Raw genomic sequence first — 144,179 nt, 5'->3', positions numbered from 1 at the left:
AGACAAAGCTGAGTCATCAGGCAGAGTCCTAGCCTTTGGTTCTTTGCCTTCACTATACAGAGGACAGCACTTGTTCCTGACCCTAAGTTGCTACCAAATGTAGAAAGAAAAGAACTATGCTTCCAGAGATGGTTGGAAGTTTAATGAAGTTCAATGCCCCCTCCACTCAAATGTAGACAATTTGGGCCAACGTGCTACTACTAATGTAGAATTTCCCCTGCCAGCTCTGGCCTCATTCAGATATTCACTGCCTGTGTAGCTCTTGGCTCATGTACTGTCTAGGAAGCGATTGGGTTATCAGCTCAGCCAATGTGTACCCTGCCCCAGCAGGTGCATTTACAGCTAGTAACTTTTACTTCTTTCTAATAAAACATCAGAGGATTCAACATCCTAGGAAATAGTTGTGATCATAATTAAATGTGAAGACAGTAGTACAAACCAAATGTGCAGTTAGTCACGTCTAGGCCAGGACCTCGTTAGAGGATCACATGCAGTTGTTGACGTCTAATTGCAGACACACTGCGGGGTACAGAAAGAGTCTGGGCTAGCTTCTAGAATTACTCAGTTAGTAAGAGACCTTGGGCAATGTCATGCATGGGACTCAAACCCAGGAAGCAAGGTTTTGGGCTCTGCAAGTGGAAGAAGATGCAAGACGCAGTTAGGATAGTAGACATGCTTTTTTCAGAGGTGGCAACAGCCTCTAGCCAGCTCCATTTTGCCCCCATTTAGTCCCCTTATTAAATACAGTCCAAACAAAGAAGGCATACCGCCAACAGGTTACACCAGTGTGCGCATGCTCACTAGCAAATGTCTACGACCTCCAGTACATACACTGAGTCATTGTCTTTCTGGCCTTGTCTAACCATAACATAGCTGGTTGCCAGCCCCAAAACAACATAGCCCACCAAAAATATGGGCAAGAGCAGCTTGCCACTTGGGGTCTGCCCCAGCAGGAAAGCATACACCTCTCGGGGCCTGAATTTGCCTCCCAGCATTGGTGTGAGATCAAAGGGTGAGAGGCCAAGAGATTTCTGAGACTTGTTTTAGTTCTGACACCCTGTGAATTAGTGACTTTCTAAGCTGGGAAATGGTATGTCACGTCTCCTATTCCTCTGTCTCCACAGGGCCAGTTCTCCATCTTTCCCTCCTCGTGGCATCCCAAAACAATAAAATAAAAAGTCTAAAATTCTTTTGATTGGGAAGTGCCACAGTCTGGCTGGGCACAATTCAGGAGCCACTTATCAAGCAGAAATGAACTTTATTTTTAGAACACACAGGCCACACCACAGGAGCTCTTCAGGAATTCCCTCAGAGCCCAACTGCCACCACCAGTTTCCCACAAGCCTCTCAACCCCCCCCCACTCCTTCTGTTCTTGAGGCCGATTGGCTGGGTCATGTGGGCAGAGCCAAAAAAAGTCTCCCAATGAGTAGCTCCTGGTCTGAAAGGGCTGGAAAATAGCCCAATGAGCATCACCTCAGAGGAGCCAATCAGCTCTCAGCTAGAAGTTTGCTGGGGCCACTGTGAGTCAATCATCAGCTGGCAGCTAGAAGTTTGCTGGGGCCCCTTCGGCTGTGGCTTTCAATATCTCCCCCTCTCTGTTTAAACAACAAGCATGTGGCTTAGGGACCGTGCCTTCCTTCCCCTTGGTAGTGTTGGGGTATTTTTGCTGATGGTGTCATCGGCGGTACAATTTTTCCAAAAGGAGCCGTCAGTTGGTTTGGTGTATCCTCCTCCCTTCTGCTTGTGATGGTCGTTCAGCTAAAATTTGGGGGCCAACAGAGGTGAGGCAAAGAACCTCACCCTGCCCCCAGCTGGTACAAAGACCTGTCCACTTAGCCTTAGGCGGATTTTCCATTTGAATAGACCTAATAGCTCTCTGAATGTCTTTCAATTGATCTTCAGGGGGCCAAGAACTCTGTCCCATATATTCAAAAAGACAAATTTCCAGAGCCGTCCAAGGTTTTTGTAAATTTTCTATGCCTCCAGGTAATTCATTAGAAAGACAAACTTTTTGTAATTTCCTCCCTAGTTTCTCCCAAGTAAGTAAATTTAGGGACTCTTGTTCACAAAACCAAGGGCAAAACTCGCCTACAACCTTTACGAATTGTAATAACTGAGTTTTCTTTATCTGTTTTCCTTTCTGATTAATTATGGTGTCTAGAATAGTAAGATACATCTCCTTATCCGTAGAAGTTGAATTTCCCATTTTAATTAATTTAACGTACCTCCAGGTACTTTTATGACCCAAAATTGTCACCAATTCCTTTATCTTTATAGTGCGCTCCCACTCAATCTAGCTAATCTAGAATGCCCCACGTTGGGCACCAAATCCACCAGGCGACCAGCACACTGGTTTCATTAAAGAGGTTGGTGGCATAAAAGTTAACTAGTGAGATCAAAATAAAACACACAGACTCAATTACCTTTTTCTATGACCAGGTCCGAGACGGCTCTCTCCCCTCTGGCTCACACCTCAAACCACCCAGTAGGGTAGCAAAGCTTACTCAGGGCTAGCAGGAGAGAGAGAGAGAGCACGCCAGGGAAGGGCCTTTTATTGAGGAACAAGAAATTCAGGGGAAAATTCCATCCAATGAAGGTCGAGGGGGGGCAGCATTCCAAGGTCAGGGTCAGTGATTGGCCTCAGGGTCAGTGGTCAGTCACACCCCCACACGGACAGGCTCTCGCACCTGGAGAGGGTGGGGAAAGCTCCGACACAGTTTGGCCAGAACGCCTCACACCCAATCTGGGAGGTGCCCAATCATGTGCGAGAATGGCTTCCCAAAATTTGCACATGATTATTGCCCAAGTATTTAACTCATTAACTAACTCATCAATTTGATCCATAGTATATGGAGTAATAATTTTATTGGGAGAAATTCCAAACACTCCCTTTGCTGCTTTTATTCCTTTGAGTATTAACTGTCCTACAGCCTCAGGATACCTAGTAAGAATAGTGTTAGGAGAATAAGATAAATGTGTCCACAATAATGGATCTTCTTAACAAAATACTCCTATAGGAATATTTTTGTTGGTAGTACAATAAATAATAAAGGCAAACTTATATCAATTCTATCCAAATGCATATTTTTCATATATGTTTCAATGATTTTTAATGCCCTTCTTGCTTCAGGCATTAACATTCGGGGTGAATTTGGATCTGATGGACCTTTTAGGATATCAAATAAAGGTCCCAACTCTCCTGTTGGTATGCCAAGACAAGGCCTTATCCAATTTATGTCTCCTATAACTTTTGAAAGTTGTTAAGTGATTTGAGTTGATCTACTCGTATTTGTTTTTGGTGGATGGACCATGGTCGAGGATAATAGAACTCCTAAATCATTAATTGGAAAATTTAATTATACTTTATCTATTGCTATTTCTAGATTATAATTTTTTAATAAGTTTGTAAGTATGGCATAACATCCTAGCAATGTGTTTTTATCTTTGTGTGCTAATAATACATCGTCCACATAGTGAAATATTTGTAGTTCAGGATTTTGATTTCTAAGTGGCTGGATTGCTTTGCTAACATAAATTTGACACATAGTTGGGCTGTTAGCCATCCCTTGATGGAGTACTTTCCATTCATATCTCTGATCAGGACCTTCATGATTCAACGCAGGGACAGTAATGCAAAACGTGGAATATCCTCAGGATGAATTGGAATTGAAAAAAAAAAACAATCTTTAATATCTATAACTAAAACATACCAGGTTTTTGGCAAAGCAGACAATTGGGGAATCCCCAATTGAGCAAGTCCCATAATAACCATCTCATTATTAATGGCTCTTAAACCTTGCAATAATCTCCATTTGCCAGATTTCTTTTTGATGACAAAAATGGGAGTACTATGGGGAGATACAGAAGGTTGTATATGTGCCTCCGCTAATTGTTGTTTGACCAGGTCATGGGCTGCTTGTATCTTTTCTTTAGTCAGGGGCCACTGAGGAACCCATACTGGTCTTTCTGATTTCCAAGTAATTTTTATTGTCTCAGTGGCCCTTTCTGAAAATCCAACCCATGTCTGTCTATTCCTTGATCTATTTGTATTGGTGCTGCTATACCTTGTTCTTGTTTTTCTAATCTTTTTCCTTTCCTAAAACCTTGTCTAGTCATAATAGTGGGTGCATTTTGATTGATGTTATTTGTTAATGTCAAACCTAATTGATCTAGGACATCTCGTCCCCATAAATTTACGGGAAGATGATCCAATACATATGGCTGTATAGTTCCTTCACATCCTTCAGGATCCTTCCAATCTAATACCATTGCACTTCTATGGGGATTAGTTGCCACTCCTAGGCCTCAAAGCGTTTGAGTGGCTTGTTGTAATGGCCAATGTTTTGTCCATTCTTGAGGAGAGATGATGCTAAGGTCTGCACCTGTATTCAGTAGCCCATTAAATTCATGTCCTTGAATATTTAGTTTTAGCATTGGGCGAGAATCTAAATTTAAAGAAAGCATAGCCCAATCTACACCTGTGGAGCCTAATCCCCTAGAACCTCTTTCTATAGTATGGCTGGAAAATTTATCATGTAGGCTGGGTATTATTAATAACTGTGCTATTCTATCTCCTGGTGAAATTACTGATATACCCCTTGGAGAACTGGCTATAATTTTTATTTCACCTTCATAATCAGGATCAATCACCCCAGGACTTATCATAAGTCCTTTTAGAGTAGAAGAACTGTGTCCCAATAATAAGCCTACTGTTCCTTGGGGAAGAGGCCTTTTTACCCCGTGGGAATGATTTGAACTCCCATCTCTGGAGTTAGTACTGCTCTGGCGGAGGTGCAGATGTCCAATCCTGCACTCAGTCTTGTTTGTCTAATGAGGGATCTGATGGATAATGTGTCCTGGGCACTACCCTGATGGTGTTTCTGGGTTCCTCCAATGCCCTGTATATTTGTGGTCATGGGTCCTGGAGCATTGGGCCCCCCTGTCCGTTTTTTTGCAATGGAGCCCAATGCTTATCTCCCCGATATCGTGGGTAAATACCTGGTCCTTGTCCGTTTTTTGATAATGGAGTACCTTCTATGGTGGTTTGAGAAAGGCATTCATTAGTCCAATGTCTCCCTCTATGGCATCATGGGCAAATACCCGTTATTCTACCCCTTTGATCATATCCAGTTTTGTTAAACCCTACTCCTATGGGGCAACTCCTTCTAAAATGTCCTGTTTGTCCACAATTGTAGCATGTTTTTGGCCTGGCATCTAAAGCCTGTTGTACTGCAGCTGCCAAGACTTGCCCTTGTTCATTAATGTCTCTACATAATTTAATATGTGTTTAAATTTTCATGTTTCCATGGTCTAATGGCCTCCTTGCACCTTCTGTTTGCTTGTTCATAGTCTAGCTGTTTAATTAATGGCATTGCTTGTTCTGTATCCCCAAAAACTTTGGTAGCTGTTTGAATAAGCCTATCTACAAATTCAGTGTAAGGTTCATTAGCTCCTTGTATTACCTTAGATAATTGACCTTGTAAATTTCCATGTCCTTGTAAAGTCTTCCATGCCCTAACCGTATCTGCAGCAATTTGTGAGTATATGGCAGGATCATATCCAATTTGTTGCTGCTGACCCTCATAAGGTCCCTTTCCTAACAACATATCTAGATTTCTCTGAGGTTAACTGGCTGCTGCATTTCGCCTAGCTGTCTCCGTGCAAAATTCCTGATTGGCAACCTTCCATAACAGATATTGTCCTCCATTTAGCACAGCTTTGCACATACTAGTCCAATCTGCTGGCATCATGTCCAAGTTGGTAATGGATTCAACCATACTTACAGTGAAGGGTGCTTGGGGACCATATGTTGTTACAGCCTCTTTCAGCTGCTTCACTGTTTTGAAATCTAAAGCATGGTGAATTCACTGCCCTCCTGCCTGCTCAAATACAGGGCATGCTAATCTTTGAGGTCCTGTCTCAGGATCCCATCTATCAACTATGGTGGTTGGGGGCCCCCCAGCATATGTTGTCTCCATAGGTGGAGCCGTTGGTTGGACACTTACACCTTCTGGTGATAGAAAGGTGTTAGTAACAGCCTCCTGTTGTAACTTTTCCCCTGATAGCCCTTCCTCCTTTAAATTTTCTTCCTCTGTCTGACTAGCTCGAGAGACCTTCTCTTTTACTTGATCTAAAATGTCTTCTCCTTGACTAAGCAAACAAGATTGTACCAACGTCCATAACGGTAATGTTCCAACTGGCAGAGTTCCTGGGCTTTCCTTTTATATCCTTTTTAAATCTTCACCATGATGGTTCCATTGTGATATATTTAATAACCCCTCTTTAATGAACCATGGGCTACATTTTTGTATTGTATCAATGTATGCCCTAACTGTTCTTGATTTTACTGGGGTGCCTCCTTCCTCTAACAATTTACTTAACACTCTTTAGGTTTGTTTTTTACTAATTTTTAATTCCATATTTCTGCTATAAAAATAATGCAACCCAACAAGATACCACAAAACAAAACGAAACAAAAATGGAACAAAAAAATTGTTGTATTAGTTTTTCTATTTTCTTGACATGTGTATTTGTGGTCTATCTCTATCTCTTCCTCAGGGGCGAACAACTTCAAACCTTGAGCCAAACATTTTCCCCAGTTTGAAAAACTGAGAAAGTTCTAGTGACTTGAAACAAAAACAAAACAAATCAACACAAGAACACATTGTTTTTTGAAATGGTCACCCATTCTCTCGTCCTCCCTCAGGGGCGAGCAATTCCACTTACCCCCATGCTTCAGGCGTCCCCCACATGGGCCACCAAGTCTGGCTGGGCACAAAATAACCGAGACGCCACGAGGCACTTGTAGGTCCAAACAGGAACTCCTTTATTGCCTGAACTCCACTGGCACTCCACGCACACTCCCCAGGAGCTCTCTCACCCTCCACCGGGCTCCGCGAGAACTCAACGGGAACTCCGCGAGAACTCCAAAGTAGTGGGTGCCCGAGGCAGCAGGAGCCGCCCTATTGCCAGAGCCGCCCTATTGCCGGACAGCAGGGGTCTATATACAATTGAATACACAGCCTGTTTCAATCCAGCATCATCCAGTCACAGCAATTATGCACAGCTTAACTTAATTATCATCATCTTAATGGCTCGCTGGCATCACCTCTCAACCACTCCTTCTGGCAAAATGCCTGGCACCATCCCGACTCAGCTGTGGCTCTCAACACCTTAGGGCTGTTGGGAGAGGGCTCAAGAGAAAGGAACCTTAGGAATACGTCTGAGTGTAGCCCAGACCAGAATTCCACAGTTGTTCCAAACTCCTTCCTCCACCTCCACACATCTGAGGTAGATCGGGATTACAGGCACTGTGTACTCACGCCAATTGCTCTCCGGGCCCAGACAGAAAAGTTGGAAGCGGCTTTGGCAAAACCCAATATGCCTGCTCTGTATTGAACAGGTGATTGAGAGCTGCCTAGGCCAGGAAACCTCTCACCCGAGTCTTGAAGAGTGGCGGCTGCACTAATTGTGTTTAAATAGCCATTGGGTGCCCACCTTACCCTCCAGAAAGAAAGAGAGAAAGATGCACCTCAGACAGACATGGGGTGCGTGGGGAGGTGCTTACCTCGGTGTAGAATCTCGGTGGGACCTCCAATATGTTACCGCTATTGACCTGTGACGAGTCCTTGCTTCCCCAATGTTGAAGAATAACACCAGAGAAGCACGCTGAGGCAAGGTCAGAGTGGAAAATAGAAGTTTATTAAAGAACAGCAGAAAAGACTTCTCCCGGAGGAAGAAGGGGACTCAGGAGATGGAATCCATGGAAGTGCGGTTGTTTCCCCTTTTTATAATTCTTTTAGTGATGGAATGTAGGTGGGAAGGCCCAAGGGGTGGGACACAGGTGGGCCAAAGAAGTAATCTGGTCAGGAAGAACTTCTGAGTCAGCATCTTCAAGTTTGCTGGGGGCTGTTCATTAACACTTCTTTGGGATGGACTCTGGGCCTTGGGCGTTTCCCGGACTTCATTAACATTCCAAGAGTTGTTCAGCTTTTCCCGGAATTCATTCTCAACTTGGCCTCCATTTTGGATCTTACTCAATATTAGACCTGATTTACTTAACTACACTGACTACCTAACTTTAAATCTAGCTTCATTACTATAGCTAAAGATTTATCCATTTTATTTATTCTCTCAACGAACCAGGGGCAGGATAGGGAAGAATGAAGGAATTTTGGATTGGGCAAAGGGGAATGAAGGGAGAGGGGAGGGGTGTGGAGACGGGAAGGATGGTGGAATGAGACAGACATTATCATCCTATATACCTGATTGATTACAGTACTCGTGTAACTCTGTACCATGTTCAGCCAGAGGAATGAGAAGCTGTGCTCCACTTGTGTACAATGTATCAAAATGCATTCTACTGTCATGTAAAACTAATTAGAACAAATTAAAAAGAAAATATAAGGAATTTAAAAAGAAAGCAACCTTGATTTTTATTCCTTTCAGTCAGCACAATCATGAGGAATCTATTCTATAAGTAAACTACAGGAAGACTCTTTCAGCTGCTCAAAAATCCTTTCTGTTTATCTTTAGGATATTTTGTTGTACTCTTGATAAAACAGTGAGGTGTTGATTCATAAGCCCCAGAACTCCTCTAAGAGTTCATTAGCACAACTTCTAGAGATGCAGAAAGAAGGGCCATGGACTCAGCAGGAGTTTAGTAATGAACTTGCTGGGGACTGAGGTTGAGTGGAGAATAGAGAAAAAGAAATAGAAATGTTTCTAGAAACCCAGTGGTGATCCTCACCTACTCAACTGTTATTGTCTACAGACAAGTGCCTGCTGGAGCAGCTTTAGCCCAGAAAGCTGCCTCTGTCGGTCTCAAAGACTATCAGTGAAATCTCTACCACGCAATATGATCTATGTCCTCCTTCCTACAGAGAGATAAACCCTGGGCAATTTACTTGAATTCCCTTTTGTCAGTCCTAATTCCAATGAGGTGGCCAATATTCTCCTTCCTTGATTGACTTAAACATATAGTGTTGGACACTGAACACAACATTTGTTATTTCTGACCTCCAAGGGGCTTCCCAATTCAGTTTGATATTTACTTGGTAAATTCTGGGAAATTTTGCACATATGAATGGATATGTTCTACTTAAATTTTGTCTTTTAAAGAGTTATGTCCCAAATTCTTCAAAAAGTTTTCCCCAACTTCTCCACTACAGTTTGTAGTTTACACACACACATAAACACACACACACACACACACACAAACACACTTTGTTATTAAATGATGTACTTTTGGTCCTGTGACCTCATCTTGAGTCTGTTTTGGAACATCTTAACTGGATTATCAGTCCCTGGTGGGAGGATTGTTATTAGAGTTCTCCAAAGAAACAGAACTAATGGGAAATGTGCATGTATATAATTTTTATTTAATATGTATTTAAGTTAATTTATTTATTATAAGGAAATGGTTCTGCACTATGGAGGGTGATAAGATACAGGATCAGAACTTGGCAGGCTGAAAACCCAGGAAAGCCAGTGATGTAGTCCAAAAAATGGCAAGCTGATATTTCAGTTTGAGTCCAAAGATAAGAAAAAATTGAAATCCAAGTTCAATCAATGAGGAAGGAGAAGTTTCCTTTTCCTCAATGGAGACTTGTGTTCTCCTGAGGTTTTTAATGGATTGGATGAGGCCCTTCACATTAGGTCTACAGATTTTGATGTTAGCCACTAAAAAAAAAAAAGAGACACCTTTGGGGCAAATTTCCACCTTAATGCACCTTAAAAGTGTATTTCATTTTGTTTCAGCTAAAACTTTACAATGGGCCAGCTATGATCTCCAAGATCACTGAGCACCTATAAGTTTTATTTTATGTTCCTAGTGAACACTTGGCTCATTTTAATATTAAACTGAGCATGCCCAGAGCATACGATCCTGCCATATCTAAGTGTTAGTAACCACCATTTTAACATTTTATCAAGTGCTCTATGATCTAGAGATGAACATGCCCAGGAATGTACTTGCCATATTTTCATCTTGAACTATGACACTGAACTGAGCATGCCCAGAAATGTACATACTAAAATTAGCATGCTTATCCATGTATCCACCCCTAAAGTGAATATGTGTCGGTTCCCAGTATACAATCCCTATGTTTCCTTTGTTCAAGGATAGCATCTTTTTTCAGATAACTCTGGAGCTCCCATTGGGGATAAAAGCTCCATTCTTTTATCCCCTAGTCAAGATCATTGGCTTTGCACTGATCAAGAAGTGAACCCTTTGTGTTTGGTTACAAAATGTCAGTCTCATCTTAAAATACCTTCACAAACATACTCAGAATAATGTTTGACCAAGTATCTGGGCACCCTGTGGCCCAGTCAAGTTGATCCATATTATTAATGTTCACAGCATCTAAGGGTTTTCCCTGTCTTTAGCAATACCAGTGCCCTACATCCAATTGGATTAGAGTCTAATCTCCCTCTTAGACAGGCAAGGCATAGGTGTAGTTATGGTATTTGGGAAACTACTAGTGTTTGGGGATTGGGACAATCCCAGGTCTCAGACTGCAGGACAGAGAAACACAGGGCAATCTGAGGAGCAATATGTTGGGGGGAAATATGCTGTAAAGCAAAGATCCTGACAATCAATCCAAAAAACTATGAAGGTAGAAAGGAGAGGTCTGTACTCAAACCAACTGGACAAAAACCAGGTAAAAGAAAAACAAGCCAAAATAAGAAGTAGGACATGGAGCCAGGAGAAATTTCCCATCTAGAGGTTGAATGACACGTTTCTACTCTTGGATATGAGTTGAATGGAAGTTCTTAGAGTCACCTGCCTTAACTTGATGTCTTCCTCCCCTACCTCAACTCCTCTGTGACAAAGAGGCCCAAAGATCCCAGGGTCTGCCAGGAGGAGGCACTAATGTCATCTGGCACTCTTCAAGGGGTAGAAAGTAGTTTCTTACAAGTACTCTTCTCTTTTTAAAATTTTTTTTAGTTATACATGGGCACAATATCTTTATTTTGTTTATTTATTTCTATGTGGTGCTGAGGATGGAACCTAGGGTCTCACACATGAGAGGCAAATGCTCTACCGCTGAGCCACAACCCCAGCACCCCGCAACACACACAAGTACTCTTCTTAGCTGAGACATTTTAATGAGCCAGGTCATGATCTTCTTCTACCATACAGTCAGGCGCTCCATCCCAAACTGTGGGGTATAGAGTCACTGGGTGTCACAGAATTGTGTATCATGAAACAGAAAATCGGATATACGCAAGGTGGGCAGTCAGAGTCATTAATCAAAGCCCTCTTTCTGGAAAAATTCATGCCTCTATACCACAGATCTATGTCCTAAAGACCCCAGCTGCATATGAAACAAAGCCCTTACTTGACATTCCAGTGGAGTAAAATTAAATGATTGACTAAAATGAAAGGTAGGGTAAGAAAGGGAGAAAATGGGACTCATATTTTAACCACTGGAGTCCTCTCTGCAAAGGTGGCATTCAAGCGGAGTGAAATGTAACAGATGCCTACCTACAGTTAAAGCTACAAGCCATGAGGTGGGAGTGTGCTTGGTCTGTTGGAAGAAGGAGGTGGCCAGTGTGTCTGGAGCAAAGCAAGCTAAGGATGGAGTCAGAAAGTACAGGGCAACCAGACTACTACTTTTGTTTTCAATCTTACATCTTCTCTGCTGGCCAGCAAGCTCTCTGTGCCCATCTTTTAAGAGCATTGCTAACTTGCTGAGGGTGGGGGTAAGGGATAGATAGTGAGAAAAAGATGCATGGAGGTTGCTATGTTTAACAGCCCAGTATTTGCTCTAATTGGCCTGAGGTGAGACATATAATAATCTGGGCTTAAAACGTGGCAACATCCTCCTTAAAGGGCCTGATTAAATTGCGCTGCAGATGTGGTCATTAATTTTTACTTGACCCATGGGTCAGGAAAAAAACTACATTTCATAGCATAACTTAGTTCATACTTGTAGGGCATGATGTAACGTGGGGCATGTAGCATCAGAAAAGAGGAAACTTAACTTACTGGCTGCACCCGCTTCCCAGTCCTGGGGCCACATGTGGCTAAGAGAGCACCTAGCGATTAGCCAGAAGGCATTGCCCTGGGTTGTGATGAAGAATCAGACCTCCTTTAGGATACGCTCAGAACCCTTCTGCCCTCACGGACATTACTGCCTGTAGGATGGGTGTAGATGTAAATTCTCCTCACCCTGCTGACCTTTATCCTGATTGGCTCCTATACATTATATTAGCTGTGTATGTTTTCTCATTAAATGAGATCCTGTTTTGACAGTTCTCCCTGGCCCCCCTGATTATCCTCGGGGAGGGAGGGCTGGGTGTGGGTGGCCAGTCGACCTTTACCTTTCTTGGTCGTCCTGATCGGGGCGTGCTTTCCCCATCTCTCCCACGGGTCAGGAGGACACGGGAGGCTAAAAACCCCGACACATACTTATATTCTTTTCTACTTAGTTCTTTTTAATGATGATTGTGAGAATATAGTGATCTTAGGAGCCACTAGTACAGGGATTCTGAGCCCTGCCAATTCACAAAAAGTGCCTTTCAGTGCTCTGAAAAAACCTGTATGCTCACATAACATCCCCAGGTATTTTGATTTAGTAAGTTTGGAACCAGGACCTAGCATCCTTGCGAAAATCCGCCCTGAAGATTTTAAAGTGAAGCCTGGGGTGACATCATTGGCACTAATGGGTAGTGATTAATATGATGAAACCCATTGTTTTAACACATAAAAATAATATGTACCCATGGGTCAAGAAGATCTTCTTTATTCTCTGACCATCATTCTAGTTGGTGGGCAAGACAAGGGGTGGGGAAGTAATCAGGCCCATTGACTCACATCTACTGGGGTCATTATACAAAGAGGTGATGTACTAGTTTTCTAGAGCCACAGTGAAAAATTACCATAAGCTGGGTGGCTGAAATAACAGAAACCTGTCCTTTCACAATTCTGGATACTATAAATCCATCGTCTAGGTGTCTGCAGGGCCGTTTTCTTTGAAGGCTTTAGGGGGAAAGCCTCCCTTGCCCCTTCCTAGCTACAGGTAGTTCCTGGCAGTTCTTAATGTGCCCTTACGCACACATGCATCACTACAGGTTCTGCCTCCTTTGTCCCCAGGCCTTCTTCCCTGTACCCCCACACCCTTATATCTTCAAATTTTATAAGGATGCAAGTCATTGTATCAAATCCAATATAACCTCATTTTAACTTGATTTCATCTGCAAAGACCCTACTCTCAAATAAGGTGACATTTACAGGTATTACAAGTTAGGGTTTCAACATATCCTTTTTGGGGAAACACAATTTGACACACAACAGGCAATGTCTGTGTCTACTGAGCACCATCAGCACAAATTCTAAGACCTAGTTACTTTTCAAGGACCCATGGAAAATGTTTAAAACTTGAAAAACAATGTAAAACTATGAGCTCCAAAGTACCATAGAAAATTACAAATATGAATTTTAAAATGTTGAATTGAATGTCAATAAACTATAATAAATCTATTTCATAGATTCTACTTTTTAAAACTGTGAGTACTTTAATTTATAAAAGTGGTTATAAATAACATGTGGACTCCATTTTCCTCACCTCTAACAATTCTCCAGTATGAATGAAGATTTGCCAAAACGTCAAACATTCAAAATCTTTTCTGATATCCCAAGGCAAAAAAAAAATATATCAAGTAGATTCTTGAAACATGTTAATATATTGCACGTGGTGTGGATGAGGTTTTCATAAATAAGGCATACCAAGAGCCTGCAGAGGTGGCACTGGCCCTGAATTTTCCACATACAATCTGGATAGATGTTGTCTAAATTTGCAAGTCTGATGAACCAATGTCTTGGACAACACCTGCTTGGAATTTTCTTAGGCAATTCCTGTGAAATTAAGAACTGAAACAATCATGTGGAGTAGACTGAGCACTCTAGGAACAGTGGAAAACCATATTCAGGGTGCTGGAAGAAATACCAGAAAAAAAAATTGCACTCAAGCCTTGGTGGAAAGACCTCATCAGAGTCTATTAAATAGCAACTATATACCAGCAGCACTGAGGCAGAGTCTTAAATTCATGTTTTCTAATTTTAAAAGACATTATTATCTGCCCCTTTCCATCAGACACTCACTTCATCAGGAGACCTGTGGACAGTGGAGTATCAGTCTGAGCTGGGGACTGCTGTTGATCAGTGACTCCTAGATGACCTGTTCTTCCTTAGAGAAACAGTTTCCTCTGTTCTACTAATATTCTTGCCTTTGATTGTACTCTGACACACTCTAGTGATTGACTCAATATGCTTCCCATGTTACGAGTTCCCAAAACAGCCCCAGATTTAATGATTTGCTAGGAGGGCTTAGGGCACTCAGCATATAATTGGACACATAGCTTTCATTTACTACAGTGAAATGATACAAAGTAAATCAGCAAAGTGAAAAGGAGCATGGCATGAGGGCTAGAGGAAAAAAGGTTCAAGTTCTTAAGGGTCTTCTCCCAGTGGAGCTCCATGAGATCCTCTCAATTCCTCCAGCAATGAGTATGCCAACAGTGTGAAAAGGTATCAGGGAAGCTCATTACAGACTTAGTGATCTAGGTTTTTATTTAGGCTGGCCACTTAGGTACCTCCTGCCTTGTATGTACCAAAATTCCAGACTTCCAGAAGGAGAATAGCATAAACTGCTGTTTGCATTTGTTCAGGCAGAGAGAGCCTCTTATCAGGAATGGTGGAAGCCCTCCTGAAATCAAAGTTCCCAGATGCCAACTTCTATAATTTGGATCTTGAGTGTCCCCAAGAGCCCATATGTTGAAGGCTTGGTCCCCAGCCCATGGCACTATTAAGAAGTGGTAGAACTTTTAAGAGATGAAAGGAAGTTGGAAGTTAAGTCATAGAAGGCCCTTGAAGGGGATAGTGGGACCTCAGGCTCCTTCCTCATTCTCTCCCTTTCTGCTTTCTAGCTGACATCCTTCACCATGCGATGAACTGCACAGCTGCTCATGTGAGGTATGCTTCTCCACAGTCATGTCTGAAAATGTTTTAAGTATACTGAGTACTTCTTCTGGATCCAGAACTAAAGGTGGTAATCAGGAGATGATTGGATTTTGGCTCTCCAAAATCATACCTGGATGTTGGACCAAAACTTGGCATTCTGTTCCTATTTCTGCTTCAATGTATTCTAAGAAACCAGCAACCCTATTCTCCATTGAGAGTTAGAACACCTATAATGGAGGCTCAGCTCTGGCATCCAGCATGAAACAGGCTGGACAGTTTTGTTGGAAAGCTATTGCTATGATGGACCAAGGCCTAGGTCCATCTCCCACCACAGTACAGACATATTTACTAAGAGCACCTGCCACTGTTTACAGGTTCTCTCAGCAGCATCATGGTAAGTAGGAAGAATAAGCACATTATAAAAGGTGTGCAAAAATGAGCCAAAAAGGAGTTTTTCCATATTGTAAAAAAGATTGGCATGATGTGAAAGCACCAGCTATGTCCCTGATAAGACATATGGGGAAATCACTAATCACAAGTAATCAAGGAGCCAAAATGGCATCTAAAGACCATGTTTCTGAGGTTAGTCTTGCTTCAAAAAGATGACATGGCATTTAGGACACTCAGGATAATTACTGAGATTTCTCCAGGCAGAAATTCTTAACCAATTCTTGGAATGGCTCTTACCTGTTCCATGGTCAAAAAAAAAAAAAAAAAAAAAAATGGCAGTGATCATGACTGAGTATGTTGACTTCACGACTCATAATACTATGTTGACATCAAAATGATGCATAGTTATTAATTTCATATGTTCCCTGTGTTTTGACATTGTTATTAACAAATTAACACAAACAGGTGGGAAAAGAACATTCTCAGAAGGCCAGAAGTCTGAAACAGATCCTATTTGGTAAAAGCGGATGGTGTTCCTTCTTGAGACACTAGAGGGCGAATCCATGTTGTTGCCTTTTCCAGCTTCAAGAGCTTTATGCTTTCTTGGGCTTTGGGTTCCCTCCTTACACCAATCAGACATCTTCCATCATCAAGTCTCCTTTCTCTAACTCTGATCACCTGTTGCCCTCTTAGAAGGACGCTTCCTTATGATTACATTGGGCTCACCCAATAATCCAGGTTAATTTCTCCAACTCAAAATCTTTATATAAAAACTTATTTTGCCATATGAGGTAACATATTCACAGATCCCAAGAGCAAGAACATGGACAACTTTGGGGATAGGTGGGGCAATTATTCTGCCTATCATAGTATTTTGTTTTGTTTTGTTTTAGTACTGAGGATTGAACCCAGGGGTGCTTAACACTGAGTCACATTCCCAGCCCTTTTAAAATATTTAGGGTCTCACTGAGTTGCTAAGTTCCTCACTAAATTGGTGAGGCTGCCTTTGAACTCACGATACTCCTACCTCAGCCTCCTGAGCCACTGGGAATACAGGCATGTGACCCCCAACCCAGCTTGTAGTATTTTTAATTGGGAAAAAAAAGAGAATAGCACCTACAGGTCTACCAAATCTGGAAGATAATAAAAGTCATGACCAGAGAGATATAGAAAAATGAAATATGTGGTAAAAAAGTTGATTTCTTTTCCCAGCTGCACTGGGAAAGACATAAAAGAAGCTGGCCACCCTATTTATCCTTCTTATGATGTGCTTGCTTTAAGAATGCTAGAGAGGCATAAGTTTGAAATGGGAAAATAGGGCTTTATGGTGAAGACAGTGGTTCTGAAAAATGGGGGCTAAAGTTGAATGAATTGATATGAACTCCTATTCAAAAATTTGAAGTTAAGAAGTTGTAAATGGTGACCCCCCAAAAAAAATCTTAGTGAAAAAGTAAACTTTCTACAGTAATCCAGGCAGCAGTGGGGAAGTTGCCTTAGATGGGGGAACCCAGAGACTGACCACGTGACAAAGCCTTGCAAGAAAGGCTTCACATGCAAGGAAATTATTCAGGAGGGAAATAACCACTGGTAGAAAATGGGGAATATGGCAAAACAGGGAGGTCCCAATGGAGTATGTTATCCAGTCTCATACTATGTGGATGACTGAAACATCAGTCCTACTGGGGAAAGCCTGGCCAGTGTGGAAGACAAACCTCAGACTTACTCTTCCTGTGCTACCAGGTTGCTGGGGACTTACACACCTACTCCCCATCAATCATTGGTAGAGACTACCTCCAAGTGGACATCATTCTTGGCATTTCTTGTCTGCCCAGCAAGAAGCAAAGAACTCAGAGGCAAGACTCTCAGGCTGCAAAATGCAGATGCAGTAGTTCAAATGATGAGTAGTTCAAATGAGATAAAGGCAAACAGGGAGTTTGAGCGTGGAACTAACCTGCTATAAGGAAATAGATCGCTAGATTAATCAATGGAATGGTTTCAAAGGGGCCTAGTTCTCCTTATGCATAATGGTTACTCTACCATAGTGCAAATGGTCAGTAAGAGGATGGACCAACAAAGGAACAAGTTTAATACTTCTACAATTACATTTTAGAACAGGACAAGATGATCAGCAGATAACAAGTTGCATGGTTTCTGTGTTTCAAAACTTTAAATGGAAGACTGCATTTGGAATTATTTTGTAAAATGACAAACATTTACATGATGTAGAATAGAAACAATGAAAAATTGTCAAGTGATACAAAGAAAAGTTAGTAAGCATAAATTTTCACTTTGTGAACTTCTTTGTCATCACATTCCCTCTGTTTGTTGTAGTAATAAAAAGTATTGTCCCTTCTCTGAAGTTTCTTCACATAGCCTGTCTCTGGCCATCGATCTACCTGCACAATCAAAAACCAGAATATAAATATTGTAATGCCCATTTTATTTTATCTCATATTTTACTATCAAATAGTCAAAAGTACACTTGCATCAAAAAATTGAAGTATAAATTTTAAAATGCTTGTATTCTTAGAGTATTACCCACAAAAAAAAAACAGACCTTAAGCTATAAATTCATACTGTAAGAACAACTAATTCAGTGCTTCTCTCTGAAACTCAATTTCTAGGATTAGATGTCTACATGGTGGTCCAGATAGGGAAAATATTTCAAATAATATAAACTTAATTCTTCTTATGTTTATAAATTATTTCAAATGTAATTACTTATAAAAATAACCCAAGGAGAAAATCAGGGGTAGGCCTATGTTCTATTCTGAAAGCACCATCTGTTGATTATGAATGTCATAGAGACAAAAGGAAGCAACTAGACTCAAAATATCTAAAGGTGCATATGTATTTCCTTCTGCTAAATTTTCAAATTCACCTCAAAGTCCAGTTTTTAATAGACATTTGAGGCCATTAAACATAGTATTCAACAATCTTTTCTTCGCCCACTATTCTTTCCTATATTCTATATTGGTTTGCTTACTTTCTCATATGACTTGACTTGACCTGACTTGAACATTTTTCTCCCTTTCCAATTGCAATGTTATGCCTTCTTAATCAGATTATTGCATTTTTGTTGTTGAATTTGTTCCTTCAGGATTTTGTGAGATGCACTTTATCATTGTCAAAAACACATCGTTCAGGTTTTAGGAAAAATCAAATCTTGTTTTTCGCCACCATCAATACAGGCAGCCATTCCTTTTAATATTCTACAAATCATAGCTTTCAATTGGAAGAAAAGATGCACATACTATCTAAGTTTTAGGTCTTTCATTTTCTAATATTGCATTTTCTTTTTCTTGTTTACTTATGAATTAGCAAAACAGTCAGCAGCATGTCTGATAAATCTTAACAGGCCCTCTCATATTTACCCTGTAGGAAAACAGCAAACCTTTTCACCACTGTATGCCAAGCCTGTCTTTCTGCCTCCCATTACCCCAGAAGGGAAAGGAGGTCTTCTCAAGTCGCCCTTACAGACTCCCATTACTTACCAGGGCTACAAATACCATCCCGCACAGCGAATAAATAGTGCGACCACTGTCTCTGCAGAACATTTGGGGCCACATTATATGGAATGATATTTTTAAAAAGCTATATTGGGCCTGTGCTCATTGGCCTCTATAGATAGTTTTCTTTGTAAACCCCTTGCCATTTTTGATTATTTTTTTTTCTTTTGGGCTTTGAACTTGATGACTCCCATTTGATTTAGAACCTCCTTCCTGTAATAGAATGGAATGACAGGATTCTCACGTCAAATTTCCTTCTGCTTAGCCAGGGAGGTCTGCAAGCACTACTAGTACTTGTCAATGGGGCAGGTTTCAGATAAGGAAAAAGAACTTTTCTCAAACCCACAGATCTCAGCATGTTGATAGGGACATCTCACTCAAGGCACACCTTCAGTTTCCACCTTATCACTCCTTTATTAGCACCACAAATGCCACTGGGAGAATGGAGACTTTTATGAGGATTTTCCTCATTTTGTCCTCTAAATTTCTGTGCTGCTTCTTAAGGTACATATACTTTGACTTGCATACAGTTTTTTTCCCCCTTTCTTTCTTTCTTTTTTTTGGGGGGGCACGGTATGGGGGAAAAAACTCAGGGGTATTCAACCACTGAGCCACATCCCCAGCCCTATTTTCCCATTTCATATTTTATTTAAAGACAGGGTCGCACTGCTTAGCACCTCACTGTTGCTGAGACTGGCTATGAACTCAAGCTCTTCCTGCCTCAGCTTCTTAAGCAGCTGGGATTACTGGCATACACCACTGTACCTGGCATTATATACATTTGTGTGTGTGTGTGTGTGTGTTACTTATTTTCTATTCCAAGATAATAAGAAAGCTATCAATCATTAATGACAGCATTAATAGTTAATTAACAGTTCTATCCACTCAACAAATTATTATAAGCACCACACTGCTAGGCACTCAAAACATATGCTTCATTTAATTCTTATGACAGTTTTTTAAAGCAGGCACTATTGTTATTTCATAGTTGAGGAAATAGAGGCTCAGTGAAGTTGAGAACCTTGTACAGGCCAATCAGCTTGAAGAGGTGAGGCCAACCTATAACTGATTCCAAAAGTCCTGTACTCTTCCATGAGTTCACTGGATTTCTTGCAGTCAGGTACTCTCTATTTTTATCTTTTAAAGCCTTTGGCACAAAAATTTGCATGCGGCAAGTATCCAATAAATATTGTATGAAAACACAAAGCCTCTATAATTACCAAGTAATAAAAGCAAACACAACAACTTTTGCACACAGATACACACACACACCAAAAAAAAAAAAAAACCACACCCCTCTTGGTTGCTTTTTGGAACCTTCTCATTAAGGCTGTATTTTGTGTTCTCTTAAATAACATTATTAGGTATGGGGATTTATGGCAGGAGTGATTAGAACACAAAGCATGCATGTTGTGTTTCACACTGCCTCTATGATCCTGGGTCTTGAGTATCTTTAGGGACATCCCAATCCTTTTTGCCCCCTGGTGTTGGGGATCAAACCCAGAGCCTCGAACGTGCTAGGCAAGCACAATACCACTGTGCTACATCCCCAGACCCAGCATCTCAATTTAAGGCAAGGAATGAAGCTTATTTTTAAATAGCATTAACCTATTGAGTTCCAAGTTTTCATTTCTGCAAATATTTCAGTAAGTTGACATAGGTGCATTAAAATAGGTTAGACATAATATTCTAAAGCTTATATGCATATTAGTATTATTACATATTATTAGTTATATTAATTATCTTATATTAGCATTATTATTATTACATATTCTTATATAATAAGATACTAAGTTTGTAAAACAGTTTGTATAGTTGTTCTACATCTGTGATGATGGGACAAAATGGGTTAAAATGACAATGATTCCAGTTTTTCCTATTTAAAAGCCACAGATGGTGCAGTAATGAAAACTATCTTTTGGTAAGGAGACCAGAGTAAAATGTTTGTATATATGAAGAGACAGACATATGAAAATCACAGTAATCTTCATTTGACCAGTATTTTTAACTTCATTTCTCACCAATTCTGTCAAATTAATGTCTATTAAATTCAACTCTATTAAATTAAAGAGCATATTACATTTTAGCTCTGTATTTCCTCTACATCTTTTCCTATCTACTTTTATAGAAAGTATTAAATAGAAAAAAGTAGAATGCAGAAGATTATAGAGATCTGAAAAATTCACAACCAGTTTCTAAAAAATGGTGAGTTAAAAAAATAGAATAAAAAATTTCTAAAACTTAGGTAAAATAACTGTTATAACTCAAAATTTAAATATTAAATATTATGATTAAGTATTATAAAAAATTAAATATATTATTAAGTGTCCTAAATTTTAAATTTTATGAATACTATGCCCAATTCTATGAGAATCTTAAAAACTCTCCTAGTAGCCAGTAGAATAAATGAGTTAAAAGAAATTATATTGTAACTGCTGCAAAGACTAGATCTCCTTCTAGTCTTTGAACAGCAAAACAATGTCTCTGCTCTCTCAGAAAAGCTTGGAATGTGCAACCAAAGTCAAGATTTGTTCGCTAACAGTGTTTTTATTTTTTCAAGTATAATCCCCTTAAAAAACATAAGTTAACTCCTTTCTGAGTCATGGTTAAAATAAATAAACAGAAGGGAGATAATAGTTATGATAATAGTTATACAACAAATTGAATAATTGATAATAGAATTACCCCCCCCCCTTTTTTTTTTCTGCCAGGAAATATTCTTTTAGCCAAGCCTGGCTGCTCAATAAAAGCTAAAAAATTTGAACTGCCCCCAGACAAGGGGTAACTACCTCTTTGCCCTGTCAGCCTGACAAATCACTTTTCTGGGCCTTGGTCTCCTCCTCAATAAAATGAGAACTGCAGTAGAATTCCCTTCAGTTTTTTGTTTGTTTGGTTGGTTTGGTTTGGTTTTTAAAATTCTTTTCATACTCTAACAGACTCATTTCAAGTTCAGGTTTGTAGAGGCATAAATCTTACCATAGATACTTGTTTCACTTGTTTATATTCAATTTCATCCCGATATCCTGCTTGTTGAAATCTGTACAGATTTTCTATCTCTTCTGACCATTTTTTGGCACGACTTATTGATTTTGGTTTCACGTCAGAACTAGCCATGGCTACACAGGCCTTATTACCAATTATTTCTGAAAGATGTTAAAACAACATTGATAACTTAATAATAACAATTTTCAAATGTAACACTTAAAAATTATATATTGAGAACCCCAGTTTAAACATGTTAATTTTTTAACACTCAATTTTAAGATTCTAAAGGATTCGTGCTGTAATTTGGGAAACCAACAAAGAAACCTCTCCCTTCACAGAGAACTGTTTGTTTCTTCATCATATAAAATTGTACTTGGAGTTTGGAGTAATATTCTAAGAGCTGTATACCAGTCCTGGTACTCTGGGCAATAGTTTGCACATTTCTGAAAATGTTCTTATTTGTAACTGCTCAGCAGATTGTCAAAATAACCCACCACCATTCCATTTAATTATATTAGGAACTGTATCACTCACTCTTTCACTCCCACCCTTTTTTTTTCCTTAAAAAGGGAATGCAAAATCAGTCTTCTCACTCATGGCTGGGAAGCAATAGTTTCTTCATTTTTCACTTCTTAACTGCTAGGATACATCCTAATCACTGCAATCCAGGTCACTGTGGCACCCGATTCTGTGATACACCAATGTGAGAAGACGACTAAACAAATTCCTTGCAAGTTGTATGGCTATTATTGATTTTTAAACAGTGTAGGAGATCACTAATGGTCTTGTAAATTCTAATATCCAACTCTAGTTTATGTAATTGTTCATTCCCCAAACCTCTTTAGCCAGTTTTTGTTTGTTGGATTGATTTTTTTTTTTTTTCAGTGCTGAGGCTCAAGCTCAAGGCCTTTTGCATGCGAGGTTATTGCTGTATCACTGAACATAATCTTGCACTTGTTTTTCTCAGCTACTTCTTATTCTGTTAAAAAAAAAACAAACATCATTTAACTGAAATGAATGCCCAGAATTTTCATCAGGATTCCTTAAATCCATTCTTCTATTAAAATATATTTCTATTGACTGAAATACATTAAAGTCAGACTTCATAAAGTAGATCTAATGAGTTAATTAGCATTTTCTTAGTTTTTTCAATCACAATGACAAATGCTCATCAGGGTAAAAAAGGCTAAGAGACACATTAAAGTACAAAAAAGGGAGGCAAAATGATCATTATATCGATTAGAAATATCTACCCTTGACATTGAGTGAATATCATCCCAAACATAAGGAATTAATTAGGATAGACTTGAAAAGTTATAGAAAGAAGTTTTATCATAAATGCTTCCACAAGAGTAACAAATGTAGCATTACCTGGATTTAACAGGGGAAAATATAGGAAAAGGAAAAAGTGGCAGACTTGCTGAATTTCAGGTGAATATTTCCTCAACATAAAGATGTAGCCTAAAATTTCCTTCTATGGTTAATAAAAGATAATGAAAACTAGCAGGAGGCCAAACTAAGAGACACTTGCTTCAACTCTGTGTATCAATCACACTACTGATATACTCTTTTCTATGAAAAATAAGGAAACTGGTTTTATGTTCCTTCTACTTTCTCTAGATTTTGGTTACTTATTTAACATTCCGGAGTATGGCATTTACATTCTATTCTGAAACCATAATTCTCACATTTGTTTGGACTTAGTTCCAGATTTAAGGTAATTTAAATGAAGTCATTTGAATCACAAAGTTCTTCTGATGAAAGCAACAACTACATAAGTGGATCTATCATTAGTATCACTGTTTGCATTTTTTCAATGTGCATACCAACATGACCAAAGAAAATTAGGGTTTTGTTAGTGAGTTTTTAAAAACTTCTGATCCTCAGTTATGGATTTAGATTTAGGCTCATGTTGCATGTTAAAGCAAGTCATTATTAGGGCATTGTATTAATTTATGTAAAATTTGGAATACCTGACAAAATAATAAATAAGCCATGTTTCAGTAAAAATCATTGTCTTTCCATTCATTTTAATAGGGAGTTCATTAAATCACTGTTGAACAATACACTAGCTAAGTTTGACATATGTGTTAAAATATACATGTATATTATATATTACATACAACTGCATGAAGAATATTATATGTAACAAAATGATGCTTAAAAAGATTACATGTTTTTATATGAATTTAGTGGCTGTATTACTTACTTTTATAAATGAAGTGCTACAATCTTAATTTATGTTCTCCCCAAGGCATTTTTCAATTTAGACTTGATTTTTTGATACATAATAAAATACTTTTATTTGCTCATGTTCACTCAAAAATTGTTTTACTGAAAGTCATCTCCATAACTTGTCACTTTCAGGTCAGTCATGTCAACTACACATATAAAAATGCTACATTTAATACAAGAATAGAAAACATGCTGATTCAGTTGGACTGCTGGAAATCAGTTTTTTCGTAAAAATATATATCTTGTAGATATTGGGCATCTCGAAATTTCATTTCCCCAAAATATCTAAAGGGAAAATGAATGCAATTTTCAGCATAGCAGGAACCCTAGTGACTACTGTAACTGTGCTATATTGGGGCGGTGCAAATTCGACTTTTTGTCTTATTTCCACTATATTAAAAACTTAATGAAACTGAAATTAGTAAATATCAACCTGATTCCTTGATTACTGCAGTAATTCTGGGAAATTCAGTGGCTCTACTTCTGCTAGTAGCATTCAGCATTTTCCACTAAGTGGTTTCTTTAATGACAGTGACGGCAAAAAAAAAAAAAAAAAAAAAAAGATAAAAAATACTTTTGCCTCTATAATACTGTTTAATTTCCACAAACAGATAATAGCAATGCATGAGTTTCTAATTTGTGGATATTCAATTTTTATTAAATACTACCAGGATTTATGTGGTACTTGGTGGTGGGGGGGACACCAATCTCAAGTCCCTGCCAATCTGAAGTTGAATTTAACAGTACATACTTCTGATGTAGCCAGTCACTTCAAACTCCCTTCCCTGCAAAGCCCCTTTTCTTCTCCATTATATTCTAAAGTGTTTTCTTTCTTTCTTTTTTTTTTAACTGCTAGTGGTATTAAACCCTTATGAGTATCAGCCTTCTCAATCTTTCATTTCTTTTTTCATTTCATCATTTGTTCCTAACGGGTAGCTGGATCTGGCAGAGGAGACCTGTTGCCGTAACTCTGGCCACGAATGAAGGTTCCTGGACCTTAGTTTCCTAAGGGGAAAGGTGAGCATTAGAAAGTCTCTCAAGTTCGCGCTCCAGAGTCTGAACAACAGAGCAGTTGGTCCCCTCAACGGGCGTTTGCGGTCTGAGGCCAGGTGTTCCAACACGCTCGCAGCACAAAGCCAAAGCCACCCTTTTCGCCCCCCACCTCCACCCCGCAAGCTAGCAGGATGTCCCCGCTCCCTCAAACTTTCTTTCTCCCAGAAATCACCAGCTATGTCTATGAGGTGTGATCTACCCCGGAAAAACAGACCCAGAAAGTACTCTCAACACTGGGTCCAAAGGCTCAGCCCTCACAGTCGCGGGGCTGGAAGCCAAAGGGGGCGCTGGAAGGCGCAGAAACTTACAGGAGAACCACCCTGGAGTTTAGCAGGGGCCAGAGACCTACACTAAAACGACAGGTGAGACAAATCGGTACCGCGAACACCTGGCGAACCCCTAAGGCACCGAGCATCGGCGGGGCGGAAGGGGTGGAGCCCGGGCTTCCGGGGCGGGGCCCAGCCGGGCTCAGGGGCCGGTCGGCCTGCTTCTTGGCGGCTCAGCCACCCATCCCTGGGCCAGCTCTCGTGGTTACCCTCTCTCAGCCAAGCAAGAGAAGCCGGAGAGGCCAGGGGCCCGGCGGTCGCAAACGTGTTCGAGCTCTCTACTAGGAATCCGTGGGCTGGGCCAGCTAGAGGCCAACTGTCCTTGCTTCAGCGACCCTCGCGTCTCCTAGCAACGCGAAGGCGCTGCTCCAGCGGTCACTCTTAAGCCCCGCCCCACCCTAGACGCCGCTCAGTTCCCTCAGGCCCCACCCCCTCTTTTTTTTTTTTTGGGTACAGCAGAGTCCCATTTTCCAAACCAACGTCAATCCAGGAGAGGAGCTTACTCCTGAGTCTTACTCCTACCTAGAGGTGGAAAGTGAAAGGTATTGATGTTTCTTAAATTCCAGACAGAATTCCTAAAAAAGTGAATCAGAGTATGGAGACCACTATGAACTAGTCCATGGAGTAGAATATAATGCCTGACAATTAGTAAACATGCAACAAATTATATCTGTAGCTTTAATTCTTTTCTAACATTATCTTAATTATTATATTCAAAATACCATCTACACTAAAAGTAAGTTAGTGAAAGAAAGAAAATGTAAGATATACACGTTGAACATAGCACCTACATTTGTAACATAGAATAAATATTCACTCATAAATTGAAGTGTAAAAAAAGAGGCAGTGGTGTACTAGAGTCAGCTCATTAGGGATCACAACAACCAAGAGTTAAAATTTTAGGAATTTTGTTAGCTAGTTGTTGAACACAGCCATGTTATTACAAATTAAATTACATAAACTTCAAATTAAAGGAACATATTAAACATAATTACTAAAAACTCAGTGTCTACACTTTGAGAAATACTATTCTAATCTTGCCTCCCACTCCTTGTTTAACTCAAGGCCAGGTTTCCCTCTGCTGCTCAAGTTCAAAATTTAAAAGGCTTAGCTTGGGGTACAGTTCCTTTATAGTCTGATTCCTACTTAGCTGGTTCAGTCGTCACTTCCCTTTTATGTCTCCATTATTTTGCCCCTTTTGAGCCCAAAACTTAGGTTAAACAGAACTAATTTCAGGGCTCAGATTGAGTAAAAGATTGTTCTAGGGACTTCAGCTATTCTTAGGTCTAAAAGCTAAATTCAAATTTACTTTCTCTACTAAGTTTTCTGATAGCCTCTTTCTCCTTGCAAAATTAAGATCCCCCATTTGTCCCAACACTATACCTTGGGAACACTTGCATTAAAATTCCTACCAAACTCTTGTATTTGTATATGTTTGTTCCCATGGGTTTCTCCTTCTGCCAGATTGTATTACAGGTCTTAATAGGCTATAACTGATTCCTTCATGTGCCTCCTGTTTCAGGCATGTGCCAGGTCCTTAATAGATGCCAAATGAATAATAATTCCTGAAATTTATTTAGAACTTACCATTACTCCAGGGATTGGACTTTTTTTATTACTTGTATCTTAATCTTACAGGTGAGAAAACCAAGTTTCAGAGAGGTTGGTTAACTTAGCCAAGATTGCACTAATAGGAAGGACTCAGACTGTAACCAGGGCCTCCACCGTCTAGTGACTAGACTCTGAGCCTCCTATCTGTTTATTTTGGAATGTTAACTTGAATGAATCCAAACATTTCTCTGCCTACTTCTAAACCCATTTTTCTTTCTTTTTATTAAAAAAGTAATAAACTTTGTATTTTACATTGCTTTTTCTTATGAGTTAAATTGTGCCCTTTTCAAATCCAAATGTTGACATCTGGACCCTCAGCACCTAAGAATATGTCAATTTTTGGAATAGGGTCACAGGAGTTGTAATTATGCAAGATGATATCATACTAGGGTAGTGTGAACTCCTCCCTAATTCAACATGATTTGTGTCCTTTATAAAAGGGAGAAGTATGGACACAGGCATGCACATGGGGAGAAGCCCAGAAGAAGATACGTCAAAGACTGGGGTCATGCTTCTACATGAAAGGAACACTTTTTTCAAGTCAAGGAACACTAATGATTGACAGCTAACCACTAGAAACTATGGGAGGGGTATGGAACAGATTCTTCCTCATAGTCCTCTGAAGGAACCAACCTAATAGCTTGGTCTTGCACTTGTAGCCTGCAGAACTGAGATGATAAATTTCTGTTGTTTAAACCACCCAATATGTGCTACTTGTTATGAAACCCTAGCAAACGAATACACTTTTTATATCTTATTGTATACTCCCTAGAATAACAATATTCTATTCTAAAAGAATAGAATAAGACTCAATAAATTATAATGAAAGTTATTTACATTGACAAAGATTTTTAAGTATATTAAATTAAGTAAAATATATTCTAATGTGACTTCCCAACAATGATATATCTATCTGAATGTATAATTATTTTTTTAATAATGGGGATTGAGTTCAGGGCCTCACACATGCTAAGCACATGTTCTACCATTGAGCAATACCCTCAGCCCTTCAATAATGAATTTTTAGGTTTTCAACATAAGCTTATTAGCAGTTTTCAGTCTTGTTGGGATAGAAGGAATCAAAGATGTAGAAATTGAAAGAGTTGTGAGATTTATGAAAGATGGAAATTTCCAACTAAGGAATGAGGATGCAGAAAACTGTAGGTGACAGTGTTTGCATCTCACAGCTTTGCTTTATTTTTTTAAACAAACATCCACTGGAGAAATTACTCTCAGGATTCAGCATCCAAACTTGGACTTCTTCTGAAAAAATTATTTATAATTTAAGAATGCCACAAACTAGGAAATTATTGTGTTTTCTTCTTTCCTTTGGCCTCTTAAAGAGCCAAATCCAGGCCCTACTTTTCATATGAGTACTTGTGTGTGTGTATCCGTGGGCTGTGCTTAGCCATCTTCATTATTTGTCCCATCTTCATTATTTGTCCCTCTGCCTTGACTCTATTTCCCTATATTCTTTTGTATTGTATCCAATTGTGAAAAAAGGGGAGATAAATAAATGAGCAGATGAATAATAGTATGAGCGTTTTCCTGTCTTGACTTTCTAGAAGCTCCACATTCTTCAAGATTGGGTAGATATCAGACTCTCTACAGAATTCGTTGTTACATATCAACTACTTCACCAAAGCAATAGCCCTCCTTTATTCTAGGAAAAAACCATCTTATACCAAATCAAAGATGTTGCCAGTAGTAGTAGAGTGGTAGTCTATTTTACTTAAATTAGTGATTATGGTGTTTATACCTCTCCACTCCACTGCTCTTTCTTACTTTCCCATTCCCTCTCCTCTTCATTGAGATTTCATGAGAATCTGTACATAAATAAAACTCTGAGTATCAGCTAAAGGATAAGCTGATGTTCTCTAACTATGGCCCTCTGATTCCTGATTCCCATGGTTAGAACTTCTTGTTTCTGGCTTTGTTCTCATATCATTTTGTGTCTCCGCAGAAGCTATGATTTACCATATTCTGCAAACAGGTGGTCTCCAAACTGATGGACCACTATTTGAAGGTACTTTTTAGCTAGCTATGTAGCCACCATAAAGTTTGTCACAGTGTCATTGTATAAGCAGGATTTTAAAAGTGTTCCAGTTTTTGTGATTAATAATAATACTGTGTTGTCTAGAGAAACTTGCTGGAGAGAGGCACAATAAATGCCATTGTGACTACATATTTGGTGGGTCTTAACACTTTAATAAGCCTCTTCAGAGCTTTCTCCATCATCCATCTGTATATTCTAACTTTCTAAAAATACAGCTTAAACAGGGGTGGGGGGAGGGGAGGAGGCTGGAGGAGGCTAGCAGATAAGACACTGTAGGGATCCCTACTTCTTTGCTCTAAGGGCATGCTTCTGAGCTGTGATTATTAGACATAGTTCTTCCCTAAATTTGTAGATCATGTATATATACACGGAGGAGCGAACGGCTAAGTATGGAATCTACCCTGAGTATGAAATTTTCTTATGGGATCCTCATGGCTATAGAAATTCCGAGGAGAAAAACAAGCTTGGTTTTTGAAAGACAAGAAAAGGAACGCAGTCAGATTTAGAGCCACTCCGCAGCCCACTTCACAGGAATGCTACTCTTTGTTCCAGGCCCTTGATCCCACCGGGTTGGGAGACCCCACTCTAGGTAAAGCCACAAGCTCACTGTCTGCAGCTCAGCTCCGACATTTGAACCTGAGGCCCAGGCTGCGGGAACCTATGGACGCTCCTTGGCACCGCCCTCAGCCGCTAGGCTCCTCTGATTGGTCGTGGCTGCATTCGGCCGACCAATGGCGAGGCGGTGTAAAGGTTCCCGGAAGTGGCGGTCGGATCTGTGTCAGCCTCGGCTTTCGCTGCGGGCTCGGGGTTCAGTGCTCTGCGGCGCTATGAGTTCCTTTCAGGGACAGATGGCTGAGTATCCCACCATTTCCATTGACCGCTTCGACAGAGAGAACCTGAAAGCCCGAGCTTACTTTCTGTCCCACTGCCACAAGGGTGAGTGAGACCTGCGCCCCCCACTTCCGGGATGTACGGTGCTGGGAGTGACAATGGCAGAGGGGACGGGACCCTGGAGCTACAGACGTGAGGTTGTGGGAGGCCAGCCAGGGACTGGAAAGCGCACATGCCCCAGTCGGCTATTCGCCTAACACTTTATTCCTAGATCTGACAACCTGGAGTAACAGTGACTGCCAGTTGCGCACAGTGACACTGGCCAGTGTGGTAGGTCACTGAGTTATTTTGGTCGCTGTCCTAGTGGCGGCTAGTCAGATGTTGTCGAGGTTTAGTTCGTTCTTTCTCTCTGTTTCTCCACCCACTTCTCTTTACCATGTGTAAAGAAAACAAGTTTCAGATCAACTTCTTTTATACCCACCAACAGTAGTTAGCCAACATCTGTGCGCACACCTGATCAAGTTGAACAACGTGTCGTAAGCTATACCAAGTGCAAGCTACCCCTCTTTTCAGATATTCTGTCCACATTTAACATGAGAGATCCATTCTAGTCTAGGATGGCAGGATTTTCCTTCTAGAAGGCATCAGGCACCCAGAACTCTACAGTTCTACAGCTGGACATATTCAGGGATGCAGTTTAGAGTATCATATTTCATGATACTGACCCAAGGCTAGATGCTCCAGGAAGAAGCCAATGTACATTTTTAACATCTTTTTGCTGACTCGCAAGTCAGCAAATTAATTAATTTGCTACTTAATTAATTTGCAGCACTGAGGTAAACCTAAGCCCTCCAGCAGCTGCTCTTCCAGTGCCAGCTTCTGGATTAGCTATGGAGGAGTGAATCAAGAGTAACAAATTCATGCATGCATATCATAGTGCAAAAGAATTTTAAAGCAAATTATGGATGTAGAAATTGCCTTTCCTCATGCAGTTGGTGTGAAGACCAACTATTGTCTTGAATGTGGAATCAATCACTTTAACCTGATCTATATTGTTGACATTACTGCTTTTGGGAAATGCCTCTGTTTCTTTCAGTGATTTCTCTTTAATGAGGAAAACTTGGACCTCCCCTTTTGATTAGCTATTACTATACCCTGAGAGTCTGTTTATTCTTGAGAACATAATTTTGGTTTTGTTTTTCATTGAGAAGCCACTGCTTGATGAGAATGCTCATATTTTTACTCGTTGGAGACTCTGAACTCAAAATGTGATCACCTTCCTTTGACTGAATTAAAATTAGTAGAGTTTATTTGAGCAAAGAAAAACAAAATACAATTTGTGAATCAGGAAGCTTCCAGAACCACCGCAGGCTCTGAAAACAGCTAACAGTATGATCTGACAATATTACAGAATAGTGGTCAGGCCTAGAAAACAACTTAATTGGCTACAGTGTAGATAATGAGCCATTCAATTGGTTACAGCTTAATTAGTTGATTACAGGACCTTTTGCAGCCAACCAAAGCTCAGTTACTGTGATTAAACTATATTGGTTTGATTTGTTGTAGCTTAGTGCAAGAGCCTAGTTCAAATCAATGGCCTCCTACAACATTTAGTAACAGCAGTAATTAAAGTTTATTTAGGAACTTGCCCTTCCTGTTTAGGATTAATGAGTTTAAATTCATCTAAAGGAATTTGTGAGATCACCATCATGTATTTGCACATTAAATAAGAAATTGAATTTCCCTACTCTGGAGCAGTTTATAATAATTTTTCCTTTTCTCTAATCACATGTGAATTTATTTATGCAAACTCAACATAGGCAAGAACTCAACTTCTGCTTTTGGAGTCTCCCACATTGCTTACTGGTATTTTTTAACCTTTTGGAGGCATAGGCTTCTTTGACCATGCTATACACTCACTGCCCCAAATCAAATATGTTGAAGTCCTAAGCCAGTGTAATAATATTTGAGGCTAGGTCCTAAAAAAGAAGATAATCAAGGCTAATGGGAGAGGTGGGTGTGGTGGCTCTTGAAAGGAAAGTGACCACAACACTCGGAGTGACCAAGAGAGCTTTATTGCAGCACTGCAAAAGAGGAGAAGAGAGAGAGAGAAAAAAAAAGAGAGAGAGGAAAGAGGAAAGAGAAGAGATGGAGGGGGAGAGAGCGAGAGCAAGAGCAAGAGAGAGCAAAAGAGAGAGAAAACAAGAGAGGGGCCTGGCAGGAGGGAGTTTTTACAGCCAAAATCTAACGGGGTCTCTGGGTCTGCAAGTTGCCTTGTTGGCACAAGTGGGGGTTAAGAGTTCAGCCTTGAGCGAGGACTTGGGCCTTTGGGCTTAAAGCAAGCAGGTGATAAAGAGGGTTTGAGAAGCCAGGTCATCCTGCAGCTAACTTTGTTTGGCATGCCCTGCAGACAACTTAATTCAGCCTGTCCTGTACCTAACAGCTCACACCTGTAATTCCAGAACTTAGGAGGATAAGGCAGGAGGATTGCAAGTTTGAGGCTACCCTCAGCAACTTTGCAATGCCTTGTCTCAAAATGAAAAACTCAGTTTTTTTTTTATTTTGGTAAAACACCCTGGGCTTAATCCCCAGTAAAAGAGGAAGAGGGCTCTCTCTTTACAGAAGCACACAATGGGAAGGCAGCTCTAGGAAAAGAGGCCTCATCAGAAACCAAATTGGCCAACATCTTGATCTTGAATTTCCCATCTTTCTGAATTGTGAGAGATAAAAGTGTGTTATTTAAACCTCCCAGTTTATGGCATTTTATTATGGAAACCCGAACCGACTAATGTAGAATACCTAATGATAGGGTATTCTCTAGAAAAAAAATAGACAGAAATACATTAACATTATAATATGATTAAAGTGGGTCATGGACCCATCTGGAGTCCAACTCCGTGCTCAGGGTAGGATTTACGGAGCATCAGTCAGGTTCAGAGGATAAGAGAGCACTCATGGCTTGAGAGTGGCCCAAGGTTGGAGAAGATCTTTTGAAGGGGCAACTTAAGATGATTTTTTTTCTTGTCAAGGAAAAGAAAACCACTCTGGAAAGTAGACTCTGGATGCAGTCAAGGAAACTCACCCAGGTTCTCTTGACTACCAATTAGGAAGGGCCTATGGGTGGTGGGGATGGAGGTCATGATACAAAGGCACAGGGTACTGCCTGCTGCATTAGTTTGAGAGAATGGTGTACAGAGTTTGGTTTCAGCCTCCTTTCTGCTGGGACACAAGTTCTTGGAAACCTTTGGAACATACCCATAAGTCCTAAACAGCTGGACCAGCTGCAACCTGAAGGGACCCACTTTCTTAGGGAACAGGTGATTTGTCCTGGAGGGGCATGTGTCCCATGAAGTATGATGACTACTTTGTTTTCTCTGGATTCACAGATCCCCAATTATAAACCAAAGTCTTGTGTGTATGTGGTAGTAGTGATAATCAAAAGATTAGAAATAGTTCGATGTAAACAATTAGAAGTGCTTAGACATTATTATTATTCAGGCCTTTATACACTGAAGAGTCACAGTATATTAGAATGCACTCTGTGGTAATGTACTCTTTGGTATAATTGTTAGCTTTCTTGCATGTTATCTTTCTGTGTTGGTTAACTCGGAGGGCTGTAGAGCAAGTCTGTGTGGCTAGTAATGTCCCTCCTTTCAATCCAGCAGTCACACTGGGCTGAGCAAATGATGAAACACGGCTGTTGAGCTGTGGCTCAGGCCCAGGAAAGAAGGTTTCGGTCTCAGGTGGTTAAAAGAAGATGCCAGGCATAGTCGGGATAGTAGACGTGCTTTATTCAGAGGTGGCAGCAGCCCCTAGCCCCCTGAGTGTTCTCATAGGCCTTTTTTATATACAGGCTACATAAAGAAGGCACATTGCCAACAGGTTACATAAGTGGGTGCATGCTCAAGGCACATGTTTATGACCTTGATTGCATACACTGAATCAGGGTGTTCATGCTTTGGCTATGTACAAAAAATACAACCTGCAGGAAGCCTTGGTGAGGAGCCCATCTATAGCTATCTTGGGCCTGCCCTACAGCTGCTGATTCTGGCTTCAGCCTGAATGACATCCTAGTGGAGTCCAGCGGACACAAGCTTCAACTTCTGGATGGACCAACTTAAGTGGTGGGAGTTGAATGGGTCACACTATAGGAAGCCCAAAGAATGTTTGGGTTGAGGACGAGAGTGAAGGGAAGTTCTAGAAGCAATTATCCATCCAGTGGTTCCTCAGGGAGGTTTAGACTCTGCCCAAGGTGCTGGGGGTCACTTTCCTTTTAAATTACTTTTGATGGCTCAGGGTTGGGCAACTTTTAGTAGTTCCTATTCTTTTCTCAGGGATTCCTCATCTGCAGAAGAAAGGGTTCACAGCCCACCTAAATCAATCTCTTATAAAAGTTTACCTCATGTTTTTTCTTAACAGGAAGCATCACAAGATGACTCAGTTTCTTTGGGCTACGGAATTCTGTGGAAAATAAAAAACATGTTTATGATTTTTGTTCTCCTATTTTTAGATCACATGAAAGGATTAAGGGCCCCTACCTTGAAAAGAAGATTAGAGTGCAGGTGATTTCTTTTACTACATATTTGTGTGTGTGTGTTTAAGAAAACATTTTAATTGGGAAATAACATCTAGACAGAAAAGTGCATACATAAGAAAGGGACAGACTGAACTTTTACGGAGTGAACACATCTACCCAGATCAAGAAATTGAACACTATCCTAGACCCCCATGTCTCCTCCTGGTTCTTCCTCCTCCCAGAGGTAACCCCTATTACTCTTGTCATCATGGGTTAACTTTGGCTGTTTCTGAACTTTGTATAAATAGTCATACTGAATAGACTCTTATGTTTTTCTTTGATTTAACATTATATTTGTGAGATTCATCCATGCTACTGGTAATAACAATAACATTTGTCTTCATTTCTGTGTGTTTGTGTGTGAATGTTCTTATAATAATCTTTGGATATGTTCTTTTTGTGATACCAGGGATTGAACCCAGTTGTGCTTAACCACTGAGCCACATCACCATCCCTTTAAATTTTTTATTTTGAGACATTGCCTTGCTAAGTTGCTAAGGCTGGCTTTGAACTTGTGATCCTCCTACCTCAGCCACTGGAGCTGCTGGGATTATAGGCATGCACCACTGCACCTAGCTGGATCCTTTTTGTTTTGTTTTGTTTAGTTTGTTAGTTTTGTACTAGGGATTGAATCCAGGGGCACTTAACCACTGAGACACATCCCCAGCCCTTTTTATTTATTATTTTGAGACAAGGTCTCACTAGGTTGCATACAGCCTTGCTAAAAGTTGCTGAGGCTGGCTTCAAACCTGCAATCCTGCCTCAACCTCCCAAGCTGCTGGATTACAGGCCATCATGCCTGGCTTGGATCTATTGTTAAAGGTGAACTATTGGACTCTTCCTGAAGCCATTACTTAAATCTAAATTCCAAATTCTCAAGATACATATTTGGAAAAGGCCCTTTGATTTTTAAACCAGTGGCTGTTAGGCTTCTCTGCTATCAAATAGCAATAATTTGTGTTCTTGAGAAAGATAATTAATATTTCTTGAAAACTTACTGTATTCAAGGCACTATGAATTTTTTCAGGAATTTTTTTTTTGAGTGCCTGCGATGAGCCAGGCATGGTGCTGAAGGTTGAGAATATAGTGGTGAGTGACACTGATGAAAATCCCTGTCTTCTTGGAACTGACATTCTCATTAAAGCCTCTTGATAATCGTTTAGATAGATACTATTATGATTTATATTTTACAGATGAGAAAACTGAGGAGCTAGAGAAGTTCAATTAGTTGCCCAAAGTCATGCAGCTAGTAAGTGGCAGGACTAGGATTTCAACCAGGTTTGTCTGATTTCAGAGCCTATATATCAGCTATCCATTGCTGCATAACAAATTGCCTCAAAACTGAGTGACTTTAAGAACAGTAATCATGTTTAACACCTCAGTTTCTGTGGGTTAAGAATTGTAAGAAAGTACAAGGGGAATGACTGGTTTCTGCCTGCCTCGTGGCAGATGGGACTGATATTATCTAAAAAGTCAGTGCTAACACCTTGACTAGGAAGACTCAAATAGCAACAGCAAAGGCCAGAACTTCTGGGTCTCTCTGGGCATCTCTCTCTCCAAGCTCTTTTGCCTGGTAGTTTGGGATATCTGGACTACTTAATGGAGACTCAGTCAAAAAGTGTATGTCCTAAGGTCTGGAGGGAACCGTATGCCTGGAGAGCTAGCTCAAAAGTCATGCAATTACTTCCATCATATTCTGTGGTTAAGGCCGTTACAAAGGCCTACCCAGGTTCAAGGTGAGGGAACACAACTCCTTCCTCCAAATAGAAGAATTTTGATAACTGGTTTTGTAAGAAGAATATGTGTGCAGGGGTTTATAGTAGTGTGGCCATCTTTAGAAAGTAATCTGCCATGGAGTATATTCCTAATCTTTAAACTACACTATTGAATTTTTCAAGTTTATTACAAAATTAATTTCTATTCACTGAAAAAGTAAATACCGGGCAGTGGGTATAGCTCAATGGTAGAGTACTTTCCCAGCATGCAAAAGGCTTGATACCCAGCACTACAAAAGATAAAAATAAATACAGTAGATCAGCCTGAAGTTAAAAAAAGCTTAACATTTAGCAGTATCTTTCCAGATATACCTGATCATGTACACAATTTTTTTTTTTTTTTCAGTGCTGGGGATTGGACCCTGAGCCTCACACATATGAGGCATGTGTTTTATCTATATCCTGAGCCCCCTGGTGTGTATTTGTAATATAAGAGTGATGACGGACTTCTTTTTTAAATTATTTTCTTATAGTTGATTCATCAGTCTTTTCCATTATGGCATTGGCTTTTAAGGTAAATGTTTAGAAAAACTTCCCTATTCAATATAATAAAAGCATTCTATTTTATTTCATGTATTTGATGTTTATATCCAACCATGGAATTAGTTTCTTTCTTTTTTTTTCTTTTGCAGTACTAGGGATTGAACCCAAGGCCTTGTACATACTAGGCAAATGCTCTACCACTGAGCTACATCCACCAGCCTCTTTTATTTTTTATTTTGAGACAGGATCCTACTAAGTTTCCCAGGCTGTCCTTGAGTTTGAAATCCTCCTGCCTCAGCCTCCTAGTTACTGGGTTTTCAGGTGTGCACCACTGTGTGACTTGGTGAAGGGGTTGGGGATCCAAGGGCAAAGCACTTTCCCCTCTTATGCTCTGGGTGGAACTGAAATAGTCATTGGGCATTGGTATGTTGGGAGCTTCTCTAAGGTTTTCAGGGTTTTTAGAGAAGATTGAAGCTGGACAAAGTACAGTTACTGGTTCCAGGGTGCTCATTTTGGAATGTACTAAAACACCTGTTTTTTTTTTTTTTTTTTTCTCTTTGTCTTTTCCTTTCAGCTTGAAGGTTTACCTGTACTGTTCTCCTGTTACTAAGGAGTTATTGTTAACTAGCCCGAAATACAGATTTTGGGAGAAACGAATTGTAAGTTTCATTTTTTGAATAACATTGATTCTTTGTGTAAGTTGGAAATATTTTTAGAGGTAGATTGAAAATATTATTAAAATTATTCAAAGCCTAATTTCTCACACACTGTAATTGTATACATTAGGTAGAATATTGCTATTTACTCTTCTATAATACAGCAGTCTGAGAGGTCATCATTTTGTTAATTTTTGTTGTTTTTCCTCAAGAGTTTGATCTAGGTCTTCAGTTTGATTTATTTAATCTCACTGACTTTAGCTAAAGTGCATTGTAATTTTTTTGGAGGCAGGGTGCTAGGGCCTCCCACTTGCTAGGTGAGTGCTCTACCACTAAGTTACACCCCAGCTCTTCTTAATTTGAAGTAGTTTTTTTTTTTGTTTTTTTTTTAAGTTGCCTAGGTTAACCTCTAACTTGTGATCCTCCTACCTGAGCCTCTCAGGTAGATGGAATTACAGGTGTACACCACTGTGCCCAGCTTGCATTGTAATATTTTAAAGTAAGATGTTCATTGACATAATTGCTAAGTTTTTTTGTTTGTTTGTTTTATTTTGTTTTTGAGATGGGGGTCTCAAACTTTGTCTATGTTGCTGGCCAGGTTGGTCTTGAACTCATGGGCTCAAGCGATCCTTCTATCTCAGCCTCCCATATAGCTGGGACTGTAGGTGTACACTATGTCTGACTGCTAAGTCTTTTTATTTAGATCATGAGCTAGATTAGAAAAAATAAACACAGTTTATGAGTTATAATAAGAAAGGGATAATAAGCATAATAATAATAGAACGGATAACCTTCCATGTGGCAGAATAAAATGGTTCTCTCCAATGTAAGATAGTAAAGGGGAGAAAGCCAAATACAAATCTGATGCATAAAAAATGAGGAAAAAGCCTAGTATCACAATAATTATTATAAATGTAAATGGATTTAATTCAGTTCTTGACCAAAATATAGATCCTCAGTTTAGGTTAAAAAATAAGAAAGATCTGCAAAAGACATAGATAAAAGGATAAATAAGGATTGACATTTGAAAACAAAAACAATACAGAGAAGTGGGAAGATGTAACAAACAAGAAGCCAAACATACAAGAGTAGAAATTTTTATATCACACAAATTAGAACTGAAGGCCAAAACAAAAATACTGTAAGATTCAGGGAGGATGTCATTTACTGTTACAAGGGAAAATGGACCAAGAAGATACGAACATATACACAGTTGATATGAGTCTCCATCTCCATAAATATCTGCAGACCCTATCTCACCCAATGCAGGATCAGAGAAGGAGGACCCCCGTAAGTGAATCAAATTAGGGCTTATTATGTGGTCTAGGCCTCACTGCATTGTGGGAGGTGGCTCAAAAATCAGCCTAAGTGTCATGAGAAGTCAGTTTGATATCTGACTGATGATAGCTTTCAAGTCCCGCCTCCTTTCTCTTTGCCCTACATTTGGGTGAGTTTAGTGGGAAGCCTAACCACATCTTGACACCAATGTGAAGTTCAAACAAAACAAGTTCAGGCCTACCTACCCCTTTACCACAATAAAAACCTACTTACAGGGGCTGGGCTTGTAGTTCAGTCTTAGAGTGCTTGCCTTACACACTTGAGGCCCTGGGTTCCATCCCCAGCATTTCGAAGGGGCAGGAGAGAACAAACTATTCTCAGTAGAGTATCTATAGTCTACAACATTCATGATATATTTAAAAATCACTAGAAGAGTCTGAAGGATCTCAATACAGTAATGATTAACATTTGAGGAAATTAAAATTCTAATAATCCTAATTTGATCAATACACTGTATACATGTATTAAATTATTGTATTGTACCCCATAAATATATAAAATATTATTTGTTGATAAAAACAAAACAGCGCACAAACCTACTCTGTCTTAAGCCACGTAGCCCCTTCCATCCCAACCTGGGTGTTGTGCTGCTCTTCCCAGAAAGTGTGGTCTTACAAGGAACACATTTTTCTCATATACTCTTGGTGTATGTGACGTCATTAGTTTCAACACTGATCAATTGGGAGTTAAGTCCTCCTCCCTTCTGCAGAGCAGCTTCAGCAGAGCATTTGCCTCTTATATTAGACCAGCAGTTGTTATGGGTCTGTACTGCCAGTGATTAGGAAAGGAGAGCAGAGACAAGCTGGAATCCACAAAGACAAACTAGAAATGGGGAGGGTAAACAGGTCCCCAACTGTCACTCACTTCTTCCAACCTTGATAATGCTGGTCACTCACCCACTTTGGCATTGTATGTGAGTTGCATGCACATCTGGCCCAGCACTCAGGAAATGCAGGCAGGTACCCAGTAGAAATTAGTGTGGTTTGCAGTTCTGCCCTTCACCCATGAGTTAAGCCAGATCAGCAGTTAAAACTTCTGGTACTCTTTAGAGCATTAAAAAAAAAAAAAAAGGATGTGGTTCACTTCCATCTTTCAGTTATTTACTTACTTACTTACTTATTTATTTATGTGTGGCCAGCCCTAACATGGAAATGACTTCTGGAAAATAGTTTTCAGCTTAGATGTGTTGGCATAGTACAAAGCTTCAAAATATAAGGAGAAACAGGCAACCAACAGTTGCTACTAAAGAGCTTAATATACCCTTCTCAGATATTTAAAGACAGGCTGAAATTAGGTGAAGATACAGAAACATTAAATGACATAATAAATGTGAACCAATTAAAAACATAGAATAATAACAAAACATGGCTTTTAACCCAACATAGAAAATAGTATTTGGGGGACATCTATAGAACATTTAAAAAATTTGGTTATGTACTGCATCACAAAAGAAGTCTTAAGGTTTCCTGGTGCCCTGTGTTTTCTGACTGTAATGCAACGATTTGAAGGATCAGAAATAAATGGACAGCTAAAGTCATTCTACACATATGAAAATCAAATGCATACAGTAAATAATCGTAGGTTGGAGTTGAAATTGTAAAAACAACATAATATAAAAAGTACCAAGTTGAGAGAAGAAAAGTGGGAAACTAGAATAAATCAAACTTAAACAATTATCAAAGATTTCTTCTTCAAAAAAGCCCAAGCCCAGATGGTTTTATGGTTGCATTTTACCAAATGTTCCAAGAAAAAAGCAATCCCATGTTAGATGAGTTACTGTAAGAAATAAAAGATAATTCCCCTTCTCCCTCCCTTTCCCTCCCGAATAGCAAAGATGGTGGAAGGAGACGGTCATCATTATACAAAATACATGTATGAAGATTTCTTAAATCACATTTAAAAAAATAAAATACAGATATTGCATCCACCTATAACTAAAAAATAAATATTTTTTAAAAATACTCCAAATGGGAAGGGATGGAGGAGGAAAAATGAATTCAGTGGAAGTAGAATTGCCATGTTGCAGGATATGTATATACACACATTTATAAGGCATTTAATACATAGTCAAACCCACCTTAATAAGGGTACCATTTGTATTTTATAATTTTTTCAAATGATTGAAATATTTATTATAGTGCAGTAGAAATTGTTACTACAGAGTCTGGAACTCATTCACATAGTTCCCTTTCAGTATTTGAGATGACCAAGGCATGGAAAACTGATATACGTGTTCTCTTACTTTATTTTAATAGATATCAATTGAAATTGAAACTCCTACCCAGATATCTTTAGTTGATGAAGCATCAGGCGAGGTAACTAAATATTAAATACTATGATAAGATGATTGTTTATCCTGGCTTTTGAATGTTTGTTTAATCATAATTTATAAATATTTATAAATCAAAATTTATTAATTAGTTTTTAGAGAAAACAACCAAACCATCTGTGGTTGTCTTGTCTATTTGGGCTCCTATCACAAAAATACTGTAGACTGGGTGTTTAAAACAACAGAGACTTATCTCTCATAGTTCTGGAGAGGCTCAAGTGGATTTGGTGTCTGGTGAGGGCCTGCTTTTTGGTTCCGGTAAAAATCTCCCTTTTAAAGAGCACTATCGAATTCATGGATGCTCCACCCTCAAGAACTAATCACCTCCCCAAAACCTCCTATAAAAATCACTTTAGTGGGTTAGACTTTCAGCCTATGGATTTTGTGGGGACACAAATATTCAGTCCATGATAGTGACGTATTTATTTCTCACATTGAAATGATTAGATATTTTTTGTTAAAATTGCTCCTTTTTAGTATTTGTACTAACAATGAGAACAACAGTTATTGATAATAATTCTACCTGATATCTTGCTAAGTTTATTAATTTATTATAATTTTCAGGATCTAAAATGGCGATTAATACTTTTTTTTTTCTGAGAGAGACAGAGAGAGAATTTTTTTAATATTTATTTTTTAGTTTTCGGCGGACACAACATCTTTGTTTTGTATGTGGTGCTGAGGATCGAACCCGGGCCGCACGCATGCTAGGCGAGCGCGCTACTGCTTGAGCGACATCCCCAGCCCGCGATTAATACTTTTGAAGCAAATTTATATACGTTACAAATTTTTTCCTGAATCATTTTTGCATTTTTAAAAAGATATCACTGCCCAAGTGGATCAATCTTTAAATTCAGAAGTAGTACTTTGTGAGTGTATAGTTTTAATAGTAAACAGAACTATGGGCCTACTTTTTAAAAAACAAAATGAGACCCTTAAATTATCCATAGGGCTAGGAGGAATTTTCCTATTTTATGGCAAATCTAGTTAGTATTTCTGTAGTGTGCTCATAACATGTCAATTTGACATGTTTAACTCTGAGGATGTTAACTCTGGGAATATGATCAGAACAAAGATGACTTTTTCAAATGTACATTCGGAGAAGATCAGATAGTTGAAGTCTGCTGTCCTGGGCCCACTTAGCTAAATGGTTCTGGAGAATATAATTGGTGTTTGGCTTTGTCACATACAGGTGTATTGGTAAAAGGCTTTCTCAAAGCTGGGCAGCAAATGGTAGTCAGGCTCTTGGTAGGCAGATTCTTGCTGTCCTGCCCTGATCCTTTGTTTCCTGTTGTGCCATGTGGCTTTTGTGCATTGATTATCCTGCCACAGCCAATGGGAGATGCCATTTGCCTTCAGAATGAAGAATGTTAGACTTGATGAAAGGAGTCACCTTACAGAGCAAGAAGCTGGTGAGAACAGAGCTCTGCTCCTGCTTACTTATGGTTGGAGAGTCAGCCATGCCCAACAGGCTCTTTCCTAAAGGGATAGAGTGATGTGTGGTGAATTGGGAGGAGGCTGCATTGATTTTTTTTTTTTTTTTGACAGATTTATTGAGCAATCTGCTAGCCACATAGGTCACTCATTTAAAGTATACAACTCAATAGCTTTTAATATATTCACAGACCTGTGTATCCATCATCATAATCAACTTTAGAATATTTTTATCACCCAAAAGAGAAACTCTATACCTGTTGTAGTCACTCTCCATTGTCTCCTGTCCCTCCCCAGCTGCTGATTACCAGTCTGTCCATGGACTTGGCCTGTTCTGGAAATTTCATATCAGTGGACTCATATAGCACATGGTCCTTCGTGTCTGGCTTCTTCCCTGAATATAATGTTTTCTTTTCTGTTTCTTTGTTTTGTCTTTTAGTTTTTTGGTTCTGGTGATTGAACCCAGGGATGCTTTACATTGAGCTACATCCCCAGCCCTTTTGCTCTTTTAAATTTTTTGTTTTGAAACGGAGTCTCACTAAGTTGCTTAGGGCCTCACTAAGTTGCTGAGGTTGGCCTCAAACTTGTGATTCTCCTGCCTCAGCCTCCTGAGTTGCTGGAAATACAGGTGTGCTCCACTCCCGGTTCTGAACATGTTTTCAAGGGGATCTACGTGTATGAACGTGGCATGTGTTATACATGTAGCATATGTCAGCACTTCATTCCTTGTGTAGCTAAATAACATTCCATTGTATAGACAGACCATATTTTATTTATCCATTCATCAGTTGATAGACATTTGGACTGTTTCTACTTTTTGGCTAGTGTGAATAATTATGCTGTGAATATGAATGTACAGTTTTTTGTGTGGACATAATTTTTCAGTTTTCTTGAGTATATAACTAGAAGTAGAATTGCTAAGTCCCGTGGTAACTCTTGTGTTTATATGTTGAACAATTGAAGATCTATTCCAGGATTTGGAAAGTGAAGAAAGGGGAGAAAAGGCACATTCTTGAGAGCTGTTTGCTTTATTTAGCTAGGTCCCAGTGATAACTTTTGTTGTTATTTCTTCTTCATTTTCTTTTTAGAAGGAAGAGATTGTTGTGACTCTTTTACCAGCTGGTCACTGCCCAGGATCAGTTATGTAAGGGACTCATCTATTTGCCGTCTTACTGTATGTAATATGTATTGTGTTATGGAAATACATTTTTAGAGTCAAAAAATAATATGTATAGGAAATCTGATTATTATTTTCCTGGCAGTGTTTTTACTTTGTTTCCAAATTGAATTTGAGAAATTGAGGTTAGGATCAGATTTGACATCTGTCTTTCTTATAATGGAGGTCTTCAAAGTGACTTTACATTGTCTTATCACATGGGTTTTTGCCTCTATGAACAGAAATGATCTTGACATAAACTTTAGAGTGCTAACATATCATAATAGGCTGCACCTATTATGAGCTCAATTAGTATCTGCATTCTATTATTTCATTCTTCCAGGGAAGAGGTAGTAGTTAAGTGCCAGATGTGGACTTGGAGCTATTGAAATTTCATTAATATTGTAACATAAAGGATATATTTAGCAGGAAGCATCGCTATAGATTTAGCATGTATTTGCTTTATTAAGACTTGGTCTGAAACTCAGAAGTCATTGAGATACATTTGCTTTTCAGGTTTTTATTTCAGGGCAATAATGGAACTGTCTTGTACACAGGAGACTTTAGACTGGCGAAAGGAGAAGCTGCCAGAATGGAGCTTCTGCACTCTGGAGGCAGGTAGGTGTGGGCCTTATACAATTCTTGAAGGTAAGGCTACATAGTTTAAAAAGCATTCTTGCTCTCTTCCCACTAAACACAAGTCTTTGTATTAGAAATAAGACTTGATTATAATAATTACAATAGTAAAGCAAATTAGCTGGGCACAATGGCACACGCCTGTAATCCCAGCAACTCAGGAGGCTGAGGCAGGAGGATAGCGAGTTCAAAACCAGTCTCAACAATTTAAAGAGGCTCTAAGTAATTCAGAGAGATTCTGTCTGTTAATAAAATATACAAAAAAGGGCTGGGGGTGTGTCTCAGTGGTTAAGCACCCCTTGGTTCATCCATGGTACACCCCCTACCCGCCCAAAAAAAAAAAAAAGAATAGTAGAGCAAATTTTCTTCCTTGAAATGGGGTAATAGAATGTTCTAAATGTTTTGTTGTTGTTGTTGTTGTTGTTGGGTTTTTTTGCTAATAGTCATATAAGCTTATCAAAATTCACTGGATCCTTCACACAAACTCTCTATTTTATTGTATAGAAATAGTTTCCCAAGAAAGTTGATTAACAAAAAAAATTTCAGATGGAGTGAAAAACCCTATAAAATAAAGTGTAAATTGCTCACATGATTTGTGTCACATTAGGCAGCTAACACCATTTTTTTTTTTTGTTTTTAGAGTAAAAGACATCCAAAGTGTATATTTAGATACTACTTTCTGCGATCCAAGGTTTTACCAAATTCCAAGTCGTGTAAGTCTGCTTGGAGAAGTGGGGCAATGACATGGGCGTGGCCATGTGCCTGGTGGAAAGTGTATAGGATGACAGTGAGGCCATAATTGTCCCCCATGGCTCAGATACCTTCAAGTGTGGGGATGAAAGGGGTAAGTGAGGCTCTTATGAGTGTTAAATGTCCTTTACGAATCCTGTCTAGGGAGAGTGTTTAAGTGGAATTTTAGAGCTGGTTCGAAGCTGGATCACTCGGAGCCCGTACCATGTTGTGTGGCTGAACTGCAAAGCAGCTTACGGCTATGAATATTTGTTCACCAATCTTAGTGAAGAGTTGGGAGTCCAGGTACTGTGTTTGCTCTTTTCACCTGCTCCCTTTTACCCACCCCATTCACCTCTCCTTCCCCTCCCCACCCCCAAATAATGGAAAACAGTGACAGATAGCTTATCAAAACATGGCTACAGCAGAGATTGGTGGCTTCTCTAAAGTCATAGATCATCTTTGTTAATGATGTCCTCATGGGAGGAAATTGGTGGAAACCTGAATGGTATAGAAGGGTCTTAAGCAAAATACGCCACAGAGGAAGTATTATTCCCAAACTGTAGGTCATGAAATAATTGAAACTCATATTAGAAATAAATTTGGACAAGGAGATATCTGAGTGTATTGCTTGCAGCCAAGTGATCATTTTATGAAAATTTACTTAGGTCCTCAGACACAAACATACATGCATATTTTATATAGGTGTGCTGAGTTGCTATGGAAATATATTTTCTTTTGTTGGTCATAGTCAACAGTGAATGAAGAACATTGTCCTGGAGAATTGGTGCCTTCGCCTCATTGACAGATCAGTATCAGATTGAGAGGGAGTTTTCACCTGTCCCTTCCAGATAGTTCTTTCCAGCTGCTCAGTGCTGGGCTCTCAGAACCAGAGCAGTAGAGCCCAGAATATGTGTGGATGACTATCAGCAAGGAGCTCCTACCTTCAGGGCTTACCTGAAGAGAGTGTCTTGAGCTCTCGTCTCTTAAGAGAAAGTAGATATTTGATCACGACTGAACAAAATGATGTACTGGGACTAGTTGGCCATTTAAATTCTGTTTGATTTTGTACCTTTTAATATAGATCTCCAAACAAACTTGTGACAAGAACTACAAGTTACATATAATGTACTTTAGTGAAGTTAAAATGATCTTGCTTTTCTGTATTTGAAATTTCAAAAACTTTTTTTTTTTTTTTTTTTTTTGTACTGGGGATTGAACCTGGTAGCACTTGGCCATTGAGCCACATCCCCAGCGCTTTTAATGTCTTATTTTGAGACAGGTCTTGCTAAGTTGCCTAGGCTGGTTTTGAACTTGCAGTCTTCCTGCCTTAGTCTTCCAAACTACTGTACCACTGCACCCAGCTAAATTCCTCCTTTACTTCTCAAGTCAAGGTCTTTCCTTCCCAAGTCCTTTCCTTGGCTTCATCCATCCTTAGGTCATTCTGTCCAAAAATATCTGAATAAAGTTGCCAGTTCTCTATTTTAAGAAGGATGTGTTTTTGTTCTGAGGTTTTCCTTCCTGTTTTTGTTGTAAAAATAGCCTTTTAGAGAGGCCCCGGGTGGCGAACAAGTCTCCGGCACCATGTCTGGTTTGTCTGGCCCTGTAGCCCAGCGTGGCCCCCGCCCGTTGGCGTTGCTGTTGGCGTTCCTGGTCAGACCCAGCTCGGTCCTCGCCATCTCTTTCCATCTGCCCGTTAACTCCCGCAAGTGTCTCCGCGAGGAGATCCACAAGGACCTGCTAGTGACCGGCGCCTACGAGATCGCCGACCAGTCTGGGGGCGCTGGCGGCCTGCGCATCCACCTCAAGATCACAGATTCTGCTGGACATATTTTATACTCCAAGGAAGATGCATCCAAGGGGAAGTTTGCTTTTACCACTGAAGATTATGACATGTTTGAAGTATGTTTTGAGAGCAAGGGGACAGGGCGGATACCTGACCAACTCGTGATCCTAGACATGAAGCATGGAGTGGAGGCGAAAAATTACGAAGAGATTGCAAAAGTTGAGAAGCTCAAACCATTAGAGGTAGAGCTAAGACGCCTAGAAGACCTTTCAGAATCTATTGTTAATGATTTTGCCTACATGAAGAAGCGAGAGGAGGAAATGCGTGATACCAATGAGTCAACAAACACTCGAGTCCTGTACTTCAGCATCTTTTCAATGTTCTGCCTTATCGGACTAGCCACCTGGCAGGTCTTCTACCTTCGTCGCTTCTTCAAGGCCAAGAAGTTAATTGAGTAATGAGACCAAATCTCCTCCTCCCTCATGAATCTCAGCCAGCAGAACATCGCTGGGACGTGCCTGGCCTAAGGCATCCTATTAACAGCACCATGAAGGCACGCTGAAGCTTTCTTGCCAGAACTGATCTTTTTTGGGAGGACTTGGGGTACTCCTACACTCAACAAGTCAATGAGGGACTTCTTTTTAACTCGGTAGGATTTGGACTGGTTTTGCAACAACAGGACTATTATTAGAGTCACCCATGACAAAAAATAGGGGTTACCTAGATAATGCCAAAGTCAGCATTTGTCTTGGGTTTCCTCACGTGATCTATTTGAACCATGTTTGCTTTCCTTCTCCCACTTGCTCACCAGCTTGGGCTTTCACTTTAGTTCTTTTACTACGATTTGTATGACCATGTTGAACTTGTTTCATACTGATTGTCCTCTTTGGGTTTCCTTCTAAAAACATCCTGGCCCTTAGCTGAAATGTTTACATAGCTTCTGGTGATATCCTTTCATAATTTTATGTCTCTTACAAGGGTCGTGAATGTGATACCTTATAAAAGTGAGCTCAGAACTGTAGATAACTTCTTAAAAAAAAAATCTCATTTTAGACAATTAAAATATTTGTGCTCAAAAAAAAAAAAAAAAAAAATAGCCTTTTAAATTAAATCATAGTGGTGACAGATTGTGTTCACTCACACACACACATGCTTACATATACTATATGGGTTTTTTCCCCTCATGCATTATTTTGGTAAATATAAAGGTACTCGTCCCAAATTTGTTCTGTAGTTTTAGTGGCATGTGGAATAGTAGGAGCTACTGCTTTAGAACCCTTGCAGGAAGAGGCCAGGAGGAGGGGTTCAGGGAGAGGTTTTGGTGGTGACCCCAGAGTTTCCTCTGAGTGAGACCTTTTAATTCTGTTAATTCCTTTGCAGAGGATGAGGAAATTTTTAGGTCAGGAATTTGAAAAGGAAAAATGGTGAGGTTCTCAACTAAGGGACTTCAGTGATAATCTGTAGCTGCTTTTCCTGTTTTTATTTTTGTGAAGGTGATAGTTTCTATACCCGTCTTTATCATCTCAGAACTTATTTCTATTCACCCCTCTTCCTTAGCCCAGAAAATCTTTCATTTATACTTCTTATGGGTCATTAGTACACAGGTAGTGAGCAGAATGGGCCGTTAGATAAAAAAAAGCAGTTTTGTTTATGTTCTTTTTATACCTGTCTTGGTAAAATTAGCACATCAATTTGACACTCCTCTTCTTCTTCTTTTTTTTTTTTTTTTTCTGTTTGTGGCAGTGGGGATTGAACCCAGGGGTGCTTTACCACTGAGCTACATCCCCAGCCCTAGTGAGACAGGGTCTCAAAACTTGGGATCCTCCTGCCTCAGCCTCCTCAGTGGCTGGAATTAGAAGTGTGGGCCACTGTACCCATCTGCAATTTGATATTATTCTAATCTGTTTGTTAATCAGACATCAAAATGAAATCCTTCTTTTTGCCATGTCAGAATCCTAATATCAGTTTAAATGCTTGGAATTTTCTCTGAAGTACCCAGAAGATAAGCTTTAAGTAAACCTGGAACCTTGATTTAACACTTTAACATGTGTTAACCTTAAAATGCTAAAGGTGACCAAGGTGTGGATATTTGTTTTTCTGCATCTATTCTCCCTCTTGACACAGAAAATTGATATGTGGTGGGGAAATCTGCCCCGTGTTTCTTTACCCACCACTGCCCCTTTGTGGCATCTTGTATGTGTCTTTTATGAAGAGATTCTGGATTATCCCTATCTGCTTTGTTCATAGGTATATACCCAGGATTTAGAATAAATCCTGATTGTATAGTAGATGCACAATACATATGAATCAAGAGACTGGAAGAACTGAAGGACAGTATTAGCAAGATCAAATGAAATCCATGGGCTGAGTCCTTTGTCCATTGACATCATGGCAGAATATGAACAAGCAATGAGCGAGCAAAAAGCCAGGTGGAAAAAAAACTGAGAACATATGTCTAGATATAGTTAGTTATAATTAGATGTAACTAACTGCATATTTTGCCCCTTAATATTTGTTCCCCTTGAACAATTTATTCTTAGGAAATATATTTCAAATAATCTGCTATGCCTGTTATTTTCCATAGATTCATGTGGACAAGCTGGACATGTTTAGAAACATGCCTGACATTCTTCATCATCTCACAACAGACCGTAACACCCAGATCCACGCATGTCGGCATCCAAAGGTATCTGTGTAAATGACCATTCTCATGTTGTTTTCAGGATCCATGATTGTTAGGTCAAAAAGGAACTTCAAAAATTTCATTTGAGACTGAATCATCACTTTGTAAACATAAAAGCTGAGGCTACAATCGTAAGTTGTTAGCTCAAAGTTATGCAGCATTCATAACTATATTTCTTTAACATATATATCATAATAAGCAACAGACACAGATCCTTATAGTTTAATTTAAATAAAATCTATTCCTATACATTCTAGAATGTAAATTTATTTCTAATAAAATAATATGCTGTAGCTTATAATTTAAGCAAATATATTTATGGTCCACTACTATTTAATTTTTGAGACTCATGACATACACATTCATAAACTTTAGTTTTCTTCCATTCGAGATAAATATCTAGATATAACTTCCTTCAGACTTTGAAGAAGTGACATGTATTGACAGACCAATTTTCAGCGAATGTTTCCAGTGCCTCTGCAACTCACATGAATTTTTTTTTTTTCCTGTAGTATGGATTGAACTAAGGGCTTTCTACCACTGAACTGTGTCCCCAGCCCTTTGTATTTTTATTTTGAGACAGGGTTTTGCTAAGTTGTCCAGGCTGTCCTCAAATTTGCCATCCTCCTGCCTTAGCCTCCTGAGTAATTGAGATTATAGGAGTGCACCACTGTGGCCAGCTTTGATCTGTTTTTAATGCTACCACAGAGCCTTTCTGTTATTGAACACCAGGGATAAGGCTTAACGTTTTGAATTTGCCTTTAATATATTCATTTTAATTATTAAGACTAGTTACCTTCAAATATGAGCGATGATAATTTCCTTCTAAATTTTTAATAATCTTAGCATTCAAATGCTGAGTGTTTTTTTTTTTTTTTTTTGTCAGTAGGGAGTGCATTTGTACATTCAGATTACTGTTTGGTGATATTGGTCGCATGTACCTAAGCCAAAACTTTAAGTCTACTTGCTTGGCCCTTACAATAAAGTATAACTTTAAATCAAAAAAGTAACTCTTATTGTCAATATGGAATGTTTTTTTGGGGGGCCACTGTAAGAGCTGGAGGTAAGAAATTACATTTGATGGTTTGTAAGCTGCATATTGTAACTTGCATTCATGAATGTATTTAACCATTTTTGGTGTGTGTGTATAGATATATGTGTATGTACAAATACATGCATACATCCAATGAATTTGTGGATAGATAAAAATAAGATAGATAAAAAGTATTAAATGTTTTGTCCCTTCTTTTCTGTTGGACTTGTAGTCTTTTGTCCCATGCCCCATAAATTTTTAAATTGTCAAATTTCTTTTTGTTCTGATTTTTCTGATATTTCACAAAGTAGCTTAATTTCTAATTCTATTGCTATCATTTCCCACAAAGCTGACTTTTCTTGGGACACTATTTCTAGTGGCTTAAAATATTCCTTAGGCCACATAGTTTTTACAAATACTGACTAGTAGATCCAGAGGTTGAGGAGTCCTGTTGCAGTCTCATCTAGATCCTTATAAGAAATAGTAATTTCTATGAAGAAATTTGAGTGGGATGGAGTGAATCCAAACATAATGTCTTTGAAACAATCATCCCATTATTTTTCAGGCTTGTAAACGCACCTTTTTATATTTTTTCCTCCAGTTTTATTTCGAAGTTTTTAAAAACAGTAAAGTTGTAAGCCTAGTACAAATCCTACTGTATTTATTCATCTGGACTCATCATTTTGTTGACACTGCCACATATTCTCTCTCTCCCTCTCTCCATGTGTACCACCCACAGCCCAAACCGCTGGAGAGTAAGTTGCAGATTTCATGGCATTCCACCTGAACTCCTTCATCAAGAATCTCTTAAGAACAAGAACATTCTCTTATATAACCACAACATGATTCACCCACTCAGGAAATTTAATGTTGCTATAATACTGTTGGCTAGTTTATAGTCCATATTCCAATTTCCCAATTGTCTCAATAGTATGCTTTATAGCCTAGGAGGATGGGAGCAATTAATTAAATTCAGGATTTAATTAAAGATCATGCATTGCATTCAGTCAGCTTGAAGAGTCTTTAGATATAGATCATGTCTCCAGCCTTTGGTTCTATTTCCTCATATTGATGGTTTTGAAGAGTCGAAGCCAGTTGTTCTGCAGAAAATTTCTCAATTTGGAATTATCTGATTGTTTGCTCATATTTACACTTTTTGTTCATGTCTAAAAACTTATTTACTTTTGTTTTTGAGATTTTACCTGCAAACAGTTTTGTTGAAAATATATAACTGTTTCCATATATTTTTTAATCTTTTTTAGGCAGAGGAATATTTTCAGTGGAACAAATTACCCTGTGGAATTACTTCCAAAACTGGAATTCCACTCCACATAGTCAGCATTAAGCCTTCTACCATGTGGTTTGGAGAAAGAACTAGAAAAACAAATGTGATAGTGAGGTAAGAAACTCATGCCATTGGTCTTCTGAGAGAAACTTTGAGATAAAATATTTGAATTTAGTTTCAAAACAGTCTGGCCTAAGCCCAAGAAGAGGATCTACTGTAATGGTGGGGATTCCTTTCTTTAAACACTGTATAAACTAAAGAGATGCTATTCCAAACCTATTATTATAACATGAGCCATATATCTAAAGGCTGTTCTAGTGAGGGAGGAGAGAAGATGGCTGGAGCCTGTAGGAATCGGAGTGGTTGGGTATGAGTTGTACATTAATGTGGAAAGTAGAAGCCCCTTGGCAGAGTAAAGAGTTTCCATAATGATATCTTCAAACCATTTCCTTGACTTTGGCTATTTAGAATGTCTACAGCAGATTTCCAGTTCTGGAAAGTGTACTCCTGTTCCAAGAAGAAATTCCCGATTGTGGGGTGATTTCATATTGGAATAACCTAAAGATGAGAGTCGGGACTTTTAACTTAGTTTTGCTAAATGACTTTTTAAATTTTTGCTTTCATTTCCCTTTAGGACTGGGGAGAGTTCATACAGAGCTTGCTTTTCTTTTCACTCCTCCTATAGTGAGGTAAGGGGATCCCATAAACTCATAACCTTTCTCCTGGTAGTACTTCAGCCTTCATCATTGATAACAGTACTCTTGACTTCCAAAGGCATCTCTGTTTAAATCTCATCTTTCATTTTTTTTCTAGTAACAGTTGGTTCTCATTATTCATGAACTCCATATTTCTGAGTTTGCTCACTCACCATTACTTATTCGTAACCCCAATATCAATACTTGCAGCCCCTCAGGAGTCAGTCACTTGGACAGTGGTGAGAAATGTGAGTCACTTAACATGCACTTATCATGATCTAGTTGAACAAGGCAGCTCTCATACTGTAGTTCTCATACTGTAAACAGGTGTCCTTTTTGTGGTCTATAGAATGCCACTTTTTTGGTATTTTTGTGCTTTTTCTCAGTAATCTTGCAATTTTAAATGACATTCTAGTGTGGTGCTGAAGTACTATCTAGATTCCTGAGCACAAGAAGGCTGTGATGTACCTTATGGTGAAAATATGTGTTAAGAGTCAGGCATAATGGTGCACATCTGTAATCCCAGTGGCTGGGGAAGCTGAGGCAGAATTTTTTTTTTATTTCAAGCTCAAAGCCAGCCTCAGCAACTTAGTGAGGCCCTAAGCAACTTAGTGAGACCCTGTCTCAAAATAAAAAGAGCTGAGGATGTGATTAAGCATCCTTGAGTTCAATTCTTAGTACAAAACACACACACATACACACACACACACATACACATTAATTTTTAGGTCTGAGTTACAGTGCTGTTTGCTGTGAGTTCAATGTTAAGGAATCAGCAGTGTTAAACAAGTTGTCTTTAAACAAATACATATAAAATAAGAGTATATGTAGATTGGTTGATGAAGATATCAACAGGGGCTTTCAGGAATCTAATTATGTACCATTTTCCTTCCTAGAAGCAGTAGTTAAGTATCCTCTAATTCAGTGTTCGTAGTGAGTTTTTAGAATATAATTCCCTACAAATACTGAGAAATTAATGTTGTAGTGTATTTTTTTAGACAGGCTGTCAACTTGAACAAGAAAGGATATTCCTCTGTTGGGAGTCTCAGAAGTAGTGAATCACTTCTGGGTATAGGTTTGACCTTACTTTTTCTCCTTATACAATGCCTGAGGACTAGATCTCCCTACCTTTCTAAGTTAAAGTAGCCTTTTATTTTAATAGAGTTATTGGCAACAACTGAGCTCTTGTCTCTTGATGCTTTATTTGGAAAGTTAGATGCTAATAATCATTCTGTGCCCTAGTCATTCCATTTGCAAAAGGGAAATTTTTGTGTTGTCTTCATGGAGATAATTGATCCATTTTATCTTCCTTCTTCTAGATTAAAGATTTCTTGAGCTACATTTGTCCTGTGAACGCATATCCAAATGTCATCCCATTGGGCACAACTAAGGATAAAGTTATAGAAATGTGAGTAGTTACTACTTGGGACATTGGTTACTCCCTTGATGGCTCTTGACTAGGAGACAAAGGAATTTTACCTGAAAGTTTACAAATCTGGAACCTGATTCCACTGTTAACATTTTCAAACTCTATTCATTTCCCTTTTTTCCTTTAATTCAGTGTGGCAGAATGTACAGATAGTATTATGAATTTGTCCCGGGTAGAATCCTGGCTCTACCATTTACTTGCAGTGTGATCTTAGCCAGATGACTTCTCTAAATTAGTTATTTCTAATAAGCAAAGTAGGAGTATCCATTCATGCTTACTTGTTGAGTTTCTCAGAAATTTAGAGATAATATATGAAAAACACTTAGCATAGTGCCAAGCAGGTGATCAGTGAAGGTATCTAGTGAATGCACAAGCAAAATAAAGGAGAGGTGAAACAGTATGATTATCTTTTACTGTCACTATTTTTTTAACCTCTTCTTTAAGTTCCATCTATTCATTCATTAAATATTACTTTATTTTTTCTTTTGACAGTACTGGGGATTAGAACCCAGGGGTGCTCTACCTCTATCCCTTTTTATGCTAAGTTGCCCAGATTGGCCTCAAACCTGCATTCCTTCCGAGTTTCTGGATCACAGGTGTGTGCCACCATACCTGGCCTATTCATTAAATGTTTCTCTAGTGCCAGCTCTAGCTTAGGCACTGCACTTGGGATGGATCCAAATTGACTAAGATACACCTATACTTATGGAATTCTAGAGTATTGGGAGAAGGCTGGGTCTGAACAGGAGCATACCATATACATACAAATTTCTGTGAATCGTGAAGGTATCTGGCCTGGTGCCAGGGAATCTACCCCAGAGACTTGATTATATACAATATTTTGATAAGTATATACACAGAACCAGGCTTGCAAGCGTTGCTGGAAAATAGGGTTTAGGACTAAGCTCTGGAGAGAGGTGTGGATTGGAAGCACAGATTTAGAATGTGCACCATAAGGACAAAGGAAATCACCAGGAGAGAATGAAGAGGGTAAAATAAGCTGAGGTCAAAATTTTGAGCAGCACATTAAAGAAGGAATGAGAAGGAGACAGAGTGGCCTAGACAGTGGGAGGACCAGGAAAGACAAAATATAGTGTATCAGTGGCAAATTTTTGATTAGTCAAATAATAACAGGGAGGTCTCCTGTTGCCTTGGTAATTAGGTCATTTGTGCCTAATGAGAGCAATTTTAGTAGACTTGTGAGTTGGAAGCCATATTGTATTTTTTTTTTTAATGTGAAAAAGTGAGGAAGACTATTCTTCAAACAATTTGATAATGCCAGGCATGGAGGTACACCCCTGTAATCCCTGCAACTCAGGAAGCTGAAGCAGGAGGATCACAAGTTTGGGGCCAGTCCTAGCAATTTAGCAAGGCCCTAACCAAATTAGAGACATACTGTCTCAAAATAAAAAGGGCTGGGAATGTGGCTCAGTGGTTATTTCCCTGAGCCACAGGGACTGTGGTACTGGGTTCAGTCCCTGGTACCAAAAAAAAATAGTTCAGGAAAGGGTACAGACAAGATGTTAGAGTCTTTTTTTTCTTTAATATTTATTTTTTAGGTGTAGATGGACACAACACAATGCCTTTATTTTTATATGGTGCTGAGGATCGAACTTGGGTCCCGCCCGTGCTAGGCGAGCACTCTGCCGTTGAGCCACAATCCCAGCCCTAGAGTCTTGTTATTAAAAGCTGAGATGTAAAAATGCCTTTTGTAATTTATCTTGAATACACTTAAGAAGTGGTAACAGAGCTGAGGTTCTGGAGGGATGGAACAGAATAGACCCTGAACATGAGAAGAAGAGTGACAATGTCATGTGGGTGTGGCTGAACATAAATTTCAGGTTGGGAGCTTCATGGCGCTCTCCTCCAAGTGGTAAGTTATATAAAATCCTCAAGGATTCTGGCAGTCTTCAAAGCAGTTAGCAATGCTGCCCTCAATGAAGGGTAGATCCTTTCTCCTTTTATTTCTGTCTTCATACTTTCAGCCTGTAGCTCCAGAATGAAGACATAAATATGTGAGATTGGCAAGATTATTGCAAGATATAAGTAAATCCCATTAAACAGGGAAAGGGAAGCAGCTAGCAGTCCTATATTCCCTGAATACCAGGAGGCATTGTATTACTTGTTTTAGGATAGGGACCTACTTTTCTGCATTACAAGAGTGAAGATCTGTTTTGTTTCCCTTAATCCTAACAATTAGGTTATCTTGGGGTTGTATTTAAATACCAGTTTACGTTTATTAAAGTCATTTTTAATAAACACTACTTTCAGTTCTTAAAAGAAGTTGTGTGATTTCCCCCAAAGTCAAGTTTTTGTAGTCTCTATAAATAATACAAACTTTCTAGCAGCTTTTCCAAAAGGAAAAGTCAAATATTCTGATTCATTTCAGCTTACAGCCTCTATGCAGATCTTCCCAAAGTACTGAGCCAAAGTATAAACCACTTGGAAAACTGAAGAGAGCTAGAACAATTCATGTAGACTCAGGTAAGACTAATAGTCCAGGTCCAGTAGTGTGGGTTTCCTGCAAAGATGTTTTTCAGGATGTTCTGGTCTGGTAAAGTGGCCTTGGGCTAATAGACATGGTCTCCAGGAAGAGCTTTGCTTTCCTATCTTCAGGAAGTCAGGAGTCCAATGTCCTTCCCAGGATGAAGTAAGTGGTGAAAACCTGTTGCACATTGCAAGATGTTCTCAGCTTTCTGGGAACATGCTCTGTGACTGGTAGAAGCCCCAAAGAGAGGCTGTGTTGTTACCCTTGAACATTTCCCTTCAATATACAGTGTGAAAATGAAGCCATTATTGTTGTAATTTCTTATCAGACTGATCAGTGGTGGAGAAAAAAATCAATGGATTTTCTCTATACTTTCTTTCATCACTACTTTCATTTTTTAGAAATAAGCTCCGATATAGAAATCAGAACTTTAGATTCTGAGTAAAGCTCTCCTGGTTTACAGCAGCCATATTTTATGGTTAGGATTATGGTTTCCTTTGAGAGTCAGTTACTATACCATATAGTGAATACATAATGCTTCTTGAACACCTAGTACATGGCTGGTATTGTACTAGCCATATGGTATCTATTTCGTTTGAGCTGCCGAAACCAAAAAAAAAAAAAAAAAAAAAAAAACCAGATTGGGTTGTTTATTATTTCTCACCATACTGGAGATTAGAAGTCCAAAATCAAGGGGCTGGCAAGATACATTTCATTCTGAGGCCCTTTCTCTTGGCTTATAGTTAACCATCCTCTTTTGTGCCCACAAGGTGCAGGGAGAGCACTTGAGAATTGGAGGTATCTGGTATTTCTTAAGAGGATACTAATCCTGCCAGATCAGGACCCTATCCTCATTTACCCATAATCACTTCCTTAGAGGCTCTATCTGCAGATTAACTGATACACTGGAAGCTGAAATTCTTTAAAAACAAACAAAAAAAAAAACTCGTACCTTTTCTGCATTTACTCAATCCATACTTAAATTCAATGATTGTCTTTTTGGATCTGGTTGCTAGTTCATGTTAATGCTTGCTTCTATTTTATTTATTCTTGATTCCCCCACACCCCACTCTTTGTTAGCTTTGATTTTGTTCCTTCTAGATTGTTCTGTCTTGTTGTTACTCATAGATTTTCTTATATTTGTATGGGTATTAATCTGAATTTTAGATGCATTTTATAGTATCTTAATATTTAATTTAACCCATGTACATCATTGACTTTGTAATTATCCTAATCTGAGTGTGCTTTAAAATCTGGTAATGACTAGATTTTTAGGTCCTTTAGTTTTTTTCTGTTAAGTGATCAGCACCAATATACATGTAGTTTTAAATCAGTTGCTTTAAGATTTGTGCTTTTATCAGAATCTGAGGGGCAAGCTCAGAAGTCATTCTTAGCCTCTTTAAAAACTTCTTTGTGCTCTAAATGTTTTAATAGCTTACCTTATTATCATCTTCACAGACCACTTTTATAAAAGTATATACATACTCACTGTAGATAATTTGGAAAATATATGGCTATATGATATATAGATATTTTGATTAGCATCTTAATGTATTTCTTTCCCCTTATTAACTTACATATTCACAAAACTCAGAGGAGTGATGTCAAAAACATTTTAAAAACACTCTAGAGGCTCTAGTCCATGAGAACAGTAGTGTCTGTAGCGCTAGAGCAATGTACTGAAGTTCTGTTGCACAAGACTCTTTTAAGTGGACTGAAGTCCTTAGGGTAAGACCTAGGACAGTGGGGCACAGGGAAATGATGAAAGAATTCAGTAGAGTAATAACTGCATAGATGCACACAGGCTGAAAAGCAGCTTATACCACTTTTATAAATATACACATATGTGTATATGCCTATTTTTCACTTAAAACATTTTATTAAAATATGTTTCTCTTCAAAAACAGTTTAATGGTTGCATACTTTTCATTATAATCTTTGAGTTAGGAATATTAAGTCATAATTTAGGTTGTTTTATAATTGTAATAACTCATTGGGTTAAATTATAGAAATTTAGGTGCTTAATACATATTACCAAATTGCTTTCTAGTAAGGTTATCAATTTTTACAAACATTTATGACATCTGTCCTTTTTTTTCATGGAGTTTAGGTGTTTTTATTATCAGTATTTGTAAATTCTAAGAATTAATACTTGAATATTGTGATATTTTTCTCAGTGTTATGCCTAATTTCATAATTTAAAATTTCACATGGTTACAGAATAGTACACAGTGTTAAACTCAGAGTATAGAAACTTTGCTTCTTAGACACACACAGGTAAGATGACATGAAAATGTTGTGAGAAAGGATTATGCAGTGGAAACATGTTACTGTTACAGTTGCAGATCTAGGACATGGAGTTGTCCAACTTAGACCTCATAAAAAGATGACTCATTGCAGAACTAAAATATATAGCTCATGACTTTAAAAAAGCTATATTCTGGAGACTAGGATGATTCCAAATAGACTAGCTAGACATATTAGTCCTCTGAAGTCCTTTAAGAATGAAGGCTAAGATCAATTATAAATCCTAAATGAAACAATAGATTCTGAGAATTAGCTTCATGGTGGGCATGGCAGCATATGCCTGTTATCCCAGCAACTTGGGTGGCTGAGGCAGGAGGATCCAAAGTTCAAGGCCAACCTGGGCAACTTAGGAGACCCTTTTCCAAAATTAAAAAAAAAAAAATGTTTGACTTATGAATCAGCATGCCTTTTCTCTGGACATGTCTCCTTATTGGCAAAAGGGGAGCTGGATAATGGCCTATTAAAAATAGTGTTTAGCGTCACCTTTATCATTGGGAAAGCAATTATCTTTAAGAAGTAGGATATTATAAGTTAACACCTTAATTAGAACAACTTGCCACATTTAATTTTCTGCCTCAGTGCCTTTAGAATGTGGGAAAATACTGGTTTTATTGAAATTTTATTCATTTATGAGAACTTCATTTCCCACTTAAGAATGATTGCCCAATCTTATAGACCGGGCTTACTATATGATGATTTGGCATGCTTAATAATCAGTAAAATAGATGTTGACTTAGTTCCTGACACTTATTAGGACTTATCTGATATTTTGGTTAAAGTTGATTTAACCTTTATGTGTTCCCCCAGTATCTGTCACGGTGTTATGTACAAACGATAAATAGAGGTGGCAGGGAGGGATCAACTCTTTATTAAAGCAGCCAACCCACTAGGCACCTACTGTTTGCAGAGCACACAGAGTTTATAAACCTGGTTGATGAGCAGAACCAGCTGCAATACTTTATTTGGCCCAACCTTCACCAGACAATCTCTGGAAAGAAATCTAGAAACATTTTTCTTTAAACAGTTCTCCCTATCATCCTAACAATCAGATTTAAGAACCACTTGACTTATATTCTCTACTAATGGTGTGGCATTACAAAAATCCAAGAAGGATGATAGATTGTTCAGGATATCCCAATAAGAGGCCTTTTGATTTTATCTTTGGGGAAAAAAAAAAAAAAGGAGCCTCTTCATTTTTTGCTGTTTCAAGAATTTAAACCCTGGGTAAATGCTACAAATTAAATCTTCATTGAAAATAGAAATTGACTCCATTTACCTTGTTTCTTATAAACTTTTTTTTTTTTTTAATTGTTGTTCTATAGAGGAGGAAGATGAACTCTTTGATGACCCTCTGCCAGTACCATTAAGGCACAAGGTTCCATACCAGCTAATTCTTCACACTGGGGTATTTTCAATGACTGCAATATCACAAAACCAGCCTGAAAAACTGAGACAAAGCACAGGATGTTTCAAAACAGAGAGTACACAAAACACTCTTTTGAGCAATTTTATAGATTGTGAAGAATCCAACAGTGAAAGTGAGGAAGAATTAGAAATGCCATCTTCAGTGCAAGAAGATCTGGGCTCTGTAACACTTCCCCAGCAAAAGGCTGATGTGGATGTACCACAGTGGGAAGTATTCTTTAAAAGAAAAGATGACACCACAGATGAGGGTTTGGAAAACTTCCCTTCCTCCACAGAGACAGGAGGATCTCAGTCACCCAATCTTTTCAATGACTCTGATGGAGAATCAACACACATCTCCTCCCAGAATTCTTCTCAGTCAACACACATAACAGAACAAGGAAGTCAAGGCTGGGATAGCCAATCTGATACTGTTTTGTTATCTTCCCAAGAGAAAAATGGTGGGGATATTATCTCTTTGAACAAAGGTGTCTACAGACCAAAAACCAAAGAGAATATTCCTACCTCCCAGATGGAACAAAATGTACTTTGCCCAAAGGACACTCACTCTGATTTAAAAAGCAGAGATTCAGAAGTAACTACAGTTCCTAACACTGGAGAACCAACTAGTCTGAGTTGTGGGAAACACATACCTGAGAAAAACAGATCGCTAAATCTTAGCACACATTCAGATTCACAGAGTTCCTCTGATTTTGAAATTCCCTCAACTCCAGAAGCGGAACTACCTAAACGAGAGCATTTACAGTATTTATATGAGAAACTGGCAACAGGTGAGAGTATAATAGTTGAAAGAAAAAAATGTTCACTCTTAGATATTTAAATGGAATACTTAAAAATCTTCAAATAGCCTAAAAGACAGCAGCAAAACACACGTCAATGGAAAGACATGTGGGGAAACATAACCCAATTACATGCTGTGTATAAGAAACTCAGTTCAAATGGTGTAAGTTAAAAGGATGGAAAAGAGACACCATTTAAATACTAAAAGCTGGAGTAACTACACAAATATCAATTTCTGGATAAAAGCTTCAAGTTAACAAAAAGACATAAGAATCCTAAATTTGCATGCACTTAACAGTCAAAATACATGAAAAAAAAGGAAATGCAAACTAATGTACAATTATATTTTAACATTCTTCTTTTTGTAAGAGAACTAGTATAAATACAGAAAATCAAGTATATAGAACTAAACACCATCAGTCAACTGGATCTAATTTGCATTTATAGAACACTGCACCTAATAGTAGAACACATCTCTTCAAGTGCACATGAATATTCACAAAGATACATCTTGGATTATAAAAATTAGAATAACTGAATCTATAAATTGTTTATGGGGGGAATCACCTTTACTTTCAAAAGATGTTCTATCACTTTAAACTGTTGATCTGAATACAGTGGTAAAACTAGAACAATAAGAATGTAAAAGAAAATGTTTATGAATTAAATGACTATGTTCAAAGTCATTAAATTTAAGTTCACAAGTGCTTCTAAGAATTCAATAAAGTTTTACAAACATTCATAAAAACTTCTGTATGCTGACATTTCACAATAATCAGAGCTGAGACATCAGTTTTTAGTGGTATCTCACAATTTGTAGATTAAACGGAGAATGATTTGTATCTTGATGTTGCATAGTAATAAGACCAAAAAGTAGTCCTGGATCCACCATACTAGAGTTACTATATTTTGTATAATAGTCACTAATGCTTAAGACTTAGTTTTAATAGTATACTTATGATTCAAGATAGGCATTCATAAAATACCTGTAAACATTCTTCTGAATATATTCCTAGCATTTTACAATCACCATTTTATGTCTGGTAAAAATGCTGGCTGAATTCAAGGGCTAAGAGCAATACAGACTATTCAACATACTTGTAAAGGTCATCAGATTTTAAAGCAGAGGTTTTGAGTGATAATACTTATCAGTGCTTATTCTGTAAAAAAAAAAAAAAAAAAAAAGTTTTTTACACACATATGCTTTAATTCTCATAACTACCCTTTGAGGGATAGGAGATGAAGGCACAATAGGTTAGTTCACATAGCCAGTAAGGGGCAAAGCCAGGATTCAAACACAAGCAACTTGACTTTACAGTCTCTGCTCTTAAGCACTATGCTATTCAAGTCATTATTATCTAATAATATAGCATAAAAACGGGCAGGAATAATTTAGTTGCTACTTGATTTTTACTTCTAGAACTATTAATTGTAAAAGGAAAAGTGGGAAAAAAAGTTGAATCCCAGGACCTAAAAATTTTAAGAATAGACACTGATTTTTTTTTTTTTTAAGTATCCCTGAATACTTATAAAATAGGTATAGTTTTCAGCCTAGTAATTGGATGATCTTGGGCACATTAATGTTACCTACCCAGTCTAATCCTGTTACCTTAGGTGTAATAAAGGAATGACGGCAACAACCTTCTAGATTTATGAGAAGTACATTAGTATACACATAAAGGGCCTAAGGCTTATTAATACTAGTTCTGAATTCTAAAATTTCTTTGTATTTCAAGGCAAACTTACAATAGTTAAAGGACCTAGTAACTAATAGCATAAAAATTTCAAATACACAGTATCTGTCCATATTGTGCTAACTACGTTCAGTTGTACTTTTAATACCCAAATGCATGAACCCATAAAGGAACTGTATAGAAATCTTTGGTTAATATCAGCAGATAGAAATGTTATCAGTATCTTTCTGCATTCTACTGGAAACATTCAAAAGCAAATGAAGTTAAGCCTTGGTAAATGGACTATCAAATGCCAAACTAAATTTATTTTGCTAAGGAAAAACTGAACTAAAAGAAGTACGGTCTAAATTTTGAAAATTTGGGAGAAAAACTCATGAGATTTCCAATTGTATATTACAATCCTACATTAATACTGGGAATGATGGTCTTAAAACTTGCACAGATAACTCAGATTTGCTCTATTACCCTAGAATACCTGCATTATATTGAGAACAAATTCTGATGTCTTTAGGAAATCAAAAAGAAGAAACTAAATGTTGATTAAAATAGTTAGTCTCTAACAGCTTCATTTTAATAGTTCCTATTATTTTACTGCCTAAGCTCAGCTTTTTAACATAGAGGTAACACAAGTACTCAAAGACCTATTAAATTTCTATTAGTAAGGACAAAACAACAAGAAAAGTCTTTTTCCTTTTGTCCTCCAGTTTTACATCTTTTAAAAAACCCAGACAGTAGATGAGATTAAATAATTAGATAGTAAAATACTGGCTAAAAAAATTAAACCTTTAAACCTATGAGAAAGATAATTCAAAATAAGCTTTGCCGCCAGGGGGGAAACATGTAAATTTGTGATACTCTCTTACTATTGAAATCACGTAACTAAATTTTTCATAAAGAAAACACAAGAAATGCTATTAAAAAATATTTTTTATCTTGACACATTCTGTAATTTTTGGTTAGCAGACACTATGAGGCTCCAAACATGCAAACAATTTTCCTACATTATGAAAGAGCAAAGTCATGTGATAGCAATATAGTGAATAATAAAGTGTACTAAAAAGGAGTTAAGAATCAGGAAGATATTTTAAAGTACTACATTCTTGAATCAGTTCAGTGTTACCCCAGGTTACTGTAGATCATTAAAGCCTAGAGCAGTGAGCTTAGGCAGGATTAATTAGGAATACTGGAAGCTAGATTTGTGGCATCTTCATGTTGGGACACCATGATTAGAAATCCCAGAATCAGAGATGAAAACAGTTTTCCTGATTGAGGTTTTACTATACATGGGGGAAATCTTCCCATTCAGTCATTATTAACTAATAAAAGGTCTCAATTCAGGCATAGACTTTGGCCAAGTTTAGCTTTATCATATCTTAAAAATTCATTATAAAACAAGTATCAGTTCAAATATAGATTACTTTTTAAGAAGAACCTGCAGGAAATATAAAAATAATTGAATCTGATGGAAAGGAAACATTAAAACTGCCTAAAATTGAAAGGATGTAAAGACAGGGTGTATTACATTATCATTAAGTACAGCTGCTCCTCAGGTCTCCTGTTTCAAGGTTTAGACCAGAGATACTCAACATGGATCTCCTGTTTCATGCTAAGTGGAGTGCTCAAAGTGCTCCATTTCCCCTGCCATGGCACTCCAAAAAGCCTGCTGGTTCACCTGTCCTGTCCTTTCAAGGAAGCATAATAGCCAGTCATTCTGGATCTTTATAGAGGGCTTTTGGAGATTTTTATTCTACAGGATTAAAATCATGTAAGAATTTCAGGTTGAGACATACAGCCTTTATAAGGGTCTAGATCACTTCAAAATATGAAATAAAGCTAAAATTAAAATTAAAATTTTTTACATTTAATTTTATACCTTAATTTTTATATCATGAAAATGCCAAGGTTTTAATGAAAAAGTAGAAAATTAGAGTAAAAAAATTCAGTATCACCTATTTGTCTCAAAACAAGACCAGTGGGTATTAAATAGGAATATAATAACAAAAATAGAACTTGTATACAGCCCAAATTCAACTATTTCTTTGAAACCAAGGTATAAGGCAAGATGAATTTTTCATCTCAGCATTCATTACCTTATCATTTCAACACTTTTCAAACAGTGAAGGGAGCACGTCTCTGTTCACACAGACTTCATAAATATACACATGCTGAGCCATAGTTTGTCTTCCATGTTTGATGTCTAACCACCAAATATGTATACTTTAAATTCGGTTACGTGACCCTGTGTCCTCTTCAGAAGCAACAGTAATATATTTGGCAAATGTCTTGAAACGTGAATTGTAAATTAACATAAGTATAATCCTGATAGTAAGAAAGAGTCCCAAATACTTATTTTTTTAAAGTGTAACATTGGTGGGGGGGACTACAATTATCATCAGCTCTATTTCCTGAAAATTCAGTTGAGGTAACCTCTGCAAGTCACAGCTCCACATTTGCATACAGTTCTGATCCTCTTTTTGGCAGGGCTATGGTCAATAGAATCTGAAGATACATCTCCAGAACCTGAATATACAGAAGAAAAACAGAAGAAAGTAAAGACAATTTAGAATGAAATTCAATTTTTCTATTAGTTTTAAAGTAGCTAGCAAGGCTACTAAACTCATGCAAGATCACTGAAGTAAGTTTACTCCCAAGGAAATAAAAGTTTTCCCTTTGCATTTATAAGTAGGAAATGTTCAGACAACTCATAATTGCTTTAAAAGGATGGTGTAGGCTAGGTAAGAGGTCACACTTAGGTTATTAGGCCACATTTGTGAGATTGGGTCTCTGCAAAGCTGAAACTTACTGGGAAACCCCAATATACATTCATTCTTTTCATACATTAAAAGCAAATAAAGTCAAGCAATAACTATGTGAAGGACACCATTCTTAGAAAAACAAAGGAAACAAATTTTCATATTGTCACAATAAAGCAAACAAATTAAATGTCCTTTTTTTTTTTTTAACTTATTTATTTATTAGTTTTCGGTGGATACAACATCTTTGTTTGTATGTGGTGCTGAGGATGGAACCCGGGCCGCACGCATGCCAGACGAGCACTCTACCGCTTAAGCCACATTCCCAGTCCTAAATGTCCTTTTAAAAGTCAGATTCAAGAAGGAATGGAATAAGTTCCTATGTGACTGAAATCATCATTTCAATCTTCTGAACTAACATTGTTTATTAATAAAATTCAGAAATGTAGGCTTATATTTTTAAAATACAAGCAGTTCAGTAATGAAAAGGTGTTGTAATAAATCATTTTCCAAAACAGAATTCTGAAAAAAGGGGGCAACATGATATAGAAGACACCCTTTCTCAGACAACCAGATAAGCTCTGAATCTTAAGACCAGGAACTCTTACAGCCTTGATTTCTTTCATCATTAAAGTTAGTTTGTTGCAGATGATCTAAGGCTTTTTCCTATTTTGATTCTTCATATTGAAACTAACATCAAAGAAACTGTACTCAAAAATCCTACCTTTCATTTGATAATCAAATGTCAGCTCTTCTCCAGCATTTATGGTTCTTGTGGAAAATAATGCTATTCGGGGAAGACGAGTATCGAGGTTATCGATGAAAACATTGAACACCTGAAGATTTGGGTCACACTAAAAACGAACATTAAAACCCATTTAAGTAAAAGTGATGTAAACAAACTGTTTTACATGCTATATAAAACCTTTAATTTCCCAGTGTGTTTATCTTTTAAGGGCCATAATTATATAAAATAATGGTTACCTGAACACAAGCACTGTGACACTTGTGATAGTCAATCTAATATACCAAGACAGTTACCAAATATTAACAAGCAGGTAGCATATACCTGATAATGTATATAATGATTCGTGTCCTGGGCAGGTTATGGTGGGACAGTATGAGATTTTATTGTACTGACAGAATGGAATGCAATTTAAAACTTTTGAGTTATTTATTTCTGGAATCTTCCATTAAATATTTTTAGACTGGAGTTGACTGTGGAAAACCAAAAACGTGGAAATTGAATCTGTGGATAAGGGATAAGAATTATATATTCCAAAATTTAGCTACAAATTCCAAAAGTCAAGTTTGACTCAATGTTTTACTGGAAATTAAATTGCTTAGGTATGTACATTCAAAAGTATTATTTTCACATATAAGAAATTTTCAAACATACTTAGAAGTAGAGAAAATAATACACTAAATCCATAAGTATCTGCTTAGCTTCAACAATTATCAATATGTCTACCAATCATCATCTTCTAGTCCCAACACTTTATTTTCCTGAAGAATTTAAATTTAACATTTCTTCTATAACTATCTCAGTAAGTCACACAATTTAAAGAACCAGAATAACAGTATTTTAAAAATCAAAAATCAGTACCATGGGATAAATTTTAAATTGTATGGAGTTTCACTGCTTAAACTTTTATTTATAATTGTCCAATATTTTGAGAGAATTCTCCACTAAATTATGGAATATCCAAGAAGAGTGATCTAAACAATCATACTATGAAACCCAATTACATAATTAGTTGTCACTGAATAGAACATAAGTGTTTTGGAAGTACAGTTGGCTCTCTGTAACTGTGTAATCTCAGCCACTGGCAGATCAAAAATGTTTGGAGAAAAAAAGTACACTTATATTGAACAGGTACAGACTGTTTTGTCATCACTCTCTAAACAGCATAGTAAAACATTACATTGTATTAAGTATTAGAGATTATCAAAGTATAAAAAAGGATGTGCAGATGATGTGCAAATACTACATACCATTTTATATAAAGGAACCTGAGAGATTCTGGAACCAATCCCCTGAGATAACAGAAGGATGACTGTTATCTCCAATTGATCATTAAGAAAAAAATTATTTTAAAGCAAAAGTTTAAGTCATAAAACAAGGGGGTCAGAAGGTCTCTCACATATCACTGATAATCACACATCAGTTTTTTGTTATGCAACCCATTAGAAGGTTATCATGATTTATAACATCAGCTGTACAACTTACTCTGTGATATACGTTTTTCTTATATCTATAACGTCTATAAAATGGAGTTATCAACCTAACTAGCCCTATATACCTGACATTTAGAAGGTGCCCCCAGATTAACTTATCTTTGGAAATAGTTTTCTCAGAGGATGAGACTCTGGAGTTATAATTGGAGCTCTCAGTTCTTTAAAATACTAATGGAGAATAATTTATAACTTAGGGGTGAAAATGTCCCAACTATTTTAATACTCTACAAATCCTTAAATTTTATTTTAAAAATGTTAACATGCTTATATTTTAAGAAAATACAGTAGTCCCTCTTTATCCATGGGAGATTCAGTCCAAGACCCTAGTGGATTCCTGAAACCATAAATCATTACCCAAACCCTGTCTTTGCTAGGTTTTGTCCCTAAATACATATATGATACATTTAACTTATAAGTTATGCAAACAAAAAGGACAATAACTAAAATAGAACAATTTTGTACTAAATGTAATCTCTCAAAATGTTATACTTTCTACCTCTGCACTTTAAAAAAACACTTTACTCTTTGGCATATCCAAATTGCCAGCAACACTATGCTTATGTTTTGGGGCCATTATTAAGTAAAATAATGGTTACCTGAACACAAGCACTGTGATACTTTAATAGTAGATCTAACAAACCAAGACAGCTACCAAATATTAACAAGCAGGTAGCATATACCTGATAATGTATATGATGATTTGTATTTTGGGCAGGTTATGGTGGGACAGTATGAAATTTTATTGTACTGACAGAATGGAATGCAATTTAAAATTTATGAGTTATTTATTTCTGGAATCTTCCATTAAATATTTTTGGACTGCACTTGACTGTAGATAACCAAAAACGTGGAAAGTGAAACTGTGGATAAGGGGTAAGAACCATATATTCCAAAATTTAGTTCTATTAACTCTAAGTTAAAGTTAAATATAACTGCAAGTGATTTTTTACTCTTTTTTTTTTGTACTGGGGATTGAATTCAGAGGCACTCAATCACTGAGCCACATCCCCAGCCCTATTGTATTTCATTTAGAGTCAGGGTCTAACTGAGTTGCTTAGCGCCTCACCATTGCTGAGGCTGGCTTTGAACTCAAGATCCTCCTGCCTCAGCCTCCCAAGTCTGGGATCACATAGGTGTGCACCACTGCACCCAGTTTTGAGTATTTTATTTCTTAATTATCATTTATTAATTTCCTCTCTGATATGAATACCTACCTTATAAAGATTATTAATTGAAAGACTAAGCAAAGCATAAAGACTCTGGAAAAACTTGGTAAGCACCTCAATGTTGATCTTCCTAACATAGCATTAATACCATGACTTAACAGAAGAGATAATAATGTTCGAATTATGTTAATGATAATTATGTTAATTATGTTCGATAATAATGTTTCAAATTATGTTAATGATAATAACATAATAATAATTATGTTATTATCATTAACATAATTTGAAAGGGTATGTTTAAGGATGATTATTCTTCAGCCATGAGAATTCATTAAAAGTAGTGTTAAGTAGAACTATTTATCTATAATTTAAGCATTTTTTTCTTACACTGTGATTCACAAAATGAGACACATTTCCATATCGGGCTGCATCCACTGTGAATTCATCAGATTCATAATCCAGATCAAAGAGATATGTGATTCCTTTGTTGTCATATAACTGCCCCCGTCTTTCAGCTTCTTCACTTGTGATTACCTAGATAAAAAACTATAGTATATTATGTAGCTATTGCTGAACTGAAGAAACATTCTTCCACAGACTATCAATATATTGATGCCTACAAATGTTTAAAAAAGAAATTTAAGTGTTATCAAAACAAATATTCAACATGAATTAAGAGCTAGATGAAAGAGGCAAGGAAAATGAAGGGTGAAAAACAGATGGTGAAAAAAAATAATTCTTTAACTTTAAAAAAAAATTAAATGTGAAACAAGTTGAAACACTCATTATTTTCATTATTATAAGGCTGTTCAAAAAGCTGTAAATATAGCTACCTATAGGACATAAGCACATTTACAAGTGTAAATTTTCTAAATGTGCTCTGAAGGCACATTTTTCCTATAACTAATCTGCACACAGTTACAAGTGGAAATTTATTATATAACAAGAGAAGTCATGTTAAATTTGCAGTTAATTGGAAAGTTTTGTAGAAAATGTAGCATGAAATTCTATAGATGAAAATTTTCCAACCCCTGGATGATGGTTAACAGTGGTCGTGTTTGCCTTCCATGTGTGAGGCCCTGGGATCTATCCCCAGCATAAAAAACATCAACTGTAGTTCTGCTCTTAGAAACACAACTTTATTACAAGCTCAGTTCAATAAACCAAAAATATCTAAAGTGATTCATGCTATCAACCAAATGTGACTGCTATATTTTAAAAAAAAAGAAATATATAAGATCTAGCTTCTTGAATAATGATCTATAATAATCTGCCATTGTCTAAAAATATAAGGATCAAAACAAGAATCTCATCTAATTTCAGAATCTTAGAAGCCTATAGAAACCGGTCAGATTTGATGATCCCAGACAAGCAACCACACTCATGTTCCTAGTACCAGCTTGATCCATCATTCAGTTTTAGGTAGTGTGGCGTAGTCAACAGCACTCATTTTGAATCTTGATTCTTCTTGATAACAATATAATCTATGTGATGTTGGGCAGCTTCCTCAATTTCTCTGTATCTCAGTTTCTCTAATAACATAGTTAACAGTTCTACCTCATTGAGTTGAGAAGATTATTGAGTTCATATAATAAGATGCTTAGAATAGTATGTGGTCTATGGTGAATATTATTTTTATATTTATGCATGGTTTGTATATAAGTAAATTTGATAATATTTGGTCATTTAGAGAATGATCTACAGTTCAAAGTATCTGATTTTCAGATGCAGTTTGATTTTCTTACAGATGCAATAAATGGTTTTGTGTCCCCTTTTACAATACCTACTTATGAAGTGTTGATCTACTCTATATTATTCATGTTGATACAAAATAAGTATAGCCAAACGTAACCATATTTGGCCAAATAAATTAATTATAACTTGAAACTTATAAGTTTCAATGTCAATATGTGTTTAGGTCTGATTTTCTTCTTAATGAAACTATAAAATAAAAATTACTTGTTATATTTTAAAATGTACACATACTATGTTCAATGACTGTAAGTGGGGGTTTTTTGAAAAATAGCTATATAAACTTACATTATATATTTTTGCTCAGATGTAAAATTAAAAGTTTCCTTTTGATGAGGTGGTTACCGAGGATTGAACTCAGTGACACTCAACCACTGAGCCCCATCCCCAGCCCTATTTTATATTTTATTTAGAGACAGGGTCTCACTGAGTTGCTTAGAGCCTCGCTTTTGCTGAAGCTGGCTTTGTACTCACGATCCTTCTGCCTCAGCCTCCTGGGTCCTTAGGATTAAAGGCTGTGCCACTGCACCTGACCAAAAGTTTAAAAGTTTACATTTTTAATTATTCCAGTGAACCCTTCTCCTAAACCTGAATTTTTTTTATATTTGCAAATGATGTATCAAGTATTTATGTTAATTGAGGTAAAAAGGTAACTTCACAAAAATATAAACCTTACAGGAACATTATGTGATAAACTGAACGTACCTCTCCAACATATTCCATGACAAAACTCATTTTTTTAATCTTCATAAGGGTTTTTACACCCCAGCCACAGCCATTGCTAGTTCGAAAGATGCAAAGTGAATACTGCGTGCCTTTTTGCACAATCCTATTGGGACAATCAGGTCCACATCGGCACCTTGAGTTGCATTCATAGATGGGGGTACCAGGTGGGATTCTAATTTGCTGGTTCTTATTATAAGCCAAAAGAACTCCAGCTTCAGCAGGACAACATTTCTCAAAGTAACAATCTGTGCATGAACAACCAAATGTAGCTTCATTGACTAAGCTGATCCCAGGAGCTGGTTTGTATTCATTAATGTAGAAGAAGTCTGAAGGTGGACCCTCTAAGTCAACAGTATTTTCAACAAATATCATTCCTTTATGATTCTTTCTTCTGTTGAGTTCATCTTGCCATCTCTGCAGAGCTATCCTTTGTTTGGCTTTCTTTACAATGTACTCAGCAACAGCAGGTTTCAAAGCTTTATTATTGTCTTTTGAAATTACTGATTTGCCTTTTTTTACCTGAGATAAATAATTATGCCTGTCATTAGAGAATTGTTGAAGCAGTAACGGACACTTGAGATTTTGTAAGGGTTCCCAAGTATTTGTAGAATCTGGCCATCCTTTCCATTTTACAAGATAATATTCCATATCCTTAAATGCAAAAGAATGCAATTAGATCATGACAAATTATTTAAGATAATTAAGCACTTTAAAGAGTAAGCTACCATTACCATTTTTCTTGAGAGATTACAGAATATGGGAAGAGCCATAGTTTCTATCAGTTGAAGTACAGATCACATAAACTATTTTTCTTTATATTACATAGAATAGAATTTATATACAGCATAACATGTCTGATAATAGGTTAAAAAGTCTTATCTAGAGAAAAACAGAGATACTAAAATTTATGAATATTTGACTAAACAGCTATTAGGTTAAATATAAAAGCATTTATCTTGATTATGGAAATATATGATCCTAAAGCTAACTATCCATGTCTTATGTTAGTGGCTTACTTGGCTAGCATAGATGCAGGCTTTCTTTAAGGTACAGGACTTAATATTGTTAACTGGACATGAGGGAAATTATATTTCTTAATGTCATGGGCACTCATCCCCTAGATATGCTAAAGATACACTGTCCAATACAGTCACTGCTCAGCTACTGAGAACCTGAAATGTGGCTAGTCTGAACTGAAACGTGCTTTAAGTATAAACCCATTGAATTTTATAGACTTGGGCAGGGAGAGTAAAATACCTCTAAGTTTAAAAAAATACTGATCAGAGACTAGGGTTATGGCTCAGTGGTGGAGTGCTAGCCTCCAATGTGTGAGGCCCTGGATTCGATCCTCAGCACCACATATAAATAAACAAATAAAAAAAAGTATTTAAAAAAATACTGATCACATGTTGAAATATCTTTCATATTTTGTATTAAATATACTACTGAAAACAATTTCACCTCTTCCTTTCTACTCTGTTCAACATGGTTACTAAGAAAATTTTAAGACATCCTGTACACACTGTATTTCTATTGAATGGCATTCTAGAGGATGCTAGCCTTATTTAGAGTCACACATAACTAATCAATTGGATCAGGTAACAGGCACTCCAGCCACCAAAAGTCAAATATTTTGACTTATCACACAAACTGATGTTAATCATCATGGTATCTTGAATCTTGTGTTTGTTTACACTACAGTAATATATTTTCTTTCCTTAAAATCAGGCAACATCTTGTTTCTTAACTTTCTCTTTTAAAAAGTTAAGCAGGGCTTGGTGATCCTGTAATTTCAGCAACTCCAGAGGCTGAGCCAGAAGGATCCCAAGTTCAATGGTTAGGATTAGTCTTTAGCAAGGCCCTAAGCAATTTAGTGAGATCTGTGTCAAAATAAAAAATAAAAATGGCTGGGGGCTGGGTACGGTGGCGCACACCTGTAATCCCAGCAACTCAGGAGGCTGAGACAGGAGGATCGTGGATTCAAAGCCAGCTTTGGCAACAGCGAGGAGCTAAGCAACTCAGTGAAACCCCATCTCTAAATAAAAATACAAAATAGGGATGGGGATGTGGTTCAGTGGTTGAGTATCCCTGAGTACAATCCCAAGTACCCCCCCCCCAAAAAAAATGAAGTTAAGGATATAGAATAAATTTATATATTCCAAAGTGAAGTCTCTCACTACCTTTTTCTCATCCTCCAGAATAACTAATATATCCACATGCCCTAAGATAAAATAAGCTCATAAAATTCTTCTGAAATATGAAAGTAATTAAACTGCATTTGACAATTTCTAAGTATCACATAATTTGTGAGATAATGAAAAAACTTAATTGGGACTAAATTTGCCTTTCCCTAAAAAATTTAGTGAATTTTTATTATAAAGTAAAGATGTACAGGACAGTTATTTAAGTATCCATTAATTCCCTCCATCCCCCACCAAAGTGCTAGGGATAGAACCCAGGGGTCTCTTGCAGCTGGGCAAGCACTCTACCACTAAACTATTCTCCAAGCCCATATCCACAATTTAAAAATGACAAATAACCTGGAAGGTCTAGGCTGTGTTCCCTAGCATACTGCTGAAGATAAAAACTGGACTAAGGAACACTGTGACACATTCATGACTGAACTTAATATTATCCTCATTATCTATATCTTAATGTTTTATTTTATTTTACTCAACAAGCAGTAATTCTTATGAATAAAATTGACTTGCTTTTTGAAAACTGCAAGTTTTCAAAAAACCCATTTCTGTTAAAAATGTGTTAAATTATGGTCTAAGGACATGCACAAAAACTGTATTTCCATGGAAATAAATAATTGTAGTTCCAGACACAGGAAAAAAAAAAAAAAGGACTAGATGTACAACAAAGTATTTTTGTCAAATTAATTCTTCCCCTTGTCAGATACCTGCTAATAATAGTCCAAGTTTGCTGTTATCTATACTGAAGCAGACATGAAATCCATTAGGCAGTATCTAACATATATCACTCTTAAGTTTTAAAAATTTTTTGATGCCAGAATAAAGCAATGCAACCCTGGTCCTTTTTTTTTTTTCCCCCCTGCTACATTTTTCCTACAATAGTCCTGACTTATGCTAAACATTAAAAGAAAACAAAGAAACAGAAATCCAGGCTGTAAGTCAGATGGTTAAATTATCCTGTAAAGTTAAAAACATCTAAGTCTAAAATTTACAATTTAATCTATTGTATTGTTTAATCTTGCATTTAAGTGACTAAATTTTATATGTTGACCACATTGGCACCTACTTAATTTATGGGGAGTAAGTACACTTAGAAAATATGAATGCCTCTTTGAAAAAAGAGTATAGAAATATTTTATCTGTGGTCTGTAGACATTTTATAAGCATATTTTACTTTTAAAATCTAAAAGACTTTCTATTTCGAAAAATAATTTTACAAAGGAAAATTAAGAAACAAGTTCAGTTAATTAATAACCTTAAATTCTAAGTCAAAAAGCTCATAGACTTATATATCAGTATCTTATTCTGATACGTAATCAACTCTTGATTACCTTCAGAAATGGAATACAGCAGTAAAAATAACTATGTAATTTGGAATGCACCATTCAAATTTTTTTCTTCAAGACATTTTTGCCCACTATATTTGGCTTAAATTAAATTTAAATATTTTAATATATATAACAAATATATGAAAGTTTAGGCACTGGGGCATGAAGAAACAATAAGGTATTACAAGCCTTTACAAATAAAATTTAATTGGGAAAAAAAGGCAATAATATGAAACAGCTAGCAGTGCAAGGCAATACAATTTTCAATGCCAAAATAAATAAGACAAGCAATACCACTAGAATATAAAGAGGAGAATCAATATAGTCCAGATAAAGGGAACAGAGGAAGTAGAACCAACTACACTGTGAAAGGCTGACAGAATTTGCTGAGTAGGGAGCATGGCAGGCAGGGTGAGAAACAAGCAAAAGCTTGAAGCTAAGATTTGCATGAAGTATCCAGAAAACTGTTAAAAGATGAACTTGTTGAGCTTTAAAATTCAGAATGCTGAATCAAAATAAAACCAATGCTGAGCTAAGGGAAGAATAAATTTTAGACAACCCTGAATATTTGGCTGAGGAATCTGAACTGGCCCAATCAATCTTACAATTCTTAGAATACAGAGCATTTCTGTGTGGAAATTCTAAATACATTTAATTCCACCTAATTAGTAAAGTTTATTTATCTAATTGCCAAACCAATGAATTCTTCAATCCTCACCTAATTCAAGCTCTCTGAAGCAGCAGCCCTCACTTGACCATTCATTAGGCTTAAAAATCATATTTTTTCATTCTTGTTCCTTTTCTCATTTTCTTTGTTAAGACTGAGTCCTCTATCACTTAATGTAGATATTCAGGACTTGTCCTTGACCCTTTTTACACTAAAAAAAAAGTATTGATGCCTTTGATAATCTGATGGAAGATATGGAAATTTCCATAACAAATGTCAGATATATAACCTTTTGAGTAATTTCAAGGTGTTTGGATGTTCAGGGTGTTAAGAATTCCTCTACACCAGACATGGTGGCACACACTTGTAACCCCAGCAACTCATGAGGCTAAGGCAGGAAGATCACAAGTTCAAAGCCAGTCACAGCAATTTGGTGAGGCCCTAGGCAACTTAGTAGTTGTGGCTCAGCCATTAAGCATTGGTTTCAGTCCCTGGTACAAAAATAAATAAACAAGGGCCTGAAGTTGTAGCTCAGTGGTACAGCACTTGCCTAGCACACGTGACACTGGGTTCAATCCTCAACACCACATAAAAATAAATAAAAGTATTGTGTCCATCTACAACTAAAAATATTTTTTTAAAAAACACCTCTATTGGGGTTGGGGTTGTGACTCAGAGGTAGAGCGCTCGCCTACCATGTGTGAGGCACTGGGTTGGATCCCCAGCACCACATACAAATAAAAAATAAAGATATTGTGTCCACCTATAACTAAAAAATAAATATTAAAAAAAAACCTCTATAAATTCTCTTTCTGAGCAATGTTGCTGTAGTTAACTATATGCTGATGATTCCCAAAACTTTATCTCCAACTCCATATATCCAACAGCCTACTTGATGTCCAAAAGATTCTTTTTTTTTTTTTTTTTGTACTGGTGATTAACACAGAGGTCCTTTACTACTGAACCACATCCCCAGCCCATTTTATTTTTTGAGTCAGGGTCTAAGTTGCTTAAAGCCTTGCCAATTTGAAGCTAGCCTCAAACTTGCAATCCTCCTGCTTCAACCTCCCAAGTCACTGGGATTAGAGGTACAGACCACCATACTCAACACTAAAATGTTCTTAAAGCAATCTACCTGCATGGAATTCACCGCTGTCCTTCCTTAACTGATTCCTTCTGTATTCCTTGTCATGATGAATCTTACCTTTCTACCTTTTCATACAAGCTTAAAAAACAGAAGGCAATCTCAATTCCTGTCCATTTCTATTACTATAGCTTAGTTACTTCAGGCCCTCAATTTTTGCCTGGATTATCATATTAATCTCCCAACTAATTTCCCTGCCTCCAAACTGACAGTACTTTAGTCTATCCTTCTTTGAAAAGTTTTCATTTAAAAAAAAAAAGTTAATTATTCCCCCTTAGCCTATAAAGTTCAAATTTCCTATTATAACAAAGGTAGCTATTCTTAAATTAGTCCACTGTCACTCTGACTCAATCTCCCATTATAATTATAGTCCCATTCATACTCTACCCTTTAGACATACCTAGTGCTAGTGCTTAAATATACCAGACTTTTTCATATCTTTTTGCTAGTTTGTTCACAAAATTCTCCCTGAATAGAATGGCCTCTCAATTTGCCTAGTGAATACTTAATTTCAGTACCATCTTTTTATGTGTAGAGAAACCTACTTTCAAACAGCTCAAATGTTACCTCTTCTGTGAAGTCGTTCCTGCCTTTCTCAAGAACTGATCATTGCCAACTTCCTTGTGTTCCCCTTTCCTTCTTCCCTCCCTTTTCTAGTACTGGGCCGAAGCCAGGGCATTCCACCATGGAGCTACATGCCCAGACCTTTTATTTTTGTTTTAAGACAGGGTCTTGCTAAATTTGCCCAGGCTGGCTCCAAACTTGTGATCTTTGTGCCTCAGCCTCCTCAGTCACTAGGACTATAGGTATCTACACCACACCCAGTTTCGTTTTACCATTCCAATGTAATCTATTGTGAGAAGGATGGAATTTTATTCTTCATAGCAGCAAAACTGCTCACCACCTTAGGCTTCGGCTAGATGTTTCTAAGTATATAACAAAAAATGACTATCAATCAGTATGCATATAATATAAAAATCAAAACCATATGCATTTTTTTTTGGTACTAGGGATTAAACTCAGGAATACTCACCACTGAGCCACATCCCCAGCTCTATTTTAAATTTTATTTAGAGATAAAGGCTCACTGAGTTGCTTAGCTCCTCACTGTTGGTGAGGGTGGCTTTGAGCTCTCCATCCTCCTGTCTCAGCCTCCTGAGCCACTGGGATTACAGGTGTGCTTAAAAGAAATATGAGATCAACTTAACCTGAAATTAGCAATTCATGGTTCTCAGCATTTTTTTTTGTTACCTGTTACCTACATGTATACAGCCAACATTTAGTAACAAACATCAAAACTTTAAATAAAAAGTGTGGGTATAGATACACATGAGAGGACAAAGGACAAAAAACTTTTCCATCTTCCCATTCATTTTTTTTTCCTGATTATTTTGAAATAATCATCATATTAAATATCAGTGGTAGAAAAGCCTGAATATAACTATGTAAACACCAGTGGTTGGTTCTGTGTGAGCATAGTTAAAAACTATCATGGTCAACAGAAAAATCATTGGGTTTCATGCCAGTAACTGACAAATAAGGAACTGAATGTGTTTTACAGATCCTGCAATGAAAAAAATAAAATAAAAAGGATCCATGTGGACTAAAATTTGGGTTGTAGTTTAACAATTTTTGTGTTATTCTAGTTCTTTAGAAGCCACTCTAGGTGCAATCAGTCTTTTAGAAATATTAACCTATTATTGGGTGTGGACCATCCTGTTAGTTTGTGCCAGTCTACTGATTGTTCTAAAGATGTAGAAGCAGTTGTACAATTTAAGAAATCAAAGCAGTCAGGTGTAGTGGCGCACACCTATAACCCCAGCTACTTTGGAGACTATAGCAGGAGGATCACAAGTTCAAGGATAGCCTGGGCAACTTAGAGATACTTTGTCTCAAAATAAAAAATAAAAAGGGCTGGAGATGTAGCTCAGTGGTGCAGCACCCCAAGGTTCAATCCCTAGTACACCACAGACACACACAAAAATCAAAGCTGAGGGTAATATTTGTTACTTCGGGAGAAACTCCACCAATGTGTAATGGGCACTCTTGATCTTCACTACTCAGCCAAGTATGTTAAGTAAGTATAGGTCTGTCAGAAATCACTTTATATGAAGGGGTACTATAGCGGAACACTTTGGCAGGAAAACACACACACACAGAGACTGAAACTACAATTTACATTAAATTCAACTAGACCCCTGGCATAGTTCATAATAGTAATGACCCTTTTGTTCTGCCAGATAGCACTCTTTCCAGTTCCCAACTTGGCCATTTTAGATCTCCCACTTTGTTCAAGGTCCCCACCCCACTATCTCCTCCACTATCTATATGACCTTTGTTCTAGCCTTCCATGGATCTACATCTATAGAGCATGTGGACGTACATACAATAAAACATACATTTCACCAATTGTTTCTCTTTTCCCATCTCTTCAGTTTTCCCTGACTACTGATTCTCATTAGCATTTCAACTTCTACTTTTTAAAAGCAAAATAAAATAAAACCTCTTTTGAGATACAAATGCTTTTTTTTTTCAGAGAGAGAGAGAGAGAAGAATGAATTTTTCAATATATATATATGTATATATATATATATATTTTTTTTTTAAAGTTTTCGGCGGACACAACATCTTTGTTTGTATGTGGGTGCTGAGAATTGAACCCAGGCCGCACGCATGCCAGGTGAGCGCGCTACCGCCTGAGCCACATCCCCAGCCCCTACAAATGCTTTTATATGTTAGGGAATCTCTAAAAGACATTAAGAGTGAAAGGCTGGAACTTGGTCACGGGGTAAAAGATTTCAGTATACAGCCTTTCATAACATTTAGTTTTTTCAATCTCATGCAAGTATTACCCACTCAAATGTTTTTAAATAAAAAACTTAAAAGTTATAAATATCTTATGTCCTATCTTGTCTTTCCTCTCCTTTTCTTTAAAGCTAGGATTCTTGGTAGAATTGTCTGTACTACCTATTTTCTTACTCCTCCAATTTATTCCTTAGTTCTTTTGGCTCTTCTATCCATGCCACAGAAATTAAGGGCATCAATGGCCTTTTGATACTAACTGCAATGGATCCTTCATCTCCGACCCACTGTTCAATACTGTTGTTGACATAGTCTCTTCCTCAGGCTTCCATGATTACTTTTCCAGTTTTTGTTTTTGTTTTCCCCCAAACCACCTTTCTTGCCAGTTTGTTTGAGTCTCTTTGATAGTACTCTTTTCTACTGGTCGGGTAGCAGTCCTTGCTCTACTCTTCTTACATTTGTACTGCTTGGACTACTGCAATAACCTCTTGCCACCTTTTCCACTCAGGACACAATAACCAGAGTCATGTTTTCAATATATACATCTCATCAAGCCATTCCCATTTAAAACTACTTACTGGTTCCCTACTGCCCTTAAGATGAAATCCAAAAATCCTTTTACTGGCCTACAAAGACATTGTACTTTCTGGGTTCTGCCAATCTTCCAGCCTCATCTCACTGCCTCTTGCTATGTTCCACTCACACTTTCTATTCCTTGAAGAAGTCAGGCAGTTTGGGTTATCAAAACCCATCCCCATCTAGCTTTCCGTTCTTTGGGACATCAGCTTAAACATCAGTTCCTCAGTGAGTCCTGCCCAGGATTAAGTCTCTCCAGGATAAATTAGATCCCTGTTACATTAGCACCTACCTCCACTACAATTAAATAACTTGAGTAAGCACTTAATACTTTGTTCTAAGCATTCTTTATCTCACTAAAAGATAAAATATGTAGTAGCAGGAACTAGGCCCCCATGTCCTCCATTGCTGAGATTCCTAGTTCCTAGCCCAGGACACTGTAGATGGCATATATATATATACTGAGTTAACGAACAGCTGTTTCCACTCCCAAGAGTTCATTCACTATCTTTCTGCCAATTACTTCAAAATCTATTTCCAATTAGATGTCATTCTCAATGTGGAACCACATTTCTAACTTTCTTCTTAAAAGTGTATTCAGTTTTCTTCCCCAAACCCAATCTAGATTCTTCTTCCATATTCTTAGATCCTAGTGAAAAGTAGTATTATCTATACCATTTATGCCCAAGTCAGAAACCTATATTTTCAGCTTGGGGTTGTAGTTCAGTGGTGGAGTGCTTGCCTTGTATGGGGAAGTACTGAGTTCAAGCCTCAGCTCCACATAAAAATAAAGGTATTGTGTCCATCTACAACTAAAAAATTAAAAAAAGTTAAAAAAAAAGAAAGAAACCTATATTTTCTAGATATGGCTCTCATACTGCAACCTTTACCACCCCAACTACAAACCAGGTGTGTAAATTTTACAATCTTACCAAAATAAATAAAAATTCTAAAAAATAAAATTCACAATCTCTCTTCATTGCCATGGTTAATACTTTAGTTCAAGCACTATCATTTCTTGCCTACAAAAGAAATTTAGAATATGTGGTCATTCATGTGTTACTCCCTTCCTGCCAATTCATGCTCCTTGCTGTAGTAAAAAAAAAAAAAAGGTTCTGAATTACAAATCTGATGTCACTCATTTTAGAACTTTCAATTGGGTCCCCATTGCCTTAAGATGGTTGAAATATCTTTCTTATTTCTCATTTTTTTTCCTACTCCTACTTCCTACCACATTACTCTCTAGACAGAAGATATATAGAATTACAGTACTTGGACATCATTTCTTTTGGGAAGCTTTCTGTGATCAAGAGATATTGTAATGATGTTTGCCATAGCCCTTACTGCAATGGATCATTTACAATCTTTTTTAATATGCTATAAATTCTTTAAAATGAATAACTGTTTCTTATTAATGTTTATATTCCTGGTGACTAATGTAGTACAGAGCACAAAGAAACAAAAATGTTCAAGCACCATAATTTATTGAGTCTATGGGAAAAAGAAATAGGAAACATTAGTCTAATTTAAAGTGCTATTATAATCTAAGCATGAAACTAAAAAGGTCTGGTCTAATAGTGATTGTGGGGATTGGAAAAATGACTGAAGCAAGACAATTCAACGCATAATCACTAAGCCACTAACGTGCAGAAGGTGTTCAAAGAATATAAGCTATATCTGCTTTTAAGCTATGTTTACAATGATTAGAACAGTGCTTGTCTTGTAGTAGGTGCTCAATAAATCTTAGCTAGATAAGACAATGTACAAGTATTTGTCTCAGACAGGTCTAAAGCAATGAGAGGTGGGTTTAAGAAACAATTGAAATGGCACTGCTGAATATGGTACTGAGATAGTGTGTTCCATGAGCTAAGTGAAAGAAGCTACACAGGAAAAGGATAGGGTTATAACTTCTTTCACCTACCCTGAATATATGAGAGAGAGAGAAGGAGAAGAAAAAAGTGGAAGTATGTTAAAGTAATACTGGCACATATATTAAAACTATGTGGTAGGTAGAAGACCGTAGAATATTAGTGAGGTGTTGAGAACACAAATGAGCAAATAAGGTTGCTCATTCCAAATAAAGAAACCAGGTGGACTAATGAGAAAGAGTTAAGGAGAAACTAAACAGCAAAAAACTATCTGAAACTGTACTAGAGCACTCAGTTCTGTGCAAGAATGAATCTTGGTGGCATCAATGGAAGCACAGACTCCCTAGGTAATCTATTCTTTCTGTGGACTTGTAACAGGAATGAACAGAAAAAGACAGAGATGGAGGAAACACAATCTGATCACTTATTAGATTTAGAGGGTAAGAGGAAAGGGAAGAATTAAAATATGAAATTAAAGTTAAGTACCCAAACATATTTAGGATTCAGTTAATGAAGACAAGGACCACCAACACAAGATGCAGATTTGAGGGAGGAACATGGATAGTTTTAAATATGTTGAACTTGGGTACCTGTAGAGTATGCAATTTGAAATGATGTCTGGAAAGGAGTCAAGGCCTCTGAAAGATTCAGGAGTCAAGATCTAAACCACTGGGAAAGAGGTCACCTAGAGAGCAACTACAAGATAAGAAGAGGGCCAACATCAGAGCCTTGGAGAGCATCTATATTTCAGAGGAAGGATGGATAGAGATGGCAAAAGAGATTCCCGAAGAACACTGAATGAAAGAAAAAAATGAGTAGAAAAAAGGAGAATAGAGACATCAATGACAATGATATAGCACGACTACTAAAAGTAATTGTCAGTCTGTTCTAAGCAGTCTACATTAATTCATTTAATGTTAATTATGCCAAATCAGGTACTATAACTATCCTCATTTCAAAGATGAACAAAATGAAGGACAGAAAGGCTCTGACTTGATGAATACCACAATAAATGACAGAATTGGAATTTGAATCTAAGCAGTCTTTTTTAAACAAGAGTTTTAAAGCAGAAAAAGTAGCCAGTGGTGTTAAATATGGCAAAGTAATATAGTAAGATTTGAGGTCTTCAAAGTTAGTAATTAGAAAGTCAATTGCCAGGGGTACATATCAGAATAAAATGAGTTTAAAAAGTAATGGATAATGAAAAGACAACTCACAGGATGGAAGACAAATTGTGCAATCATATATTTGAAAGCAACTTGTATCCAGAATATAAAGAAAAATTACAACTCACAACCCATTTTTTTGAATGAGCAAAGGATCTGAATAGTTCTCCACAGAAGATATACAAATGGCCAATAATATCATTAGCTGTAAAAGAAAGGCAAATGGAGTCACAATGAGATGTATCTCACATCCACTAAAAGAGTAATAATTTTTAAAAGTCCAATAACAGTAATAGTGGTCAGGACGTGGAGAAATTGAAACCCTTATACACTGCTGAGGGAAAAGTAAAATAATGTAGAGCTTTAGGATTTGTGAGGATTGGAGATCTCCTTAAATGGTTCAACATAGAAATAATATGACTTAGCAATTCCATTCCAAGAGAAATGAAAACTTATACTAACACAAACTTACACATGAATGTTCATGGAAGAATTATTTATAACAGTCTCCAAGTGGAAACAACCCAAATATCCATCAAGTGATGAATATATAAATTAAATGTGATACACCCATATAATACTGATACATGCCACAACATGTAGGAACCTAAAAACATTATGCTAAGTGAGAGAAGTCAATCACAAGAAAAACACATATTATGATTCCCTTTTTAATGAAAGGTCCAAATGGCAAATCTATAGAGACAGAAAATAGATTTGGTGGATCCCTAGGGACGCAGTGAAAAAGTAATAGAGGAGATTTGGGAGGTAATTACTATGGGGTCTAAGGTTTCTCTTCAGGGTAATTAAAAATGTTCTAAAATGTGAGTAAACTAAAAGATTTGAATTACACACTTTAAATAGGAAAATTGTATGATGGAATGTGATTTATATTTAACAAATCTGTTAAAAATGAATAGGGGGCTAGGGTTTTAGCTCAGTGGTACAGCACTTGCCTCGCACATGTGAGGCACTGGGTTCAACCTCAGCACCACATACAAACAAATAAATAAATGAATATATTAAGAAAATGAATGGGGAGTGAAGAAGGAAAATACAGAAAATACTTGTATGAGTGTGGATGCAAAGTCAAAGGAAGATTTCTGAAGGTTAGGGAAGATCTTAATATATTTACTGACTGAGAAAAATCAGTGAAAAGAGAGCTTGATATAGAAAGGACACTGCAGATTAGGCAAAATTCTAGAAGGGTAGACAGGAAGGAATAATAAACATGATGACACCTTTGAACAGAAGAATGAGTGAAGACACAGATAACTGATGGTGAAGGTAAACTGAGTTCAGACTTGAAAGATATTATTTTTCATTGAGGTAGAAGTCTTCAGTCACATGAAAGAGTAAGGGTAGAAAAGTCCAGAAAAGTAATAAAAGTGGCAGAACAGGGCTGGGGTTGTGGCTTAGCAGTAGAGCTCTCGCCTAGCACATGTGAGGCCCTGGGTTCAATCCTCGGCACCACATAAAATAAAGATATTGTGTCCATCTACAACTAAAAAATAAATATTAAAAAAAAAGTGGGGAAACAGCTGATTCTATTAAGAGTAATAGAAAAAAAGTCTATCAAGGAGAACTGAGCAATATGAGAATGTTTTAATGGAGTTGATATGTACGCATGTATGACACTCTCAGCTAGACAGGTCAGTTCGGAGCTTGTAAACTGAGATGGCAAATGGTTGGGCTGTTTCCAGGGTGGAAGGATGCTGAGAGTGTAGGTGGAATGTTTGATAAGATTCCACTAAGGGGAGAAGGTGGACATTTTAAAGGAAGAACTGGATTTAGTGACTGATTCAACATAGATTAAGGAGAAGCAAAAGCAAAAAATTAAAAGCAAGATTTGATTCATTTTTCTGAAAGAAATAATTAATGACCAGAATAGAGTTCTTTCTCAGAGGTAAGATATAGATACATTATTCAAATATAATTATAAGGTTTAGGGGCCAAGTGTAGCTTAGCACAAGTCAGCACTTGATTAACATGTGTGCAAGACCCTGGGTTTGACTCCAAGAACTGCAAAAAATTTAAGTTTAGAATAAAAAAGTGTCTCAGAAGTACAACTTATTTTTAAGAGGAATAAAAAAGAATCCCAGAGAAGTCAAATGAGTTTTCTAACATTCTAAGGTACTAAATGAAGACCCAAAATGACTGAAATCCAGGCAATTCTACTACACTATAGAACCATATAATATCTGGGGTTGGGCATCATGGCAGGAAACACAAACGGTGATACTTCTTGAGGAGATTCAGAAACACTAAAATTGGTTTGGAACTTCTTTTTAAGTGATAGTGGGCAAATATAATCCAGGAATAAAAGGAATGACAGGAAAAGCCAATTTGAGCAAAACATTTATTCTGGTAATCCACCTGGAGATAATCAAGAACTGGATGTAGAATGGTATAAGTACCTTAAAATATTCCAATGCAAGAACACGCTATGCTTCAAAAATCCTCTCAGTCTTACTTAGCAATATAGATGACAGGACATATAATTTATCATGGTGCTATGTTTTAAACATTAAGAAGAGCTTTGTTTACTTTTAAGGTTCTTTTATACTACGGAAATAGGAAATACTAAAGTGTGATTAAGTCTCTTAAGGAGCTAGATATTTGCCTTACCTTTAATACCTTGTAGTCACACAAGTATTCCACCTCATAATTGTTTAGATTCCTTTTGGTGATTCCAATCGATTTACATGTGAGCTTTTCTTTTCTACAATATTCCTGAAGAGTATCAAGTGAAACTAGGCAAGGCACACACCAAGCTACAATAAGAAAATAGAATTCTTTACCAATGAAATAGCTACTCAATTAAAACAAAAAAAGAGAAACTTAAAACCTCTACATTCCCACCCTTCAACTGGCAATTTTATAGCCTAAAAATCCATATGACAAGAAACCAGTTAAGTGTTTTCAAGTAAAGCATTAAAGAAGTATTTTGCCAAACTGGTCTTCTTGGATTTTTCTCATGGATTTCGATCCTACCATGATTAACTGACATCAATTTCTGCTAAGCCATGAACAAAATGTTTCATGCCTGTAAACTTTAAGATCACACATAAATGCAAACGTTAACAGGTAATATATGACTTTTCTGTTTACATAGAATTTTAATTGCTGTTTTAATAAAACAATGAAAATAAGTATGTCTAAGATTAGAAATGTATCCAATAGAGATTTTAAAATGCAATTATAATTGGTTAAAAAGTAACTTTCATTTCTTTTAATTGGACAATAACTGAACTCTAACTGAAGTTCTATAATTACAAATATATATGTCCTACTTTTCCCACTCTGGAATATTACATGAAATTTTAACTCCACTTATTATTTTGCCCCATGGTGTGTTATCAGAATGAATAAAACCAAGGATTACATTCTATAAATGGAAAGTATACTGATGTTTGTGATACTCATTTTCTGCATTTTTTAAAGTTGAGCATCAGAAAGCATCAAGTATTCAATTTGTGTAAATCCACATACCCAACTGAGCATCAGACATACTCATAATCAACTTTACAGAAGCCAGAAACTAATTGTGATGTGATTTTACCTTCAAATTCTGTAAACAGTATGCTACCACAAAGAATGTAAAATATCACACAAACTGATATTTAGAAAAAAATTTAAACAGTTTTATAGCTACCATGGTGGTAAGTACTAGATGGACCAAGAGTCCTCTGCCCCTATCCCTTGGTGGGGCAACTAACTACATGACTTTGGGGAAGTCTCAATCTTTCTCTGTGTCAATGTGAAAAAAAAGTGTCAGAAAGTGGAGAAAACTGGGGTTACCAAACAAAATTTATCACTAACTCAAGCTTTACTTGGTAGCTCTCCAAGGTAGTAGCATAACCTTTGGTGTTTTGAGGTAAATTCCAGGGAAGAGAGAACACTGCTGCTCTAACTTTACTTTTTCAAAATTAAAGACACACCCTCCCCAACTCAGAGGGACTTGTCAGAAATCAGCACAATTTTCACCACTCCCTGCCAAAAATTCATAATTCTAACCCAAAGGAAAAGACTCCGTGGTGCACACCTATAATCCCAGCTACTCGGGAGGTTGAGACAGGGAATCCCAAATTCAAGACGCGCCTGGGCAAGTTAGCAAGATCCTGTCTCAAAATAAACCATAAAGAGGCCTGGGGATGTAGCTCAGTGATAAGGTGCCCCCGGGTTTAATCCCCAGCACCCAAAACAAAACAAACAAAAAGGAAAATCCACCAAATTTGAAGAAAGACATTAATTGTCCCTTCATTTCCATTTAAAACTCTTGAGGATGTTTTGGGTAAGGTTCATCTCATTGTGCTGATCACTTACAAAGGAGGTTCCTACTAGTTATGTACACAACATGTTTGTCTCCTGTTTCTGAAAACTTATACCCATTTGAGGATTCCAAACAGAAACCTCGATGGACATTATGAATTTGAGAATTTAAAAACACATTAGCGTAAAAAACTGCAAAGTACTGATTTATAAAGGGGAATGGCAGCCTATAATAATGGAGAAAAGGATTTCGATGACCAGATAAATACTGTATTGCCATCCAAAAAAAAAAAAAAATCCTTCCACGAGTTATAGAAACCCCCGCCATTCTTAAAAGAAGTAGAGTTCAGGTTTCATAATGTCACAAACTGCAAGGAGCAGAACTTGAAACACCTTTAAATTGCAGACTGCAGTCAAAGTTCCAGGCTTTCAAAGGGCGCGCGACACACATGCAAGCACATGCACGCACGCACACGCACACACACGCACGCACGCTAATTTCTCAGTGTCCACATAAATAACACGCAAATCCTGGTGGGCAGGAAAGTTACAAAAAGCCCGGGGTTGCATTCTCAAATGCCCGCTTTCACGGAGATTCTCCAACGATGGAACCCACCCCCCGTGTCCGCACTGTGGGGAGCCTCGCTCACTCCCTTACCACACTTCAGCCCCAATTTCTTCCCACCCCCGTACCCCGGATACCGAGGTCACCATCACACCGGCGACTGTGGTTTCCCGCTTCCCACTTAAAAGCCAGCGTGCACATCGCGCGCCCCGCTCCCACCGCCACAAAGGAGCTCCGCGCAGCCGTGCCCACGGCACCTGGAGCCCTGGAGCCCGGGACCTCGGGGACCGCTGCGGCGACGCGAGGGGGCCGAGGGCGCAGGGCTCGCCGCTCCGCTGACCGGTGCGTCCGGGCTCGCGCGGCGCCCACCCCCGGTACGGGATGGCGAGCCCCAGAGGACTGCGGGCCGGGCGGGAGGAGGGTCGCGGGCAGCGGGGCAAGTAGGCGCCTGCTGCGCGCATTCTGGAGTCAGTGTGTCAGCGGGCGGTGTCCCGCCACGTCGCCGTCCTGCTGCCCCGCGGGACGGCCTGGCTGCCCCAGCTTCGGAAGCGTGCCTGGGAACCGGCAGGGCGGGGGCCGCGCTCCAGCCTCACCTCCTCGCGCCTCGGCCTCGGCCGCCGCCATCTTGTGGGACATTCATTCAAACTGGCGCGGTCTGACGGAATAGCTCAGCTGGCCCGACGCCCCGCCCTCGCCCGGGACTCGGGGGCCGGGACTGGGGCCCTGGAACCCGCGAGGCGTCCTGACGTCACACAGGCCGACCCCGGCCGCCGCGGTCTGCGCGCCTGCGCCCCACGGCCCGGGTGAGGCGGGGCGGGGTGAACCCCGCGCCGGGTAGGCGCAGCCGAGCCCTACCTCCTAGTCCCGATTCTCTCCTAGGTTGGGGAACAAACCCGCCAGCCCTTCCCACGCCGCGCTTTTGAGCCGCTTTATATAGGCACTGCGTGCACGGTACACGTCCGGAACGTGCAGCGCGACTTTACGGTGGGAAGAAGGTTCACGTCGGTACTTCACACAGCTGAGCCCATTTCCTTCCTTCCTGCAGGAGCACGAGGTCTCAAAATTGGTCGCATGTTAGGATCATTAGGAGAGGTTTTGTCTGCTTAGTCCACTCGCAGAGATTCTGATTAATTAGTGTAGCACGAGGCCAGGGCAGTGTGCATCTATTTGAAAGTTCCCTAGGTGGTTCTAATGTGCAGCACATTTTGAACACCTGATTTGATCAGATCTGCTCACATATGAATCATCTGAGGAGGTTGGGTTTAATGCAAATTCAAATTCAGTAGGTCTGGAATGGGACCTGAGCTGCTGCATTTCTGTCAAGCTCTATCTGATGCTGCTGGGGGAGCCTGGGTGTGCCACACTATGGTAGCAAGACTGCAGGATGACTCCAGGAACTCCAAACTGGTCCCACACCCTCGACGACCCCATTCCTACCCTGATCCTATCCATTCTTCACTCCGCACCCATAGTGATTATTCTAAATAAAGCAAAAATCTTAGAAGAGAAAAATTCGCAGACAGCCATCTGACAGCTACCAAGGATTTTTAAAGATCCATGTGAAAAATTAGTTTTCAAAACGTGATATTTATAAATTGGAAATAAATGAAGAACACTAAAGACATGCTCATTCTATTATGAAATACTTCTCAGGTGCTTAGCCACCTGAGAAGATGTTTATTGTTTTTAATATTAATGTTTAAAAAATTTTTTTTGTTCTAGTTATTCATGACAGATGCATTTTGATACAACATACATAAAGGGAGTATAACTTCTCATTCTTCTGGTTGTACATGATGTAGAGTTACACGGGTCGTGTAATCATACATGCACATAGGATAATAATGTCCTATTTATTCTACTATTATACCTACCCCATACCCCCCCTTCCCTTCTTTCACTCCCCTCTGTCTAATCCAAAGTACCTTCACCACCACTACTTATTGTGAATTAGCATCCACATATCAGAGAAAACATTCAGCCTTTTCAACTTTGTACCAAAAAAGTGTAGAGAAAGATAACAAAATATAATATCCTTATGAATTGATTTGGTTTAATTGCTCATTTTTACAAATTTAACTGTTTTTCTTTTCCTTTTTTTTTTTTTTCCTTCGGTACCAGGGATTGAACTCGGGTACTTGACCACTGAGCCACATTCCCAGCATTATTTTTTATTTTATTTAGAGACAGGTTGTCACTAAGTTGCTTAGCACCTTGCTATTGCTGGAGCTGGCTCTGAACTCAGGATCCTCCTGCCTCAGCTTCCGGAGCCCATGGGATTACAGACAAACAGCACCATGCCTGGCTATTTAACTGTTTTGTATGAGTATCTCATTACCTTGGTAAGAAGGAATAAAAGGCCCTATAAGCCCCATACAAGGACTTTTCTAGATACTTCTATAGACCCTCTAAGACTTGGATGAAGCCTCCTCTCCTTCCCAAGGCCTTCTTTCCTTCTGCGCTCCCCAGTTGTTCTCAGTGCCCCTCCTGTGATCTCATAGCAGACCATGAGTACGCATCACTACTCAACCTCTTTCTTAGTCCTCCTTTTTTCCACAGAATTCTCTGCTGTCCCCTTTTCAGCTAGCCTTCCTCTACCCAACCCAAACATTAGGCACTCCCAGGACTTGGCTGTGGGACCGCATTTCTCTTAACGGTGACAGAGAAATCTTACACTGGCTGGTTGAAACATCATTTTTATGCTTCAGATTCCCAACTTTTGGTCTCTAGCGCTGAGCTCTGCCCTCACTTCCAGACTTGAATATCCACAATGCTTAATGGTCATGTCCACTCAGGTGTGACATAAATTTCAAATTGAATACATTCCATTTGAAATTATTTTTGCTGCCATAGCTCATTACCTTTACTCCAGGCTCCACAGGCTTTCTCATAGCAATTCATTGGCACCACTGTTATTCAGGTATTGTTAAGAGAATCTAGGTGTCATCGTGATTCACTCCCTCCTCACTCTCAAAATCACAGTTGTACCTTAACTTATGATCAGGTTATATATCTCAATAAACCCATTATATATTGAAAACATATTAAGTAAAAAATGCATTCAATACACTTAACCTACCAAACACCATGGTTTAGCAACACGGTACACGGTAATTTACCCTCATGATCTTGTGGCTCACTGGGAGCTGTTAGGTCCTGCTGTTGCCAGAGTCCTGAAAAGTATTATACATACACCTATCACTAGCTTAGGAAAAGATCAAAATTCGAAATTTGAAGTAGGATAGGGTTTCTACTGAATAAGTATCACTTTCACACTATTGTAAAGGTGAAAACTTGTCATTAGAACCATCGTAAGTCAGGAAGTGTCTATAATCCCATTAGCTAGTTGAGTCAATACTATCTCCACAGTACCCACCTAGTGCCCTGAGCAGAAGTCCTCTAAAAGCCAAACTGGCTTCAGTTCCACTATGCTCCCCTCCCAATCCACTTTACATCCAGTGAAAGTGATCTGAAACAAAGTGGAACAGCCCTTTCTTACTTTACAGACTTCCCAATACAACTAGAATAAAACTCAAACCTACTGGTGGCCTCAGGGCCTCCTGTGATTGGAACTGGTTCTCTAACCTTACTTTGTTCCACTCTCCCCTTAGTTTCTCTGGGACACCCCTTTACACACATACACACTCATTCAGAAATCTTTCTTTGTGTGGGCTGGGGATGTGGCTCAAGCGGTAGCGTGCTCGTCTGGCATGCATGCGGCCCGGGTTTTATCCTCAGCACCACATACAAACAAAGATGTTGTATCTGCCAAAAACTAAAAAAAAATATATTAAAAAAAATTCTCTCTCAAAAATCTTTCTTTGTGCATCTCCTGTTCTATGCACCTGCTTGGTTCTGGGAATGTAGCAATGGACATAAAAGGTAAACACTGGGGCTAGGGTTGTGGCTCAGTGGTAGCATGCTTGCCTAGCACGCATGGGGCACTGGGTTCGATCCTCAGCACCACATAAATGTAAAATAAAGATATTGTGTCTACCTAAAACTAAAAAATAAATATTAAAAAAAAGGTAAACACGGTTTTTATGGAGCCTGTTTCTTAGTGGGAGGGGCAGATAATAAACAAGTAAATAAATAATTTGTCATCCCAAAATTACTTCCTAGTTTAAGGTATACTTTTCTCCCCTTCTTCATATGGCTATCTTATCACTTGGGTTTCAGTCACTTCTCCAGAAGGGCCTCCTATGTTCACCCTATTTGACATAGCACTTCATCTCTTCTTTAGATACTTAAGAGCACTTATCAAAATCTGTAATTATCTTGTCTGTATTTTTTATTTGTTCTTTATAAATTTTAGTAAAAATTTACAGAATTAGGCTGGGGGTGTACTCTAGAGGTACAACAATTGCCTAGTAAGTGTGAAGCCCTTGTTCCATATCCAACACCAAAAAAAAAATACAGAATGAATATATTGTATTATTTTGTAAATCAAATTTCCTTTGTTTCCCTAGTCTTGAATCTCCTTAATTCCAGGTCAGAGTAGGTATTTTCTCTTTAATATTCACCACTGTGTCTACTATCTAGAAAAACCATTTTTAAAGGTATGGTAGGAAGATCCAGGAGACTCAAGAGCTCATAAATAGTCACCGCCACATAACAATCAACCACAGCCACAATGTTGGTTCTGTGTGATTTTTTTTTAATATATTTTTTTAGTTGTCAATGACCTTTGTTTATGCAACGCTGAGAATCTAATCCAGTGTGTCACACATGCTAGACAAGCACTCTATCACTAAGCCACAACAACCCCAGCCTGCCTGTGTGATTGTTTAACTGACATTGTAGCCATCTTCACTTGTGTAAGTACTCTAAGATGTTCACACAATGTTAAAATTGCCAAAGAATTTCTGAGAATGTGTCCTTGTCAGAGTGACACATGACTGTTTTCATAATGATACCAACATGTTATCTGACTTGTTTATTTTCCTTCTCTCATAAGTATACAGTGGAGTTTTCCAGAGTTTACACAAATTGGATATTGCAAAATACTGATGGAAGAAAGCAGATATCAGAATATAGCTATCTTCTATTAAACCAGACATTAAATAAAGAGATTTGAAAAAATATAGACCATCACTGTTGCCACTACTTTTTAGACAGGTATTTTTCATTAAACTGTTATTCATGTTAACAGTTAAGGAAGGCGGGGGCTACTATGAATGGAACCTAGGGGCCCTTTACTACATACAACCCCAGGGTCTAAGTTGCTGTGGCTGGCGGAGAACTTGAGATCCTCTGGTCTCAGTCTCTTGAGTGGTATGGCAGATAAGTGTATATAGTTATGTAACTATACATATGAATATGTTTATAAAATCTCTTTCCATATCTCTCAGGGTATTATAAATAAAAGTTCAAAAACTCAGAATCTCAGTAAATTTTCTTTTCTTTTTTATTTATTTATTTTTTTGAGATGAGGTCTTTCTATATTGCCCAGGCTGGTCCCAAACTCGGGGCCACAAGCGGTTCTCCCTCTCAGTCACCCGAGTAGCTGGGACTATATGTGCAAGCCACATATGTCTGATCTCAAAAATGTTTAAGTGTAAAAGTTCTGGGACCAAAATGTTTGAAACTCTTCGTAAATCCCAGCTATAAAGGAATAGAGAAGGAAATCAAAAGCAACTGAGAGTCACATACCGATGTCTTAAAGACAAATTACCTTGCTGTCCCAATTTCTTTTTCATAAAAACCACTTTAAAACATGATTTCAGGTGATCCATACTCTTTCAAATTAGTAAATGTTCTCTGAGATCAGATTAAAACAGTACAATGAACAATGGATTAAAAATGTGAATTTAAGTAAAGTAATGCATTTAATATACTTAAAATAGTAGTCAAGAAAAATTAAGTTTAAAATATTAGTGTGTGAATATTAATTCAAAATTCACCATTTATTTACTATGAGACATTGAATAATTTCTTTAAATCGATTTCAGATCTAGAAAACAAATAACATTCCCCATATTACTCTACATATCATGAAGCTATGGCAAGATCAAAATTTTAAATGAGATTATTAAAGCAAGTAAATCATAGTATATGCAGTGTGTAAATGTTACCGTGGTAACTCATTGTCATTTTAGATGTCTGTAGAACTTGTTTTGTTCTCTGTTACTTTATTAGGAATTCTTACATATGTAAAAGCTGCCAGCTCATAATGGAACATTTTATGGCCTTCTTTTATGAAGTGAACATTTGTGTTCCCTATCTCAAAATCAAATGTTGAAATCCAGACCCCTATGTGTTGGCATTAGGAAGCAGGCCTTTGAGAGGTGTTTTGGTCATGCTGGCTAGAGTCCTCATGAGTGGGGTTAGCATTTTAAGAGACCATGGGAATTCTCTTGCCTTCTGTCCTTCATGTTTGGGTATGTCAATGGTTTGCAACCCAAAAAAGGAAACCCTCCCAGAACCCGAAGATGCCAGCACCCTAATCTCAGACTTCCATACTCCAGAATGTGAGAAATAATTTTCTGCTGTGCATAGGCCACCCAGTCTAGGGTTATGCTATGGATTATAGCAGCTCATATCACAACAGCTCCCAACAACTTCACCATTATAGTTAGTCATTTCATTTTTATAGTTGGTTCTCTCCTCCAGACATCAGACATGCAAACAGGCAACATTATAATTAGACATAAACTTTTGCTAACAAGTGTTCAAGTATTTAAATATACATGACAAAGCAGAGATAAGTGGGAAATTCATGGGTGGTGGAATACAAGATGTTTTGCGTTCTTCTAGTTTTTAATATTAATTTTGTAATAAATACATATCAATACATTTTTACAGAGAGAAAAGTTAAAGCTATTTTCACCTTAAATTTTTTTTAAAAACCATTAGAAAATCTAGTTGGCATATCTTTCACAAATTCAGAATAAAAAATTATCACCTGAGGTGCAAGGAAATTTGAAAGTATTTCATAATGCGTCAGAATACTTATTGATAACAATTAGAAAGTTGACATGTCTGGAGGCAAAATAAACCATGCAAAGTGACAAGTCAAGTCAGAAGCAGTGGTATTCCTGTCCTTTTCTATTGTATGCCTAAGCCATAAAATATGCAAAAGATGCATTGACTGACTTGAAGGATATATTAAGATGAGATATCAAAAAGGTGATATTAATATTTTAATTTCAGAAGAAAAAGATGTTTGTTGGAGGGGAAAAAATTAACAAATTTTAACAAAGAAAGATAAAAACCCTTCCCATATTTCTCTCTATCAAAGCTACAATATTTGGTCTTTAGCCTTCTAGACTTCTTTTCTATGTATGTACGCACATGTGGTATGCATGTACACACACACTGCACACTGATACACAACTGTTGAGTTTACTTTTTTAACAAAAGTGATGTCTTGCAAGGCCCTGGATTTGATATTGAGTACTGTTAAAAACAAAAAACACCACCACAACAAAACAGCCTCAACTTTATTACTTATTGGTGCTGGAGACTGAACTCAAGATCTCATGAGCTGAACCAATGTACTACGTGCCCAGATTGGTATCTTAACTTTGCATATGTTTCTTGAATTTTTTCAATTAATATAAAGGACTTTTAATTATTAATTATCTATCAAAAATCAATAAAACCCTTTTAAATTTGGAAGTTATATAAGAATAAAAATTTTTAAAACATCATGCAAAATTTCCAATAAAATTTCCTTCAGCCAACTTAGTTTAATTATAAAGAGCCTCATGATCAAAAATCCTCTATTTACCACTAATACTGGCTTATCTTACATGAAAAATAAAACAAAAAGACTGCAACATATTTTAATTTAATAAACACGACATATGTTTATTGGAAAAGTATTTTAATAAAAACATTGCTTATACACAAAACCAAGTAATATTGATATTCTAGTTCTAAAAAAGGCTTGGGTTATCTAAAACATTAAGATGCAACCTCAATAGTGATCGCTTCACATTTTCCAGTCTCTTGATCTGTGCACGTCACATGTAAAGATCCATCCCTAAACAAACAAAAAATGAATAACATTTTAAAAGCTCATTTTATAAAAACAGAAAGTCCTTAAGAAGTTACTTGAGGACGTGGAGTAAATAAGACTTAATTTAAATTTTTAAAAGAGGATTATTAAGAATAAACACAATTTTAGTGTCTTCAGCTAAATTTAATTAGTAATTTCTTTCCTAGAGCTTTACTATAGCAATAATGAAACATACTTACCCATTCATAGGGCAAAGAATGTCAAGATATAAACCTTAGAAAATTACATTGAAAATTGATAAAAAATTATATCTCCAATTATCACAGATTAAATATTTACACTGACTACACTTAAAGAATTCATAAAATATTCATAATGCAAACCAATGTCTTGAGATAAGCTCTTCTCTGTAAAATACAGTAAGTTTTCAAGGTGAAAAATGTGATTAACTGACAAAAATCTTTCTAAGTTTTTAATAAATGATTTGCCTAGAATGACAATGGTTGAAAAAAATCAATAAACTCACAAAAGGGGTCAAGTTTCAAAATGAATTGTCTTAACATTAGAAGGAGTCTAATTTTGTACCTTTTCATAGTAAGAACAGCTAATATATCACGTAATCCATTCTCTTTTTTATCTAAATCCTGGAGTACAACCTGTTTATGCAAAAAATAAGACAAAGATGATTCAAAACTTTGACATATGCACCAATTATTACAAAGGACAAATTTTACTTTTTACTGAAACAAACCTTTTAAAATAGGGCAGTTTCCAATTCTCCTAACATTTAAACAGAATTCAAAGAATAATAGTTAAGCTTTATTACTGGAAGTGTATACTTGGGATGGAGAACATATAAAACACCTAATGTATTTGTCCCTCTTTAGTATCTAGATTAAAATGACTGTTTATAAGAAGTAGTTTATCTCAGAAAATACAGAGTACTATTTTTAAAAATTTTTTTTAGTTGTAGATGGACACAATATCTTTATTTATTTTTTATGCGGTGCTGAGGATTGAACCCAGTGCCCCATGCTTGCAAGGCAAGTGCTCTGCCACTGAGCTACTTGTCAGACTTTGCCAAGATCAAGTATAATGACCAAAGTAAGTCACTACCTTGTTTTACTCATTTGTAAAAAGAAAAGATTAGAACAGATGGAAATACTGAAAGATTATCTTCCAAGATCAGTGTTACTGACCAATACTTCTCCATCTAGCATCTTTAAGTTAGATAGTGACAGCAGCTGTGGAGTCTCCAGTTGGTTTTAAAGGAAAGGTAGGAGTGAGAGAGCGCCCCTAAGGGGGATACTAAAAGTATCATCAGAGATTAGAGACCTAGTGCATAGGAAAGTGCTTCTATCTACACAGCAGAATTATCAAAGGAGCTTTGAAAACTTAACCAGCAGATGCCAAATTGGTAAGTCTGAGGTGCAGCCCAGGTATGCTATACATACTTTTTCCATTATTTATTTAGTACCAGGAAGTGAACCCAGGAGGGCTTACCATTCAGACACATCCCCAACTCTTTTATTTTAAGACAGGGTTTCGGGGCTGGGGATGTGGCTCAAGCGGTAGCACGCTAGCCTGGCATGCGTGCGGCCCGGGTTCGATCCTCAGCACCACATACAAACAAAGATGTTGTGTCCGCCAAATACTAAAAAATAAAAAAAAAAAAAGACAGGGTTTCACTAAGTTGCTGAGGCTAAGGCTGGCTTTGAACTTGCCATCTTCCTGCCTCAGCCTCCTGAGTTGCTGGGATTACAAGAGGGGTGCACTTTGTAACCACAGGACGTAGGACACCTAACACTTGTTTATGAATGGATTGCCAGGTGCAATGAGCAAGCAAAAAAGTGTTCTTTTCCTCTTCTAGTACCTAATACCAAGGTGAGCCAAGAGCATGAACAGAGAAGCAGTAAAAATACAAACTGCATTTTGTTTTTATTTTTCCAAACTTTCAAATTAAAATCACTATTTCTTCCTTCACCTAAAAATGAATTAAGTAGAAGTAATTCATTCATAAACAAGGGTTAGATATCCTATGTAATTTTTGTATTAATTGAGATATTAAACTGAATCTAATCCAGAAGGAAAAGCTGAACAGTTGCATGTGACTAAGTCACAGTCTAATTTTATGTATTCACCTGGGCAAACTTGGATTCCTCTTTTGCACAGTTCTTCCCCTCAGACTCATAGAGTTCGAGGCATACAGAAGATATATCTCCAGGGGCTTGTAATGTGTGTTGTCTTCGAGCTGGCAAAGGAGTCCCTGATGGAAAGAGTACCGTGAATCTGTTGGCTCCTGACTCATCCACTCCCTGTAAGCAGGAAAATAAGATGCATACCTTTTGATATTTAGATGAGAAAAACTTCTATTATAAATAAAATACATATTCTTTGTTGAAAATGTGGAAACTAGGAAAAGATGAGAAAAATATAAATTAATTCCATCCCACTTTGTTTAAAAAATACATGGAAATATTAGAAGCTTGGGGTTGGGGTTATGGCTCAGCGGTAGAGCATGTGCCTAGCATGCCCTGGGTTCAATCCTCAGCACCACATAAAAATAAATAAATAAATAAATAAATAACTAAGGTAAAGGCATTATGTCCAACTACAATTGAAAAATAAATATTAAAAAAAAGAAATATTAGAAGCTTATGATTATTTCACTTTCCAAAGAAATCAACCTGCTAGATAAATATTAAACTAAAAGAATATAAGAAACTTATTAAAAATAAAACTATAAACCTAAATTTAAAATCTTTACCAGTATAACAAAGTTTTATTGTAAAATCATGGTGTATATGAAAACTTATGTTAATTAATTTGTGTGAATGCACAGAAAAGCTACACATACCTTAACTAAAATATCTTTGGCCGAACACTCTATCATTAGAGAGTCTTCCATTAATACATTTTCTTTCCCAATAAGAATTCCTGCTTCTATAGCTGCACCAATAGGGATGACCTCATCAGGAGGGATAGAATTGAGAAGGTCAACAGCTGGGAAAAGATCTTTAATCAGTTGCTGTAGCCTTGGCATTCGAGAAGCCCCTCCACAAAGGACAATCTAGAAAAAGAAAATAATTTTCAATTCTTTACTTTTACAAGAATGATTGTTTCTCAAAATCAAATGTAATGGGCTGAGCCATCATAACCATACATAATTAAAAAAACCATGCATTTAACATATTGTCATGCTTAATACATAAATATCTAAATCTAACATTTCATATATAATTAACATATTCTTTACTCAAAAAATGCATAAAATACAGTTCAGCAGTATATATGTGGTTCATGATTAATACTCTGCACCTAAGGCTTAACAACAAATAGACACTTGAATAAGATGTTAATATTTTGTACTGTTCCAACATCTTTTAAAGAAATATATGAATAAATACGACATCATTCTTGTGACAAAATAGTGCCATGCTATCTGACTTCACCATGGAAAAATATTGTCTTAAGGAAAAAAAGAGATGTTTTGTATTTTTACAAAACCATATTTTAAGCTCTTAGTCCTATCTGATTAGATTTCTTATTTCTGAAGAACTTAATGTAAAACTGCTCCTTATAAATCATCTACATTCCCCACTCATTCAGCACTTATGACTCCATGGGATTCGGAATATTGAATGAATGAATGAATGAATACCCAGGCAGGGAAATCATCAATAAACACTTCTTATTTTATAGTCTTAACGGTCTCAAAGTCCAATGTGTGGCAGAGAAGAACAACTAATGAGAACTAGGACTCATTAACGTGTCATGTGAATGAAATAAGAGTTACCACATTAATCTTCAGGTGAGGGATGAGTAACATCAGCTGAAGCATTTAAAAAAAAAAAAAAAGTATGTTTGCCTTGGCAAGAAACCACAAAAGGTCTATTTTCTAGGCTTAAAAAAAAACAAAAAGTCCTTTCTAAAATTTTAGGACCCCAGGTAAATACCATGAGAATAAAAAAATATGGCTTTGCAAATTTCTCAAATTCAACATCCAAAAGCTATATTAACAAAACATTAGCTCTATTTTTTTTTTAAATAACCCAGGAAATTTTGGGGTTTTGGTTTTTTTTTGGGGGGGGGATGAAAAGTGTGATACTCTTAATGTTAACAGTAACCAATACGTTTTAATTTAAATAAATTATTTAAGCATTTAGTCTACAATGAGATTTCTGAAAATTTAAATTATAATAGAAAAACATGAATTTCAAATATAGTTAACTATTCTTATCAAAGGCTTTTCAAATACAATTTCTGCAATATTTCATAAAATAAAACAGAGGTTTAAAAAAAAACCCCAGGCATAGTGGCACATCCCTATACTCCCAGCGGCTTAGGAGACTAAGGCAGGAGGATCACAAGTTCAGAGTCAGCCTCAGCAACTTAGCAAGGCTCTAAGCAACTGAGCAAGACCCTGTCTCAAAATAAAAAATAAGGGCTGGAGTTGCAGCTCAATGGTACAGTGCTTGCCTAACACACATGTGAGGCCCTGGGTTTGATACTCAGCACCACATAATAATAAATAAATAAAATAAAGGTGTCATATCCATCTACGACAATAAAAAATAAAATATAAAAAAATAAAAAGGGCTAGGGGTGTGGCTCAGTGGTTAAACACTCCTGGGTTCAATCCCCAGTACCAAAAAAAAAAAAAAAAAAAAAAAAAAATTCAAACCACCTGTATTACTCTGCTCAAGCTGCCTTTAACAGCATACCACAGACTGGATGGCTTAAACAATAGACATTTCATAGTACAAGATCAAGGCAAGGTAGGTTTCATTTTGAGTATTTCACTTGGCTTGTTTGTGGCCACCATGACTTCTTTTTTGTTTCCCAAGGGAGAGAGGAAGGAAGAGAAAGAACCAGCTTTCTGGTTGTCCCTTCATATAAGGACATGGAATTTTATTGGAATAGGGCCCTCACCATGACCACATATGACCTTAGCTACTTCTTTAAAGGTACCATCTCCAATAGGAGATGAGCTGAGGACTATGGCTTCAACATATGAGTTTTGGGGTGGGGTGGGCAGGACTTAACTAATTGGAAATTTTAAAACTGGAAGATAAAAAACAAGGAGATAAAAAACATAGTACTGCACACTTATAATTCCATGAACTTGGGAGGCTGAGGCAGTGGGATCACAAGTTTGAGGCCAGCTTCAGCAACTCAGTGAAGTCCTAAGCTACTTAGTGAAACCTATCTCAAAATAAAAAGAGATGGGGATGTAGCTCAGTGGTAAAACAGCCCTGGGTTCAAGCCCTGGTACCTTAAAAAAAAAAAAAGGAAAATAACAATTATCAGAGGTTATTCTGGTTATTCTTAAAGAAAATGCACATGAAAGACATCACTAGCTCAAGTATTTTATAGGTCTCAGGCATGAAAGTGAATTCAGTTTTTGGGTGTAGGAAGAAAAAAAACTGCCAAGAACTACCAACTCAACTGGGTATAAAAGGGTAAAAATATAATTGCCTGATAATGGAGGTCATGTTTTAAATTTCAAGTTAAAAAATGCAAAATGGATCAAAAAAAGAAAAGTAAAAGTGTGGATGTTTTGGCTTAGAGGTATTGAGTAAAAAAAAAAAATCATATATTATAATATTTTGTCCTTCTGAGTAAGTTCAAGCACTTGAGTCAAAATGGATTAAACCCCCTATTTCTTTGAGGGTCTCATGACTTTTTTTCCAAAGACAGAGAGCAAAAAGAGGGAAGTACAGTCTCTGCATATAGTATCGTAACCTTAGAAGAGGCTGAACACTGATGCACAGATCACAATATATGTGTAGAAGAAAGAAGGGGAGAGAAAACATTAGAAAAGGACCAAGCCCAGGTTGCAGTCTCCTTGAAGCTCAGCCATATGTCTCTGACTGTCCATATGTGTCAGACTTGGGATCAACTGTTGAGTAGATGGATCAAAAAAAGCCACTGATAGCTCCTCATCCAGGGGTGAGGCCATGCACAAGAGCTGAGCAATTCCAGCACTTTCTTAGAATAGAACAATTAAAAAGCAGAGCCCCCCCACCACCACAGGACAACTATTCTTTGAACCATATGTTAAAAGGGGCCATTTTGTTCAGACAATAAGGATAAGATAGAGACTTCTGAAATGGGTTATCTTTTTGCTAACTTAGCATAAATTTTGTGAAAATTAGAAATCATCACAGAAATTTAAATAACAAAATAATTCATCACATAGCTTTAAGACAAATGGAAAGAAAACCATGTATTATGGTGTCCAAAAATACATTTGTGAAAACTCTATACCTATTTCATATTAAAACTCTTTTAAAAATAGGAAAAAAGGAAATGTCCTTCCCACCCACCCTCCAGCCCCTACTGGGAATAGAACTCCAAGGTACTTTACCCCTAAGCTACATCCCCACACCCTTTCATTTTTTTTGAGACAGGTTCTCAATAAGTTGTTGAGACTGGCCATGGACTTTTGATACTCCTCCCTTGGCCTGGCTGGCATTACAGGCATGTATCACCATGCTCACCAGGAAATTCTATCTTCATTAGATAAAGAAAATCTATTTCAAAATAGTTACCAGGAATCATATTTGCTGATAAAAGATTAATAGCATGCCCCTAATAAAAAGAACAAAAGGAGTATGTCCAGTATCAACAAAAGGACTTACATTCTGATCACAGTGATTAAATATAAAACAGAAATAAAGTCAACAAAATGGAGAGAGATTCAGCCTTTCCTGACACCCCTAGCCTACCACATGTTCCTGCTGCCCTTATAATGGCAGCTTCTCAAGAGAGACTCCAATATTCATTATCTCCACAGAATACCTTCTATTCTATAGTAAACTCACATTAGGAAGGAATTTATCTGCACAGCTCTACTACAACTGCTCTTATAGCCAGTCATCCCATATTGCCAAGCCCAATAATCAACCACCAGGTCTCACCTGCCTGCACAGAACAGTTGCTCTTTCCCTCCCTTACTTGCTGATTCTCTTCTTCCCTAGCAGACTAGTCCTAAATCCCCTGTGCTGATCCTCTTCTGTCTATTAACTAATCTCAGGCCTGGGGCTCTGTCTTGGGGTCTCTCCTCTAATGTGGTTCTGCTTGCTCTGCAGGTGATCTCATTCTGCTTGGTGGCTCTAAGTAGCATGTGCTGACAAATGCATACCTCAAGCCCAGACCTCTTTCCCTAAATGCAGACGACAATGTACTCTTCAAGCTATTGCCCAAGTTCTTCTGGTGTTGTGCTCCCTACTTCCTTGCCAGGTTCAGCAATCCCCACTCTCCCTGTTCAGTTATTCTCTTCCACCCACACTACCTCCTGCTGCTCCTTAAACACACCACACATGCTCTCAACCTGCTGTTCCTCTGCCTGGGACACTGGCAGACATTCACATGGCTTGTTCTGGGAATCTGACCTGAAATAATACACTTTGTCACTAGGTAGAGCCTTATCCTGCTTCATCTTTTTTTGTAATACTTATCAAAACTGGAGGCATTATTTTCTCAGCTGTTTATTTATTAACTTTATATCCTAAGTAGAATATCAGTTCTAAAAGGGCAATGACTTTGTTACATTTACTACTGTATCCCAGGTGTCCAGAACCTGTCTAGCATAAAATAAGTATGCTCAATAATTACTTGCGGGTTAATTAGTAAATAAATTTGAATGTATGCCCAGAAAATCCAGAAGGTTCCATTAAAAATCATCAATCCAAAGAGTTCACAAAATGGCAAAATGGAAGATAAAGAAAAATAGAGAATTTAAAAATGAAAATAATAATTAATAATGAAGGTTCACATCTACTCAAAAAGTAAACTGCTTTTTGGTGAGCAATTTGATAACAAATATTAGAAGTCTTAACATCTGAAATTTTATGCTAAATTTTATTTCAAGGAAATTAGAATGATCACAAAGTCGCAAAGACTGCCATTTATAAAATATAAAACTAAAATAACCTACATAGCTAATATAAAGAATTAGTTTTTAAACTATGGTAACATCAATGCAACAAAATCCTATGGAGCTATTAAAATTGCAGTTGTAGAATCTGGGAGCTTTTTTCATAAAATGCAGGGATTAACCACATCCATTTTTTTTTTTTTTTTTGAGAGTGAGAGAGAGAGAGAATTTTTTTAAATATTTATTTATTTATTTTTTAGTTTTCGGCGGACACAACATCTTTGTTTGTATGTGGTGCTGAGGATGGAACCCGGGCTGCACGCATGCCAGGTGAACACGCTACCGCTTGAGCCACATCCCCAGCCCCTAACCACACCCATTTTTCTATGCACCCTTCCATAAGCCTACTAATCTGACAGTAAGAAGGTATAAAAGTAGAAGGGCAAAGAAAGAAAGAGCTTGAGTTAGAGATTTCAACAAATTTTGGAAGCTGAAAGGGAAGAGGTAATTATTTTAAAGCAGATGAAGTTGAAAATAACCTGAGAGAAGCAGGGTGGTTCAACTCATCATTCAGAGTGGACTGGTGCTCAGAAGTATCCACCAAAACCAAGGGCAGAGCACAGAATCAAACACAGGGCTGGGGTTGTTTTCACATGGAGTGACTGGACCCCTAAGATCTCTCCCCTGACTCAGATAGGTGGCAGCACATTATTCCATAGTTATGGGAACTTAGAAACAAATGTAGAGCAGCTAGCAGGGGAGTCGCAAGGTGCTGAAAACATGGGGAAGAAGGGAAAGTGCATATTCAAGAGAATATTCAACCCTGATGCTCTCTGTCCTCAGGCCAGAAATCAAACCCGTTCTTCTGAAGCAAGAGAACAAAGGATTCCTTCTGGAAAAAATAATCGTTCCTAAGACTACATCTATAAATACTAAAACTAGCCGGCAATGGGCACAAGCATCAAGAACACAACTTCTAGAGGCAGACTGCCTGAATTTCAGTCCTGACATGCTAGCCTTATAGCTGTGAGCTAACTGCTTAGCCTCTGGGGAAACCTTAGTTTCCACATCTGAAAATGCAGATAACTAGTTCCTACATCCTGGTGCTTTTGTGAAGATTAAATGTTTTAGTGCATGTGAAGCCCAATCACTCATTACCCTTTGCTGTAAGAGGATTATCCATCCCTGCCTATTACCTGACTTTGTAGGTAGGGGATACTTCCCTGCCTGCCTGTCAGGCCTAGCCATGATATTGAATATGAACGCACTGTCATACATATCTAAAGAAAAGCTTTAAAAATAGTGTGTGTTCTTAAGTGTTGTCCCTCCTGCCCTTTCCCATGAGAACTGCATGTCCCAGATAGCTGCTCCTATATCCTAGAGCTGAGATTGAGCAGCAAAGGGAACAGAACCATGGCAGCAGACTTCCGGCCACCTGCCACACGCAACCCAAGTAAGAAAAAAAAAAAAGTTTGCTCTAGAAAACCACAAAAATTGAGGGCTGTTTAGTTATTATAGAAAAGTAAACAAACTAGAGACACAATTTCATGTTTTTAAATTCTCAAAAGCCTGTTTTTAGAAATACCCAGAGAGGGGATCTTTAACAATGTTCTTAGTCCTAGGAAGACAACTGACACTAATTGATCAGTATGCCCCACACTGTACTATAAATGATATTGTTTATTTCTTGTAATAATCCTATATAATAAGTTATACTACTTACTTCTAAAGTATTACTACTCTCTTATAAGAAATAAAGGCCTCAGGAAATAAAGTGATTTGCCTAATCCAGAACTATCAGAACTGGAGGACTCCAGTTCAGGCAGGTGATGTCTAAGGCCACATCTTCTCCACTGCTGTCTTATACTATTATTCTCATGCTTCTCTCCTGTCACCCATCGTTAGCCTTTAAGCAACTAGTACAATGCTTGGGATATTATAAGTGTCAAAACAGTCCCCAAAACTTATTGAACTGATTTGCAGAAACCAGTTAGAAATTTCCATCATATAGAATTCACCAAAAAAGCTAAAAATATAAAAACTTTCAAACTATAGACAAGTTAAAATAGTATTATTGTTTATCATACAGTAAAACAAAGCAGCTGAAGAAATCAGAGTAATAGATCAATAGATTTAAACTGACAAATGAAATTTCTGTATTTCAAATATTCTTTTCCATAACAGAGTCAAAATTAAACAGTAAGGAACATGTCTCAAAAGAAGATTATAATAAATGATAGTTAAAACTCTTGACTATATAAAATATCCACCCAATGTTTTTAAAAGTATTATGATTTAAACTAAATTAGATTAAGAATATAAAATGAATTTTATACACAAGGAGATACAAAATCAAATAAACATTTAAAAACTAATCTAGCAATTAGCCGGGAGCAGTAGTGTACACCTGTAATCCCAGAGGCTCAGGAGGCTGAGGCAGGAGGATTTCAAGTTCAAAGCCAGCCTCAGCAAAAGTGAGGCACTAAGCAACTCAGTGAGACCCTGTCTCTAAATAAAATACAAAATAGGGCTGGGGATGTGGCTCAGTGGCCAAGAGCCCCTAAATTCAATCCCTGGTACCCAAAATAGTAATAATAATAATCTAGTAATTAACAAAATAGATACCTTTTTTATTTCAACAAGCAACTGGAAATTTATCTTTAAATGATAAAGTTTAGTGTCATCAAGGTTACAGAGTTGCATGAATAGTTAATTCAAGTCTCTTAGAAAGTAATTTGAGGTAAAAATAGTCTTGAACTATTTATACTTTTGACCCAGTAATTTTACTGTAAGAATCTACTGGAAGAGATAATATCAAATATGGTACAGGCCTGTGTCCAAAGGCATCAACAGGGGAGGAAAAGTCACAACCTACGTGTCCACAAAACAACAGTAAGACAATTCATGGTGCCTTTCCTTTCTTAGGATATTAACAACCTATTTCAAAATGTGTTTATGAGAATTATACAGTCATACGGAGAAAGAAACTGACTGTATTATTGTACGTACAAAATTTGAACTATTATTAAAAAAAAAAACCCAAAAACCATGGCTAGCAAACAAACTTGAATACACACAAATTCAAAATATTTTGTAATATAATATGGGTTGGATTTTGGTATTTTCTGAATTTTCTTATATGAATAATTGTTACTTTAATAATGAAATTATTAAAAAACATTTTAAGTTTATAAAAAATTATCAATGGATAGAAATAATTTGGGGGAAAAAATAAAACTAAACAACCTGAACGCTTTTGAGAATATCAAAATTCTTTCCTAAGCAAATAAACAGATGTGGTATGGTGTATAATTTAAGGGCAGGCTCAGGAATGAAAAATCTTGGCTCTACTACTTACTAACTGCATCAGCAAGTCACTCAATTTCTGTACCTCAGTGCCTCCACTTATAAAATGGGGATATATAACAGAGCCTTCCTCACAGAGTTGTTGGTAAGTAGTCAACAAGTTAATGTATATAAAGTACTTAAAAACAGTGCCAGGCACATAGCATACTTTCAAAAAAAGTATACTAGAAAGGAATTATTCCTTTCTGGGAAACTGGAAGGGGAAAAATATATACATATATATAGAAAATTGATATAGATATATATAATCTATCTCCATAATTAGAGATCACGAGTCATTAATCAAAGTTCAACAAAGCTTACTTATTCATTAATAAAAACTCTGAAAGTACAAGCATAAAAATACTTTTCTGTACCAAGAGCTATTTTCTAAATTTCAAATCTGAAACTATTCCAAAAATAAAATATAAATGCATTACCTTGTTGATATCATCTGCTGTAAATCCACTTTGATCTAAGAGTTCTCGTATTGCTTCTATACATTTATTAAAAAGAGGAGAACAAAGAAGCTCAAATCTTGCTCTGTACATGAGTACACATGTGAACACACACATAGAGAAGAAAAACACAAAAAGTAAAGGCTTAGTATAATCAAACTTACTTTTTTGTAAAGAACAATGCCAAAATTTAATGTGATAGTTTTGGAATGATAGGTTTACAATCAGAGTAGGGTATTTATTAAACAGTGCAATGTCATGGGTGTGTGTCAATTTAAGTTATTCATCTAGATGTTTATAAAAATATTTAATATCAAATCCAGGTGGGAAGCTCTCATGCCTATGGTCTATTTATAAGCTTTCAAAAAAAAAAAAAAAATCTAAGAATAAATACCCAAATTGGAGCATTCACAACAATAAGCCTATTGACCCTAATCAAACCATCATTAGGAAATTTTTGCTACTTTTATATGTTAAAGCATTAAAATTATTTATTATTTTTCATTATACTCTCAGTTGTACCTCAGTCCTTATGCACTAAGAAATTTGAATACTAGTGTATAATAAAATTTTTAAAAAGATTCATGTTCATGAAAATATACTCCATAATCTCATACTGAACTTCTTAATTGTAGATGAATGATTTTAAAACTCGTGTTATGTACAGATATTAAACATACTCTAAGAACTTAATTTACTTAATGAAAAGTTATAAATTCCCTCTTCTTAATTAATTGCTGATATTAATAAGCAAACACATACTGAGTACTTTGACAAATTTAATTTCAGGGCATCCTGAAAATAGATAATCTACCCACAAAGAAGTATCTATTCAATTTAATTAACACCGTCTCTGTATTTGGGGGCATGGCTTAAAATGTGTTTTTACCCTAGAACAGTGCTGCCCAACAGAACATTCAGCTAATCACTAACCACATAGCACTACTAAGTACTCGAACTGTAGCTAGTGGTACCAAAGAACTGCATTTTTAATGTTATTCTTTTCCTGATTAAATTAAATAGCCATGGGTGGTTAGTGGCTATTGTATTAGGCAGCACTAAAACTCAATTAGGAAAAAGAGATAGAAAAAGAAGGTAAACAAACATAGTGAGTAGAATCCTAAAAATTATACAATGCAGCAACACTTCAAGGCTTTACTATGTTTGAAAGTCACCTGCCAAATTTTTGGGAGATTTCAATAGGCTAACTAAAGATGGCTATTATTACTATTAATAAACACTCGATATGAAAGACTGGGGCAATGTCCAAAGTACAATGCAATCACTTATAGACAATGTCTTAGATTATGTAAAAGATATGGCTATTAAAAACTGTTTTATGTACACTAAATCTATACTCACTAAGTATCATAAAAGCTATTAAAATGTAAAATACTAGGGCTAGGGGTGTAGTTTAGTGGTAGAGTTCTTGCCTAGCATGTGTGAGGCCCTAGGTTCAATCACCAGTACAGAGTGAAAAATAAAAGATATAAAATACTAATGATGATGGGCAGAGTAAACAAAAACAAGAGAGACATCAATCTTTACTACTGTGTTAACAGTTGAAGAGCTAAATTTTAGACTCAAAGTACCTGGATTGAATCCCAGGCCCATCACTTCCTAACTGTATCACACCTTGGGCAAGTAATGAAACCTGTTTCTGCTTTCCCATGTGTAAAATGAGAAAGATAACAGTATCTATCTCTTAGGGCTGATATGAGGATTCAACTAGTTAATCCAAATATTTAAAATACAGCTTGCTATACAATGCTTACTATTAAGTAATATTGAAACAGGAGACGCTCCACATAGAGTTGGGATATGGCTCAGTGGTCAAGTGCCCCTGAGTTCAATCCTGAGTACCAAAAAAATAAAAAAATAAACAAAAAAGTTTAAGGTGAGAAAATCATACCCACATAAAATGCTCTTGGAATGATTTATTAAAGTTTTTTGAACTTCAGTTTTACCTAGACACATTGCAATCAAAATCTTGACCTTCATATAAGGAGTCAAGGAAACAATTGGCACTTCCTAAGGTTGACAAAGAATGTTTTGCGACTTCAGCACTGTTCATCAGTTTCATCATGGCTCGGGCATTTCCCCTCACATCATGTTTGAAGGACCTAAATTAAAAACATAGCCTTTGAAATTTAAAATTACTGGGTCATTTAGAATTTAATGAAATTAAAACCTAATATTTGCTCTTAGAGCAATAATAAATTTATGAATCAATATTACATACCAGATGTTAGTATTTGGCTTCTAATCCCTCTAAACTTTCCTAGGGATATTTTTTTGCAATTAAGAGAAGGGTCCATTTGAGAAATAACCAATTTACTTAATATTTTGAATTAGTGTATTATGTAACCACAATAATAGACAGTAATTTGAAGAATGTAGAATAGATATCCTTTTGCAGGTGAGACAGATAGAGGTTGAAGATTTATGTAATTGGGTCTGCCTCCTATCTCACCCTTTACAATCACAACATAACCACTGTTTTAATTGCATAAAACTATCTTTTGAGCATTTAAAGAACCCCAAAACTTAAATATGCTTCTCGAAAGAAATTTGACCCAGAAAATATGTAAAATTAAAGTTCCCCTATCTCCAATGTTCATTAATTTTTAAAACTGTTTGATCAATTGCTTTGTTAAAATGACAAAGCAGTGTAGATCTTCATCAAACAAGTGAGAAATTACCTTTTTTTCAACCAATGAGTTTGGTGAACTAGTGAAAATGCTATTTCAACTACAGGTTTTGTTTTTTCCTTAGATTGTCAATGTCTAATACAATATAACAAAACGTATACTACATAAACATATAATAAACATGCAATATATTTAACTTTTGATATGTCCAAATAGGATCAACACTTTAAATGGAATGATTACATACAGTAATAAGACTCAAATATTCTTTGTGGTAGATTCGTTAAAATAAATACTCCAAAAGATATTAACTCACTGGGATATGATGATAACAACACAATAAAGCCATCACCAGACCCAAACATTTCAGTGGCTATTGGTTCCTTTGCACTGAGTGAGAAATTCCAGCACCCTACACTGGGCAGCTTGGTCTCTTCATCCCAGGACATTGTAACTTTTCACTACCAAAAGAATGGGAATCTTGGGGTTGGGGTTATGTAGCTCAGTGGTACAGCGCCTGCCTGGCATGTGTGAGGCGCTGGGTTCGATCCTCAGCACCACATAAAAATAAATAAATAAAATAAAGGTATTCCATCTACAACTAAAAAAAGAAAAAGAATGGGAATCTTCTTGAATCTTCAGGCTGGATCCTCCCTGACCCCACTATCTCCTGCTAAGTCAAATGTACATAAATTAGTACCCATCTTTCCTATTGGTAGTTCCCATGCACTGAAAAAAACCCATCTTCATTTGCAGCATAGTAATTTAAAGCAAATTAAGGGAAAATTTTTTTTATACTTGAATAGCAGCCTCAATCAAAATGTATTATCTAGACCATTAAAACTCACCTCTGGAACTCAGAAGCTAGATACTGTGCTAAGGTTTCTGTGAAATGTGCACCACCGATGTTATCATCAGTGTTTGTTGAAAGAACCCGATACATTCCACTGTTAACTTCCATGACACTGAGAGATAAGGATGTTCCTCCAAGCTTAAATACCAAAATATTGCTTCAAGAGAAAGATAAAGTGAGTAGGCTATCAGAGAATCACAACATTCTAAAGCCAGGTGGGATGGTAGAAGTCACTTAACTTAATCCCTCTAAATTGCAAATGAAGAAACTGAAAATCTCAGAGGAGTAAGTTGTCTACAGTCCCTTAGATATAATCCAACTTTAACTTAGTGCTTCTGAATTCAGGCCAATGTTTTACATAATCATGCTAGTAAAACTATATTTTTCTGAGTAATCATAGTCCAAAACACTACTTTTCAAAATAAATCAAGAATTATAATAAATTTTAAGAGAACTGAATATAGAAATTCTATGTATTATGCAAGTTACTACAACACAGTCTATACAGATTAAAACATATACAAAACGAGAAGTTAAATTCTTATGTATCAAAATTCACACTTATTGATATTTCTATCTTCATCTAGTTTGCCTAAAAATAATTTCCTAGTGATTTATACATATTAGTTTCTTCAACATGAGAAACTGAATGAGGTGAAACCATTAAGGAAAGTTAACACAATATATTATATCAATTAATTTCTCTAAAGTTTTGTGATTATCACACCTATTAAGACAAATGTTGACAACTAAATTGTAGTAAGTATATATTTACTATTTCACCATCAAAAGAATGGCGAATCTTCTCAGATCTTCAGGCTGGATTTCTCCCTATCTCTTGCCAATACAACTATACATAAAATATAATCACTTCTTCTAAGCATGTCTAATAATTGGAATTGATAGTAAAATGAACAATGTCCTAGCTTCCATTGGAACTGGGCTGGACCTGTAATTTTCCAATATTCCTCCAACAGAGAGAAGTGCAGAAAAGATCAATCTCCCCTCCTGTTATGTCCTTTCCCTGCTTTCCCAATTACCTCTTTCTCAATAACTTGAAAAACTCTAGGTGGGAGGTTTATTCTCTCTCTCCATAAAGGTGAGAAATCACTGCATTAATAACAATCCCTATTTACATTATTTCCATAATCTAAAAAATTTTCAAAACTGAGAAAACTTATTACTGCAAATATGGTCTTTACCTTTTTCCAGTAGGGGAGTCTTGTCCGATTCCATAAGCAAGAAGAGCTGCAGATGGCTCATGTATTAAACGCAAAACATTAAATCCAGCAGCTCCAGCTGCTTCTCTGTGAACAATTTGCTTTCAATGAGTTTAATATCACAATGTTTAAACCTACACCTTTAGAAAAGCTCTGATGAAAAAGTATGCAATAGGAGCTGGGGTTGTGACTCAGTGGTAGAGTGCTCACCTTGCACATGTGAGACCCTGGGTTTGATCCTCAGCACCACATAAAAATAAATAAACAAAGTAAAGATGTTGTGCCCATGTATAACTAAAAAAAATTTTTTTTAAAAAAGTATGCAACAGCAAGCAAGATTTCACAAGTAGACATGAAGCAGACATGAAGTGCAAGAAAAGTAGAACATCTGAAATGGAAAGTACTCTTTCAAGAGTTCACTTTCTGTTCAAAGTTACAATGTTCAGAGTTCATTTTCTTTTTTTTTTTTTTAATATTGAGATTGAGAAAGCTTTTTTTTTTAAAGAGAGAGACAGAGAGAGAGAATTTTTTAATATTTATTTTTTAGTTTTCGGCGGACACAACATCTTTGTATGTGGTGCTGAGGATCGAACCCAGGCTGCACGCATGCCAGGCGAGCGCACTACCACTTGAGCCACATCCCCAGCCCCTAGAGTTCATTTTCTTGACAAAGAAAATATTATGGGTTTATACCAAGTAAGAAAAATAAAGAACTCAAAAATGTCCATGCTGGGCTGTGGTTATAACTCAGTGGTAGAGCACTTGCCTATAAATCAAGAATTATAATAAATTTTAAGAGAACTGAATATAGAAATTCTATGTATTATGCAAGTTACTACAACACAGTCTATATAGATTAAAGCATATACAAAACCAGAAGTTAATTTCTTATGTGTGAGACACTGGGTTTGATCCTCAGCACTAAATAAAAATAAATAAATATATTAAATAAAGGTATAAAAAAAACCATCAGAGTGGCAAAATTAGAAAAAAAAAAATGTCTGTGCTAAGAAGAAAAAAGTTCACTTTTTCTGTGAATTCTTTTTGGGCTCTCAGTGTTTAGAAGAGATGCCCTCCTACGTGTTATTCAGAACTTTCACAATTCAAAACACTGATCACACTCTTCCCTAATTGTCCTGCTAATTCTGTGAGGTCAGAACCATGTCTTATTTATCTCCATGTATTCAAACCTGAATACAATGTGAATTAAATAGTAATCAATAAACACTGAAAAAAAATCTAAGCTTAAAATTATTATTTTTATTTTTTAATTATAGATGGACACAATATCATTATTTTGTTTATTTATTTTTACGTGGTGCTGAGGATTGAATCCAGTGCCTCATATGTGTGAGGCAAGCACTCTGCTACTGAGCCACAACCCCTGCCCCACCCAAGCTTAAAAATGTTATAAAGACATTAAGATAAATTCATAAAACAGTTTGGAATTTTCCAATTTTTTAAAATCTAGGGTCACAGTTTTTAAAGGTAAATATTGCAATCCTCTGTCTCAGAAGCAACCTCCATGCATGTCAAAGCCCCTGATAAAATCTCTGATGAAAAAGCAAAGGCATGTTTCCCAATTATTCTCATGATCACCCATAAACACGAAATGTTAACTATTTTTGTTTAGATGTTATGATTTAAGATGATGAAATAATCAGAAAATTTTGCACAATTGAACAGTCTATGTAATTCCCACATAAACCTCAATTACATGAAATAGGCAAAGTGATCCATAAACATCAGTTTAACTCAGTAATTAAAAACATTTCCAATCAAAACAGCTAATAGGGTACCACACATCTAACTTTTTTGTTCTCTTGATATTTTGTAAAAGGAAATATTATTGCCATACTATGGTATTTATAAACATTATTTATTAGGTAAGTTGGTTTTTTTAAAATATTTTTTTAGTTGGAGGTGGACAAAATGCCTTTATTTTTCTGTGGTGCTGAGGATAAAACTCAGTGCCTCACCCGCATTAGGTGAGCACTCTACCACTGAGCCACAACCCCAGCCCCAGGTAAGTTATTTTGAAATACAATTTTACCTTTTACTCTATAGTGATACCAAGAAATTTGTATTTCTCCTAATTAAGCATATGAGATAAACTCTGTAGTATACTTACCCAAGAGCATTTTTTTGTTTTTCTCCAAAGTCAAAGGGAACAGTAATAACTACATCATTTGCATCTGAGCCCAAGACAGAATGAGCTGTTTCTGTACATTAAAAAAATAAGAAAAAAGAAAAATAAATTTTGATGAGAAGAAAAATATTAAGCAATACTTTCTGAGATTTTTAAATTTATGCCAAAGATCATCTCACTAAACAAATATTCCAATTCACTGGACTGCCTCACCCTGTCAATTTTATAAATCATAAAGTATGATTTTGGTGATAGCTTGTGGACACAGAACTAGCTACTTTTCAAAGAGCCTGACTCCCCTCCAAGTTTCAACCATCTTCCAAATTAGATTAAATTCATAGAGAACGAGCTACTAATGAGTCAATGTGAAGATATAGCATCATGTTATTTCAATACAAGGGCTGCCTTCCACCTCACAGATTCATAAATGACCCTTATAAATAATCTATTCCAGAATTTCCCAGCTTGTTCATACCTATTTGATCTGCCTACACTCCTGTTCAAAGTGTGCTGATAATCTTAAGAGATATAATATTTGTCATTCATGTTTATTTGACTGCTGACTATTAGGAAGTTTTGAAAATGCTCATCTAACCCAAACCATTTACATTACAGTGTGGACAGGCCTATTCTGAAAATACGAAATTCTCCAAGTCAATGCTCAAAAAGTTTTGGATTTTGGAACATTTCAGATTTCAGATGTTTGGATTGGGGATGTTCAACTCCAAGACCTCTGCACATATCCTCAAATCTGAGGAACTCTGAATTCTGAAGCAATCCTAGTTCCAAGCATTTCACATAAAGGATACTCAATGTGAATGTAACAAGGAAATCAAAGTCACAGAAGATAAGTCATTTAAATATCAAGGTTACAAAGTGAGCTAGTGGCCAAAACCAGTTCTATAATATAGGTTGGGTTCTACAGTCAGCTGTATACTCAGCTTCTCCCATAAGCCAAAAGTATGTCATCTTTTTCTTAAGGTCAACGTTTTAAAGATCATTCAAAGTTAATTGTTTTCTCTTTTGTTCAATACCTTTCATTTTACTAAATATCAGTCTGGCAACATCTTCTGGATTAACAAATTTTGTTTCTTCTCCGGTATCTATTTCATATCGTAATTTCCCATTTTTCTCAACAACCTAGAAAAGAAATTATAATTGTGCTGAGCAATAATTTTTTTAATATAGTTTCAAATCAATATTACATGATCTTTGGCAATTACTTGTGTGACAGGAAAGCAATAAGAGAACCATACTCACTAAACATTTACTTTCCATGATGTATTTCTGAGCTTGTGGGTCATCAGAGCTGTCCATAAAGAGAAATATAAAGATAGCTAATTATTAAAATTAGTATTGTAGATTTGTAAAGTTTAAAGATCACTACATTTTTCAATATCACTGGACAAACATTAAAATATCAACAAAATTATTAAACTGCTTAATAAAAAATTTTTTCAATTACAGAAAACAGAATTAAATGGAGTATTTAAATGGTTATAGTAATTCTACTAAAGTACTAAGCTCCACATTTGAAAGTAAATAACTCTTATTCTGATCTTGCCAATATATTTTGAGGCAGTTTTTCATAATGTCAATGATTTTATATCTTACAATTTCACGCCTATAATCCTGAAGACCCAGCCACTGAGATAAAAAGGACAAAGGAGATAACATTGTAAACTAAGGGCAAAGATCTAACATCACCTTTGTGGCTAGATTTCTGAACAAAAAAATCAATACCCCAAATCAAAAGACCAAGCAAAAGTATAAATGTTTGTATATGGAAAGATAGTACTGCTATATCCAGTATAGACAGTTCTATAATATCCCATACAGACTATTAAATAAATGTATATGGCAAAGAAAACATGAAAGCAAGGACTGTTTTGTTGCTCAAGATTATATCAATTTACAGAGTATTTTCACATTTATTACCTATTTGACCCAAAAATTCATTTGATGGCCACTATTTTAGAGATAAACAGGTTCAGAGAGGGGCAGACTCATAATTCAAAAAGGTGCAAATCCCCTCAGCCTTTCACCACTAATATGGTAAATGACCACTATACTTCTACCCCTGCAGGGATGAGAATCTCTGATCCTTAGCTAAATTCATCTAGAAGTTAAGATGAAATCGATTAGCATCTCTACTAGTAGTTATCCAAGTAGATATGGCTATTATACACAGAAACAGTCTAAATTGTATATTAAGAGCTAAAAATTAATATTGACTCATTGTGGGTTACACAACATATAAAGACCTTTAACCAGGTAAACAAGAGGAAGACAAAAGGGTTTAAAATGGACTAATTTGGCTTATAATTCTAGTATACTTGCAGATTACTCTTCCTTCTCTATTCCCTAAAAAAAATCAACTAATGGGAGGAGAAACAGGTAAGGAGCCAGCCCAAAGTGACATAGTTAAGTAAAGGCTGGCATCCAGATATTCAATACAAAGTTTAGTATTCAATAACTCCTCTGCTCCTTTTTTCTAAACCAATATTAAGACAACATTCCAAGTATTTTTAGGAAAAAAAAAGATGAAGTGTGCCTACAGTGGGATTTTGCACCAATACTACAATTTCAGCATGACACTTTGACACTGGCTATTTTCTTTAGGACAGAATTAAGTCAACCAAGATAATTTATTCAACTATGTGTAGGTTATCTACCACTTGGGATAATTTTCAAGGAAAGATATTTTTATTCAATTCACAGATCTTTTAGAAATAGAAAATGATTTCTTAATTGCCATGCAAAGAGGCCCTCTTTTATATGCAAACAGAAAGCACATGTTGCTCTTAAGGCCACATACAGGCAAGACACTAGAGACTCAAAAGCAGAGATATGGAAAGCAGAGAACGGAGGTGACACAGGTGCACAGATATCTTCAGAAAGTAGCGGACTGACCCACAACTACACACAAGTAAAAACTTTATTTGTCCACACTCGGATTAAATTACTTAACAGAAAAACAAACGTGGTGGAAGCTGGTCTACATAGCACCTCATTCATATCATGGTCTTTAGGAGGCAGCATGAATCCTACCATTGCATCACAAACTTTACCAGTAATACCACTTTTTCCTCTTCCTCAAGTAACCCTTACAGTCATCAGGCCCCCAGGCATGGCACACACCAGCACTCAAGTGCTACAGGGTCTCCATCCCCACTCCTATTACATTTTAGTGCCTACATGTTTAACAGTGCTTTTACATTCATCTGTTCATTGGATCCTCACAACACCCCTGTGAGGTAGGTAGAACAATTGTTAGTTTCTCACTTTAGTAGTAATGGTTGGGCCTGGGGCTTAGGTAGGATTCCCAGCTTGCTTTCTTGTACATGGTCTCCCTTTATTACAAATTCTCTCCCTTTAATAGTCTTAGCATATTTTCCTACTACTTCTTAAGGACCTTTCCCTTAACTTTTATTCCCACATTATGGTTATTTCACCTGTTAGATATTCACAATCTATCACCAAAGTTTAATTCCACTTTTGTTCTTCAGCACTTTATTATCTTAAGTAAATCCCTGCCTATGTACTTTGCTACAATTAGTAGTTTTATATGGGACAGGTCCAACTCTCCTTCAAGTACTTCCCTGTTTTCCCAGATAATCTATTTATCTACATTAGTGTTAGCCAGTTACAACTGACACATCTTTCCACATAACGGCCTAAAACAATTTAAACAATGGATATATGTATATCCATTTCAATGCCTTAACACATGCTTCTTGAAAGTAAGGAATCTGTAAGCATGATGCAGTGCTTAGAAGTTCATGGGTACATTAATAAACATTAATACCATAGGGTGCTCCCTTAAAATACAATTGTTGCCAGTCTTTCAAACATACATTAATATGCTGCTGTGACTGAAAATGACAATTAAGGTTTCATTTTCATTTTTCTTTTATTATGCTATTAATTTTTTTTTAAGAACTGAAAGTTACTAGGAAGAAAATCATCTAGTACAAATCTCTCAAGTAAGAAATAAACAAATAGTGGCACAAAAAGGGCAAGTGATTTGCCCCATGAAACAAACCATGGCAGAGATAGTCTAGGAGTTCTAACTAGATTCCAGTGCATTCTACCACACCAGCTGGTTCACATATCCACCAGTCATTTATCAGAGCAGCTTGCTTGTTAGCTAGCTGTTCACAATTTCAGGTAGGTCCTAGTTTTGTATTTCTTTATCTATTTGCACTTCTGGGATTTAGATATGAACCCAGACCTGCAGTGTACAAAACAAAACCTCTCCCTATGTACTTCCATCCCACCTCCCAGATTCTTGACTGCAGGAAACTTTTTAAATCCAAGACTCCTATTTGAATTTCCTGAAAGTACTAAGTAAACCACTGACGGTTTTAAGTAATGACTTTCCTTCTGAAGTAAACTGGAAGTGTTGCTTATCTCACTAGAGAATGTGTGTGCTTGGGTGAGGAAGTATGTTTAATAAGGGCTGTGCGTAAAAGGAGTTACCTATTTGCAGGCTGTTCCTGTCCACAACACCCTCTAATGTTCTCAGAGCTAACAGGAAACAAAGTTGTTCTCTTCCACTAGATGCCACTAACTACTTGAACTTTTATTTATACCACTTGAGAAAAAGTGATTGACCATGGAACGTTCCCTGAAAGGAAAGTTTGCTAGGACTTGCCCTTTATAACAGGCTAGACAAAAAATAAATAAAATAAAAATAAACCAAAACCAAAGCCAAAAAAGAAAAAAATTAGCTAATAGTAAGTTGGAAATTGACATAATCCAAATTGTTTCCCAAATATTCCAATGGCAACCAAAATTTAAAGATATAACCTGTGCACACAAAGGAATCCAAATGATATGAAATGCAAAGAATTTACTTACACTATTTTATAAAACAGCCAATATTTCACCATATTGAAGATTATCAATATGAACCATAATGCACTATTTTGGTACCTAGTCAGTTCTTAATTATATCCTTGTCTTGAAAGAAGACTAAGAACTAGTAAAATGAAGGAGGGAAAGCTGGTTTGACTACTAAAATAGGGCACCTACTAGTAGATATGTCAGAGACACGGCAGTTAAATTATAGAAGACAAATACATGTTGTGCCTATGCGAGTCTAATGAGCCACAGAGGGATTTAATAATTAAGATCTCATACTCCATGAAGCAAATTAAACAAGTCAAGATTCAAGCAATGAGGTCATGGTACATGGCCATATTGTAAACTAATGTGCTCACCCTGGCCTTGCCAAAGCCAAGTTTATATGTGTAATAACTTACATGTGTATAGTGCTTTTAAACGTTTAAACCTTTCACATCTATTAGCCATCTGATCCTCACAACAACCCTGTGAGGTAGGCAGGGCAGGAGTTATTATCTATCCACCATTTTACAGATGGGGAAACTGTTGCAGAGAGGTAAAGTAAATTGCCTCATATCTGTGACAAAGCCAGGACAAGTTAGCTCACTTGAACTTGGCTCCATCTGTTTTCTACTAGGCCACCCCTCACACTTCTGAAAGGTCTTTCAATTAGTGGAGAATCCCAGGAAAAGGAATTTACAAGTTGACTCCCTACTACTATATTAATGGTTCGTCTACTCTTTTTTTTTCTGATATAGAAAAGATGTCAGAGTACTAGAAGACAGGTATTGGAAGTAGATTTCTACCGTTTAGGAAATATATCCTTTTGAAACCAGTTCCTAGCTTTTGGTATTTGAAATCAACCTTTGAAGCAATTTTTCGAGCCCTAGCTGAAAAGCACCAGTTGCCTCTTCCACTGCTGTCGCCAGGCGTCTGACTGCGATGACAGCATCCCTGCGCAGCTCATTGGCAGCGTCTTGCTGGGCACTGGCCTCCTCACCAATAGCAATCAACCTGTCCAGTTTTTCTTCCTCACGCTTTGAAAGTTCTCGTGCCAATCTCCTGTTTTCTGCCAACTCAGCTGCAATAGTTCTGGCCACTGACCGCCTTCTTCGCCTTGCCCACTTTGGAGGGGGCTCACTGGTCAAAGGCCTATCCTCGCTAGAGACAAAACCAACTCTGGAAGAGGAGACCGGAGGCCGCGGTGTGGAGGCTACACAAGGAGTGTTTCGGCTGGTGCTGGTGCAGGGACTGGGTTCACCCGACATACCCCGTCTGGTCATAGGGCTGCTCTGACAGAGAGCAGCTGCACCTCTGAAAAGGTTGTGGGAGCTGCTGTAGCTGGGGGTCCCTTGAGAGCACCCTGAAAAACAAAGCAACAACGTTGCAAAGAGGACACTCCTGGTAAGGGAATGCTTGGAGCCAGCAGCAGAGTTACAGCAGAGTTTTGAGACAGTTACAAAACTAGGATGATTCTTGGAAAGGCCTCTCTCCACAAGGGAATGGAAATCATTCTTCAATCGGGACATTTTGGCCTATTGTTGTCTCGACTCCAAAAATTCCCCCCCTGCCTTGCCAAACCCCTTTCTACTAGCTATCCAACCCATTTGATTCCCACAAATTCCGAACTCCCCATAAGAAATAATGGGGAAATGCTTTTTGGTTCTAAAAAGAATGTCTTCCATTTTCGTTCCAAGAATTAAGGAGTTCTAATTTCTTACATACCTAGGGTGGTGGCTTTTTAAAACCTTGAGCCCTTTATCTTATTATGAAGTTAAAAAAAGGGTGGGATTGGGGCAGGAATAAGGCCTATGCTAAAGAGGGCACTATCCAGCCACTCATTGCTGTTTGGAACCAAGTGACTCCGAGACCCCAATTCTTCACATGCTTGGGAGTTACCTGCACCCGAGGATTCAGCCCAGGAGTCCTCGAGGTCACTGGATTCTTGCATCCGGTCACTGATTCTCAGCTGACAATCCTCATCTGATTCCTTAACTGTTTTCAAGATAGTCTGACGATCAGCTGTCTGATTCCTTTTTGCTTTCAGAATGCTGGTTCCCTCTTCCCCTGGGATGTTAGAGGCAACTAAGTTCTGATCACAGTGCTTGGCCCAAGCAGCAGCCTCCATTAAGTTGTCTGGGTCAGTCACTATCTGATTTCGGAGAAGCTGATCCAATGTATCATAAAATGGACAGTGAGGTGGATCACCCATACTTGTGGCATGTGCAACATAGGCCTTTAAATATAATGCCTTCAGAACTTTAAACTTGGAGCGGCACTGACGTTCGGTGCGGCGGAAGCCTTCCTGCTGCATTCGCTTAGACACAGCCTGATAGACATCTGCATTATGATGCACAGTCTGGAGGCGTTGAATATACTCTGCCTCGCCTAGTATGGAGAGAAGAGTTCGTGTCTCCTGTCTGGACCACCGGATGCCCGCACTGCTATTAGAAGTGGCCATAGTGGGTTGGGAAGGAAGGAAGGAAGGCTACTGAAGCAAGCTCCTGGCAGCAAGGTGCAAATTTGAAGGTGTGGGGAAGCTCTGTGTACTCTCAGTACATTTCCAGGAGCCAGCCGATTCTTCCCTCTCAGGGCTAATTGTTGAGATGCCAGGTCCAAGGACCGCATTTCTGGCTGGAAAGCCACAGGGGAATGAGAGTTACAGGGAGGGCAGCAAATTAAGTAATGCTACCTGTGAGTAGATCATAAATAGGCATGAGGCCAAGACTGAGAAAGCCCAACTTTGGGAGTTTGCCCAGGGTGGGTACTGGATCAGGGGGCTTCACAAAAAAACTGGCTTCCCCACAAAGAGTCAAATGCTTTCAAGATTAACACCTAGTACAATTATGGGTCTGTAAAAAATCCCCATCCTCTAGTAAGTAGACAGGCTAAAGAGAAAAATACCCTGGACCATGAGGTAACTAACTCTAGAGAAGTACTGGCAGGACCAGGGTGTAAGCAAAATATATCTGAAGGATACTTGTCCTTTACTAACCTTAACCCAACTAACATGTTGTGGCTATTTGTTATCCATCTGACTGCCACTATTGCACTTCTTTACTAAAAGGTTACTTTCAGGGCCAGAAAAGTTGAATTTAAGTTGTTCTGCTAATACAACACTTTCCGCATAACATGGCAGAAGACAGCTACTTCATTACTCTAACCATCCACCCCCAAAAAGCAGCATAAAAGAAACAAAACAAAATACACCTATATATTATTGGCTACCAGGCAACAGATCTATGCAAATATTCTGTATCTTGGCTATATCAGTATCTTGATTGTGATATTGTCCTACAATTATGCAAGAAGTTACTATTGGTGGAACTGGTAAATTCAATAATATATTGGATGCCTCTGTTTATTTCTTATAACAGCATGTAAAATCACAATTATCTCAAGAAATCAAATTGTTGGCTTCTCAGCAATTCCGACTTCAAGACCTATTATAATCACTTGCTTTTTTCCAGTTCATGATTTGAAAAATATTTGACACTAGCCAATTTGTTTCTAGCATGCTTTGAACTAAGTTTTACCAACAGGTAAAAGGATATGGGAATAAATTTTTCATCACAAATATCTGAATTCTCTCCAAAATGCTATAATTTTTGGCTTAGTCTCTGGACATCCTAAGGTAAAAATATCAAGTTGTATTTAATTAAACACAGGCAAGAGATAATTTTATAAAATCCTGCACATGTAATAGAAATAAACATCAATCTGTAATCTCTAAATCTTAAAATCAACACAAGGATATGTCCACTTAAATTTTCATTAGATAAAACAGAAAGTCAAGGGCTGGGGGTATAGCTCAATGGTAGAACAACTTGTGCATGTAGCTGGGTTCAATACCTGGCACTAGTAGGGAGGCAGGGAAAGGACAGAACCTGGGGCTGAGGATTAGGAAACCTGAACTGCAGTCTTATCTACTTCACCTTTCTAATTAATTTAAATATGCCACCACTTCCATGTACCATGATTTGTTCATCCATAAATGGGGAAGGATAGTACCTGCCCTACCAATTTCTATAGAGATGTTCAGAGGATGAAATAAAATAATAGATGTGAAAGCACCTGAAAATTTAAAAAACACTCTATCAGGTACTACTACTCTAGTGAAGGAAAACCATTAATTATTATGATAATCTATAATTTGAGGAGACAGAAGTCTGAGGAAGCAAGCCTCTTTAATCTTCTAATTAAAGTGAGAACAGATGATTAACCTGATTCTTACATAAGACATTAATTAAGCCGTTTCTCTAATGATTAAATTTGAAAGCCAACTGGAAAAGTCAGTTCCCAGAAAGTGTCAGAGGGCCTTAAGAAAGAAAATCAATAGCATCTACATAAATTATGACCAATTATAATGGATCTTGAAAAATCCAAGCACCATGCAACGAAATCTTCAAGTTCCCACAAAATCTTTCAAGTTCCCTCAGTTAAGAAAAATAATAATTATATAAAAATGTGAAAAGTCCAAATTACCACCTCTGGCACTCAATACCAACAGATCTGTCAGCAAGAAATCAAATATCTAAGTGAATTTCATCCTTGATAAGATCCAACAATAATAATCAAAAGAAATAGTCCTACTGGGGTAGTCTCAAAGGACTCAGTCATAAAAAGCAACAAAATAACAAACTGTTAAAGTTCCATTTAACTTCATATTAAGCCTAGAATTTATAAACATGTTTTTGTTACCATATTTAAAAGTATCATTTTGTATCATACCTTCTGCCAAGGATCTGCTTTACTTTCATTACTGTATTTGAAATATTTCTTATTCTACTTTGTTTTGCTGCCAATCCCACCACCTGAAAAAGAGCAACATATATAATGCATGTAATTTCTCATTATTTCTAAATACAAAAATGAGGAGAACTGTACCTCTTCGTTTTCTGAGTAAGCAACAACAGCTGGAGTAACTCTATCACCTGCATCATTTGCAACCACACCAGCCCGGCCATCCTAGAGAAAAACACAACAGTATTAGTTTTTTAAAAATAAATGTGGGCCAGTATTTGCCATCTAGATGGAAAGAAAAGTTACTATTATCAATATTTTAAAATGGTAGATGTAATTACCACTACTAATTTCCTAGGTTTTATGGTAGGTTAACTTCCATGAACAAATGCCTCCGTTTTTCAGTCTGCTCTGCAAAGTCAACTATTGAATCAAACATAATAACAACCTTGCTATACAAGATAATAACAAGCATCTATTACATCAGGCTATCTATCTCCTACAAATACATCTTTCTTCCCTTTTCCACAAATGAAGTAGTACTAATCCCTGTGGACTTTCCTTAACAAAACATTTGACATTTAAATGCGGGACTAGGAACAAGGGAATTCGTTATTATTTTCCCTCTATCTTGTTATTGATGAGAGAAAGGCCACAACTCCTTGTTGAACTCTCAGAAAGCCCATGTCCGAGGAGCACTTCCGATCTAGTTGCTTCACAGCCAGGCGCGCGGGGCTCACTTCCAGATCTTCGCACCCCTTCCCTCTGGATCCCAGACACAAGGCCAAACTCAGCAAGTCCTGTGGCCCTGACGTCAAAAGGACTGCCCACCCCTAGGAATCCTGAGATCGTGACGTCACAGAGCCCCCTCTGAGCATCTGCAGCCCTGATATCACTAAGACCCCTCCGGAATCCTGTGGCCAGGACCTCACGGGGATCCTGCGGTCTTGATATATCCAAACATCTCTGCCTCGGGGATTCCTCTGGGTATTCTGAGACACTGAGGTCTCCCGAAACCCTCTAGGCATCCTCTGACCACATCCCCGAGACCTCTCCAAGCAATCCCTACAGTTACGAAATCTCCAGGCCTCCTCCGGGCACCGTGTGACCCTGACATCCTTGGAACCCCTCTGGGCATCCTGTGGCCCTGTAGTACCCGGAACCCTCCCGGCTTCCCTTAGCTCCGACGTCCCCAGGATACCGTTGGGCATCCCCGAAACCTGAGCATCTGCGAAGACAGAAGCCTCAACCAAGGCGCAGCGGGCTTGCCAAATAAGCAGCGGGGGACGAGGCCGGGCCTCCTCGGCCCTTCGCCTCCAAGCGACGTTTGTAGGCCGTCAACTCGGCGTCTTTACCTGTGTATAACTCGGTGCCGAGAACGGGGTACCTGACATGAAATCCATAGCCCAGCGTCCTCAGCGTCTCACCTTATAGACGGCCACACAGGCTGATGTGCAGCCCAGGTGGACTCCGATGGCCGCCATGAGGCGGCAAGGACAGCGGCGGCAGTAACTAAGGGACCCCCAGAGGCAACAGCTACCCGCCACCGAACAGCCCCATCAGGCACCGCGGAGACTTCACGTTCCCGCCCGCCCACTGCGTCCGGTCTGTCGAGCCAGCCTCCCATTGCCACCAATCAGCGTGAAGGTCCTGCCTTCCTTTCCGAAAAGTCAGCGAATGGCTTTAGTGCGTCTCTCCGCGCTCCCCCGAGCCGCACAGCGCGTGCGATAGTGCGCACGCGTAAACTGGTCAGGGACAGGAAGAGGGTCCTCAGCTCCTCCCCCTTTCTTGTGCCTTTCACAAGAGCCAATAGAAACTCTGTATCGAGTTGCGTCTTTTGTCCTAGCAACTCTGGGCAGATTCTTTCCAGTCTCTTCTGGAGGTCCTGTAGAAACGTTCGGCAACGAGCGAGTGGTAGAGGCGATTAGAGCTGCTGGTTCAGCATGCGGTGCGCTAGCCCCGCTGCCGTGATGGCATTTTGTGCTGGGCTTTGGGTCTCGAACCCGGTGCCGGCCCAGGGCCAGCAGGCGTGGGGACGGCCGGAGACTGACTGTGAAGGTGAGCGGTGTGTGACCTGCTTGCATGGCGGCGGCACCGCGCTGCAGCTCTGCTGTTGTCGGCTTTGGCTTCCTCAGGCCCCGACTGTAAATAACATTTCTCCCAGTAAATACAGGCCCTGTTCTTAATTTCAGAACTCCTTAGCCAAACTGTAGGCAAAAGCTTGAGCCAAGCCCAATGACACCTTGAGGCCACGTTCTGGTTTTGCTGAGAATACTAAATAGCCGCAGTAAAGACTGGTGGGTTGGGATTTGGATTAGGTTTTATGCAAACGCTGCTAGATTCTGATGACCCTGGCGCCAAACCGATTCTCTTGCTTCTAACCAACATGCCTCTCTCTGCAACACAAAACGTCTTTCAAGTTCAAACTAGTTTGTGACTCCCAAAAGAAAAATAAAACATGACATGAGTTGGAATGGTGTAACTCAGAGAACATAGCTAACATTACCTAGAACTTTATATAAGTAAACGTTGCTTTACAAAGGCATGCACAAAGGAGTGTATTAACTTCTTGAGAAAGAGAAGATACACAGCAACAGCGAGGCGCTAAGCAACTCAGTGAGACCCTGTCTCTAAATAAAATTCAAAATAGGGCTGGGGATGTGGCTCAGTGGTTTAGAGCCCCTGAATTAAATTCCTGGTACCCCCCCACCCCCACCCCCAAAAAAAAGAAGAAAAAGAAGATTAAAAAAAAAACGACTCCTTTTTTTGTTCTGTTTCTTAGTTATGGACTTGCAGCCCAAACACCTGGATCTATGTCCCACCAAACTCTCTGACTTTGAAGCTATCATATCTGGTTTTTGCAAAATCAGCATACTCCACGTTAGAGGCTGTTAATAAGAACAAAGATAATTAGCTATGCTAACCCCTTCCTCATGATTAACTGTAGCACTTACCTCCAGGATTTATTGAGATTATTACTTTAAATGTATGTCTTCTAAGCTTGAGACTATTCACTGACAGTAAGTTCACAATATATGTTGCATAGATGGATGAGTATAGTCTATATTATAAGTAAATAAAATCTTAATAATTGGAGTCTAGCTTTCTACCAGCAATAATTAAACTTTTCTCTAGAAATTTGCATATCTACATGATGTTATCTTAAAAACTTCATTCTAAAGATATTTGTTTCACTGAGTTATAAGCCTCTTATTAACCACTTAATTTCCCTTCAGTGTATAAGATTAAAATGCTATATCATAGTATGTTTAATAGAGCAAACATAAAACCATCTTGGACCTATTGATGGATTTCTCTTATGTGAACTTAAAAGAAATTTTACAGGATTCACAAAGAATCCTGTAAAAAACTTACTTTGCTACATTTTAAAATTGGTAGGTTTTATATAAAATATTTTCAGGTTTTCTGACTTTTCTTGAAAAACCAGATGACCTACCTGGGCATGGTGGCACACACTTGTGATCTCAGCCGCTCAGAAGGTTGAGGCAGGAGTAGTTCAAAGCCAGCCTCAGCAAAAGTGGGGTGCTAAGCAACTCAGTGGGACCCTGTCTCTAAATAAAATACAAACTAGGGCTGGGGATGTGGCTCAGTGGTCAAGTGCCCTTGAGTTTAATCCCCAGTACCCCCTACAAAAAACCAGATGACCTGGCAAGATTGTCCCAAATGGCCATGTATTGAGAACTGACTATGGCTGTTCTTTTTAGGAAGGACGTGTGTTCTACAGATTTTTGAAGGTTTTTTTCCCCTGAATTCTTATTCTCTCTTTCATTTTTCTTACCTGGTCCCTGTAGATATTTAAGTTTGTGATCCTACATTTAGATAATGTAGGGCTTATTGGAAAACAAATGTTTCCAGATCTCTTTTAAAACATGATTACTACTATAGGATTGTTTTAAAAACTTATTTTGAAATAATTATAGATTCACTTATGGGATTACTTTTAATAAACAAACAAAAGAATGTGATTGTTTGAGGCTATTTTAGCAATATGCCATGAACTTTTAAGTTACTGACCTACTAGGTGATCATGGTGAGGATATTCTACTTAAGTCCAAGGAATGAACTTAGACTTCTCTGTGGCATGTGACACCATTGACTTCTTCCCCATTCAGAAAGTCTTTATGGTCTAGATTCTGCTTTTTCACTCATCTTTACTTCTTATCTTTGTGCCTACTTGTTTAAAGTGTCTTTCTGGGCGCTTAATCCTCTAGAAATGGCTTAAACATTAAAATTGTCTGGAGTTCTGCTCTCTGCCCTTCTCTCTTCTCAGTCTACACACTCTTCAGTGTAATCAAAATCACAAAGGAAAGAAATATTTTGTAACAAGATCTAGATTCAAGATCTAGTTCTAGCTCTATTACTACTTATGAGTCTTTTTTTATTAGCCACTTAATTTCTCTTCAGTATATATTATTAAAATGCAAAATCACATGTTTGTGAACCACCTTGGACATAGAGTTCACAGTTGTTCTTGTTTTTATTTGATTGGCTACATTTTAAAACTGGGAGATTTTCCATTTAAAAAATTCAGATTTCTGGCTTTCCTTGAGAAACCAGATGACTGGCTAAGACTGAACTTTCAGTATGATAAAGTGTAAATCTCCCTCTCCAATCCACATTTTTTCCTAGAGTTCCGACCTTGCAGTCACTGGACTACTGAACAACTGCATACTTCAAAAGAACACGGTCAAAAGCTAAGGTGGTCATCTTGCCACCTTCTCCTACCCCATCCCTGTTTTGCTTACAGTGTCAGCGTGAGTCATGTCCCTGACTAAGTGGTCTGAATTCTAGACTTCTCTTTTTCCCTTGTCCCTTGCAGCCCACCAGTCATTTTGTCCATGGGCTTGACCTCTTGATGGACGGCTCCATTCTCCTCCCTGGGTTCCAAAACAATCCCATCTGTTTCCACCACCTTTTTCCTCCTGTCTAGTTCCCTAGCAGTGTCATCGTGTTCCTACTTGTTTAATGTCCTTTACTGGTTTCCCAGTTTCCACCAGGCATCATCTTCTTTGTTTTCCATAGTATCTAGTAGCCTGCTCATGTGGTTCACTAATTGGGTTTCCTCCAAGTAACTGTGCCCTCTTAAAAAGTCAAGACTTGCCTCTCACCAGAGCGTTTCCATCAGCTACTGTGGTGCATGGCATAGGACCCACACTCAGTTTGTTAAAAAAATGTACACATCTGTGCTGTGACAAACTTTGGTGTATCTTGGTTCGTTAAATGAAAAAAAAAAAAAGTACATGTATAACGGCATAATTTGCCGTGAACATACTTTATGTACAGAGACACGAAAAATTGTGCTATATATGTGTAATAAGGATTGTCATGCATTCCACTGTTGTTGTGTATTTAAAAAAGCACATGTTAGAATTCCTGACAAACAAATTTACTGCACTTACTGCATTGCCAGTCATATAAAAGTATAGCACATACAGTTATGTACAGTACATAATACTTGATGATAATAACACTGACCCTTTGGTTTTCATCCTGACTCACTACTTGGTCCTTTCAGTCTTTCTGGTGCTTTCCCATCTTCTCAATTTCTCTCTCTCTCTCTCTCTCTCTCTTTTTTTTGGGGGGGGGGGGTTAGGAATTGAACCCCAGGGCATTTTACCATGAGCTGAATCCCAGTTCTTTTTATTTTTTTATTTTGAGACAGGGTCTCACAAAGTTGCTGAAGCTGGCCTCAAATTTGCAATCCTCCTGCCTCAGCTTCCCAAGTTGTGTCCCATTTTCTAAACATTGGAGTTTCATAAGAATGAGGCCTCGGACTATGTCTCTTGTCCATTTCCCCTTACTCTCTAGTCTCAAGAATATTGTTTGAATGTTGGTAACATAAATTTACATATCATCCTAAACTTTAACCCTGATCTCCAGATTTATAGTCATGTGCCACATCAGAATGTTTGAGTCAGCAACAAACTGCACATATGAGGATGGTTCCATAAAATTATAATGGAACTGGGAAATTCCTAGGTACAGTGACATCATAGTACCTGGCGTTACTCACAAGTCTGTGGTGATTCTGGGGTAAACAAACTTACTGCACTGACAGTCATATAAAAGTATAGCACATCCAATTATGTACAATACATAATACTTGATGATAATAAATGACTATGTTGCTGATTTATGTATTTACTATATTTTACTTTTTATCATTATTTTAGAGAGTACTTTTTCTATTTATGAAACAGCCTCAGGCAGGTCTTTTAGGAGGGATTCCAGAAGTCACTGTTATCAAAGGAGGTGGCAGCTCCATGTGTGTCATGGCCCCTGAAAACCTTCTTGTAGGAAAAGAAGTGAAGGTAGAAGACAATGATATTGATGATCCTGAGCCTGTGTAGACCTAGGCTGATGTGTGTATGTGTGTCTTAGTTTTTAATGAAATAATTTTAAAAAGTAAAAAGAAAATTAACCAAATTAAATCTTGTAGAATAAGGGATTTAAAGAAAGTATTTTTGTACAGCTGTACAATATGTATGTGTTTTACACTTAAGTGTTATTACAAAGAGTCAAATAGTTTTTAAAAAATCATAGTGAACTAAGGTTATTTTATTACTGAAGAAAGGAAATTTAATATAGTCTAAATGTATGGTATTTACAAAGCCGACAGTAGGGTACAGTGATGTTCTAGGATGTCCTTCACTCACCTTTTACTCACTAACTCAGAGCAACTTCCAGTCCTGCAAACTTCTATGTAGGTGAACCATTTTTTCCCAAATCTTTCTTTATATTAAAAAATATATATAGAACACAATACCCTTATTTTATTATTATTATTATTATGTGGTGCTGAAGATTGAACCCAGAACCTTGCACGTGTTAGGTGAGTGCTCTACCACTGAGCCACAACCCCAGCCCCAAATCTTTTTGTTTTAAATATGTTTTTAGTTGTAGATGGACACCATATCTTTGTTTATTTATTTTTATGTGGTCCTGAGGATTGAACTCAGTGCCTTATATGTGCAAGGCAAGCGCTCTACCACTGAGCTACAGCCCCAGCCCCAAAATCTTTTATACCACAATTTTACTATACCTTTTCTATGCTTAAATACGTTTACACAAATACCCATGTTTGTGTTGGACTTTCTTAGTATTTAGTACCATAACAGAGCCTACTGGCTTGTAGCCTAGGCTATAACCAAATAGCTAGAGCAACTTCCAGTTTTGCAAACTATCAGGGTTTGGGTAAATACCCTCTGTGATGTTCCCACAACAATGAAATCACTGAAGAACTAATTTCTCCGAATGTATTCCTATCATTAAGTGATGGATGACTGTATATCCAGTTGCTTTTTCACTGTTTGCAGTTGGATGTTGTATTAGGGTTCTCCAGAGAAATAGGATCAATAGAAAATATGTATATGTGGGTAGAGCACTCCTTAACTTACGATGGGATTACATTCCAAATAAGACCATTATGAGTTGATACTGTCATTAACTCAAAAATGTATTTAATACACCTTACCCACCAAACATAGTTGAGCAACGCAGCACACTGTGGAGTACTAGGGGTTTGCCTTCATGATCCTGTGCTCACGGGATCTGTGATTGGCTTTTCCCAGCATCAGGCTCTCACTGAAGTCTCCTGCAGGGAGAAGGGCAGCACAAGTGATAGCCGCTGAGACAAGAGACAGAAGAGCATATTTGAGAAGTTTTTAGATATGGTAATTATCAGGTATGGAAGATAAGATTAGATTTTTATGTTTAAAGAAATAAAGAGATTGAAATATCAATAAAGGGCAGGAGGTGCTAAAAACATCCAATAATTTTGGAGGAAAACCAAATAGACCTCTATAAATAAAATTGATATGATTTAACAGCAGATTTATTACATGTGAGAGAATTAGTGAATTAGAGAATTAGTGAATTATTATTAGATCTAAATATATTATCAAGACTGAATCACTGAGAGGTGAAAAGATAAAAATAGGAAATAGGGATAAAAGTACAATAAAATAAAGAGAAAATTTCTAACATGTTAACTGGCTTTTTAGAAGACACAATAGAGGAGATGGAAGTTGAATATATTCAAACAGTATAAATAAAATAATTCCACATCTAATCACATCAAAAGGAAATTGTACAACACAAAAGAAAAGAAAAATCTTTAAAACAGCTAGAGGAAAAAGACTGACTACCTTCAAAGTGGTCCTACCTCCAAGTGAGTGGGACTCACTCTGTACAGAAAGATTCTTGACTTAGCTCTGAAATCAATTTTGGAATGCATAGAAAGCAAAGCACAAGCAAAAAATTTTTAGACAGCAAAGAAAAAATATGCACACCCTAAAGGCAGGTTGTGGATTCCACTCACCTCTCAGAGAAGAGACAAGCAATGCACCCCGGGTTGAACTTTCTGAATATATATAGGATTTTCCTAGGAAGAAAAATGTAGATTTCTAAGAAAGCTTTCATAAAAATCAAATATTTGATATTTGGGGTTCACAATGTTTCTTTGTTAAGCATTCTATCCATAAATCAGATATGGGTGCATTGTATAGGGCTTTGAATCTGGTGACATTTAAATTTATTATGCTTTTGTTCTAGTTAATCTGATACAAGCATACACTGGAGGTTTTATTCATCTAACTAATGAGACAGGCATAGCTGATCATGCTTATAGAGCCAAGACTCCACCTAGAAAGGGTCTCTTCTCTCTCCTTGAGAGCCAACCTATCTCAAAACAGATGGCTAGTAGATTGATACATGAGTTTTTTGTAATTTTTTCTTTCGGTCTCTCTCTCTCTCTCTTCCTTTTTGTTGCTGGGGAGCATCAAAGGCCTTGCACATATTAGGCAAACACTCTACCACTGAGCTACGTTCAATAACGAAAAGTCAGAGTCACAGAGTTATAAAGTAGTAGAGCTAGGTTTTGAAGTTCAGGTACTCAATCAATAACATATTGCATTCTGAGTGCAGTATCGGGCTCATTTATTTAGGAAAGCATTACAAATAAAATTGGAACAAAGAAGCAGTATCCAAATCATTCAAGTTCTGAATGTTCTTGAAAAACCTTAACTCATTATTATAATATGTATCCTATTTTTAGGATGCAATGCCCCCTTAGTCCTGGTACCACCAAGACTAATCTGGTATTTTGTCCTCCTCCAAATCAAGCTGGAGTCAATAATGGGGATCTGGCTTTAGTTCTAAAAGTTAAGGATGGAACTGATGAAAATAATGAATAGCCCACTGATAGTTGTAATGATTCTATGAAACTGATTTTAAGCATTTTGTCATAACTTTTGGACAAAATTGTAGCTCTTTTCCTGCAGGTGGCATTATTATATTTTCAAATACTGCTTTCTCCTTTTGGGCTCTGGCTAACAATTAACAGACTGAACTGTGATTTCACTTTAAAACTTTCAATTCAAGTTTTTATTAATATTGTAAGCATGTTGGGGATTTTTGCAGTAATCAAAGTTATGGTGAGTTTTCAAAATAAACTAGGAATTATTCCAAACACACTGAAAAATTTTACACAATTGTACTAGCATCTAGATTAAATATTAATATTTTAATATTTGCTACCATTCTTTCTCTGAATTAAATAAATTGATTAAAAAATAAACTATTAGTTGCAAATAACTCCATTTTTCCCCCTTAACTTTCCTATTCATTTTTTTTTTTTTAGGACTTTTACTACAAATGTGTGTATCCGTACATAATGGGCTCTGACTGCTTTTTGGTTCATTTGATCAGTTGAGGCTGCTCAACCATCCACCATGGCTATGACGCCTCTGATTTGTTCTTACAATTCTGCCAGGATTTTCCACATTGTCAAGCCATGCTATTGTCTATGTTCTACTTCAAAAATCCTTTTTATTGTGCCTAATAAAGCTTTATATAGTTTGGGGTTAGAATTTGTCTGGTATAACCTTTTATTTTTAAAGCTCTTATTTTATTTTATTTTTTTTAAGAAAGACTCCATCTTTATTATTTATTTATTTATCGGTAGTGGGGATATAACTCAGGGGCTCTTAACCACTGAGCGACATCCCCATCCATTTTTATATTTTATTGAGAGACAGGGTCTTACTGAGTTGCTTAGGGCCTTGCTAAATTGCCAAGGCTGGCTTTGAACTTGCAATCCTCTTGCCTCAGGCTTTCTAGTCACTGGAATTACAGGCCTGTGCCACTGTCTCTGGTTCTTCACTTACTTTTATTGTGTTGTTGTTTTGACCCTTTTTGTAGCCTTATACTTAAAAAAAAACAAACAAAAAAAAAAAAAACATTTTTATTGTGAAATATAAAATTTACTGCCTTATTTTTAAATCCCCAGTTTAGTGGTATTAAGTACTTTCATACTGTTGGGCAAACATCATTACCATCCAGCACCCTAACTCTTTTCATTTGTAAAAATTGAAATTCTACACCCCCATCCCCACCCCTGGCAGCCACCATTCATTCTACTTCCTGTTTCCATTCATTTGACTTCTCTAGGTGTCTAAGATAAGTGGAATCATATGAATTTTGTCTTTCTGTGATTGAAAATTCAACAGCATTTAGTTGAATTTTAAAAATTTCAACCTGAAAAACCCTGTTCTATAACTGCAAGTTTAGTATATTTACACATATTGTAATTAATGATACTTTTGGATTTATTTCTTTAATTTTGTGAGTTTTTAAAATGTATTGTGCTTTTTCTTTGCTTCTGTTTTGCTCTTTCCTGCCTCTAATAAACTGATACAGTTTAAAAAAAAATTTTAAGTCCTTTCTTCTAATTCTACTGCATTAGAAGTAATCTATATATTTTTTGTTATTACCCTTACACTTTTATCATACTTAGATGGCTAAAAATGAATATGATTTGGTAATATTTCTCTATACTCCTAGATAATAAAACTCCTTACGAAGTTTAAATTGAATTCTTCATTTCTCATCTTATGTTTTATGATTATACTGTATTTGGTTTTGCTTTATGTTTTCATTATTATAGGTTTATTATTTTTGTTTTATATACTTAATCCTTATTTACATCTTCACACATTTGCCATTTTCTCTTATCATTACAACACTATACTACAACTTGATCTTCCTTATTGGATTCTATCTCCTTCTTCCTGAAGTTCATCCTTTACTAGCTCTCCCTCAGCACTTGAACTCAATACTGTTTAAGTGAATAAATGAATTTAATCAAACAGCTTTCTTTAAACAAAATTAAACTACTTGAGGTATCTAGTGCGTAATTTTAGAATGATAGATTCTTCCTTGTTTATTAGGTAGATACAGGTCTCAGTACAGGGATTCAAGAAGAATAAATAAAATACAAAATAGGGCTGGGGATGTGGCTTAGTGGCTGAGTGACTGAGTTCAATTCCTGGTACTCCCCTCGCCAAAGAGAGAGAGAGAGAGAGAGAGAGAACTAAAGCCCTCCATTTTCCCTTAATTTGTTCCCCTAGAATTCTCTAATATCAGGACCACCATTTACCAGGACGAGCTTCTGGCTTCTGTTTCATTCCTAGCTTGCTTGGCCCAGATGTCTGCTCACTTGGGAAAGCAACTTCCTCCCACAGTGGGTTAACCTGATGAGTAAGCATGTATACCCTGAGTCAGACCACCTGGGATCTAATGCCCTCTCCTCCCTTACTGGGCAAGTTAGGTAACCTCTCTTGGACTCAGTTTCTTTTATCTGTAAAAAGAGGATAATAACATATCTACATCATAACTTTGTTGTGACGCTTGAATGGGCTAAAATGCAATGCTTAGAATAGGGCTGGTACCTACCAGCACCTGCCAGAACCTGCCAGCACCTGCCAGATATTAACTGTGTTGGTTGTTAATGTCAGCTCCCCTCCTGAACTCTATCTCTTCCACTGGCTTTAGACAACTGAGACTGAATATGACTGTTCAATTGGGTTTTGACTTTAGCCCCTGTTGGTGGAATATACAGATTTATGCCGACTACCAAGGGGTTTCATTCAGTAGCCTTCAGAGGATTTTCTCTGCACTTAAAACTAAACTATCAGAAGATCATATTCTATGTAAAACTGTTTTATTTTAGGATTAGTCAAAGTTTATAAAAAATTGTTCTCATTTTAGGTGGAACTTGATTTCAAAGATTGGTTGATAAATTAATTCACTCAGCTCATGTATCCACTGCAATTAAACTTTATAATAGGCCCCAAATCATTCTTAGAACTTAGAACATCGTCACAAGGCAATGAACCATACCTATTTTTTATTTGATGAGTGGGTCAGGTACTTACTGGGAATGGTTGTGGTAAGTCACGCATACAAACATATTTCTTCATTCCTTCTAGTGTGTAAAGAATTCTTGAACCGATTCTATAACTACTTGATAGCCAAAGGAGTTCATTTTTCACTGGACACTATAGAAAACGAATTAATCAGCTTTTGCTTGGATACCAAAGGAAAAGAAAACCGCCTGGTATGTTAAATTTTCACCTTTAATTTTTCCCATGTGCTTAAAGAAAGCTGTAACTAGTTTCATTGCTCACCTGGACTTGATGTTCTACTTGAAGCACATTCCTTGTGGACAGCAAGAGGAAGTCAGTCTTCTAAAAAAATGATCTATGTATTTTCATCCAGAATATATTATTTTATTTGTCTTTCTGAGTAAACAATGGGCTAACAATTGTATATTTTCTTAAATGAAATTGTAAGAATGAATTCCTAATAAGAACTTACTGTCCTGAGTTAAGAGTGGGTAGACTTTCCATTTCTTACCAAGACAACTACTCAAACCTATCAAAACATTTTATACTATTATCAATACATAATTAATGAAGTGTTTATATTTTCTTGTTATGGCATTTAGATGGTGTTTCCTGGGTTTACACATATAGCTTATTTCAATATAGTGTTCTACATAACTAAGGACAATTTTATACCAATTTATTCTTCCCTAAAATGTTCATGTTGAATTTGTCAGTTTAATCTGCATTTTTGACCACTTAACTACCAATACATCATGAAATTTTTGTCATTTATTTGTGCCAGTAAGTTTTATATTTTTATATGTAAATTTTTCTTTTTCCTTTTTTCTTCCTGCAATACTGGGGATCGAACCCAAGGCCTTGTGTATGCTAGGCCTCTGAGCTACATTCTTAGCTCTGCACATAAAATTCTTAAGTCGGGTAGCTTGAAAGGAAGTATTGCATGATGACAGCCAGGGTGCTGGATTTTATAATTCTGACTCTTCTACTTGCTGGCTGTGCAGCCTTGGATTTTTTGGGTAAAATGTGGGGATAATAATAGTTCTTGCTTCACAGGATTGTTATGAAAGGTAAATAAGTTAATGCAGCCCTTGTACAAAGAAAACACTTAGTAAGTGTGAGCTTTTCTCACCAGTCTTTCCACATTGAGCGTGTAGTAAGGTGCTTCTAAGTAGGATGATCATGAGAGTGGAGTCACTTGTTTTCTTAGTAGGGGTTAAAATTTAATAGCTGGACCATGAAAACTAGGTTAACCTTTTTCTCCCCTTTCTATAATGGATTACTTGCTTTTTTCATTGCCCAGGATGCTAAATTCTCTTCATTATCAACAGTGCTATTATCTAGGAGCCACAAAAGATGCTGCCACCAAAATCCTAAGTGAAGTCACACGCCCCATGAGTGTACATATGCCTGCAATGAAGATATGTGAGAAGCTGAAGAAAATGGACAGCCAGATCTGTGAGCTGAAATATGGTATCACAAGACAAGTGCTTTTTCCAATATGTCTGATTGTATTGCCAAACCTCAAAACACAGGGACATGTTTTTTAAAAAGTCAGAATTAGAAGCAAAGGAATTCTCCACTCACTGATAGGTTTCTGGGCTGATAAATGGTATCTTGTACCCTCTGAGCTCCTTTGAGGGAAGAGAAATAAATAGTCCTGGCATAATCAGTCTTTGGGTGAAACTGCCAATCCAATGAGCAAAGTTTAAATTCCTAATTTACCAAGGCAATATCAGCCATGTCTGTCAAGGAAAATTTCAAAATACAAGAGAGTAGCTACTTATGGTGATTTAGCTCATGGTAATATATTAAGACAAAGTTTGAATCTAGGGTTGGGGTGTGGCTCAGTGGTATGGCACTTGCCTAACATGCATAAGACCCTGGGTTTGATCTCAGAACTGCAAAATCAATAAATAAAACAAAACTTGCACCTATTCAGAGATGATAAAATAATTTAATTTCTTCATATGACTCTATCTTTCCTACACTTGTCTGTCATTCTACCAGCTTTAAATTTTAGGAAATAGGTTATTCACATCAAATCAGGTTTGGCATGATGAAACAGCTTATCAGCGGTCCCAAAAATAAACAGCAAGGAAAGGAAGAAGATGCCCTATTTTAAACATTATCCTTGGCCTTTTAAATTTCACATAGTTCGATCTATTTGTACACTGGGGATTTGAATCTGGGCCAGCCTTTTGGGTAAATTGAGTAAGTATAATAAAAGGCTGGAGAATTCTTCCCTCAACTGTCCTTAACACCTAAAATTCCACCAATCAAGACTCACTTCTTCAGCTTAAGTCATTGTTTTATGTTACTTACCCAATGTAGAACAATAGACTACCTAAGTAGTTAGCATCCAACTCTCAATTATTTGTCTTATTTCCCAGAACAGCTATGTAATATGCCTATGCACCAGAGCCACATAGCAAACTTGAAATAGGTTTAAGTCTGAAAGATACCACAGATAACTATTTCTCAATTTGCCAAACAGGCCATAACTTCCAGGGTAGTTATTATGGGCAGGCAACCCTCTTTATTAGCTTCAAAGTAGTGAAGCGGAGGCAGGAGTCACAGAGTCCACATAAACAATATTCACAAAAGAGACAACCATGTGCTGATTCTTTAATTCAACAAGTTTTTTTCCCAAAATACTCTTATTTGCATGAGATCTTACAGGATCCTTAGAAAACAGAAAAAAATAATCAGATATTGAGACAAAATGAATATTTGCTAATATTTTGGTAACACTGGCCACTAGAGGCCCTTCGGGAGCCATGAACTATTTTTAACTTTGGTATTGACTTTTTCTTTGTAGTTTTAGGGTGTCACAAAGATGTTTCCCCTTTTAAAAATTAATGCAAGATGACAAATTCTGGAGAAAAAATATCAAAGAAGCTACTGACACTTTCAGGAAAGTATTTTTCTCCTTCAGCTATTTCTCTTGAATTAATCAATAGTACCAAATTATTCTTCATGTCAGGAAAGAAGAGACTGAGCAGGTAACTTTGTGCTGTGGAATATTAATAAGTTGGCTTATTTATGACAGTTTCTACTTCAAAGGTATTCTGTCAAAGCAGCCACAAATTAACAACCAGATGAGTGTGGAGTTGGATGTTTTCAAGGAAGGTGTCATTTGGTTTTTGAACTAAAAAAATGTTTGCCTTTGCATATTTTGTTTTTAATAGCACAAGGAATCACTCTAAGGATTCAAGGGTTCTCTGAAGCACAGAGTATAGATGACCATCCAAAAATTAAAAAAAAAATCTTTAAAATCCAATTTTTAAACTTGTATTCATTTATAGGACATTTTGTACAAACTGCTGAATGACTATTGGGTTTTTAATGTTTTAAAATGTGATATTCCATTATGCAGGCAGAAAAAGAAAAAAACATTTTTAAAAAAGAAGTCAGGCTGAAAAAGTCGTGGGCTGGATCTAATTACTTAATAAGTAAATGTGAATGTTGTGTCCGTGTTCAGGGCAAACACTTGGCAGTGGGGGAGAGGCAGAGGAGACTCCTTTTGAAAGAGGAAAATTACCCATTTCTGATAGGGAAATTACAATCATGAGTTTATTATAGATGAGCTTAAATTTTTCTTATTTTTGGACATGGCAATAGAGAGCTGAGTTCTTCTTTTTAGAGAGAGAGAGAGAGATTTTTTTTTTTAATATTTAGTTTTTAGTTTTCGGTGGACACAACTACTTTATTTTATCTTTATGTGGTGCTGAGGAACAAACCCAGAGCCCCGCGCATGCCAGGTGAGTGCGTTACTGCTTGAGCCACATCCCCAGCCCCGAGAGCTGAGTTCTTAATGTTCTCTGCAGGTATTCTTTTTAAGCAGGGAGATGGTAGTCTTGGTAGAGGAGTTAGATGCTGGTGACAATAGTATTGGCAAGAATTTTAGGAGCCAGGTTGACTGATACCATAGCACTAGCATTGGAGAAGTAGGTATACCACAAAGGACCACAAATGAATGCTGGGATAATTTACTAATCCTGTTAGGGTGGGGCATTAGGTGAGTTTAAGTAGAGATGCAAAATAATTAAGGATTAGTGAAAATGTTCCTAATTTTGTCCCTAGGTTTTGGTTTCTTTACATTTTTATTGAAAACTCTATAGTGCTCATCTGTTTTACTGAAGTCATGTATAAAAAGTGAACTGTGGACTGGGTCTGTAGCCAAGTGGCAGAGAGCTTGCTTAACACTGTGAGGCACTGGGTTCCATCCTTAGCACCACATAAGAAAATAAACAAATAAAATAAAGGCATGCTGTCCATCTATAACTACAAAAAAATAAAAAAAAGAAAAGTGAACCATAACTGGATGCTTAGCTGCTTTCGTTGGCTACAACCAAAGCCATCCAAGAGACACTGCCTTTATGGATTTCATCTTTTTAAAAAAATTATTTATTTATTTATTTATTTATAGTCATACATGACAGCAGAATGAATTTTGACATATAATACATACATGGAATGTACATACATCAATCATATTGTCAATTCTATTCTGCTACCCTTCCTATCCTCCTTACTCCTTCACTCTTCTCCCATTTCTCTCTATCCAATCTAATGTGACACACTTTTTTTTTCTTTTTCTCATTACAACATCATATATATATTCTGTATAATAATGAGGTTCTCCTTCCATCTTCCGTGCAACTCCTCTTCTCCCTCTTTTTCCCTCCCACCTCTCTTCCCTATTTAGTGGTAGTCTTCTTCTCATGCTCTTCTTCCCTATCCCATTTTGAGTCACCCCCCTTATATCAGAGAAGACATTCGGCATTTGTTTTTTAGGGATTGGCTAACTTCACTTAGCATAATCTGCTCTAATGCCATCCATACTTTAGGAACAGCAATTAGGATTTAGTGCTATTTGTTTTAGAAATGCTGATCTTGAGAACCTCACAGAACTACATAGGCTCATGTTTTGAGCTGTTATAATCCCTGGGAGAGAAAGAAAATTAGATAAAGCACTGTACAGTTCTTTAGGCGCTTTGTATAGTTCTTCCTTGGTATACTCAGGGACTGGTCTAGGACCCCTTGTGGACACTAAAATCCTCAGATGTTCAATTCTCTTTTATAAAATGGTGTAGTGTTTGCATAGAACTTATTTACATCTCCTTTTTACTTACTTACTTTATTTTGTTATTTATTATGGTGCTGAGGATCAAGCCCAGGGCCACATGTATGCTAGGATAGTGCTCTGCTACTGTATAACCCCCCCCCCATACTTTAAGTCATCTAGATTGTATTAATTTCATTATTTTAATATAGAGATGATTTAAAGTATAACAGACCATACAGTGTAATGTAATGTTGTTATATTGTATTGTTTAGGGAATAATGATAGGGAAAACGTTGTATGTGGTCAGTACACAGAAGCATTTATCCACCTCCCCTGTATCACCAAACATTTTCAGGTGAATCCAAAGATGCAGAACTTCTAGATAGAGAGGGCCTCCTGTATGTACTACATTTTCCTTAGGTGTGTCTTGGTTTCCATGGAAAGCAGAACTGTTACCATGTTGGATCACAGGGGACTCACCACTATGTGCCTTTGTGTTTTACAGGACTCTAGGGAGCTGTGTATTTTAACTGTGCTTTTCCTTTTTGGCATTTAGAAAAGAACTTGGACTTGGCATCTGTGGACCTGCAGAAAATGAGAGTGGCAGAACTGAAACAGATACTGCACAGCTGGGGTGAGGAGTGCAGGGCTTGTGCAGAGAAAACCGACTATGTGAATCTAATCAAAGAACTAGCACCCAAATACACAGCAGTGCACCCCAAACCTGAACTCTGATGGATACCCATACACCATGAATTGTAATTAGAGAGAAATAACTCTTGAGAACAAGGACATGTTTGTTAAAGATGACTAGGGATTGCATTGCATTGGGTCTCAGGCTTTTTGGTCCTAATATTATATATCAGAATTTTGTTACTTAGGCTTATAACTAAAATTACTAATATCATTGGCATCTTACAAATGTACCAGAACCTAAAAGTGCCTTTCACATAATTTTCTTTGAAGAACTATGTAAGTTATCATTGCCTACCTCTAAAATTGGGGGAAATGAACTACCTAAAATTGATGAAGTAAATTGATCATAGGGTGAAGGGAGTGCTCACAAATTTCTCTTTGTACAAGATTTTTAAATTAAATACATTATACTAGAACAAAAGAAACAACAGCTAGCTTATCTGACATACATCTTCAACCCCAAATAATTACTGAGGGTTTGTGTGTGTGTGTGTGTATAAATATATATGTATTTTATACACTCTATTTTCAACTGCAAATCATGTACATTCTGGCTCTTTGATGTCAGAATGGTAGTGCATTATGCTGGAAGTTAGTGTTTCCCATCTGAGGAAAACATACTTAAACCTACTTAAAAAAAAAATAGATCAAGACTCCACATAAGAATATCCAATGTTTTGGCAAGTTGTAATTGTGCTTGAATTGCTAAGTGAACCAAGCTCAAAGTCTTATTCATTGTTTATTATTGCACATCAGATGGACTTTTGATAGAGGATTAAAGCATATTAAGAGCACTTGCAGACAGCATGGAACTTTATGGTTCTTAATGCTGTTTTATCAGCTTTAAATTACAAAGTTGTACTCAGTTCTATTTTCCTACCACAGAAGGAAAAGAAAGCCATGGTAGAAATGGTTGTTTTGCATGGGGATGGAGGTGGGGGAAGACTTAAGAGCAGTGTTTCTTTGAAACTTTCTGTGGTGATGGGAATGTCCTACATCTAAATTGGGTGATCATGAATGTGATTGTCACACTCATCCAGTAGTACAATTAAGATCTGGGAAATTTGTATATGTAAAAAACTGCCTTAACCCTGCCGTTCAGGAGGCTGAGGCAGGAGGATTGAGAGTTCAAGCTATCCTCAGCAATGGGGAGGTGCTAAGCAATTCAGTGAGACACCGTCTCTAATAAAATACAAAAAATGGCTGGGGATGCAGCTCAATGTTTGAGTGCCCCTGAGTTCAATGCTGGTATCTATCCCTCTCCCCCCCAAAACTGCCTTAAGTCAGGTACTGTGTGGCATACCTAAAATCCCAGCAACTTGGGAGGCTGAGACAGAAGATTACAAATTCAAGACCAGCCTCAACAACTGAGCAAGGCCTTAAGCAATTTAGCAAGATCCTGACTCAAAGTTTAAAAAAATTAAAAGGGCTGGGGATGTAGCTTAGTGGTAAAGTGCCTCTGAGTTCAATCTCCAGTACCAAAAAAATTAAAAATTAAAAAACAAAGCTCTAAAATTACTTGAAAATTGTCTAAAATTAATCAATTCAAAACACGTTGTTTATTTAGAGAATTGCATTTCCTGACTGGGGAGTCATTTTGGGGAGTGCAGGAGAAATTTTCCAGACTGAAAAGTATATATTGAAAATATAATGTTACCTTTTTTAAATGCTACAGAGGTAAATGACTTTTCAGCTGAGTGGTTAGAATGTAACCAAACTTTTCACAGAATTAGTGGTTCCCAAGGAGACACATTTATTATGTAACTGAAAAATTAAAATAAAAAAGCTTTGGTGTAATGACAGGCCTGAAGTCGTCATTGTTTCTGGATTTCATCAGCTATCTTATCATCATGTGTAAAGAACCTACTTTATTTTGAATTATGTCTTTAAAAAGCTCAAAGTTACGACTGGGGTTGTGGCTCAGTGGTAGAACGTTTGCCTGGCATGTGTCAGCACCACATTAAATAAATAAAGTCAAGGTATTGCATCCATCTATAACTAAAAATATATTTTAAAAAAGCCCAAAGTTAGTTTTTAAAAACTTCTTTTTAAGTATTTATTTTTTGTTGTAGTTGGACACAATCCTTTTTTTTTTTTAACTTTATTTTTATGGGCCTCACACATGCTAGGTGAGCGCTCTACTACTGAGCCACAACCCCAACCCCTTTAAAAATTTTTTATAGACTTTTTATTT

At 37.3% G+C, this 144,179-nt stretch overlaps 7 protein-coding genes across 19 annotated transcripts; 3 read left to right on the top strand and 4 right to left on the bottom strand.

The window, feature by feature from the left end:
• Positions 1-17,421: 17,421 nt before the first annotated feature.
• Positions 17,422-25,794, bottom strand: Meig1 (meiosis/spermiogenesis associated 1). 4 transcript variants are annotated; one of them, XM_046448386.2, is made up of 4 exons: positions 25,447-25,793; positions 22,444-22,829; positions 21,842-22,008; positions 17,422-17,752 (listed from the first exon to the last, which is right to left on the bottom strand). In XM_046448386.2, exons 2-4 carry the CDS (start codon positions 22,445-22,447, stop codon positions 17,624-17,626), a joined length of 300 nt encoding a protein of 99 aa, XP_046304342.1. In that variant the 5' UTR covers positions 22,448-22,829; positions 25,447-25,793; the 3' UTR covers positions 17,422-17,623. The 4 variants fall into 4 exon arrangements, with proteins under 4 accessions (XP_046304342.1, XP_046304343.1, XP_046304345.1 ...); XM_046448387.2 differs by having other exon boundaries at positions 25,488-25,793; XM_046448389.2 differs by having other exon boundaries at positions 22,385-22,829; positions 25,447-25,787.
• A 4,086-nt stretch (positions 25,795-29,880) lies between these two features.
• On the top strand, positions 29,881-61,733 carry Dclre1c (DNA cross-link repair 1C). 7 transcript variants are annotated; one of them, XM_046448242.2, is made up of 15 exons: positions 30,048-30,067; positions 34,473-34,524; positions 36,787-36,827; positions 37,371-37,455; positions 41,046-41,105; positions 43,642-43,697; positions 44,226-44,327; positions 44,986-45,058; positions 45,240-45,380; positions 49,445-49,546; positions 51,839-51,975; positions 52,496-52,550; positions 53,876-53,964; positions 56,375-56,469; positions 60,103-61,733. In XM_046448242.2, coding segments are annotated over exons 6-15 (1,719 nt in total). In that variant the 5' UTR covers positions 30,048-30,067; positions 34,473-34,524; positions 36,787-36,827; positions 37,371-37,455; positions 41,046-41,105; positions 43,642-43,695; the 3' UTR covers positions 61,026-61,733. The 7 variants fall into 7 exon arrangements, with proteins under 7 accessions (XP_046304195.1, XP_046304200.1, XP_058436500.1 ...); XM_046448239.2 differs by lacking the exon at positions 36,787-36,827 and having other exon boundaries at positions 29,881-30,067; XM_046448244.2 differs by lacking the exons at positions 36,787-36,827; positions 56,375-56,469 and having other exon boundaries at positions 29,881-30,067; positions 60,103-60,266.
• On the top strand, positions 46,610-47,953 carry LOC124095134 (transmembrane emp24 domain-containing protein 10). Its single transcript, XM_046448248.2, has one exon. It carries the CDS (start codon positions 46,659-46,661, stop codon positions 47,316-47,318), a length of 660 nt encoding a protein of 219 aa, XP_046304204.1. The 5' UTR covers positions 46,610-46,658; the 3' UTR covers positions 47,319-47,953.
• A 702-nt stretch (positions 61,734-62,435) lies between the features above and the next one.
• Positions 62,436-88,652, bottom strand: Suv39h2 (SUV39H2 histone lysine methyltransferase). 2 transcript variants are annotated; one of them, XM_046448245.2, is made up of 6 exons: positions 88,494-88,652; positions 85,692-85,837; positions 71,294-71,965; positions 69,224-69,370; positions 66,157-66,286; positions 62,436-65,199 (listed from the first exon to the last, which is right to left on the bottom strand). In XM_046448245.2, exons 1-6 carry the CDS (start codon positions 88,534-88,536, stop codon positions 65,093-65,095), a joined length of 1,245 nt encoding a protein of 414 aa, XP_046304201.1. In that variant the 5' UTR covers positions 88,537-88,652; the 3' UTR covers positions 62,436-65,092. The 2 variants fall into 2 exon arrangements, with proteins under 2 accessions (XP_046304201.1, XP_046304203.1); XM_046448247.2 differs by lacking the exon at positions 85,692-85,837.
• A 7,059-nt stretch (positions 88,653-95,711) lies between these two features.
• On the bottom strand, positions 95,712-125,599 carry Hspa14 (heat shock protein family A (Hsp70) member 14). Of its 2 annotated transcripts, XM_046448347.2 has the most exons (14): positions 125,440-125,599; positions 124,157-124,237; positions 124,001-124,083; positions 115,682-115,730; positions 115,456-115,561; positions 114,404-114,494; positions 112,255-112,359; positions 111,048-111,209; positions 109,516-109,671; positions 107,531-107,633; positions 98,721-98,933; positions 98,005-98,178; positions 96,449-96,519; positions 95,712-95,887 (listed from the first exon to the last, which is right to left on the bottom strand). In XM_046448347.2, exons 1-14 carry the CDS (start codon positions 125,494-125,496, stop codon positions 95,809-95,811), a joined length of 1,530 nt encoding a protein of 509 aa, XP_046304303.1. In that variant the 5' UTR covers positions 125,497-125,599; the 3' UTR covers positions 95,712-95,808. The 2 variants fall into 2 exon arrangements, with proteins under 2 accessions (XP_046304303.1, XP_046304304.1); XM_046448348.2 differs by lacking the exons at positions 111,048-111,209; positions 112,255-112,359.
• Msantd7 (Myb/SANT DNA binding domain containing 7) lies at positions 117,342-124,211 on the bottom strand. Of its 2 annotated transcripts, XM_046448349.2 has the most exons (4): positions 124,157-124,211; positions 124,001-124,083; positions 121,169-121,903; positions 117,342-120,632 (listed from the first exon to the last, which is right to left on the bottom strand). In XM_046448349.2, the coding sequence occupies exons 3-4, from the start codon at positions 121,728-121,730 to the stop codon at positions 120,109-120,111; spliced, it is 1,086 nt and encodes a 361-aa protein (XP_046304305.1). In that variant the 5' UTR covers positions 121,731-121,903; positions 124,001-124,083; positions 124,157-124,211; the 3' UTR covers positions 117,342-120,108. The 2 variants fall into 2 exon arrangements, with proteins under 2 accessions (XP_046304305.1, XP_058436498.1); XM_058580515.1 differs by lacking the exon at positions 121,169-121,903 and having other exon boundaries at positions 124,157-124,172.
• A 256-nt stretch (positions 125,600-125,855) lies between the features above and the next one.
• On the top strand, positions 125,856-143,782 carry Cdnf (cerebral dopamine neurotrophic factor). Its single transcript, XM_046448350.2, has 4 exons — positions 125,856-126,070; positions 136,303-136,430; positions 137,550-137,691; positions 141,846-143,782. The coding sequence occupies exons 1-4, from the start codon at positions 125,956-125,958 to the stop codon at positions 142,022-142,024; spliced, it is 564 nt and encodes a 187-aa protein (XP_046304306.1). The 5' UTR covers positions 125,856-125,955; the 3' UTR covers positions 142,025-143,782.
• The last annotated feature ends 397 nt before the right edge of the window (positions 143,783-144,179 follow it).

Source organism: Marmota monax, unplaced genomic scaffold, assembly GCF_021218885.2.
Source record: "Marmota monax isolate L192 unplaced genomic scaffold, Marmota_monax_Labrador192_F-V1.1 WCK01_AAM20220418_F8-fsc00066, whole genome shotgun sequence".
NCBI classification, from domain to species: domain Eukaryota; kingdom Metazoa; phylum Chordata; class Mammalia; order Rodentia; family Sciuridae; genus Marmota; species Marmota monax.
This window is presented reverse-complemented; position numbering and strand designations above follow the sequence as displayed.

Coding starts and splice junctions, on each gene's coding strand:
- Meig1 (XM_046448386.2), bottom strand. Junction 17,753..21,841: donor AAGTGAAACAAGTATCTATG/GTAAGATTTATG, acceptor TTGATTGTGCAG/GTAGATCGATGGCCAGAGAC.
- Dclre1c (XM_046448239.2), top strand. CDS start 29,959: ATGAGTTCCTTTCAGGGACAGATGGCTGAGTATCCCACCATTTCCATT. Junction 44,328..44,985: donor CTTCTGCACTCTGGAGGCAG/GTAGGTGTGGGC, acceptor TTTTGTTTTTAG/AGTAAAAGACATCCAAAGTG. Junction 49,547..51,838: donor ACGCATGTCGGCATCCAAAG/GTATCTGTGTAA, acceptor AATCTTTTTTAG/GCAGAGGAATATTTTCAGTG.
- LOC124095134 (XM_046448248.2), top strand. CDS start 46,659: ATGTCTGGTTTGTCTGGCCCTGTAGCCCAGCGTGGCCCCCGCCCGTTG.
- Suv39h2 (XM_046448245.2), bottom strand. CDS start 88,536: ATGTCCCACAAGATGGCGGCGGCCGAGGCCGAGGCGCGAGGAG. Junction 85,838..88,493: donor CGAGGCCGAGGCGCGAGGAG/GTGAGGCTGGAG, acceptor TTCTTATTGTAG/CTTGGTGTGTGCCTTGCCTA. Junction 71,966..85,691: donor GTGACTACAAGGTATTAAAG/GTAAGGCAAATA, acceptor TTTGCATTTAAG/GATATGGAATATTATCTTGT.
- Msantd7 (XM_046448349.2), bottom strand. CDS start 121,730: ATGGCCACTTCTAATAGCAGTGCGGGCATCCGGTGGTCCAGACAGGAG. Junction 120,633..121,168: donor GGCTGAATCCTCGGGTGCAG/GTAACTCCCAAG, acceptor TTTGTTTTTCAG/GGTGCTCTCAAGGGACCCCC.
- Hspa14 (XM_046448347.2), bottom strand. CDS start 125,496: ATGGCGGCCATCGGAGTCCACCTGGGCTGCACATCAGCCTGTGTGGCC. Junction 124,238..125,439: donor CCTGTGTGGCCGTCTATAAG/GTGAGACGCTGA, acceptor GTTTTTCTCTAG/GATGGCCGGGCTGGTGTGGT. Junction 98,934..107,530: donor CAGCAGATGATATCAACAAG/GTAATGCATTTA, acceptor TTCTTTTTCTAG/ATTGTCCTTTGTGGAGGGGC.
- Cdnf (XM_046448350.2), top strand. CDS start 125,956: ATGCGGTGCGCTAGCCCCGCTGCCGTGATGGCATTTTGTGCTGGGCTT. Junction 126,071..136,302: donor GCCGGAGACTGACTGTGAAG/GTGAGCGGTGTG, acceptor CATTCCTTCTAG/TGTGTAAAGAATTCTTGAAC. Junction 137,692..141,845: donor GATCTGTGAGCTGAAATATG/GTATCACAAGAC, acceptor TTTGGCATTTAG/AAAAGAACTTGGACTTGGCA.